Source organism: Diadema antillarum, unplaced genomic scaffold, assembly GCF_040938485.1.
Source record: "Diadema antillarum isolate AM-2024a unplaced genomic scaffold, OU_Dant_1.0 scf00000179, whole genome shotgun sequence".
Lineage (NCBI taxonomy): Eukaryota > Metazoa > Echinodermata > Echinoidea > Diadematoida > Diadematidae > Diadema > Diadema antillarum.
This window is the reverse complement of record NW_027271068.1, coordinates 612,999-739,911: the sequence shown is the minus strand read 5'-3', so window position 1 is coordinate 739,911 and position 126,913 is coordinate 612,999. Positions and strand designations below refer to the sequence as shown.

At 40.2% G+C, this 126,913-nt stretch overlaps 1 protein-coding gene and 1 long non-coding RNA gene across 2 annotated transcripts; both read left to right on the top strand.

Annotated features, from left to right (window-relative positions):
- The first annotated feature begins 27,807 nt into the window (after window positions 1-27,807).
- Window positions 27,808-117,323, top strand: LOC139722990 (3'-5' exoribonuclease HELZ2-like). The gene is made up of 37 exons (XM_071634268.1): window positions 27,808-28,126; window positions 33,414-33,582; window positions 47,676-47,712; window positions 49,223-49,426; window positions 50,710-50,746; window positions 51,752-51,906; window positions 52,615-52,875; window positions 53,400-53,605; window positions 57,425-57,622; window positions 58,147-58,327; window positions 59,919-60,719; window positions 61,921-62,151; window positions 63,312-63,618; window positions 63,793-64,096; window positions 66,362-66,572; window positions 67,612-67,740; window positions 68,102-68,300; window positions 70,739-70,919; window positions 72,185-72,331; window positions 73,428-73,650; window positions 74,554-74,789; window positions 75,695-75,943; window positions 76,778-76,962; window positions 77,276-77,517; window positions 80,144-80,530; window positions 81,096-81,171; window positions 81,730-86,275; window positions 87,070-87,158; window positions 88,098-88,247; window positions 90,558-90,695; window positions 91,406-91,692; window positions 96,403-96,599; window positions 112,917-113,019; window positions 113,613-113,840; window positions 114,503-114,656; window positions 115,541-115,708; window positions 117,214-117,323. Exons 2-37 carry the CDS (start codon window positions 33,527-33,529, stop codon window positions 117,321-117,323), a joined length of 11,613 nt encoding a protein of 3,870 aa, XP_071490369.1. The 5' UTR covers window positions 27,808-28,126; window positions 33,414-33,526.
- Window positions 54,601-57,390, top strand: LOC139722995 (uncharacterized). Its single transcript, XR_011710314.1, has 3 exons — window positions 54,601-54,636; window positions 56,274-56,325; window positions 57,259-57,390. It is a non-coding gene; the product is annotated as an uncharacterized lncRNA (long non-coding RNA).
- Window positions 117,324-126,913: the final 9,590 nt, after the last annotated feature.

Sequence of the window (126,913 nt, the reverse complement as noted above, 5' to 3'; positions counted from 1 at the left end):
CCGTGGTGCTGAATAGGCTAAAGCAGAGAATTTAGAAGACGACGAAGAAAGAAAGACATAATACAGAAACAAAAACCAAATTGCAGGGTTTACTTCATGTACCACATTTTGACAGTGACAGCTCTCTCATTTATATGATCCGTTAAATACCTCTTGAAAAATATAGGCGTTTAAAGCAAAGAGGCGTTTTATGAGGCTGTTCAAATAACACTTACTGCATTAATTAAAATTTTAAAAAGTACAGGTTTAGAACCTTGTCCGGGGGGGGGGGGGTGTTTCATAAAGCTGTTCTTAAAGTTACGAACGACTTAAGAACGACTGGTGATCAGTTCTTGTGCTGAATTACTGAAATTCTGATAAGTAGGCCTATAGCACATCAAAACTGATCACCAGTCGTTCTTAAGTTGTTCGTAACTTTAAGAACAGCTTTATGAAACACCCCCAGGTGATGATGCGTTGGCCCCAGTGACCACCACTTGAACTGTGAAATTTGCTTCACTCGTTTTGTTGTTATATAGTTTTGTAATTTATAAGAAATAATGACTAAGGAAGTAATGCAGTTTATGGTGCATTGCAGGGCCTGAGGAAACGGGGGGGGGGGGGGGGGGGAGAGGTGAAACCCCTTATACCAACCACAAATCCCACTCCCTCCTTCCCCAACCCATATCCGCTCTCTTTTTGACTTTCGCAAAAAAAAAAAAATAATAACAATAATAAAATAAAAATAAGTAAATATTAAAAATAAAAAGACCTTTCTTTATTTAAAAAAAAAAAACATAGTTGGCCCCAGATATAGGGCCTAAAGCACAAGTATAATTACATCAGTATAAATGTATTGTAACGAGCCAACCTCGTTACGGTCCTCTACTAGTATAGAAACGGTTACTGTATTGCACTTTGCATTCAGCAACTTCATACATTCTTTAAGGCATTGAAGAATGTAGGGAATACCCGTTTGTTATGAACTGACGGCCAGGAATATTGGTAATTGAGGGATTTAGTATGAGTAGCGAACATTTGAGTGGTAACTTACCCCATGCGACAGAAATATGAAGGAATATGGAGTTTGAAGACGATGTTAAGTCCTTTACGAAGGATCCAAAACATTGCCGATAGATGCGCGTACCGCGTAGTGTTCATTCAGGGTTGTAGACCTTCCCTCGTACGTATCATCGATATTTTGGCCCATTATCTTAATTCATATCCAAATTTCCTAAATTCACCATATCTGAGAAAAATAAGTTGTAATTACTGATATATGAACTAGCTTTTGGTGATAGAAGTGAATTTTATTATTCTTCAGAAGCTAACTCGCAAATTGATGCACTGAAGTTTGGATGCGAGCTTTGGCTTCGCATCGCTGTGATGACGTAGCCACGTCAGCGTGTGATTTGGATCTTCCGTGTGTGAAAATTACTACTATTTTGTCGATTCTGGTCAATACTGGAGAAATGTGGTTTATCTTATGTATCTGGTCATTTGATAAATAACTCACAATTTATAAAGATGCAGATTCTTTGTTATGGAAAGTGATAGTTGTCGAGATAATAAGAGATTTGCGACGTCAAACTAGCACAAAATCTACGGAGTGTACAAGTTCAGCGCTTAGCGCATACCGTAGCTACCTCCGCGTAGTGTCTCCCGCGACGTCCGCATTAAGAGTATATAAGCAGAAGAAATTTTTAGATCGTGAGGAGACTCCCGGAGTCCTGCTCCAGGTAACGAGCTACTCTCTGCTCACTCCTCAACACACTACTTTCTTTCTCCCTCCCCCTCCCCTTATATGTAGAGGAGACTCTTGGAGTTCTACTCCAAGTATCGAGCATCTGCTCACTCCTCTACATATCAACTACAACCCCCCCCCCCTTATGTCCCTATGTAAAATTTCAACTTATATTTTGGGATCTTTCGGCAAATTCAAAAAGAGTTAGAGACATGCTTTGTATTAGTTTCATGAGATGTCATGTTAGCGATTCTGGCGAGTCAGAAACTAAGGGGAAATAGAAGAATTTATTCACACGTACAATCAAACGAAGTGTATGCATGGTTCGGTATTAGAATTTACGAATTGGCTTAGGCATGCATTAATAAAGAATGAGTATGTAACAGTGGCGATTTTGAAATGTTGTAAATGAAAGATTAAACTTTGATTTTTGTTTTTGTTGAACTTGAAATCTGAGTACCACAACCTTGTGTCTTTCTTTGTTTCTGTGTACGACTCACTTGACTTAGTTTCTATTTTCACACAACCACACAACCCATACACACCTACTACTACTACTACTACTACACATCTACTACATACAAACACTACACACACACACACACACACACACACACACACACTACACATATATTCCTCTCCTTTAATATTCCATCTTCCCTCCTCGGTCATATACTTTGACCTAAGGACTCATCCCCACCGAGACTATTAGTTTCCGAAGGGTCGATTTACTCTGTACATGTTTTTACCGCTCGGACATTTGGGCTTAACATCTCGCCCACGGAGTTGATCAATCTTTCTGGAAAACACACAACATCTACACTAGTAACTCTCGGTCATATTATATTCTGTGGTAGTGGCGACAGTGCGCCCTCGACGAAGATCAAACAACAAACAACTCAGAAGGGCGATACACACAACAACAACGACCTTTTAAAAAGCCATCGAAAAGCCCGCCACACAAATTTTTGGTGTCAGGAGTGGGATAATTTGGAAATAAATCCAACATGGAGGGACAAGGAGATGAAATAACAGAACAATTGACAGAATATCCCAAAATAGAGAATGAGTCTAGTGAGTCTTCTTCCGACACAGAAACCACACAAGCGTCTAGGAAATCGACTAAATCTAAGTCTACGAGACATGGCATGCAAACTCGAATTCTTTCCAGACTGACGAAATTGATGGAACAAATGATGACTCTGACTAAACGTACTAACAAACGAAGTAGGCGTAAACGTGCTGGTTCAAACTCTTCTACTGAAGAACTAACTGACACATCTTCATTAGATAGTGAAGTAGTGCTGAACTTTGATAAGGACCAACACACACAACAACCACTTGAGAACTTGAGTGCTACCACACATCAGCCAATGGCTGAGACTGTAGAACAAGTCACTCACACTGGCACTCACACTGTCCAACCAACCAGCACTACAGACCACCCAACTAACAATGAACCGCGAACAGGACATGGTCTCTCTACTCGCCCACACATTATGCCAGACAAATATGATGGTACCACGGACTGGGCTGACTATGAGTCACACTTTGAATCTTGCCGAACGATTAACAACTGGGCTGACGAAGAAGCTGTCAGATATTTGTCTGCTAGTCTTAGGGGACCTGCCCTTAGGTTATTGAGCGAACGTAGAGCAACCAAGTGGACATACTTTGACTTGAAATCCAAATTGTCAATGAGATTCTCGTCCTCCAAACAAGCTGAAAGTTACCTGCTTGAACTTCGTGCTCGTAAGAGACGAGCAAATGAATCTTTCCAAGAGCTTGGACGAGCTATTAGGGAACTCACTACAAAGGCTTATCCCGACTTTGACTCGGACGGAATTGACCGTCTAGCTAAGATCCACTTCACTGACGCTATCGAGAATCCGGAGATCCGAACGGGGATTTTCCACGCAAAACCTAAGACTTTGGACAATATGATTGAAGCGGCAATAACAACTGAAACATTTCTGCTAACTGAATCTCAGCGTTCGTGGAAAAAGACCACGCACAACAGAGCCGTAGATGGAGAGCAAAAATGTCAGAAAGAGTTGCAGACAACAATTGATCAAGCGGTAGAAAAAGCGGTTAGACATGCAATGTCTCAGCACAACGGTGACAGAAATGATAGACTTAATCAGAATCAACAGGCTAGAACCGTTGTGTGCTACTACTGTAACAAACCAGGTCACATTGAGAGGAATTGTTTCAAGAAACAGTCTGATTTGAGACAGCAAGTGCAGACTAACTACCGACCTGGACACGATCACATGGGAAACTCTGAACAAATTCGTCAGTCAAACCAATTTGGGCCGCCCACGAGGGCCACGGCGCGGCCAATCACAAAGTAGAATCGGCCCGCCAACCAAAACAAAGAGACAATGAAACCCCGAAAACTCACTCTTCCCCTAATACCGCAAATTGTGATGGATTGTTTGTTAGAGTATGTATTCATGATAGGGAATACAAATTTCTTGTCGACACTGGAGCCTTGGACTCCTACATTTCCAGACAGGTGTATGAGAATATCCCATTGAATGACAGGCCTATGCTACAGAAACCAAACAGAAATGCTAAGTTAGCAGATAACTCTCCTCTTCCCCTCGATGGTGTAGTGACACTCGAATTGAAGATTGGCCCTACTTGTGGAATTTCTAGATTGCTAGTCGCTGACATTAGCAATGATGGTATTTTGGGTCTTGACAACTTGTGTAGAATGGGAGCTAAGTTAGACTTTAGCACTTTTGAGCTCTCGACTAAATGGGGAAGCATTGAATGCGAAAGAGAGTGTGATGGATTACTTTTCTGTCGTATTAGTACAGCAGAGACTGTTACCGTCCCAGCGGGACATGAGGTTCTTATCAAGGGAACTGTCAAAGACAAACTCAGGCCGAATAAGTTTGGAATTGTGGAAGTAGGCGATGCTCAGAACCATCTAACAAAGTCAGGATTGATCGTAGCTCGTACTTTGGTCAGAACAGGGAATGAAACTGTCCCAATGAGAATCTTCAATCCCTCACCTTCAAACAAAGTAATCAAGAAAGGAACTTACTTGGGAACGATAACAGTAGTTGATGAGAATGACATTGAGACCACTCCAAACTCTGTAGTAGCAAACTCTGATGAAGTACCAGAACACTTGCGAGATCTATTAGAAAGAAGCACTGAGGAACTTCCTCACCAGTATCACAAGGATGTAGCAAATCTGTTAACTGAATTTCACGATGTTTTCTCGCAAGGAGAGAATGATATTGGCAGGACCAATCTTGTCAGACACAGCATTGACACGGGAAGACAACATCCCATTAGACAAAGACCTAGGAAGCATCCACTCGGTCAAAGGACTGAGATCAAAAGACAAGTATCAGAACTTTTGGACAAAGGGCTAATAAAAACAGCAGATAGTCCCTGGTCATCAAACATAGTTCTTGTACGTAAGAAAGACGGAACGCAGAGATTTTGCGTGGACTATCGGCAACTCAATGCTGCCACTATCAAAGATGCTTATCCGTTACCACGCATTGACGAAACACTTGATGCCTTATCAGGCGCTTCTTGGTTTTCAACCTTAGACTTAGCCAGCGGCTATTGGCAGGTAGGGCTCGATGATGATGCAAAACAGAAATCAGCTTTCTTAGCCGATGGTGGGCTCTATGCTTGGAACGTCATGCCTTTTGGGTTATGTAACGCCCCTGCCACTTTTGAACGACTAATGGACAAAGTCTTGAGAGGACTCCACTGGGAAACCCTCTTAGTGTACTTAGATGATGTAATCGTTTTCGGTAGTTCAGTACCACAGGAACTCGCGAGACTGAAACAAGTGTTTCAAAGATTGAGACAAGCAAACCTGAAACTGAAACCAAAGAAGTGTCACTTGTTCAAAACTAAGGTGTCTTACCTTGGGCACGAAGTATCGAACCTAGGAATATCGACTCAGACAGAGAAAACCGAGGCAATCAAAAACTGGCCAACACCAACAAACGTCAAAGAAGTCAGAAGCTTTCTTGGGCTAGCCTCGTATTACAGACGCTTTGTCAAGGACTTCGCCTCTATTGCGAAACCTCTTCACCAGTTAACCGAAAAGAAACGTGCCGGGCGGTTCGAATGGAGTCCCGCTTGTCAAAACGCATTCGATGAACTGAAGAATAGACTAACAACTACTCCCATCCTTGCGTACCCTACTTTAGAAGGAGAATTGATCCTTGACACTGATGCGAGTAAAGACGGTATCGGTGGGGTACTTTCTGTAGTCTTGGATGGACAAGAACGGGTTATCGCTTACGGAAGCAAAGTCCTGAGTAAAGCCGAACGTAACTACTGCGTCACGCGTAGGGAATTACTAGCAGTAGTCACTTACTTGAAGCATTTCAAACAGTACCTTTACGGTAGACATGTCAAAGTGAGAACTGACCACGGAGCCTTGCGATGGCTCACCAACTTCAAACAACCTGAGGGCCAACTAGCCCGATGGCTTGAGGTTATATCAGAGTATGACATTGAGATAGTTCATAGGGCTGGTCGTAGCCACGCCAATGCAGACGCACTTTCAAGACGACCTTGTACACAATGTGGTAGAGAAACTGAATGTGAACTTGAAACTAACGAACTAAACTTTGGTCGAACTTGTGTTATTCAGTTGTCGGATGATGGTAGTTTTGTTGAGATAAGGAAGGCTCAACTAGATGATCCAAGTCTAAGGCCAGTCATAGAGGCGTTAGAACGCGGAATTAAGCCGACAAAGGAGGAGATGTCTCCTCTCTCGTTTAGGACCAAAGTGTTGTTAGGTCACTGGGGACAGTTGCATATGTGTAATGGAGTTCTTTTCCGGAAATGGGAATCGGAAGATAGTAGGACTACTAGAGATAGACTAGTTTTGCCGAAATCTATGGTACATGAAGTTTTACAGGAACTTCACTCCGGAACTTTTGGTGGACATCTCGGGTCTACCAAAACGCTAAAGAACGCTCAGCTTCGTTATTATTGGGTCGGGATGAAAGCAGATGTTAGATCTTTCATTCGACAATGTACCGCATGTAGTAGGCGGAAAACTTATGGGAAGAAACGAAGAGCACCGTTGCAACAGAGACAGTCTGGCAGTCCGATGGAGCGGATTGCATTAGATATTTTAGGGCCCCTTCCGTTGACCTATGATGGCAATAGGTATATTTTGGTGGTAGCAGATTACTACACTAAGTTTGTTGAGGCCTATGCCATTCCTGATGAACAAGCGCATACCGTTGCGCAGAAGTTAGTAGAGGAATTTGTCTGCCGATATGGTGTACCGAAGGAAATTCATACAGATCAAGGTCGTAATTTCGAGTCGAATTTGTTTCAAGAAGTCTGTAAGCTCATAGGAGCTAAGAAAACACGAACTACTCCGTACAATCCGAAGTCAGACGGAATGATAGAACGTTTCAATAGGACGCTGTTAGGAATGCTAGCCACGATGATCGACCCTCTTGAACACCAGCAAGACTGGGATCGTTATATCCCATTTGCCACCGCTGCCTATAGAGGCACTGTTCATGAGACAATTCAAGAAACCCCGAATATGATGATGTTTGGCCGCGAGGTCACCCAACCCATAGATCTGGTAGCACAACACTCTGCCCCTGAATTACGCACAGATTACGCTGCCGAACTTAGAGACCGTATGGAAGACATCCATACACGGGTGACCAAACATGCCAAAACGAATATGACACGACAGAAGAGAAATTACGATAGGCAAACGTCAGGTGAAACTTTCAAAGTCGGACAGTTTGTATGGCTTCGGAACGACTTTCGTAGGAAGGGTGTAAGTCCCAAACTAACTAACAGATGGGAAGGCCCATTCAGAGTCACCACTCGACTCTCTGACGTGACTTACCGAATTCAACTCACTCCCAGAAGCAAACCAAAGATAGTACATTTCGACCGTCTCAAACCCTACACAGGGGAAGAACTAGCCCCATGGCAAGAGACGCCATCAGATACAGACTTGATTGAAGGGGTTACTTCAGACCATGCAAGTGATGACGACACTGACGAAATTCTGAGTAACTTACCTCCCGAACATACAGACTTGACATCCTTCCAAACGCAACAAGCCAGACGCTATCCTATTAGAAGTAGAAAACCACCTGATTATTTCTACTAGGCAACTCTTATTCTCTTCTTATTTCTCCCCCCTCAGCAAAATGCCGTTCAGTTGCAGATACTGCACCTACAAAAGTTGCAGGAAAGAGAAAATAACAGACCATGAAGAACAGCGTCATGCTGCCTTAAAGTCTCGTCGAGATCGAAGTCGATCCCCATTCCACTCGACCCCCGACTTCACCAGGCGGCACCCAACTCGTCCCGCTCTCCCCTACCGCCAACCACGTGAACTCCCCGCCATTCCCTTCCCACCGCCAAAAATCTCGCCCATCAAGGACCCCCGGAAGACCCCCTCGCCCAGTCCCACCCCTGATCCTGTACCTATGGACCTGGAGGCTGACCTGCCTGCCGAGGTGGCAAAGGAGCCACTTCCGTCATCTCCACCCCTGTCCCCTTCCCCGGAGACTGACTTACCTGCCAAAGTGGCAAAGGAGCCACTTCCGTCATCTCCAGCCCCGTCCCCTTCCCCGGAGGTTGACTTCAGCCCCAAAGACCCAGAGCCAGCCCCTGAGGATGTCCTTAGCTTGGGTGGAGAGGAGTGGGAGGAGCTCCATTACGAAGATCAGGGAACCCAGACTGTCGATCCAGAGGACCATATTGCCCGTTTGATGTCCCAGTGTCGGCTCTCCCTGGAGAGGGGAGAAACTAGGCGACCGGCGGGGAATACGGAGCGGCAGTCGTTTTTCCATACTCTCTCAAGCGGAGAGACAGTAAACAGAGTGATCGAAACTCTGCACCTCCCCGGCGGAGGGTTTTATACTCGGTTTCAATATAAGGTTTTCCGGAATTAATTCTTTAATTTGTCTATTTTGGCTGTTTACTTTTCTTTTCCCTCCGTGTTTCTCGCCGGACCCCTTTTCTCTCCGCATCCTGCCGCGACTGTGGATCTCTGCACGACCAGTGTTCTTACTATGCGATGTATTTATCTCTGATTGATGCATGAATATTTCTACCGTATCTATCTGTCTTCACCTGTTATCTTTCCTATTCACTCTTGTCGCTTCCTTCTTTTCCCTCTCTCACTCTCTCTCTGTTTTTCTTGTATCATTCAGTGCATGTTTATATTCCCATCTGATGTGTATATATTGAATATATCACTGAAGGATAGATGTTTCTACCGTATCTTTCTTCCTCCTTCTTTCCTTTCTCTCTCTTCTCTTCTTTCTATCTCTGTTTTCTTCTATCCTTCAGTGCATGTGAATCATTTGTAACGCCACTGAAATTGGTATTAGGTGTTTTAAAATGTTTAAGATTATTAAACATTTCTTCGAGGAAACCAAAACTTGTTCTCAAAATAATCACCGGAATGTGGTGAATAGAATGGCTAATTTGGTAAGTATTAGCCGTTGCTTCCTGAAGTAAGTATCTTGACGCACATTTTCACTTGAAGTTTATGGATTATGGATATTAGGTATGAATTGACTGTTTTGGAGTGTGCGTAGTTTTTGGTGTTTGATGTGACTCAGAGGAGTTTGTTATTGGATGGGTATATAGGACCCACATTCACATATTCAGGAAGCAAAGGCTAATGTCTATCAAATGCTTATGTTTTGCAGATCAAAGTTGGAACTTTGATGATATTGTTATGATTGTATTTTATATTTTGGAAATAAATGAAGTGTCCTAGATTCTACACTTCCACAAATTGTCTCCTCGAAGAAATACTTTATAAGTATAATATTGGCCTATGTTAAGTTCAGATGAATTTTAAAACTTATAAATGCGAGGACGCATTTCAGAGGGAGGAGGGCTGTGTAACGAGCCAACCTCGTTACGGTCCTCTACTAGTATAGAAACGGTTACTGTATTGCACTTTGCATTCAGCAACTTCATACATTCTTTAAGGCATTGAAGAATGTAGGGAATACCCGTTTGTTATGAACTGACGGCCAGGAATATTGGTAATTGAGGGATTTAGTATGAGTAGCGAACATTTGAGTGGTAACTTACCCCATGCGACAGAAATATGAAGGAATATGGAGTTTGAAGACGATGTTAAGTCCTTTACGAAGGATCCAAAACATTGCCGATAGATGCGCGTACCGCGTAGTGTTCATTCAGGGTTGTAGACCTTCCCTCGTACGTATCATCGATATTTTGGCCCATTATCTTAATTCATATCCAAATTTCCTAAATTCACCATATCTGAGAAAAATAAGTTGTAATTACTGATATATGAACTAGCTTTTGGTGATAGAAGTGAATTTTATTATTCTTCGGAAGCTAACTCGCAAATTGATGCACTGAAGTTTGGATGCGAGCTTTGGCTTCGCATCGCTGTGATGACGTAGCCACGTCAGCGTGTGATTTGGATCTTCCGTGTGTGAAAATTACTACTATTTTGTCGATTCTGGTCAATACTGGAGAAATGTGGTTTATCTTATGTATCTGGTCATTTGATAAATAACTCACAATTTATAAAGATGCAGATTCTTTGTTATGGAAAGTGATAGTTGTCGAGATAATAAGAGATTTGCGACGTCAAACTAGCACAAAATCTACGGAGTGTACAAGTTCAGCGCTTAGCGCATACCGTAGCTACCTCCGCGTAGTGTCTCCCGCGACGTCCGCATTAAGAGTATATAAGCAGAAGAAATTTTTAGATCGTGAGGAGACTCCCGGAGTCCTGCTCCAGGTAACGAGCTACTCTCTGCTCACTCCTCAACACACTACTTTCTTTCTCCCTCCCCCTCCCCTTATATGTAGAGGAGACTCTTGGAGTTCTACTCCAAGTATCGAGCATCTGCTCACTCCTCTACATATCAACTACAACCCCCCCCCCTTATGTCCCTATGTAAAATTTCAACTTATATTTTGGGATCTTTCGGCAAATTCAAAAAGAGTTAGAGACATGCTTTGTATTAGTTTCATGAGATGTCATGTTAGCGATTCTGGCGAGTCAGAAACTAAGGGGAAATAGAAGAATTTATTCACACGTACAATCAAACGAAGTGTATGCATGGTTCGGTATTAGAATTTACGAATTGGCTTAGGCATGCATTAATAAAGAATGAGTATGTAACAGTGGCGATTTTGAAATGTTGTAAATGAAAGATTAAACTTTGATTTTTGTTTTTGTTGAACTTGAAATCTGAGTACCACAACCTTGTGTCTTTCTTTGTTTCTGTGTACGACTCACTTGACTTAGTTTCTATTTTCACACAACCACACAACCCATACACACCTACTACTACTACTACTACTACTACACATCTACTACATACAAACACTACACACACACACACACACACACACACACACACTACACATATATTCCTCTCCTTTAATATTCCATCTTCCCTCCTCGGTCATATACTTTGACCTAAGGACTCATCCCCACCGAGACTATTAGTTTCCGAAGGGTCGATTTACTCTGTACATGTTTTTACCGCTCGGACATTTGGGCTTAACATCTCGCCCACGGAGTTGATCAATCTTTCTGGAAAACACACAACATCTACACTAGTAACTCTCGGTCATATTATATTCTGTGGTAGTGGCGACAGTGCGCCCTCGACGAAGATCAAACAACAAACAACTCAGAAGGGCGATACACACAACAACAACGACCTTTTAAAAAGCCATCGAAAAGCCCGCCACAGTATCTTACCATCGCCCATAATATGCAGCATAGTCTAGATTACATAGGCCAAAAATTTGATTTGTTATTAGTTGGCCAATTGTACATGACATAATAGACACTGTATGTCATTCAGCACATAATTTCGTGCCCTGAATTTGCTGGCACTAGCAATCTAGGCCCCATGTCACAAAATGTCCCTTGCGTTACTAGTATTAGATGATGCACTGGTATGCACTATTTTATAGCTGATATATGCCTTCTTGTATTTTGATTATTTTGCACTCGTCCCACTCTTCGGTAGCCTTTAATCTACAGCTGCACTGCATCTTATAAATTTCTAGAACCTCAGGGCTTGGATAGGGACCCAATCAAAAACCTATGATGTTTATATATAATATACGCCCTAATATGTGCATCTCAATTACTATAATGTATTCACGGCCTCTCTGAAAAACAGCCTTATCGGCTAACAGAGAGTCTTTTAATTCCCTGACTTTATAAATAAACAAATAAACAATCTATACGTGTATCATGACATTGTGTACGAGTATCACAGTTATAATTATTTTTATCTACTCTTGAAGATAGCATCATCATTTATTCAAATGATTATATTTTCATTATCATTATCATCATCAGTATCATTATCAATATCATTATCATCACAATCATTACGATCATTGTATTATCAATTTCATCACCATCACCATTATCTCATATTCAATCTTATTTGAAACATTCTCTTGGTCATTACAGCACTTTCAGAAAATCAACAGATTTTACGTTATTGAATACTCAGTTGTTGTTTTTTAGCACACATCATTATTTTTACAGCAATGGAATATTATAGCTCCTAATGTATTGTGATGTTACCAACTATACAAATCAAATTGGTTTATTGAATAGATCGGCTTTTAGAGTTTTTGAATGTCTAATTTGTCCATTTATAGGGCCTATAGAGACAATGACGTATCTGAGAGTTTCACGCAGTGATGTTAATACTGCGCTACGTGTATACCGAGTATATACAAAAGGTGCGGTCGCAATGCTTTAAATAATTCTCAATGTAAAGTCATTTCATGTATGTATGGGATTCCGGAAACCGTACTTTGGGAGCTCTAAGGAGGTTGTGGGTATGTATAGTTGAAATATAGTTTTAGCAGTTTAGTATCACGCATGCAACACTGAGTTCTTCGTTGAGTAGTAGGCCTACTGAGTAATTGAGTATGATTGCGAATTTTGTTCGTGCGTGTTGATTTTTTTTTCACATCCTTATGATTGATTGTTACCTTATAAGGTTGTATTTTGTATGTTCTTTTAAACAACCGCTGATAAGGATATGAAGAGTTTGTTTGCAAAAACCGATAAGTCCATATCTGCGAAATGGAGATATTTGCGATTAAAGGTCAAGAAAAATAGAGAGAATAATAAGAAAAGTTTTGCTTCTTTTGACCATAATTTCAAAAATGTACCTAAATATGTAGTGACCAATATATCATTTAAAAGGTATTATTTTGTACTTTATGACAGAGACCGTAACTCCAAATCTTCAAAAATGGATTTATCGGTTTTTGCAAACAAACTTTTCATATATTGTATGTCATTAGCACCATTATGATGGTTGACTGCTCCATTTATGCTGAATTGATAATTCAGCATAAATATATATGTTGGTGTATTGGTGTTGTTGTTTGTTTTTTTATTGAAGTGATCCTCTTCCTGCAAGCTGTGATTTTCGATGGATCACTCTTTTCCGTCGCCATACCGCATTTCTGCTTTTGTTACAATCGCAAAGTGTATACATTGCTCTCTTTTTTTTCGCTACATTATCAACGTACATAATTTTGCGATATGTATTCGATGATTTGTCCCTTTAAATTGTTTAAACTATGCAGTGATGACGTATCTTCTTGCATTATGTATTTCCTTTCATTATGAAAATAAATAAAATGACTAATTTAAAAATCGGATTCAAACAAGAAACAATTAAGTCGAGGAAACGTTGACGTTACACAAGAAAGTATTTATAATCAGAATCCTCTTCATATATATATATATTTTTTTCATTTTATGGTTGCACCACGGAGGTGAAGAAAAGAAGCTCATCTTCCACAGGCGTCTCTCTGCACATCGCCTTGCCTTATATGGGGGCGGGCATCGGCATCAGGGGACATTTCATCAATAATGCTTTGTCACGGATTTTCACTGACAAACTTGCTCGCAGCCAATCAGATGCGAGGATTTCAGTAACTTAAAACAATTGCCAGTGACTAACAAGATTCATGAAATGATGCCCCGATATCTCTCACCACAATGGTTGGTACAACATTTGACGTCACGAATTGTTGTAGTCTTCCCATCCTGCGATGACGACAGATGGTCAGAAATTTATTTTCCTTAAACTTCAGTGCTGGTGTGTTCTCTTATAATGATATTTCTGAATTCACTATTTAGGGTAGGCCTATTTCCCATTCAATGCACGACCCGTCCGCGGATCTCGTGTATAGTGGAGGGATCAAACTCCCTCTTGCGGGGAGGGGGGACGATGGGGCTAAATTTGTAGTAGGTTAGACATAATGGAGAAATAATCGTGTTGATGTAACCTTCACTTAAGTCTTATTCATATTATCTAGTTACGAACCGTCAATCAACAAAAAAGACTTATTGCAGAAGGTAAAAATCTCTATCGTATGCGAATGACATCGTTAGCGTTTGTTAAAAGTAAATAATATGAATGGATCAACAGGTCTAGCTCTGTTAAGTATCAGGTATGCTTTACTGAAAGTCTTATTCGTTTTCTTCCTCCTTTTCTTCCGTTTAGGTATTATCGTAACTATCATCACCAGATCACTATTATCATTGTATACATACGAACCCTTATAGAATGATATCTATGTGTTTGAAAGAATAACTTATACGTAATTGCTGATTATGCTTGTGATTGTAACTGTGATCACATGTTTATGTTTATGATTATGATTATGATCATGTTCATAACCATAATCATATTTTAAGTATTATTATGATTTCCATCCTCATAGCTGTACGCCATTATACTTCTCATATTATTATACCTAACCAAGGTTGCCTAGTACCTCCTTGACCTAACACCAATATCATTGATCAAAGCATTGTGGAATTTCCAGCATTTGCACGCAGAGAATGCAGGGGGTAAGTTGGGAATCCCACATACATGCACAGCTGTGGGAATTCCCAGTCTTGCTCGACCCCTCACCGCCGTTAATCCCATGGTTATAATGTAAACATCATCCGGTCATAACTGACAGTGGTTTATCTGTATAAAAACGATCCATAGAAGGAAACTAAGGCACATTCCTATACACTTCCTTCCTCGACCCGTCCCATGGATCGGACGTCATAGTTCATAAACAGTTTCTCTCTCCAATGATTGTGTTGGCTGATTTTCGGCTTGTGTTAATGACCTGTATAATGAAGTCATGCCCTAAAAATGAAAAATGAAGTAAATACTTTCTACCCAAGGTTTAAGACGACTTTATCTAAAGGCATATAGGTTCATGTCGCCCTGCATGCGTGAAAAATTGTGGTTGTTGTTACTGATCCCGATTGACTCTATACTTGTGGCGAAGACGCCTGTAGTACATCAATGCCAGTTATAGAAAAGGTATATTGGATTATAAAAGCTTTTAACGACAGAGTATTTCTTAAAGGGATCTATAGTCTTGGTTGAGATCTAACTTCAGTTTTTTATTTTTTTTTTTCATGGTGAGATAATAAAAAGCCTCTCATGAAATATGGAGAAGCATGTAATTCCAAGAGGGATTCAATATTTACTTGATGAAAATTGGTTTTGAAGTGACTGAGATATCCAAAACAGAGCAATTCTAATAAAAGGTTGGATCCACCTTTAGGATTGCGAGTTTGTTTTACTTTGTTTTTGGATGCCTCAGCCATTCCAAAACCGATTTTCATCAAACTTTGAATTCCTCTTAGAATGGTATGCTCTGTATCATATCATAAGTGGTTTCTTGGTATCTCACAAAAAGTTAAAAGCCCACTTCTCATCTCCACCAATACTATATACCATCCCTTTAAGGCAGTAATTCTCCAGGATTTATGTCATGCTGATAGAAATATTATACATGACGATATATACAAGAAAATATCTTTATGCGGGGCATCGTGTATCATTATTGAATAAAAAAAAGAGTTAAGTACAAAAGTAAAAATCCTCTCTCCGATAATGACGATAACAATAAGCCAGTTTGGGTTATGAAATATGTTTAGAAGGTATAACTTCTTTATGATTTCGCCGTTGTAGCGGCTGTGCTGTCATTAAATAATTGATGGTGAACAAAACTGAAATATCATTTTGCTATACATTTTCTGAATGGTTCACTGAAACACAATAAAGTAATAAAAACCTTGGGAAATTAACAACATGGGATGGTATACCGAGCCATCCGCAGACTTTCACGCAACCTTCTTAAAGAAGTTAGTGTTCCTTTGTACCGAAAGGGTACTATGCTGGTTTCACTGATATAAGCATCTGTGATTTAATAATTATTCATGTAATCCTTAAAAATACATGGTGATTGCCACCAAATCCACCAGACAGCAAAAGTGGTGCGTTTGGCAATATCAATAGAAATAGATTGTTAATACATTCAATGCAAATAGTGAAATAGATGCTTTCCTAAGTGTTTTTCTATTCATTCGTGCATCTATTATGCATTATGTAAAGACTTCATGAGCTGCATTGCTAACAGTAAAATTTGCTAACAGTATGATTATGATTCATTAACATATACTTTGTACCTGCATTTTACCCTGTTACTGGGTGAAAATAAAAGCACAATTGAAGTGAACTGGAACTGGAAAAAAGAAGAAGTGTTAATTGATAAAAATATTGTTCTGGCCACCTGGTCTAAGCAAGTTCATACTTCGTTTGATAGGATAACTGATGATTTCTATAAATTGCTGCGTCGAGCAATGAGAGGAAAAACTAAACAGAAAAGGCGTTTGAACCCATGTGCACATGAGCTAATTCCCAAATGGTTTACACCGCTGAAAACGACTTTAATGATAATTAGTGTAATGACTATGCAAGTAGATAATAATCACAATGATAGAAATGAAGAGCTTGCTTCTAAAAGGTACTAAATCCATTGAAAATTGATGGATTTAGCGCCTTTTGGAAGCAAGCTCTTCAAATACTGGCTGTGGGAACACAAACAATAATGATAATATTTGCAATAACTGTAATTATTCATAGTGCCAATGATGGATAATTAAGCACCAACACTCCAAAGAGACCGTGACACTCATCACTAACTATACTCGCCAGTGGTAGTATGATACAAGATCTGAATTGCCAATTATATGATAAACATAGCAAATGTTACAATAGTGTTATTATTTCTGTAAATGATGCAAACTTTTGATATCATTTTACGTGTAAAATTAAAAAAAGGACAGTTTCATACATTGTCTACAGGATGTCTCTAAAAAAAAACTATACACTTTTGAAATGGCTGCCGAATAAGAAATACATGGTTCTGGGGGGAAAGATTTATATGTATGGATAGCTTATGGACTCAACTTTCATATGACACCAAAAAGTCTACGAATAATTCATGCATGAATGAGCACTCCTCACTTTTGTAAAGGGTATGAAATTAGGCTGCGCAGGAATTAGCCTTTTAAATTTGCGACAGGTGAGTCCATTGGAGCCTACAAAACTGAAGCTGCCCACATTGCAGTTATTTTCAGATTAGTAGAATAGCTCATTGATTTACTTAATAACCAGATGGAGATTATGTAAATTCATTATTCAAATACATTTTGTTGAAAAAGGAATGTCACAGCCACTGGCTACTTATTATTCAGGTTACCCATTGACATGAAGAATAAATGGCTGACATCTTTGACATTCTTTTTTTTTGACAATCCATAATTGAATATTGAATGTTACATAATCCCTACCTGGGTATTAAGTAAATCAATGAGATGTTCAATGTGGGGTGGAGGTTTTCTTTCAAGTCACAGATGTCAAAATAAGAGTGTGCAACATGGAAATTGCAACATGTTTCATCACCTCACCCTGACTCACTTGAACACACCACTGAGTCTACCAGGGAAATTTGCAATGCTACAATAAAATAGATGCAACTGCTGTTTACTAATGCATAAAATTTTGGTTTAATAAACCATAAAATTCACTCAGCAAACCCAAACTGATCGCAATTGATCATAAATTTATCATATCAACTTCAGTTTTGTAAGCTCCAATGGACTCACCTGTCGCAAATTTAAAAGGCTAATTCCTGCGCAGCCTAATTTTCATAACCTTTACAAAAGTGAGCAGTGCTCATTCAAACATGAATTATTTGTAGACTTTTTGGTGTCATATAAAAGTTGAGTCCATAAGCTATCAATACATATAAAACTTTTCCCCCCAGAATCATATGTATCTTATCCGGCAGCAATTTCAAAAGTGTATAGTTGTTTTGTTTTGAGACACCCTGTATAGGAATAATATTGGCATATTATGTAAAATAACAACCTGTAAGTATATAGTTACCAATATTAAACATTTCATCTCTTTACTTTCCTAAGTCCGATTTTTATGAGATGTTTATTCCAGCAATTCTGCTCTTCTTTAATTTACAGCGTCACAGCCAACTGGACCCCAATGGAAGACCAGCTTAGTGTAGGTGAATATGGGTTATCCAGCCATCTTTTCAGAAGGATAATGAACAAACTAACAAACACTGCCCTTCACATGGCATAGAATCCCGCATTCCAGAATGTGTTTCGGAAAACCAACATCAGCAACGATGAATACCAAAAATCAATCAAAGCTTGCAGAGTTCTTGGGAATTCCCGGTCGAGCATTCTCAGAAAAGCTACATAAAAGTGTATACATTGCACGTACTTAGTATTTCATTTCCAGTTTACTCTTTTCCCCATTGGAGAGAAATATAACAATGCTGAACAATAATTTTAATCCTATGTATACGACACCACATATCCGTATTGTACTCCACACACAACATCTGCTAGCCCAATGAAGAATATAAAGACAACAATTGTATCGGGATTTATATTTCATGCTTAAACGTGATCTCTTCCCCTCACTGTTATACATCTGTTCTTTTTTACTCTTCTCTTTTCTTGTTTTCTTTTTCCCCCATTTTACATTTTCCTATAACTATACCACATCCTGATTTCGTATTTCAAGACTGGGTAAATGTATAAGCATGACATGAGTTTTGTATCTTTGGCAAATGTAATTAACGTGGAAACGTAATAATAATTGGAATGAATGAAATGATATGAAATATTCTATTGGAAGGTATGAAATAAGAAATTTACAAAAAACATATCTCTTAAAAACTGTGGGGTTTTTTCAGTTTGAATTAGTTTGAAATACATCGCTACTGTTACTGTTAAATATTATACTTTTTTGGTCTGTTTCATTTTCTTTGTAAGCAGTCATAATTTAGATATGTAATTTAGTTTAGTTAGGTTCAGTTTAGTTCAGCCATATAAAGTTTAGTTTGGGATAATAGATAATTATTTTTTTAAAGATTTGACCAGGGTCTTACCGTGCATGCTTGTCTTTAATGGAAACTTTAATACCCAAGCAATTTTGATATTATATCAATACATAAAGAGATATCTATATAACACGAATTATAACGGTAAAGTGACGTCATATTCATACAGTCCATTTGTCACTGATCCGATCCATCATACCAGCAACAATTACCCAGAATGCTTCTCGTAAATTCATGCCTGGTCGGTTTGTGCAGATTGTATTATACAGCAGTGCCTTCTAGCCAATGTCGTATGTATATGGCTTATTCAAATTACGTCGATGTAGGACAATTTATTTGTCAATTACTTGCAACGATATCGTAGCAGTTTTGGAACTATTCTTTAATCTATTATCCTCTGAAAAAAAAAAAAAACCCACAAATTGTAGAACTCATTTACTCCGCAAAAGCTGGATTCGCGTTCTCAGTAAAGATAAATGTAATTCTGGTATCGCTTCGTGTTCTCTCAGTGTCAAAGCACGCTATACGAGTATAATGGCAATGATGCCTGATAGGCCTATACGGTGTCCGCGAGATCTTTACACAGAAACTGTTTGTATACCAGCAATATGACGATTTGTCTAAGCGTTTTCAAGGCCATTTATTCACTACAAATCTTGACTATACCCTATAGCTTTTACCATTATGATCTCTTTCACGGACATTTTCTTAGAGTAAGTTTAGAAGGTTATTTTTTAATGATTTCAACGTTGTAACGGCGATCATTATGCTGTCATTTTCAATTATTTCATGTGAACAAAACTGAAATATCATTTTGCTAATATGCAGTACCGGAATGGTTCACTCTATAACACTAAAGTAATGTATACCTTGGAAATAACAACACGGTAGCCCATGCATCAAACCACAAGGAGATTTTCAACCTTCTTAAAGCATTTCAAATATTATCCATCCCTTTATTGCTATATAATGTATATCATCAAAAGCATTGATAGCATGAACGACAGTGTAACTGAGGATTTTCAAAATGGAATCGGTGGTTAAAGAGTGCCAGAAAGCAACATTCATAGGCTTATTCTCAGCAAAATCCGATCACTTTAGCAGAACATCTAATGTTATAGACATCAGGAAACGTAAATGAAGATTTTATTTGACTTTACATTTATTTTTATTCTATTCTCGATATATCTGATAAAATGATACAAACAAAGAATAATGTCGAAACAGATTGATAAAAAACAAACCAGGAAGTACAGCTACACTGTGATAGGGAGACTCTCACGGGTGCACGTCACGAGACCGACACCCACAAGTCATACAGCTTACAAGTCATATACAGCCCACGAGTCATACAGCTCACAAGTCATACGGCCCATGAGTTCAACACTATATAAGCCAACAAGGCCCACGAGACCGACACATTACGCGCCGTGTTCTGTCGAACTCGTGGGCTGATTTTACCTATAGCAGGGCTCGACACTAACGGTGGCCCGGTGGCCCGGGGCCACTCAAACACACCAGTCGGGCCACCAAAATTTCAGAAATGAAGAATTTGGTGGCCTGATCGGGCCACCAAAGGTCGGATGTTTGCCTTTGGGCCACCAAAAATAAAAGTTTGTGTGGAGCCCTGCCTATAGTGTCGAACTCATGGGCTTCATGACTCGTGAGCTGTATGAATTATGGACCTGTTTTCAATGTCGAACTCGTGGGCTGTATGACTCGTGGGTGACGTGTCGGTCCAGTGGGATGACCCCACTCTCACATGACATGCAGACGATTATTTCCAGAATTTAATTCAATTTACCTTTTGTCGCGTATAGATATGACACAATTGAAGAGGCTTGGAGTATAACCGCTGATGAATCATACATGGAACAGTGACAAACACGAAAGACCATTATTAAAGATAGTAGGTACCCGTTCTAAAGTAGGCAAATATCAATCCAACCTAGACACAACTTGTCTGAAGATATATAAAGTTAGATATGCATTAATCATGATGGGAAGAAAAAATGGGGGAAAGAAGTGTATCCATCATGCAACTATAGTAACTCGGTCTATACGAGGAAGCTGTACTAGGAACCTACTAAAAAGCGATAACAAGCTTGTAAAGAATAGGTTCACCTGTAATAGAGAGACTGTGGGATACCTATTCAATACAGCGGCCGCAATTCAATTCAATTCAATTCAAATTCTATTTCACTTTTCGAAAAGAACATATATAATGTTCTTAGACATTTGACTTTCCGCCTTGTGGTAACAGAGAATTGCATAAACAAAACAAAGTAAACTGAGAAGAATATAAATGTTGAACCTTGTTTTAGTAATAATACGTTGTCATGAGACCCGAAGTGATAAAGACGAAATAACAATACACAAACTTCGGAAAATGGAGGGACCCACTAAAAATACAAAGCCTATACATCGTTGGTCTTTCTCAGGGATGGTTCCGGCATTGACAAAATACTTCAGTAATCAAGTACAAAAAACTTCACTACAAAGGACAAATAAAAATAACCAGTCGGAACGAATTGCAGAGAGGTAAGACACTTTGTAATATGGTATATAGCTGTGACATTGCTTTAATTCACGAGAAATCGTTTGTCTTTTGACTGAAAACACTAAATTTGAATACTCTATCAATCCTGGTCCATCATTCCATTAATTTTTTTTAAAATTTTATCTTGTAGTTGAGAGTTCTAGTCTTGTATCAAACGAAGAAAGTAATAGAACATTATCGTACAATTGAGACAGGCCCTCCTAAAAGATTGGAGAAAAACAGGAAACTGTGGAACAAAGAGCGTAAGCACGACGCAATAATATCACGACCAGCTGACAACGAAAACAAAGGTTGCAAAATGTGCGCGGTGCAGTAGCAAAGTTCACCCACACATTGCGCAATCTCTGCGTGAACATCGCTGGAGATCACGAACGTTAGCTCCAATTCTATGAAGCTGGAATTCCCCGTCTCAGCGCGCGGGGATTTCCATAGCACTGTTCCTTTAGCGCCGCTGTACGTATATATGGCCGCTATGGCAGCTCTTCCTCTCTCTCTCTCTCCCTCTCTCCCTCTTTTGTGTGTGTGTTTTTAAATTTCAGACCACTTCTTCCATTTGATTCTATCTCAAGCTCCCAAGCTCCTCTGCTGCTCAGTAACATGCCGATGGATCAATGCAGAGTCCGATACATAGAAGGTCTGAGAAACCGAATACATGTGAGCCTTCTGATTATATCATCGGATGCTGTATTTTCTAATAGTTGTGCAAAAGAGGTTGAAAAACCCGGGAAGGGGGGTAAGATCATGCTTCCCCAGTAGGCCCAATACGAAATTATGTTAGTCCCGATGTAAGGCAGAGGAGAGCCATATTTTTGCTTTCCCGATGAGAAATGTCATTTCGTGATTTCTGTCATCAACCTGTCTCGTGAAACAGAAGAGAAATTATTCACTAGTAGGAGGTGAAAAGGACAAGAAAGGAATTTACACTGTGATTGATTATTGAGATTCGAAACCTGAACTTTAATTCAATATGACTTTTTTATATACAAAAGAAGTGGATCAGTAAATATTGTTATCATTTCGCCGATCCATTTCTCGCAGTGTAATTGTTGATGATTTTCTGTCATCGAAAAAGAGTAGCTTTTACAAAATAGTAGCACAAAGTAACACACACACACACAAGAGATAGAACAAACAGCAAATGAAAACAAACAATTTTTCGCGTATATTGACTATGTTGTATGCGCGGACACGGCTGGACCCTTTGCGTCTTAACCAGTTAATACGTCTACACCTAATTTGCACACACTTTGATATTACCAATAGGCTCAGACAACGGTTATTAGTTGATAATATGTACTTGTTTGCAGTAGTCAAATAATGATTGCTAAATGTAAGTTTTGACATTAAAACTAAGGAAATCAATATGCCTAAATTACCCACTTTGTGACTTTCCAATGTGGCACATTTGATAAAGAGAAAATAGGATAAAGAAAATGACGATGAAATGGCGCGTAATCAATATAAACATGGGTACAAACCAGATACAGACAAACATGCTAAAAAAACCCAAAACTAAACCAATCCATGAAAAAAAAATGCTTCGTAGCAGAGACTACCAAGGTCAGACTGCGATTGGGCACGTCATAATGTCTTGCGCGCGCATCGGTAAAACCGGGCTCGTTCGCGCTCTTGTGACACCTGATTTGCGAATAAACACTTTGGTCCGTAGCTATCCTAGCGCCAAGTTTACCGACACCCTCCCTTGCTTGTTTAGCGTTCATACTGTGCACTGGAATATTAGTTTGCTGTCTTTTTTGCCGTTGTATCACCCAGAGTCCCCATCAGCCCTACTGGATTATGAGTACATGGTGTGCTACTAAAATTGTATATCTAAAAGGTGAGATATGTAAATGCCGTTTATCGTTGATTAATTAACTTCCGTGTGAGAATATATATGTAGGACCTATATATGTATGTATATATATATATATATATATATATATATATATATATATATGTACATCTAATCGTTAAATCAATTTCTACCAAACTTTGGGCCCCCTCTAATACTTGAAAACTACCGCAAGCTGAAACTTTCTGCACTATGCTTTGGAACTTCTCCCTTTTGTCAAAAATGTTTGTGAGTCTCATCAGTAAAACTGAGAGGACGGGCATCTTGTACTTACTGTGTAATATAGATAAAATCATGATCAAAAATGCGATGCGAAATTTATTGGCTTTATTTGTCACATTCTAGTCGTATGTGGTAACCATGGTAACCCCTACTGAGAATGCAAAATGTGTTTCGGGAAAGGTAACCTCCCCTAAGCGATCATTACATGATAGATTTTGACTGTTTGTAAGAACAGTGCGCGATTGTGACACTTATTATAATGAAATTCCATGCATTGTTTGGAAAATAAATTCATGTAATTTCGAGTATTAAATTTTTGTCGAGACGTCACCATTCCACAGAAAGTATTACCACCATAAAGCTACAAGGTAGCTTCATAAAATAATTTAACATCGGAGATGAACATTACAGAGTTAATCTAGATGGGCTTAAATAACTTGAATTGAATTGAATTATTGAATAATATGAATTACTAAAACTGCACTGGTCTTACAGTCGAGACACAGTGAACAGTTCAAGCACATTCATTTCCATATTTCACTTGACATTGATGTCAAATGTATATATATATATATCAGTATATACCATAATAGCAATAATGTCACAATAGAGGAATGCATTAAATGCCGATTGCCTTGATTTCAATTCAAAATTCGAATTTTCGGCGGCCTCCCCCTTCGTCAGGGATGACAGTGCTGTTGAATTTTAATGAATTCTAATAAATTTTAATGAATTTTAGTTAATTCATTAGCACCGTCATCCCTGACGAAGGGGGAGGTCCCCGAAAATTCGGATTTTGAATTAAAATCAAGGCAAATGGCATTTAATGCATTCCTCTATTGTGACATTATTATTGCTATTTCTAGTACTGCCAATACGCGGAGCAATTACAATATATATATATATATATATATATATATATATATACCATGCAAAAAATACATACAAGCAAGATACAAAATATGATTAAGTGGATTATGACTAGAAAGTGTGTCACCATGATTTTATGTACATAAAAGCCATTTCTCAATAACATGTGAAATATGAAGGAACCGCAAAAGTAACCGCGGGTTCCATGAAAAAAAAAAGTGAGTACATTTTCCAATGGAGATAGGATACAAAGCACTAATGACAAAACTATATGACAGCTAAAATTGCAAGATAAAAAGGGCAAAAGAAGTACAAGAAAAGAGAAAGAAAAAGTAAAAAAGAAAAAAATAAGGACCGAGTGAAAAAACAGCATATAAATACACAACTATATAACGAGCAGATATCTACACCATCAAGTTCGGAACGAATTCAAGATATGAGAACTACTAGTAGTGTAATGATTATAATCGTGGGAGCATAAACGCTGAAACCAGAGGTAAAGCAAGCGTACACTTCAAATTGATCCACCATACATTAAAAGAGGATGATTTAAAATAACAGGTTAAATGATTCAATCAGGCAAGTTATAATCATTAAGTGGCATCAATTTGAGTTTTTTATTTTTGTGTGTGTTTTTGTTTTTGTTTTTGTTGTTTTTGTTTTTTTTTGCTTAAACATCAACAGAGAAGAACATTGGTCAAATCTGCCTTAAGAGTGTGTAATCATCAATAAGAAATGGACATAGTGACATTTTCAACAATTGCATGACGCATTGAACATATCCCACTGCAAGGAATTCCGGTCTGTACACTATAGGCATCTATAGCATCTTTAGCGCTTTGCATCCAGTGGAAAAGGCGCTCTATAAATGCCTACTATTATTATTATATAACCCTTCCCATTACAGTTCAGCGTTGCTTATCTATTATCCAATGAATCAGGGCCCCTGTATGTTTTATTTCATCGAAGAGGAACTGTGGCAAAGGTTTCTTAAAGGATGTTGCTTTTAGATGGCATAACACCATTCCAAATGTCTTCCCAAAATGATGACCAGCGGTGATGATACGAAAGCTGAATGGGGTCTTTGAATCTCATGATTCTCCCTTCGCGTCCGATTTGAATGAAATTTCTATATTTCTGTTTGTTTGATTTTCATTTCATTTTTTTTAAGAGAGAAGAAAAAAATCTGCATTTTTACCAACACAATACAAAATGACACCATTCACCAGGTGATGATTTTTTTCAACATTACTGACAACAGATATACAATGTAAACAGAACTTGCAAATTTATTATCAAAGATGACTATAATCGATATCAAATAAAATTAATATTCATGAAGGGGGAAATGCATCAAAAAGCACTCGTATAAATCCATGCATGACATGCATGAAATGATGGTGGCCTAAGAATGTCGAAGTGAAAAAGGGAAAACAATCTGTAATGAAATTGAACAAGCTTAGGAATTAATCAGCATTTTGCTTTAATTATTATAGTAAAAGGATATTTTCATGCTGTCTCATGTTTGATCCAAGTGAATGCAATTAATCTCTTCCTAATGATAATAAAAAACAGTGAAATCTTTGAAAAACACGAGTACCTTGTGGTATATAGGAGATATATATTGAGGAGCTTTATTCTGAGGCCTAAATTGAGTCGGTATACAATCAAGTGGGCAGTGTTGAGAAAAAAAAAATGAGTAGGCCTACGCGGCATAACACCACGGAGCTACTATATGTCATGCAGCCCCGTCATGCTTATAGAGTATGTTGACAAGTTGAAACTTAACTCTCATATGGGTGAAACATGAATGGGTGAAATGGAGAAATGCTTGTCAGTGAAAAAAAAGAACACCGTTACCAGACACTTCCAATTGCAGTGACCACAGTCTTTATTACCAGCCGTCTGTTTATAAAATAGTTACGTTCAGACAAAGAATCTGCATGTCTGACGATATAACCCTTGACAAAGAAAATTTGGAAGAACTGCCTTTGTGTCTTCATATAGATCATATAGATCACTTAATGTCACTGATAGGGAATAACGGTGCAAATATTGAAGGTTCTTACGAATGGAGGCTCGCTTTCAATAATTCTAATGATTTGCCGACATGACAAACCGTGCATTGAGGAGAAGGCAATTAAAACAGGCTCATGGGGATAAAGAGAAATGGGGGTGGGGGGAAGAGAGAGAGTAGCTTGAGATGCTAGTGCTACATGACATGGAGGTTTCGGGACATGATTCCTTATACAGACCTCATGGTCCTGTAAAGATCCTGCATACCTTGTTGGTACAGGACATCCCTGGTAACGTTTATACGACGGGAGTTGATATACCCCATGGGCCCATGGAGCTACCATGGTTTTATGTTTGCAGCATGCAGCGCGACTGTATTCGCTCATTCGTTGTTTTGTCAACACGCGAAATGCAATACTAGTACGCAGTTGTGGCGGGGATTTCCCACTCGGTATAAGTTGCAATGCCAATTTACAACAAGAATTATAGTTGTAATATTTTATCAGCAATATTTCATCATGCAAATAGAATGTCACAAAAATATTCTTTAAATGTGAATTTATTTATTTTCATACAAAATCGATGAAAAAATTGGCTTTAGAAAATTTCATTTTGATCGCCTTCAAAAACTACGTGTAATTGGTTTTGGTTTTCCCCGTGTTCGATTGTAGGCTGAAGCTAGCATACTAGCATATGGAAAACAGTACGTGCCGTATTGAAGGTCATGCAGCGCAGCATACAATGTTCTGTATACCGTACCGGTACTGTTCTAGAACAACGTGTGCGGACTGCGGAGCAGGTCGTAAAACAAGGCGAATACTGAGATGATGATGAGCCAGGCAATAATTTAAAATGAAAAAAAAAAATGGCCAAAGAATGCAAATTCTCCCATGTGGTGAGCTGCTGAAATGCTGAAGCTCACACTAACATACAGTTACAGCACACGCTATGTTCCTTGTGGTTCGTGACGGACTACTGGAAATGACAGCGTATGAGTAAAACGTTGTGCTGCTATATCCTAAAAATATCTGTTAATAAACTGTATTATAATCTAAATAACACATTCTGCAAGAATCTCCAGAAGAAGAAGAAACCCTCGCTGAAATTGCATAGGTGCTTCAGTTCCTAGTACGATCGTGTACGTGTGCGCGCGTGCGCTTGTAGAACCTTGTATGCAGATTCTGTGTGCTCAAGATCCCATTCGTATATTCCAGTTGGATCAGTTCACCCGATCGGCACGGCGCGCAACATGTGTCAGTGTGTTTTGAACATATCATAAACTACACCATGCAAATCTTGAACAGCTAACGTGACTGTTAGCGAGCTCTGCGCTACGAGGACTTCACATCTGCCTTGATTTCTTCATATTAGGAACCAAGTTTTTTAGGTTTGAAGTTGAGGAGAGTGTTGACAACAAACGGCCCAACAAACTGTCCCCGGTCTACTCCGATGAGGGTTTCCAGCCAGCACAGTTAGCTGGCTACGTAGTTGCTGATCTGTGACGGGGAAGTCAGTCAAGTTTACAGCAGTGACATCTCCTCAATCTCAATGCTTCATTTCGGATACTTCTCCCTGTTTGTTAGCAGCATTTGGTGTATATGTTTCAGTGAATATTTAGGTAGGTGCTTATGTTACTACTGCTAATTTTATAGTAACCAGATTTTTGACTCTAGATAGAGTAAATACTATCCAAGACAAAATGATTGCCATCAACTTGCATGCGTGTGCAGCAGACTGAGACGCAAGGTTACCACCTTACCATGCACCACGCGACATCCTAACCCCGGGGCGCGCGCTCCTTCACACAGCCCGTGCCTGTGGGACTTTGCGTTCGGACTGGTCGCATGCCGTATGTAAATTTATAAAGTGTACTTTACCGACATCCTTACTTTTTGGGCCTAGCTTGCAATCATCTCAAGATGTTAAAAAATGCAACTTGTATTAAGTTTTTCTACATTTTTTGTTTTAGATGAAATTAGAGTTTCTTCCTCTTGAAGTCTAACGCCAACGAGTTCTGCTTCTACTACTCTAACTGGCGCTAGTTCTAAACTTGTTGGTTCTGGTTCAGTGACAGTGCCTCCTTCAACAACTTGAAGATTTCTGCAAACTTTGTGAGTTGGATGTGTGTGTGTGTAATATTGTATGTGTGTGTGTGTTTGTGAAAAAGAAATGGTGCAGAGTAGGTCAAGATTTCTAGTACCGTACTATATATAGACAAAGATCTACTCTATGCAGTGGGAGTAAACAGAGTCGTGGGACTTTATCCTTGAACCTTGATGAGATAATCCCTGAAGCAGCTCTTTCCGAACTAAAATGGGATGGGATGTGCTGTGACAGTGGGTGATGGTGCAGTCGTAGTATATTTACAATAAAAATAGTGATGTGCACCCTTAAAATTCTGTAAGATTTACAGCAACAAGGAACCCACAGGAGGTTTCAGCCCTCTGATGGCAGGAAGGGCAGCCTCCTGGAAGGCAGCTACTGTTGGGGCAGTAACTGCCATGGTTGGCAACTGGTTCCAGATGCGAGTGGTTCGGGGATAAAATGAGAATTTATAAGAATCAATTGATGCTACGGGGACAGTGAGCTTGAGCACATGATCTCTTCTGCTGACATATGGAGCTGGGGTTATGAAGTGAGGAAGATGGATGTTGACTATTGCAGCTGGTGATGTACCGTTAGTGCACCAGTTTTCGACAGGACCCTGATTTCGACACCCAGCAGATAATTCTTATCAAATTTTATACTCAATACAAACGTCTGACTTCAACAATCAACCAAGTTATCAATCACATTTCTAGTCTTATATAAACACCTTTTGTCACTTGTCATCATAATCCGACGATAGAATATTTAGGAGAAAAGCAACACAGTGTCAGCAGAAATTTTGATGTCGGCCATTTTTAGGGGTTCAAACAATATAACGCATTTTGTTAACATCGCCGTAAAATGAAATTCACCCATGCCGGTTATCTTACTTTGGTATCAGTTTGTTTGCCATATCCTGATGTTTGATTTCATAATCGTCTTTAGTAATTTCATAACTAAATTCGTGATAAATGAGCAAACTTGTAGAAAGAGTTGGCTTTGAGAATGTGGCACCAGATTTCGACATTCCCATAGTAAGACACGTTATAGAGGAAACAACGAGTTCTTGCGCCGGTACTTTGCTGGTTTGCGTCCACAATGCAGTGTACGCGTACTGTACGCGCCAAGTGATTTATGCGTGATGCGCACTAGTGATTGTGTCGAAAAATGATGCTGGGTGTCGAAATCTGATGCCAGCGACGGCGTGACGGAAATCGCTAAAATTGAACACGAGTGCATTCAAATTGGAATTCGTTCAAGGCATATTATTATTGGCCTTTGTAGCTCAACTTCATATCGAAATTCCGAGGTAAAACGGTGCAGTATTGATAGTAAACAAGGAAATGTGCTAAAGTGTCGAAAACCGGTACCCTAACTGTACTGTATTCTGTAGAACATGGTGCTCTGTGCATGGAGATGACGTATGCGCAGTTGATCCCATCCCAGATTGGAGACAAGCCCTGAAGCTGAGGTATATCTTTTGTAGTCGCAGGTGACAAAGCGAGCAGCTAGCAGCTGCTTTCTTTACTCTTTCTAAGCCTTCAGCAGTTCTGGAAGTGTAGGGATTCCAGGCTTCAGAAGCGTACTCCAGTTGTGGTCGGACGTAAGGCTCTTAGCTCTTACCAAGTATGCTTTGGAGTTTACAGCTTTGGAACACGATGACGGGGTTCTCCTTATCAGCCCAAGGGTTTTGCTAGCCTTGCCTTGTACGAGTTAAGAGTGTGTGTTCCATCGCAGGTCCTTAGATATAGTGACTCCGAGGTACTTGTATTTGTCAACCCTGGGTACAAACTCATTGCAAAGGTTGTAGTTGTGCTCAATGGGGCTTCTCTTCCTTGTGATGGTGAAGGAAGCACACTTTTCAACATTAAATGCTATAAGCCATTTTGTTGACCAGTCTGACAGGGTTTGAAGGTCTTGCTGAAGGATGGTGACGTCATTCATGGTTTGCATTTCTCTGTAGATCACACTGTCATTTGCAAAGAGGCACGTCTTGGACTTTATATTTTTGGTGGTGTCATTTATATAAAACAGAAAGAGGGCTGGGCCAATAACCGATCCTTGAGGTACATACCCCAAATGTCACAGGCATCCAAGACGAGTGGGAGCCCTTGACAACAACTGCTTGCTGCCTGTTGGAAAGCAGGGACATGGTCCAATGCAGTGTGTCTCCTTTTATGCCATAATATTCCAGTTTGGTCTGTAGATGATGATGAGGTACCCGGTCAAAGGCTTTCTGAAGATCGAGGAAGATGACATCTGTTTGGCCTCTGCATTGCAAGGTGTGTGCTTAGTCATGGGTGGCAGAGATGAGTTGGGTGGTGTTGGACAATTTCTGCCTAGACCCATGTTGTTCATCTACCAGGATGTTGTTGGCAGCTTCATGTTTTGAGATATGGCTGAGCACTATGTGCTCCATCACCTTACTGCAGATACAAGTCAATGAAATTGGCCTGTAATTTGCCTGGATTGCACTTATCACCGGACTTGTGTATGGGTGCCACTAAGGCATACTTCCATTCCACTGGAACAGTGCCAGAGTTGTAGCTTTGTTGAAACAAGAAAGCAAGGCCAGGAAAAATTTCATCAGCTACAATCTTGAGAAACTTAGGTGGTAGTTCATCTGGTCCAGAGGCTTTGGATGGGTTGAGGCTTGACAGTTGCTTGGCCACACTAGGGCGATGAATGTGCAGGTGACCTATGTCGGGATAGTGCATGGAGCCTTCCATATGCATGTGACAAGCTTGGTTGTTTGTAAATGTTGAGTGGAAGAAAGAGTTGAGGCACTCTGCCTTCTCTGTGTTGGTCATGTGGATGCCCTTGTTGGATCTCAATGAAGGGATTTCCATGTTTTCGGACCTGCAGTGCTTGACATAAGACCACTGCCTTTAGACTGTCAATCGACAAAGGCCTCCAGGCAGGGATGATGCAGTTGCAGTGTGCTATTATGTGGGAGGATGTTCCATGTTCCTAGTGCTCTGGGGAAGAACGACTCTTTGACTGTAGTGTCCTGTTCAGGAGCGTGGTGGTATGACCATGTACTATGGAGCTACTATAGCTCCATGGTATGATATTTCCTTGTGCTTGAAGATGCAGCAACTGGTGTGGTGAAGGATTATTCTAGGAAGTTTATACAGTGATGGTGGAGTTTTGGTGTTAAATCATTGTGAGTCTGAACTCTTCTCTTCTACATTGTTGGAGGGAGGAACATTGAAGCTCTTCCCAGCATGGATTGCACACTGGACATGTTTTTGTGCCTGTTCAGTGTGAATCTGGCTGCTCGTCTTTGGACCAGTTGTAGTTGGTGGATGCTCTTGCTTGTGTACAAGGATCCCACACTAGCTCTATATTCCACAAGATGATGGACAAAAGTTTTGTATGTTATTTCAGTTCTGGGGAGGTGATGCGCAGGTTATGTCGGAGGAAGGTAAGAGTATTGTTGGCATTTTGGCAACTTACAGTATGTTGTTAATGTGCTGGTACCATTTCAAGTCAGGTGTAATTGTGATCCCAAAATTTTGAATTTGCTGCACCGAGGAAACCACAGTTCAGGATGTGCTGATACTGTATCTTGTTCCTTTTCCTGGAGATTGTTATCACATGACATTTTGTGGAGTTCAGTTCCATCATCCATGTGGGAGCCCATTCTCTAAACTTGGGGAAGTCATCCTGGAGCTGTTGAGCTTCTTTTTTTTTGTCCATTTTACTTAGTTTTTTTAAAAGCATTCTCTTATTGAGAAAGTAACCATTTTAGATTTTATCAAGACTTGACAAGGATTGTAATATTGGACAGGAAACTATGTATTGTCATAATTGAGAATGTACTTCAAAACTACCAAGGAGTACAGTGATCACCAAAAGAAGGGGAAGCAAGTTTGTATGATCTTTGTTCTTTGTTCTTTGATTAAAACTTGACCAAATCTGTCAAGTGTGACGGTGTTTTGATGGTGGAGGGGGGAAAAGAGTGACAATTTATTCTCTGGTGGCCACAGAATGGCCCCAATGGGTCTAGCATCTATACCACAGGGAACATAAAAGGGCCAAACCTGTACATCATGACTGGTTTGTGCTGTTAATTGTGACAACTAGTTCATTGTACAATTGTATGGCATACACTTTGAAAACTTCATTCAACTCTGTGTGAGGCATTATTACGTGCGTAGTCACTGCTGCCTGAACTGTTTATCAAACAAATATTTTACTCAAGCAGGTCATAATTTCTTACAAGCCTTGGTCAATATAGAGGTATGCATACACAGCATAGGTGTAGCCTTTTTCACCTGTACGTTGTATTCTTCGTGCACCTTATGGGACACTCGCAGTAGTCCCATCAACACTACGGGCCAGAATGATGGATTCTGTCAAGTACCAATGTAGAAGTTTCTAGACTTAGAAAGGAAGTACGTGTATGATATGCATCATGCTTCTATTGACATTCATGTTTCATGGGCCGGCTGTTTGTGTGGGGTTTTTTTTTTATGACTTTCTACACTTTTTTAAAAATAATTATTTGTTTCAAACTGAGCAGGCTGTGCCACCACAGCCTGAATGAATTTTAGTGTAAGAGAATGGTAGTGTTTGTTTTCTGTCAAGGAATTCATGTTTGAGCAATTTATATCATGATGAAACATTAACAAACAAAAGAGGAGAGTAATTGGGACGAATTTCCTTGGGAAGATTAATTCGACTTCTGTCATAGTTCAAAGGGCAAAATTATATTTCCACATCTTAGAATTATGTCAGCACTGAAATGGAAGTAAAGTATTCATTTGTAATCTTGATCTTTCTTTCTTGTTGTCGCTGATGTTCTGTTTCAGATTTTAAAGAAGACAGCTGATGTGAAGACAAGAGATAGAGAATCTTCTCAATCTAGTTTGCTACTAGTCGTGAGGGGGGAAGGTTGCCTCCCCCTCCCCATCCTGCATTCAAGATGACGGACAGATTTCAACGTCAGGTCAGGGTGGCGCAGAAGATGGAATTTATTGCGTAAGTATTTTCACAACGTGAAATTCATGTGTCACTCTGGTATTTTACAGCATTTTACAAGAATAATCAAACAAACAAACAAGCAAACTGGAATTGCCTAAAATGGAGAAAATTGTATGCCGGTGCACATGATATACACGTTGTACCACACATTTGCCGGAAGAGGGATTCAACCTTGTGAAATGATACCGGTAGTTTAAAATGCGGTAAGATAATTGACAAAGGTCGGAAAGTTTTCACCATTTTAATGCTGGTAAGAAATCAAACATGATACATGGCAAGCATATTGTTCAAAAATTTTTGGTCACATGACCATTATGTGCTCACATTTTGTTTGTTGGTTTTTGTCTTTTATTTTGTGAGTGTAATTGACTTAAATGTCACCATATTCTTAAGCTCTGGGCTACAAAGCCAGAAATTGTATGCCACTTTCCATCCTGTTAGAGGAAGGATGCAGACTACATTGTGTCAACAAAAGTAGAGAAAAAGCCAAACAAAGCCTATTTTGGGTTCTAATTTTGGATTCAACAAATGATATGTATCCTGTCGTGGTGATGTCATAGCTCATAGTGATTGTTTTTCGGCACTACAGTCTAGGACTGTTTCCATATTTAATGATTTATCTGACCTTCATACATCAAACTTTTAAGTACGTATGTCATATTTTTACTCAAACTGAGGGAAGCAGTTAATTTCATGTCAGTAATGAAAATCAAATTCCAGGAAAAGATGATGCTGGGAATACCAAGCCCTTTATGTGCTCAGAGGCTTAACCTTATTTGCCAACCTTTTTCATCAGCATTCATTAATCCCTCCAGACTTGACCTTGTGGTATTTGTAAAGTTAGCAAACCCACTCAGGTGTAGCAATGTGCCTCTGTCCAAAAGGATGGCCATTGGGACACAGTGGGGATTAATGGGATTAGGTAATCTCTGTTTATTGACAGTTAGTTTTCAGACACCAGTGCCAATAGGCAAAGAAACTGCTTCAAAGAGTAGATAATCAATTAAACAAAGCCCAGTACGGGTTATGGAGAGCCAAAGTAAAGGCTGTCAATGAACATTCAAGAGAGTTTGCATTGGTTGGCTCAGTGTTACCTGGTTTAGAAGAGGATTTGTTGTGCTGACTTTAATATGCACAGTTTAGATAAAGGATTAATTGTGATGCCTGAGACTGATTTTCAAGAAACTCAAAATGTAGAAAATTCCCATTCCTGCAGATTTGTGTACACTTATTTGCTTTGTTTTGGGTGGGTGAGTTTGCTGAAAGCCTGAAGTGAGACTTGTCCATTTTAGTTGTCAAGAGTGATAAAATAATACATGGGATCTCAATGTGATACAGTGTATACAAATGACATCCTACAAATATTCTGTGTACACACATGTACAGACATTTTTATGTCTTGATGTATCTCCACCAGTGGTATCAATTTTCCACCATGGGGGGGGGGGGGGGGGGGGGGCAGAGGTAGGACTTTGCTCGAATGGTACTCAAACGCAGATGACTTTAAAACAAAAAAATTAATACTTTTGTCAGTATGTTTGTGATGGCTATGTTCAGAGCAGCCCAGAACATTCCTGATAGTGAAATACAGAGAGATGACCCTGAGCGCTTGTAATTGTTATTCGTTAGATCAAGGGCAGAGCGACAGCAGGCTAGAATTGTCATTTTGTGTGGGTTGAATGTCAGAAATTGGATCCAGCCAGTGTCAGGCTGGCAACGGCTAAACATTTCCCGGAAGGAAGGAAGCAAGGACAGAGAGACACTTAAGTGGGGAATTCAAATTCATGAAATTCTTCCGTCGAGTTGTTTTTATTGTAATAGATTAACAAATTTCTCTGTACATCAACATAAATAAGAACTGAATTGATCAGTGATTTAGTAGAAGCCATGCTAATAGAAATTATGGCTGTACATACTCAAACACGATTTGAACGTATGACCTCCTGATCTCCGGACAGACATCTTCTCCACTAGAGCAGCGAGCTTCCACCCAACAGCCAGTGCGGCTTGTTCGTTTGCAGCAGGTGCTGATATTGTTATGTTCATTATAACTATGATTTGGTGGTACACTAACTATTCATCATTATGATAAAAATTGGTGAAAATGATAGTAACTGTAAAAGAGGAAATTTTCAAGCATTTTGTGCCACCAGAAACTAGTGTGAAATTAAAAGCATGCAAATATTTTTGCTTGTTGTATGATCCACTGGTTAAGCCTTGTTTTGTGGAATCAAAATGCATGTAAAGATTTATCTTAATATAAAAAAGAATCCTGCCAAGCACAGAAAAATTACTTGTGAGAAAATATTTTACAGGATGCTTTTATATTTTCACCATGGAAATGTGAACTTACAGTGTAATTGTGTCATGAGTATAGTTTGTATAATTGTGTGCGTGCCTGATAGCGTCAGTTCTTACTTTCACCACATTTTTGTAGAATTCATACCAGCATGCATGTTTCAAATTGCTGTGGTGAAGAAAGTACAGTCAATCTTGCCTAAGTTAACCCTAACTAGGCCGGGGGGGGGGGGGGGGGGGGCCTCCGAGGCCCCCCCCCCTCGACGTTCCGCGCGATGTATCGCAATCGCAAAAAGCTATCGCCGCAACGTTTCATGACTTTTTTCTTTCGAGTCTCCCGCATCTTTTGACACCAAATTTGTGACGCCCGGGCGCGCGGTTCCGAAGTAACGCATAAATATGCACATACATGTCAGACCAAAAATTGCTCAAAAACGTTAATTCGTGTACAATTTCAATGCAAACTGTGCTTACTGGCAAATTTCATAAAAGCATGATTATTTTGGTGTTTTATTGATTAAAATCAATGAATAACATATTTTCTTGTTCGGAGCAATGTCGCGGACAAATTTCATCGAAAAAACAAAAAAAAACATAAAGTCGAAAAAACAAAGAAATACATAAGAAATTCAAAAAAACAATAAAATACTTAAGAATTTTTTCTGATATCACAATTTTTTTTTATTACATTTGCTAAGGACACTAAAAAGAATATTTACACAAAAAATGTGCTTGTTTTGAGCTTTATTTTGTGATTTATACCAAATAGTCTGATTTTATGCATTATCATGCATAAATTAGCATAATTTAGCATAAATGATGATTTTTTTAAAATTAACTTCATGGCATATTAGATTACATCATAGGCAATGTGTGCCAATAGGCAATAGGCAATGTGTGCCAATTTTCGTCGCGATCGCTCGGTCGACGGCCGAGATCTGGAGGGGGGGCCTGGGAGCCCCCCCCCCCCCCCCCCCCCCCCCCCCCCCCCACCCCCCCCCCCGGCTCTATCAACTACCTAAATAGCCCGGCCTAGTTAGGGTTAAATCTATTGTGGATTGAAGAAATGACTTAGAGAAAATTTGATTTATGAGGGATTAAAATCAATAGAATAAAAGAGTTCAAGAGGACTGAAAAGACCTTCGACTTAGCCGATTATTTGACTTAACTAGCAGCACCCGTGGAAATCCACGGGTCTGAGGGAGTTTAATTTTTTTCGCATAATATGATTTTGCAAATTTTTATTTAAGAAAAGTCTTCTCATTCTTTCGTTAATTGTGCTGTCTTCTAAATGACCACCCTTCCCAGAAATTTAATAATCTTTTGTAGTATGTGCCCGGCGATCCAGTCCATTGGTAGGGATCATTCCCGCCACTACTTTCTTTTAATTATTATAGAACTTGAGTTTCGAGGGGTTATTTGCACCCGTTGAAGTCCAGTTGTCTTGTTGCCCCTCACCCCCCCCCCCCCCTCCTCACGCACACAACACATTTCCACCTCCGCAGGGGGGAAAAAAAAAAAACATTCAGGGAAAATTACCAAAAACGCAAATGAGATTCCCCGATAGTTCTGCCCACAGATTGTTCCCGTCGAAACGGGAAGATATCAACACTATGACTTTGATTACCCCCTGCTCTTGCATCCACGCAGGCACCCGTGGGAATCCACGGCTGGTCTCAAGGCCTCGGTTTGTTGTTGTTGTTTTTTTCATATTTCTTTTCCCCACGTTATGAGAGAAAAATAAAATATTTTCGTCTTCATTTGCTCCCTCCTTTTTGTTTTTAATCACCAAAACTTTGCTTGATTTATCATAAAACCATCATCTGCTTCAGACTGTACATTATCATAATTAATATTAGGCCTGCAATTATTGCTATTATTGTTATTATTATTATTGTTATTATTATTATTATTATTATTATCATTGTTATTATTTGGGGAGGGGGACAGGTTTAATAGGCACCCGTGGAAGTAGGGTCTCACGACCTCATTTTTTTTTTCTTTAGTATTTTTTCCCATGTTATAGAAGAAAGAAGAATGATATATTCGTCTTTATTTGCTCCCTCTTTTTTTTTTCTTTTGGTCACCAAAACTTGGTTTGATAGACCATAGAACCACACATTCTATTTCCACTTGTAATTTTAAAAATAGGCGGTCGGCAAAGCGAGGTTTTCCCCTACGTCCGCTCATCTTATGAATATGTATGATTACAGCAGCTCTGCGACTGCAGTAAACGAATGGACACAGCTGCGCGTGTGATCTGATATGGAAAGGTACGATCGGCAAATATATTTAGCCGTCCTAAACAGTCTGCGCACAATGACATCGGACTTGAGAGCAAACGGCGAGCAAACTACATGACGTACCTGAGCTGCATAGCATTCTGCAGTTGTGCAAAATACAGGGCAAGTCCAAGATAAGGTCCCCTCAGAAGGCAAAATTTCATCTTTGCTCAATATTGACATATTTGGTATCATTTTGAAGCTTATGAGTTGAAGTTTTGATTTCCATGGAGGAAAAAATTATATTACGTAAATTTATGCAAATTTCAAGGGCTTCATTTGCATAAATGTAAAACACAGTGTTACGTATGGGACATTTATAAAAATTCATATTTATCCAAAGGAAAGCAAATGATATTTGATTAATATGTGGACATAAGAAGTTCATCAAATAGTTTAACTTGGTATGAAAATTTAGGGATTATGCAAATGATTATGCAAATTAGCTCGTGTCCTATCATGAGATGTCCCATACGTAACAAAATGAGGTCATTTTTTTAGGTTTTTTCTGAAATTGCTAAGGTTATTTGAATGCCCTTTTGGAAAGTTCTAATTTATTGTTTAGAGAAATTAAATACCATAGAAAAAAGAAAAAACAGTAAAAGAAATTTTTTTTATAAGGCATTGAAATAATGTTACGTATGGGACAAATGGGTTACGTATGGGACATCCTCATATATATTGCATGTGAATGCATGTAGCTAGCTGGGAAGGTCTCTCTGTACACAAATGGTCAATCATCCTGAAGAAAGCATCCCAACTTTGTAGCTACTTTTTGAGTTATAGACACTTGAAACAATACATGAACTTGACTGAACAATTTTCAGAAAGGGGGAGGGGAAGATGGCAAAATACACAATGAAAATCAGCATTAAAGGGATGGTATAGTTTTTGTAGAAATGGGGATTCAGTTTTCAACATTTTATGAGATGACTGGAAACCAATAATATGAATTACTAAAGAGCATACAATTGTAAGACTATAGGAATTCAAAGTTAATTTGATGGAGATCCAAATTGAAACGGTTGTGATATCAAAAAAAAAATAAAGTAAAATGATTTTTTTTTAAATTGCAAGTGATACACAAATTGTCCTTATTCAGTTTTCAATAGCAGCCACAACAAAATTAATGGGTACATACATACTGAGGTGTGAATCAAATCAATGACCTGACTGCTAGACAGACATCATACATCTACTCGATTACTGGAATTCCACGCAGCAGGTATTGCTTATCTATTGAAATTAATATTTCTTGTGTCAAGTTGTTTTTTATTGAAACTAAATGGCAAACTGCCCTTCTTCAATGGAAGTAAACACTTTAAACTATTCAATTTTTTAGTAGTAACTATCCTGATAAAAAAATAGGGCATACATACTCAGGTTAGTCATGAAAAATATAGAATATGATTGAATATGATTATGATGGTAGATATTTGGGGGATATTGTTCCCTTGACAATCTGGATCAGTATTTGAGTAATTTCAACTGATTCCACCTCAATAATTATGCAAAAATTTGTTTATGGGTATTTTGCAGAATTATTTTGCAAAATACCCATAAACATGGTTCTCCACACACTAAACGAATGGGGGACAAAGGGCATGCATACTCAGATTGGTCATAAAAATATGAAAATATGATTGAATATGACTATGATGGTGAATATTTGGGGAATATTGTTTCCTTGACAATCTGGATCAGTATTTGAGTAGTTTCAACTGATTTTCCTATACTATAATACTCGAAGTTGTTGTTGTTGTCGCGGCCTTATGTATTTCCTGTTTTATTCCGGCGTTGCTGGTTTATCTATCTCCTCCCGAGCCGTCGGCTCCGGGCAGCTGCGACCGGTGCCGTCGGCCGCAGGAGAGTATCCTGCATCGAATGGCGCGGGTTTCGTCCCCTCTCCGCCTCCGTGTCGACGTCGAGGACGAAAAAGAAAAGTTAATTAGCTTAATGCATAATGCATTTTTGTGCGTGACGAAAGAGCCGAGCGTTTCAATATTCACCGATCCTGCGCTGGCCTCCTGCTTTCTCGATCGTTGCAGAGACACTGCTGGGGGAAACTAAAGATGAGGGTGCAGCGAAATCCCTGACATCTTCCGGCGGACGCGCACGCACATACACAATGTACAGAACTCTACTCACTCTACACTGTGTGTATAGTTCTGTGATGTACCTTTGCCTCCGCCAGTGCCCTGTTACGTGTATCATGTATTGACGATGGTTACACGAAGCACTATATCTGCGTTCGCGTGATATGGACTACAAGGGCATTTACGTACAGTTCGCCATTGGCGTCCCCAAATGAAAACAACGAACGTTGTTATTTAATTGTATTTTGCACAACTGCAGAATACTATGCAGCTCAGGTACGTCATTTAGTTTTACCGCTCGCCGTTTGCTCTCAAGTCCGATGTCATTGTACGTAGACTGTTTAGGACGGTTAAATATATTTGCCGATCGTACCTTTCCATATCAGATTACACGCGCAGCTGTGCCCATTCATTTACTGCAGAGCTGCTGTAATCATACATATTCATAAGATGAGCGGACGTAGAGGAAAACCTCGCTTTGCCGACCGCCTATTTTTTAAAATTACAAGTGGAAATAGAATGTGTGGTTCTATGATCTATCAAACCAAGTTTTGGTGACAAAAAAAAAAGAGGGAGCAAATGAAGACGAATATATATTCTTCTTTCTTCCATAACATGGGAAAAAAATATTAAAGAAAAAAATACGAGGTCGTGAGACCCTATTCCCACGGGTGCCTATTAAACCTGATGACTATGAGTATGATCTCCCCCTCCCCAAATGATAACAATGATAATACCAATGATAATGATAATGATAATAGTAATGATGATGATAATAATAATAATAATAGCAATAATAGGAGTAATAATAATAATAATAATGATAACAATAATGATAATAATAAGAGCAATAATTGTAGGCCTAATATTAATTATGATAATGTACAGTCTGAAGCAGATGATGGTTCTATGATATATCAAGCCAAGTTTTGGTGATTAAAAACAAAAAGGAGGGAGCAAGTGAAGACGAAAATATTTTATTTTTCTCTCATAACGTGGGGAAAATAAATATGAAAAAAAAAACCGAGGCCTTGAGACCAGCCGTGGATTCCCGCGGGTGCCTGCGTGGATGCAAGAGCAGGCCGTAATCAAAGTCATAGTGTTAATATCTTCCCGTTTCGACGGGAACAATCTGTGGGCAGAACTTTCGGGGAATCTCATTTGCGTTTTTGGTAATTTTCACTGAATGTTATTATTTTTTGCCCTGTGGAGGCGGAAATGTGTGTGTGCGTGAGAGCGGGGGGAGGGGTGAGGGGCAACAAGACAACTGTTGGACTTCAACGGGTGCAAATAACCCCTCGAAACTCAAGTTCTATAATAAAAGCAAGTAGTGGCGGGAATGATCCCTACCAATGGACCGGATCGCCGGGCACATACTACAAAAATGTATTATTAAATTTCTGGGAAGGGTGGTCATTTAGAAGACAGCACAATTAACGAAAGAATGAGAAGAATTTTCTTTTTATTTCTTCAATAAAAAATGTGCAAAATCGTATTATGAGAAAAAAATTAAAACCTCTCAGACCCGTGGATTTCCACGGGTGCTGCTAGTACTTCAATAATTATGCAAAATACCCATAAACATGGTTCTCCACACACTAAATGAATGGGGGACAAAGTGTCCCATACGTAACTGTCCCATACGTAACACGTCATGTCTGTCTTTAATTAGAACCTGTAATTAGAGCTTTTTGCCTAATGACATGAAACTTACCTGTGATAATCTTGAGTGTTGTGACTGTCATCACAGTGAGTTACAAGTTGTAGAATGAAATACTTTCAGAGAGTTTTGAGGTTGAAAAAAATGTTCAAAAAAACAAAATTTTTCTGGTCCCATACGTAACGGCACATATTTTCTCTTCTAGAATACAATTGTCAAGGTCATTTTTCTCAATTTTTTACATGATTATACTTCTCCTAGATATCCATCACCATGATAAAGTTCAATATGATCAAAGGCCATTAACACTATTTTTCAGGTCATAAAAGTCTCTGAATGTCCCATACGTAACGCGCGTGTTATCTTGGACTTGCCCTACAATTAAATAACAACGTTCGTTGTTTTCATTTGGGGACGCCAATGGCGAACTGTACGTAAATGCCCTTGTAGCCGATATCACTCGACTCGCACGCGTACGCAGATCTAGATATAGTGCTTCGTGTAACCATCGTCAATACATTACATACACGTACAACAGGCGGAGGCAAAGGTACATCACAGAACTAATACACACAGTGTAGAGTGTGTAGAGTTCTGTGAGGTACATCGTGTGTGTGCGTGCGCGTCCGCCGGAAGATGTCAGAGATTTCGCTGCATCCATCATCTTTAGTATCCCCACTGTCTCTGCAAGCTAATAGATGAACGGTCGAGAAAGCTGGAGTCCAGCGCAGGTTCGATGAATATTAAAACGCTCGGCTCTTTCATCACGCACAAAAATGCATTATGCATCTATCTAATTAATTTTTCTTTTTCGTCCTCGACGTCGACACAGAGGCGGAGCGCGGACAGAACCCGCGCCATTCGATGCAGGATACTCTCCTGCGGCCGACGGCACCGGTCGCAGCTGCCCGGAGCCGACGGTTCGGGAGGAGATAGAAAAACCAGCAACGCCGGAATAAAACAGGAAATACATAAGGCCGCGACAACAACAACAACTTCGAGTATTATTATAGTAGATGCGAGGTCGACTTAAACAAAGTTGACTGTACTATACTTCTGAAGAATTTATATGTGTAATTTGAGTAGAAGATTAAAAGAAAGAGCTCTGTATTACTATCTTGTGCTCCAGGGGTACATGGGATTCAGCAAATGATATTCAATCACAGGTACAATCCGTGAATGTTGAGATGTTGGTAGGACACATCCTTGGGGAACATTACCATCAGTCGTGGCTGTACTCATGCAGCTCATTGTATTCATCCTTCCCATCGCACCAGATTTTGGAGCATGCATGTATTGTATATAAGGTCAAAGGTCACAATGTGGGAATCCCAGCCCTACAGCAACTAATGCATCAAGCCCACGAGACGTGATAATGTATCATGCCAGAATAATCATCAGGTAGCTCCTCCCCCTACCCCCTTTATATTTGTAGCATGTGGTTGGTAGAAGGAAGGTTAACTTGTGCTGTAATTATCAGATGCATATCATTTTGGGGTTTTTTTCATGCTGATATGGTATATACAGTAAGTTATTGAGTAGGGACTGGCAAATGAATATGGGCTCTGTTACACTTTATCTTCCCTCCAATTAAGAATGAAAACTTGCAAGCATAATTTGCATTCTTTAATGGCTCAGCTGTTATTTTGTTGATTTGCTTATTTTGGGTTGGTGGGGGGAGGGGGAGGGGAAAACATGGCAGTTCCTTCCAGTGTCCATTCTTTAGTTTCTGATTGCAGACTTGCATTGTACACTGTACAGATGATTTCAGGCCTTTGTTTCACTGCTCGATAAATGTTGAGAGTGCTCGCTGAAGCACTTTGCAATCATAACATGAGTCTTGTTATGTTTGAAACACATTACAATCACGTGACTTTCTTTTAATGGTACAGTAGAACAGTTCTCTCAGAACATTGGTTTCAACCAGATTTCAAGTTAGGATCCATGGATGTATTCAATGCCCTTATAAACATGATGTGGTTTGTGCTTGAATTAACCCAAGAGCATGGTTGATGCTGTAATGAACTGAAATAGTGTATTAACCTGTTGAGGACGGACTGATTTTGCTACAACACGCATTTCCCTTAGACACCTGCCCGAGTATACTCAGGACTCGTCTTCAACAGGTTAATACAGAATGATATTTTCGTTCCAAATGTACGAGTACTCTTGTGGCTGCCATGTTTGCCCATACTGTGTGTTGAACACGCACCAACTAGACATCAGTACAGTATATTGAACGGAAGTTTTGTATAATTTGGCAAGCGCTACCAACAAGCTACAATAGCGTCTGTACAGCTAGATGCAGTGTACCTCAATTATGCAGAGTGTCGGGTCACTCTTACTTTAAAGTGGAATTTTCTTGTGAGTGATTCTTTGGTCCCACGGCACCTGAAAAAGATGAATTTTGCATTTCATTATTATTTTTTTGTGTGGACTATCATAAAATCTTTGTGGGCACTTCAAACATCTTGCTGCTGTCGTGGAGGTTAAGGAGTGTCATACTTGCCAACATTTTCATTTGAGAAAGCGGTAGAATCCAGGATGCCTATGTGAGCAGCGCTAGCTTGAATGCTAATGAAATCTTTCAAAAGAGGTAGTCTACCACCAAATGCGGTAGAGTTGGCAAGTATGGAGTGAGGTAGCACATACTGTAAAAAGGTTACTAGTCATTATTACAATGTTCAGCAAATTTCTGACTACAGGACTAGAAAATGTGAAGAATATAACATTATAAACAGTGTAACATACAGTGCATAATGGGCCATACATTTATGTACTACATTAGGTAATTGTACATAACAGAAAACTTAGTGTCTGGATAGGATACTGCCATATCCAAAAAAAAAGTAGCATTCTTTCTTCTTGGTTCTTTATTTTCACCGCTGTGTCTAGACAATAACATTTGCCTCACAGACACATTATTTTATCCATTGTCCCACACAATAACGAGTGGAGCATGATTTAGTTGCACAAAATCAAGCTGCCTTTGTATGCATAATAATGAAGGCAACATGCAGTGTTCAAATCACGCTACAAGTGTTGCTACGCATCACATGTATGTGGGTCAGGTTCATAGACATGTGTTTTGCCTGATACAATGTTTGGGAATACATTCTGTGTTCTTCCGTGTACGTGTACGTGCATTGGCGCCAAAGTACAGAGTACACTGTCCTCGCGCCTGTTATGCTTGGTGCATGTACTGTACATATGTATTGCCATCTATGTTGTACCTGGTAAGCTGTAACATAACCCATACTTGAATAATGAAAGCGGAACTGCTGTCTCTCTACAGTATGTTCCTTTCATTTCCCCTCCTTCTCTACCTTTCTCCTTTCCTCTCTCTCCTTCTCTCTCTCTCCTTCTCTCTCTCCTCTGTCTATTTCTACTGATCTGTTTGGCTGTGTCTGTGTAGTTCTGTCTGTCTGTTTCCCCATTTGTATTTCTCCATTCATCTGACCCTTTCTCTACCTTCTTCCTTTTCTTTTCATCTGTGTGTCTTTCTGATTTGTCTGTCTGTCTGTCTGTCTGTCTATCCCTTTTCTTTTTTTTCTGATTCATTCTGTCTTTCTACCCTTCTCCCTGTGTTGTATGTCTATAAATCTCTGATTCTGTCTGTCTGTCTATCCCCCCCCCCCTCTTCTTATAAAAATCTTTCTCTGTAATTCCTTCTGCATTGAAGCTGTTCTTCCTTTGTATATCTCTCTAATTTTGTATGATTTTCTCTTATTCTGTCTGTCTGAAGTCTGAAGTACTCTATTATGATGATTCTGGGACCTAGACATAGTACAGTATATGTACTTCATTTCCTTAAAGGACAAGTCCACCTTCGTAACCATTATGTAGATTGAGTGAATGCAGCAATATTAGTAGAACACATCAGTGAGAGTTTGAGGAAAATTGGACAATCCGTTAAAAAGTTATTAAATTTTGAAGTTTCTGCTCAGTCACTGCTGGATGAGAAGACTACTACAGCCTGTGATGTTGTATGCGTACAACGATAAAGAAAACATAAAGAAAATTCAACATATTTTCACTTTTCTTGCATAATAAAAGAACGCTTGACTTGCCTCTTTCAGAAGGCAAGGGGAATAATAATACCCTTAACATACGTCAGCGACAAGTCGAGAAAATGTGTACTTTAAAAAAAAATAAAAATTTGTGAAATGCTCTTTATATTTTCCTTATATTGTTGTACAATTGTACGCATGTGACATCAAACACTGTAGTAGTCTTCTCATCCAGCAGTGACTGCGTAGACACTTTAAAAATTAATGACTTGTGAATGGATTGTCAGATTTTCCCCAAACTTTCACTGATGCGTTCTAATAATATTGCTGCATTCACTCATTTCACATGTGTATGAAGGTGAACTTGTCCTTTAAAATTTCTTATGTGCTGTTTTGGTTTAGACAAGAACTTCATGTGTTTGTTAAAGGGGTAGTCCTATTGTTTGTCTCTCTTTTTCTTTTACTTAGCCTGAAGTTTGGACATAGGGAAGTCAAAGTAGCATTTCGCAGCTTTTGTAGACCCATTGATCTTTGGTCAAATTTGTCTTTCCTTTCATTTTATGACCAATTCAGATGAGCCTTATGGTAGGATGCACAAAAATCCTGTAAGAACTTTCCAAAATTGTACTTTCAATGTATAACAAGAACATGCTTTTAATGTGTTTGCCAAGTTTCTGTGTGATTGGATGATTCATTCATGTAGTTGCTTTACAGTGTTTGATCTCTTCTTTGTGTCTAGAGGTATAAAAACAGAAATTTACTATGTGATGTAAACATGTTTTGACTTGCTTGCAGGATATTGCAAACCAATGATGTATGCACCATAATTTTCTTCCATTAATGCAGTCGACACTGCTTTATTGGAACGTCAAGAGAGTAAGAACTTTGACATGACTGAAAAGAGGTCAGAAATTAAGTTGAATCTGTACTATTAATAAATACCATATAATGCAAAGCCAATAACTACAATTGTATGTCTTTGCACCACACAGTAAAATTGCCCACACTGAACATGATGAACTTTTATATTACTTTCATGAACAGGTTTTCAGAGTTCCAGAGCCTATATTCAAAAGAGACATTTTAGAGGGGGTATTTAAGTTACCCCTCTCCCTCAAAAAAAATATGTAATATTTCTTTTTTTTTATGCACAAGTAAGAGAATGACAGCATGATGATGACGTCCTGTTTCATGAAATTTATTTGAATTATTGGTTTTGATTTATGTTAAACATGTGAGTGTCCACTGAGGGAGCAATAAATGCTTGTAAGCGAGCAACCACCCACAGGACCAATGGCTTCTAGTCCCCTTCTAAGGTACCAAGCAATGAGGATAAAGTGCCTTGCCTAGGGGGTATAACTGCAGCTGTCAGGGGGACATGAATCAGGGACCTCTTCATTGAAGGTCCATGGTCCTAACCAGTGAGCCTTGACAGCTTCTGCGATACGTCGAGTTCCATAACTTTGCTTTTATTCTTTGCCAGTTTAAATGTAACCCTGTTTCTTTGTTTGAATAGCATGTATACAACCTGTATGATGATTGTGTACTCCAGTAGGATGATCAAAAGGACAGACAGACAACAGGTCTTACCCCAGTGAGCTGTGCAGTTTTATTTCCTGTGAGTTACTGCACACGAGGTATCACAATTTGTTGTATGCAGTATTGTATGATTTTAATGATTGATACGATAACGATGCTATCCCACGGAATGTAATATTTACTTCTGCCTTGTTCTCTCTTGCAGGTCATCGCCACCCTTCGTTCTGGTCACCATGCCTGAGGTAAAGATAAAATAATGTACTGTAGTAAAATAGCTGCGCTCAATACCAACTTGGCCTGTTGGGGTCCCTATACTCTTTGAATCTGATACATTGGTGCCCCCCCCCCCCCAAAAAAAAAAAAAATGCATTAGCCAAAAGAATAGGACACATAATAAATTCTTAATCTGAAGTGCATGATCAGACCACCAGAAGATAGCCCTTTTAGGAATTTGGTGGCCCGACATCAATTTTTAGTGGCCTTGGGCCACTGCTGATGTAGCCTTTTGTCAAGGCCCTCTCGCTGTAATGGGCGAGCGAAGCGAGCCCAGCCGAGTGCGACAGCACGAGGGCCCTTTGAGATCTGCTTCACACATTAGTATTCATGACACATGAACCCTACTGAATATTCATATTTACGGGTTCTGGTCGACCAATGGAAGGGAGCGCTCCCCACATCCTCCTCAGCCTTGGTGTTGTCACGCCTGTTGTTCGCATGCATCACTGACCACCTGCGGAGGTTTGTGCACAGAATTCTGTACACACTCTCTCTCCCCCTCTCTCTGTGTAGAGTTCTGTGGGTCTGTGGCGTGCATTCGCATCGGGTTCGAGCAGACACACACACTGATTGGTCGACTTTTGCTCCCGAAATCGGGGAGCAAAAGTCAGTAATTCAAAGGGCTAACAAAGGAATGCGAAGCAGATCTCAAAAGGCCCTCGCGCAACCCCACGCAGTTGGGCTCTCTTCACCATACAGCGAGAGGGCCTTGACAAAAGGCTACTGCTGATGTCAATCCCTGTACATGCACATTTTGTTTGGCTTTCTTAACTCTTCATGTGCCACAGTGTAACCACCCTGTGTGCCACCTTATTTTTCGACCGCAATGCATGAGCACTTTCTGAAAATCTTATCTTTTTCAAAGCCATGCAATTTTTTACAGAAGCTTGTATGCGAGAAATGAAGTACAGCAAAGTTGAAGAAAATTCCAAGCTTTGCTGTGATTGTATGTATGTGTGGATATAGATGTGATTTACTGTTTGAGAGTGTGCTTTTGCATGGTGAAGCAGATGAATTTGTATCGACTTTTTCACAACATCTATAGGAATTTATCAATATTGTAGTGAGGCAATTAACAGCTAATTGTGAATATAACACACATTTCCCATAGACACCTGCCCGAGTATACTCAGGACTAGTTTTTAACGATATCATTAGCGACATTTTGGAAATAATTCAAGACGGTTATCATGATATATCAAAAGGCCTACAACTGGCTTTGTTGTGACGGGCCAATTAAGTTTCTTGTCTCTACAGGCAAGATCGTAGCTCAAATGTTGGGATGTATTTCTCAGAGGTCTTGGTTATGCAATACTCGTGTGTGTCTGTTACCACTATTTCTTCATGTTTGGTCAAAATAATGAATTGTGAGGGGACATTGCTTCCAATTGACATTTGCACAAAGACGTGTTGAGACCTGTTGCTTACATATTTGTTGATTGAAATTTTATCTTCTTCTCGTTGCCCGGGGAACAGCAATTCTTCCGCAGCATCATCGACGACCTCCAGAAGCTTAGCTATGCATTCCTGGACGACAAGCTGTGGATGGAAGCTGGTGGTTTCCTCACTCAGGCTCTGGTTATGTACGACATCCTCTCGCAGTTTGGCTTTCGGAAGAGGGATGACAGCAAGAAAGAGGAAAACGTTCTCCTCCTACGAGCGGCTTGTGGAATGAAACTGGTGGGTGATCCCAATTAAGCTTTTACAAATTCATGGAAATTAAAGCCATTGTTTACTGTTGAGAGCAGTGATTAACCCTAAAAAGGCCGGGGGGGGGGGGGGGTTGAATCAACCGCCCCCTCGACATTTTTCACGACTACTCCGCCGCGCGAAATTTTTTGACCGCGCCGTTCGCTGACTTTTTAATTTCAAGTCTCGCGCATCTTTTGACACCATTTTCGCGAAATTTGCACGTACCGTTACGACGCTGCATGACTTTTTTATACATGCCTGTCAGGCTAAAAATGGCTCAAAAACGTGATTTTGTGTATAAAGTCTATGCAAATGGGGTTTTCTGTTCTTATTCATAAAAATATGATTATTTTCACTTTCAAAGGCTGAAACTAATTGATTTTAGCATAATTATGCTTGAAATAGGTTCTGTCATAAATTTTGTGGAAAAAATTATAAAACAAAAGGTCGAAAAAACAATGAAATACATAAGAAATTCATAAAACAATAAAATACATAAGAAATCGATTTGGTAACAATTTTTTTTTTCAAGTTCATTGTTAGGAATGCTACAAAGAATGTTTACACCAAAAATTAGGATTCTAGGAGCTTTAATTTCTGATTTAGAGCAAAATGTATGATTTTATGCATATATTAGCATAATTAATCATTATGATGAAAATTTTCATTTCTTTTTGTATAGCCTGGTAGAATACGCCACAGGCAACGCACGTGCCAAATTTCATGACGATTGCACGATCTATGGCCGAGATCTCAGGGGGGGGTTGAATCAACCCCTCCCGGCCACAGAACACCCAAAAAAGCCCGGCCTGGTTAGGGTTAAAGAACTGTTCGAGTTATGACATTTGAAGCATAGTTATGTTGTATCATAAAACATCCACTTAGCTTTGATTATACTGATTGACATTGTTTCATTGATTGTTTCCATCCCTAACTCACATTTTAGAACTATTAAAAAAAAACTTTTAAAAATTCACAACTTTTGCATTGATTGTTTGATTTTCCTCAAACTTTCACTGAAGTGTTCTACTAATGTTGCTGCTTTCACTCAATCCACATTGCTCTTTGAGTTTTGGTTTCCTTCAATATTTGCCTCACAAGATGACCATAAATAGTTATAAATAATTAGTATTCCTTGTCACAAACTTGCCAGCAATGCCTCAGTTTGATACATATATTGCACTTCATAATCGAAAATCCTGATATCATGTCATTGTTTGAAACCAGAAAAGTTTCCAAGATTGAACGACTGCTCTCTTTCTCATTGACAGAGACATTTCGACATCGCCCTCAAAGATTCAAAACACGGTGAGTGACTCTTTATCAGTGTCACATTCTATCCTGTGCTGTGCTTGACATGTTGTTTGAACCATATCGTCTCCAGTGCCAACTATGGCGGATGTTATTGACCTTAGAGACTCTCCTGACGAAACTTATTAGATCATGGGTGCATGCACTGAGAACAATAGCTAAGCCTTGGTACCCTACAACTGTAGAAAATCAGCCCACAGCTCAGAAATTAGGACAGTCAGTAAATCTGTTGTGCATGAAACAGTAATGTTGTGAAACTCATGCCTGTTTTCTCCATGAATCATTATCGAGGATATGTTGATCTTGTATACACCAAAGCTGGTGGGCCACTTAACATGTGTTTCAGTGAGGGATGATTTTGTAATTGCACAAAATTGTAAGTGTCGTGTTTGCTGGCACAAAGGATAATTTTGCCAGTAAATTTCATGGAAAATGCACTGAGATTCCATGATGGGCTGTTATGAATTCCATTACCCCTTCAGGTAGTAGCACTGTGATTGCCATCACGGAATCAGAGTTATTATCAGATGGCGTGAAATTTCAAGAACTTCCATGCTGTTCAGTGGTAACAAGAGCATAGCCTCAAATTGTGTGTGTGGGGGGTGGGGTGTGGGTGTATTTCTGTGCATATGTGTAAGCTTCTGGTTTTTGTTCATGTTGCATTTATTACATATAATTCAAGATAGAATGGTTAGGTTCATCCCACCTTCCTGGCTTCATCAAATAAATGCTGCTGTCATAGTGTGGATTGGTTTGCTGTGAATGTTTGCAGCTGTACCAGAGGAGTTGTCAACTTGTTACCAAGTGGGACTTTGTGCACTTAGTAGATACATGTAGTTAGGTAATATATAGTACAATGTAGATAGTTAATTCACCTCTGAGTAGTAGCCAGTAATGTATTACTAATCAAATATTGTGCTGTGTTGATATTGTTAAAGATAAAGTATATATTTAGCAAATGATTAAATGAAATGTTTTAATCCCTCATTCCCTGGTAAAAAGTGCTCAATGGAGACCCTGACAACCGGTATGCGGAAGAGATCCAAGTCCTGGCAGAGTGCGAAGGAGTTCTAACTCAACACAGGAATGGAGAGCCCCACCTCCGCACCAAGCTTGAAGGCTGCCGCAAGAAAATCAGTCGTCTCTCAAACAAGCCAGTGAGTTTTGATTGCACCCGATCTTACGCCTTTGAAGTACTTTTTGTCATGCTTGGGGTAGATTTGTGATAAATCTATGAGGACACTGTTTCCAGCTGATGCATGTATGTTGTGTTCATGTAAGTTGTTGACTCTGAATGTTTCACATTTGGTGATTCAACTTAAGATGAACTATCAACCAAATCAACTGAAGGAAAAACTTGTTTTGATCAAAAACATCTTGCAAGCGAAGCAGTTCTGTGAGGTTTCAATTTAGTACGAAAGGGCAAACAAGAAGTGCAGTTCAATAGCTATTGTTTCGTCTAAATTCACATTTGGAACTGTTGAGATGTTTCTTCCCCTACTTTTAACCAGCCTTCCGGTTTAATTTTCAGAATTTTTAGTTTTTGCAGTACTAGACATCATCACATGGAATTTCATTGATATAAAATAATTACTGTCATGCCTGCTTAAAAGTACCTGACCTTGCTCATCAGAAGAAGAAAAAAGAAGAAGCTGTAAACCCTGCCATCATTGTCAGTAAGTACATTTACATAATACAGTGTACAGAAATGAGTCTGCTGGAAAGTATCAGGGTGCTTTCTGTTTCTGCAGTGTTATATTCTGCTGTTATCAGCTTAATTTGCAATTGAAACCATGTTTTTACTCCTCCCCTCCCCCCTCCCAACTGTCCCACCCACCCTCCACTCTACTCTTCCCCCTACACAGTTCCAGTGGGACAAGGCACACTTTGAAAGAGTCACTGCGCAAATCGATGAGATTCTACAGCAGAACCACCAGCAGCGGCAGAGCACCGGGTCGGCCAAACCACCCTCCTGGGCCAACATATGCAAGGAGCCTCAAGCACCAAAGACGACGGCTTGGGGCCCCGCCTCGACGGCTTCCAAGACCCAGACGGGGGCCGATGAGAAGTGGCTCCCAAAGCAGGGCCTGCCGAAGCAGCCCAAACAGCAGCCAGTTAAACAGGCGGTACGATAATGCTCATGATCATTTTCTCATTGTGGATCATTATGTTGATGGCAGTGGCTTTGCTGGCTGATCAGTTAGGATGATGGTGGTAGTGATGATGATGATGATGATGATGATGATGACAATATGTCTGATGATGCTGATGTCAATGGCCTTGGGCAATGATGGAAGAAATTCAGGAAGGGGGGGGGGGCGTTATTAATGCTGCCCCATTTCAGTATTTCCCTGCAATTTTGTCACTACCGTACATGTTGAACCTAATGCACAGTTACATTCTTATTGCACCTTGCCAATAGTGGTGAGCAGATGATATTATAAAATGTATATGTATTTGAACAAGTTGTAATATTCCTAAGATGCATAAGAAAAGGCTTGCTTGTTTTCACTTCCCTAAGAGTTCATTTGACAACAAAGTTTTTGAAAGTCAATAATGCAGTAACTTTTAAATAGTTAAGTTTGCAAAAGTAGGAATTGACAATATATCCATCTCATTGTCAGCACCGTTTCTGCATATCTTATTGCAGAAGACCAAGAAGAAGAAGTCCAGATCAAGGCGTCAGAATCGCCCCCGCCGGGAAGTGGAGGTCCAGATTGAGGAGGATTCAGACGACGACGATGATGACGATGACGATGATGATTATGATGACTCCGAGTTGGAGTCTGTTTCTTCAGACAGACCAAACCAAAGTAAGAAGTCTGATGTGGTATCACTTGATGTGTCCAAAGCACTGTACCACCCCTCCCCCTGCACCTAGCCTTAACCAAAGGCTCTGTAGCTTATTACAGTGTTAGAGGAACAAGCACAGTGTCTTTATGTGAGACTAGTCAAACCCCCAGCCAGAGCCAAAATCCAGCAAGAGGAGATAATTCAGTTCAATTCCAAATTCAATTCAATTCAAATAAAATTTTATTTCCAATATCACAAAGTCTTTCAGATGCAACAATGACAACTAATCAATCAAATCAATGTACTACAAAAATGTAGACATAAACTATACATTTGATGCAAAAGAGAAAATGAGCAAGTGCATGACCTTAATCAAACTATTCGTTCAAAATCATTGCATTATTGGAAAGAGAGACCTACAGAAAAGACAGGGGAGATATGGACCGCTCGATATACTGGATTTACAAAGAAAAAAGGGTAGAATAACAGAAGGACACACAGGCACACAAACCAATTCCATCCAAATTTCTCAACTTCGGCCATTGAATTTCCAAACTTTGCACCCAGATATTAGTAGAAAAAATATCAACCAATTACCTCAGGCAACCTTGTATTGTTCTGACGGCTGATGGGAAACTTAGTGATGTCATAGGTCGAAGTGACTAATTTTATTCCATAAGAATGATGCTCAAGTTAAGGTTTCTCCTGGCATTGAAGATAACTGTGAAGTCACAAATATGGAAGACCCTTACAGTGTTACACTGGCATGCTTAAATCTAGCTCTCTAGTTCTAGCTCATAAAACCTTGTCCCAAGCTCCCTTCATTACCTGCTTTGCATTAAATCACCTTTGCTCAAATCAGTCTTGTGTATTTTTGCTGTTGCTATGTGAGGCAACCCCCTTGTCGACACTGAGGCAAAGTTATGAACTGCAGTACCATGGATAACATCTTATATAAAGTATGCTTACGTTTTGAGTACACAGAACTTAATCTGCACTAGAAATACATGCTATTTTTCTGTTAATTTTTTCCATCTTCAGACATCGCCGGACTGGATGACTTTGGTGTGACGTTGCCCAAGGGTGAGGCACAGGTAAAGAACAACATCTGGTTCAGTATTTATTTAAGTTGAAGACGCCAACTAAGATATGAATGTGAATTGACACTTTAGCTTAAAGGACAAGTTCACCTTCATAAACATAAGGATTGAGAGAATGTAGCAATATTAGTAGAACACATCATTGAAAGTTTGAGGAAAATCAGACAATCCGTTCAAAAGTTATGAATTTTTGAAGTTTTTGTGCAGTACCCGCTGGATGAGAAGACTACTGCAGTGTATGAATAACTTAGATGTCACATGCGTACAACAATATAAGGAAAATATAAAGAGAATTTCACAAAATTTCATCTTTTGAAAAAAGCACACATTCCCCTGACTCGTTACCGACAAATGTTATGGGTAATATTATTCCCCCTGCCTATAGAAAGAGGCAAGTCAAGTGCTCTTTTATTATGCGAAAAAAGTGAAAATATGTTGAATTTTCTTTTACATTTTCTTTATACTGTTGTACGCATATGACTCACAAGCTGTAGTAGTCTCCTCATCCAGCGGTTCCAACACAAAAATTAAAAAAATTCATAACTTTTGCATCGATTGTCCAATTTTCCTCAAACTTTCACTGATGTGTTCTACTAATATTGTTGCATTTTCTCAATCCTTATGTTTATGAAGGTGAACTTGTCCTTTAATGATGAAAATGTGAATGAGTTCCATGTATATGCACATGTAAAAAGACAGAAACTTGCATCTTCCAAAAATACTTAAATGCCTGTCTCTTTCCTGGTGAGTTGAGTAGGGTTCAAGTCGAGTTGAGTAGTATGGATTGAGTAGTGTGGGTTGAGTTTAGTAGAGTTGAGTTGAGTCAAGTTTAGTTGAGTAGAGTTGAGTTTATTTCCAATTTTCTTTTTTTTCCCCCAAATGAATTGCACTATCAATGAAACTAATGTCAGGGATACAAATGAAATGCAAAGCTTTGAATGTCAATGTGATGAAATAACAAAGTGTGTAAGTTTCAGGAGCAAATTCTTCTCTGTATTTTGTACAATTATAACCATATTCAAGTAATGAAAAGAAATTATAATGGAACCCAATTCAGTATCAAAGCTTATTATAGATTAGATCCCAGCTTGTATTACATGTAGTTGGTGGTGGGCAGAAAGCTTGAGTATTTGCTTGAATATCATGTTCAATATGTGGGCTTCAATACAGAAGCATGGTTGGATTTGCTCCCCAGTGAGTGGAATTATTGAAGTGTTGTGGGCATGCTTTGTCCGGTGAGATAGGATGTGGCTGCGCATTTCAAATATCACCCTGTTGGAGAAAGTTTATGTCTGCATAGCATGATTTCTACACTCTGGTATAGATTATATAGTTATTTTTTATAAGAGATCTGAACTGTGAAAAAACCCAACAAAAATCATGTATATGACCAGGAAATCCAAGGGAATTGATTATTGCACGCCACCCCACATCTTATTATTCTGTAATTATATATTTGTCAAAAGTCAAGTCTATGACTTGAGCAATACTGTTCTAGCCTGAGCAGTACTCTCTGTTGTAAATCACATGACCAGCCTTTGTACTAGTACAAGTATTTCCTGTCTTTAGCACTTGCATCTAGTAAGTCTCTTTTTCTTTTGTTTTGCTCTATTCATACTCATATTGATCAGCCTCCCCATCTGAGCTTATACGATGACCTGGACCTCGGATACCAAACTCCTGGTAAGACACATTCGAGATTAGCCCTCTTTGTTGAACCCAGAGCTGCCAAGTCTCCCTGATTCTGGAGGAGTCTCCCTGAAAATGTCAAAATCTGTTCATGTTTGAATAAGAGAATATTAAAATCTCCCTGATTTGGGAATCATTTTCGCCCATTGAAATGCATGTAACACACAGACATCTCTGAGATTGCTGTGTGGAATCTCACTGATTTGGATGTGAGAATGTTGGCAGACCTGTGAACCGCATTTTGTTAAATTGGCAAGTTTCAACCTGTATGCCAAATCCTTTGGGAACTTTCAAGTTGTGTGGAAGTGAAAACCACTAGACGTTTTAGATAGAACAGAACAGTAGATGTTGAACAGAAATCATCATCATCATAACCATCATCACCATCATCATCCGCATCTTCATCATCACTGTTTGTTGCCAAACCCAATAATGAACATTGTATGGGTTGATTTTGCGGTAGCCCCTAAGATATGTGTTTTGTGTTTAAAGAGCCAAATTTCAGTTCTGGATATCTGGTGATAGTTACCAAAGTAGCTTGAATTCTGTTCAAGATTCCTTCCTGCTTGGTTCATTGGTTTATCAGAATCCTTTGTTGCATCATATTTTCATGTACACATTTCCCATAGACACCTGCCCAAGTATACTTAGGACTCGTCCTCAACTGGTTAAATGACATTAAAGAAATTGCTTACTAAATGATATATTGACAACTGTTACTTTTGTCACAAAGTGTTTGTTGAAGAATACTTGCACATTCAATTTGATGAAATATATGCCAGGTAAGTGAGGGAGTCAGGAATAGTAAAAAAGAATTAAAAAAAAAACAGCATAAAAATCCATAATAGATGATGTTTCAGTTCACCAGGGTCACTGATACTTTTCAAGAACTGGACTCTGATTGTGATTGTGCTGCTTCTCTTACAGGCAGGAAGAAGTCCAAACAGCAAGAATCGGTACAGCCTGCCAAGGTCAAAGGTCACAGCCCAAGGTCAGCACCCATGAGACCTGCATCCCCAGCACCTACCAGGCAACCAGCACCCGCTGCCACCAGAAGCCCAAAGCTGCCGCCGGGGCCTTTCAACGGCCCCAGGCCAGCAGTGGTCAATGGCACCATCCCAAAGACATCGCCACCAAGAGGCCAGACTGCCCCACCGCCCGTCGTCAGAAGTATGAACCCTCCCGTCATTTCGGATGAGACGAGAGCGTGGCTTGCTGGCTACGACTTCAGACTGGCCTGCCAAAAGTGCTTCTATCAAGTGCCAAACGAGTATGGCCTCTACTCCTTCAGGTAATCTTTTCTCTCTCTCTCTCTCTCTCTCTATTCACAAAAGTACTGTATGAGCTAACTACCCCCCCAGCTAAATAGTATTTAGTGATACAACTATGTAAAGTAAGGTTATAAAGATTAGGGTTAGGGTCAGGCTTTGGGTTAGAGTTTAGGTTGGAGTTAGGATTATGTTGAGGATCAGGATTAGGATTAGGGGAAGGAGTAGGGGAAGGGGAAGGGTAATTATCCAGGGGATTTTTGCCCGAGAACATTTGAAGCTCTTTGCAAAGTTCTTTTTGAATTTTTTTCTGAAAAATCATCGCTAGTATGACGTAATGTACAAAACGTAGAATTACAGCCTCAAAATCCCATTTCATATTTTATCTTATTTAATGAGACTTAAACTTTCCTGGATGCTCCAGATAACTCTAAATTCAAGTCAAATACTTGTAGAAGTAATGGGCTTTCCCCTTTTTGAGGAGCTAAGCATCCATTCCTGTACACTGTAACTCGATTGGGCCATCTTTCGTGTTGTCAAAACTCAGATTTCTGCAGAACCCAACCCACAAGCCCCACTGCCAGGGAGGGATGCTGGTGTGCCGCCTCCACGTGCCGCCGCGGAACGGACTGCGGGAAGTCTTCGGACGCATCCGCCCCCGCACCAAGCCTGATTTTAAGGGCACCTACACGCTGTGCCAGCAGAACCAAGCTGGGGTACCCTGCAAGGTGGGTTTGTGATCCAAATCTCCAGCAGGCATTTGTGGTTTGAACTAGTAGGCATGGTTTCTTTTGAAATTTGAGCGATGTACAGAATGAAGCAAGAATATCAATGACCAGCATAGTACAAAGCATATTGTTTGTCGAGGTACAAATTCTCCACCTTTGGTGGGCATGGAGAATGCAGAAAAAAGATAATGTTTTGATCACTACTAATTGTATCCTCCGAACAGAGTTCGGAGGATACTATGGATATGGCCGCCGCGTCCGCCGCAGAGATTTCCTTGTGAGTACTCTACTGGCTGCAGTTCTTCTTAGATCATCTTGAAATTTGGCATGAAGGTGTACTATGGTAAGATGAAGACGTATTTTGTTTTTGGTGATGGCGCCCTCGCTTGTTCTGTCTTTATACATGAAAAAGTAAATTTAATAGGGTCTGCTTGTATGTGCGACGCTGGCCTTGTTTCTTGACAATTTTTTTTAAAATTTGGTATGTAAATGTATCATAGTCATATCTATCACCTAAACCTATTGATAATGCTGCCCTCACTGTTCCACCTTTTACAGGGTCAAAGGTCACCCTGTTCATGTCAAAATTTGCAAATGTGCTTATTTATGCAATAACTTGATTGTTACTCAACGGATTTTATTCAGACTTGCTAAGGAGGTGTATGGGTGGTCATTCTATGTGAAGGACACAACAGTTTGAGGTGACAGCACCCTTAGTGTTCCGACTTGGATGCCATGTCGCATTTCTTGTGTGCACTCTATCAGCCACGTTTCTTATCAGATTTTCTTCAAATTTGGCAAAAAGGTGCATTATAGTGAAATGAAGATGCCTATCGTTTTCGGTGGTGGCGCCCTCGCTTGTTCCGTCTTTATACAGAAATGGTGAATATTTCAGGGTCTGCTTGTGTGTACGATCCTGGCTGTGTTTCTTGACTGATTTTTTGTTTTTTTTTAATTTGGTTTGTAGGTAAACATATTATAGTCAAATCTAGACACCTTTACATATTGGTACCGCTGCCCCCACTGTTCCGCCTTTAACAGGGTGTAAAGGTCACCCTGATCAGGACAAAATTATGCTTATTGATTCCCAGTTGCCATATTATTCAACAGTTTAGCCTGAAAAGAAATCATCCAAATGGGGTATGGAGGGGGGGGGGGGGGGTGGGTTCGGGGATACATGTACTTGATGGGATCCCCCTGGCCGAGTGCTCTAGTATATAGTTTGCTCTAGCATATATCAATTTTGATATCTTAGTCATTGCTTTGCTGTAAACTTTGACTAAAAGATATTCAGAAAATGATTTCAGTAGTAAAAATTTCAAACAAATATCAAGTCAACAGAATGATACTAAAAGAAGAAAATTTAACGCTTTAATGTAAATTACTTTCCAAAGAGGCCAACAATGTTGTTGTTCTTTCACCTGTACATTTAGCATAGCACCCCATACTGTTAACAGGCAAGCACCGATTCATTTTACCTGCTTTTCATCATGTTTTAGGTTCCTCGAGCATGTGGGCTAGTGCGATTGGCAGCATCGGTCTTCTCAGATGCCTTCCTTGATCTTCCTTGTTGTTGTTTTTTGCCTCACAGATTAGCACTGAAAGTTGCTGGTTTCCTCACAGCGTTGAGGAGATGGATGTGTGGGAGGCAGACAGAAAAGGTCTCTTCAAGGGCCGAGAAGTTGTCGCCTCCCTCCGGTATAAGCTCAACCAGGAGATCGTGGCCATGCAGAATAAGCAGGCTGCGTCCCAGGCTAATCGAGTAGCTCCCGCCCAAAACAACAAGGCAGGTGCAGTCCACGCCTCCCAACCACTGGTGCAGCCCCCTGGAGCCTACCCTCACCATCCACCCAAGAAGCCGATCGGTACCCAGCAGCCTCCTGGCGCGTACCCGCACCAACGACCTCAAGCTCCCAGCAGCATACTCCCGGAGCCACCTGCAGTGGTCCGCACTCTACCCCCCACCAGGGTTCCACAAACTGTGGGGCCTGGTCCGGGTGGAGATATGGGGAGAGCCATGCCTCCTGGAGTGGGCCCAGGGCCACTGCCCGTGGAAAGGATAGCACATACAAAGATAGTCAACCTGATCAAGAAGCTAGGCGGCCAGTTTATCTTCTTGTGTCGACACTGCTTTGACGGTGCACCGCAGATCCTGAGTGTTCAGAACCCCCAAAACCCGGCCAGGTGCACCGGTGGCGGTGAGAAGAGCCACCCGTGGGATGCCCCGTCGCGCTGCGTGGTGCACCGCCTGTTGTGCAAGAATGGACAAGAGCGGTTCTGGAAGGTCCGAAAGCGCCCAAGTGGGATCCCGCCCAAGGCTTTTCTCTGTTGGCATCGCAACAAGACATATGGATGCCCCACAGGATCCAAGTGCCACTTTGCTCACAATGAGGTAGATGTGTGGAATTTTTTTTTACACTTATTTCAAGTGATTTTATTTTTCAGGAGTTAAAGGCATTTATTATAGGCTTTATTGCAAAATGTTTGTATAGTAGGATGTTTTGTGATACAATTGACCTACACACATGCATCAGATGTGATTATTTAAACATTTTTAAAATCACTGCTCCCAATGATAAACTTTACCTTTAACAAACTTCATCAAGTATGAGCACAATTGTTAGCAACTCCACACGGTTGTCCATTTGCAGTTCTGAAACATCTCAAATTTGGCAGGAGTGGGAACATAGTTTTGCAGTGGTGATATATTGCATCGATTTCTGGAGTCTCTGTTAGGGGACTACCTAGCAAAGTTGGAATGAAGGTGTTGGAAAAAAAAAAAGTTATTCATGCTGTGAGAATAATTGCTGCAACTTGCAAAAGCTAATCACATTTAAGAATGTCACACACATGTGAACGGATTTACACTAGAGTAAAATAGAATGTCACTCCATACTGTGGGTTCTTAAATGACTGAATAATTGCAAGTACTGGAAAAATAGGTCCTTAGGTGTTCTTATATTCCTTATGCAGGGCTCGGCACTAACTTTTTTGTTTGGTGGCCCAATGGGGCCACCAAAATCCTCAATTTCAAATTTTTGGTGGCCCGAGAGAAAAATTTGGTGGCCCCGAAAAAAAACAATAAAAAACATTTAAACGTCCTGTTTTTTTTTTTAATGTGTCAAATATCTAAGTTTAATCCAGTCATAGTAAGAATTGGAAGTTGGACATACATCTACTCATGAATAAACCTCAACAAACTCGCAACACTCACTCTCAGGCACTCATTCAGTCCTTTTCATCCATCCTTTAAACAAATATAACTGCTAATTTCCGGCGCAAAAAGTTACGAATTAATTGACGTACTTTTCAAAAAATTTTGGTGGCCCGAGGCGGGCCACCAAATTTTTCCCTTTTTAAAAATTTGGTGGCCCGACTTTCAATTTTGGTGGCCCCGGGCCACCGGGCCACCGTTAGTGTCGAGCCCTGCCTTATGTGTAATCTTGTGTAAAATGTGTAAATGTGTTGTGTGTAAAATGTGGTGACACAGTATGTAACAAACAAAGAGTTAGAAAAGGGCAGCTCAATCGATGATGATGATATCATATGCCTCATGAGTGACTTTCCTTTTGCTTGCCAATTTGCAACCACAGATCGAGGTTGTGGTGTGGGAGTTCGAGGCGTACCATCCGCTGGACCGCAAACTGTTGGTTGCCATTAGCGACGAGCTGACATATGGTCCTGTGGTGCAGAAACCAATGGCTGCCCAACCTAGACCAGGAACAGGACCAGGACCAGCTGCTACTCCAATGATGCAAGCTCCATCCCAACCGATAGCTCAACCTACTCCACCACCCAGGCCTGTATTCCCGCACAAAATTAAGGTATGCATGAGAGTAGTGTGTATTGACTAAATTCATTTTCTTACAATTTGGGGCTCCCTTTCATGTGTTTGGGTTACTATCCATCAACAGTGCTTGGGGTAAATTGTTCTATGTGTTGTCATGAAAATAATGTCAATCCAAACTGTTTGTAAGCGATAATAATAATGGCAGTGGTAATGAATAACTTTTCATATAGCACTTATTATTGGCGTTTCTTAGTGCATTGATACCAAAGTGAAAAGTTTACATCAAGCGTGACTTGTATGCATGAATGACTCTTATCATTGTGATGATTATTTGTTGTCGATCTCTTTCACTTTATTGGGTTGTGGATTTTCAAAAAAATTATTTGTGGCCTTTTATTTGGCTGCTAGTCTGTGACATCCATCTAGATGAGACCAGATATTTTATTTATTTGCGACCTGCTACAACAAAAGGATCCGAAAGTCAATGAATATTTCGTCAGCGAAATAACTGATTTCATAACGAAATAGGCCATGCGACATTTGGGGCTCCATACAAATTGCCCATGGTTTAAACCATGGTTTGAATTGTTCCACCCTCGTGAATTTGAGCCAAAGAGTTAATGTCCCCTGCAGTTAACTTTTCATGTGCCACGTTTGCACGCCCGACTCTGTCGACGGCGTGCCAAGTTTGCATATTCTGCTCAAACGCACAAACCTGCCCAAAGCGATTGATAAATTGCCAAATGCCACAGTACAATGAGAGCATTTCATGCAATTTGTCTCGCACATAGCTTTGTATCTGTTACTGGGTTGTGTGCAAAAGTCATGCCTTTACAATAATGTATCTATTAGTCATATGGAAGAACAGCAATCATAGATTTGTCATACACTTTACATCAAAGCAAAGCTTGACATTTTCTCTACAACTTTGCTAACTACATGTCCTGCTGAACACAAATCCAGATAAATTACATAGATTTGAAAAGCATCATGTTTTCCCAAGGCATGACTACTTTTGTGTCTCAGAATAATGTGGTACACAGGGGGTTTCTACCATGGTGCATAAAGAGTTAAATCATCTTTGCTAGGTTTTGTAGAGTCTGCCCAGTTGTCTTGAAGCAGACTGTGAGAGCTTGATAGGCTTCTGTAATCATCAGACTTCAACAACGATGGTATGTAACTTTGTCTCCACAGATTGTCTGTGGTCTCTGCTTCACCAAGAGCAAGCAGCTTGTGGAGAGAAACCCACGCAGGCCTACCCACTGCGCCGCACCAATGGGTCATGAGTGGGGCAAGAACCTGGTCTACGCAATACAGTCTCCCAGTGAAAAGCGCTGGGTTCGCATCCTTGGTCGACACCCGCGGCTCCGCCCAGAAATTGAGCCGGTCCTCTGCTGGAGGGGAAGTCGCTGCCAGTTCCGGGAAATGTTCAGCAACCAGTGCATGTTTCCCCATTCAGAAGAGGAGCGGTTACTCTGGATCTACCAAGCTAAGGCTAAAGGTACATAAACATCTAAACTTGAATATCATCCTCTCGGGATTTTCAAGTATTTGCAAGATCTCTAAAAGTCAAGCGATTGTTTTAGTGGAGATTTTGGCAAAACGTGCAACAGTGAAGAAGGTGTCTTGCTTACAAGAATGTGTTTTTTCTTTCTCATTTTCTGCATCTTATCAGTCAAGTCCATTGAAGAAGTTGTGGAGATCCAGAGGCAGGCATCAGCCCCGCCCGCACCGAGAGGTGTTGCAGGTGATGCGGTAGGAGGGGCGAGGGCAGCTCCCCGTGGGGCCCCCAACAAGATGCTCACCAGTCAGTTTCTGTGCTCCTACTGCAACCGGCCGTTCCGCACCAAACATGAGTATGACAGCCACACCAACTCGATGGAACACAAGATGCGCATCAAGTCGGACGCAGAGCGTTCATGGAAATACCGCAGTCCACCACTGAATGTCACCGATGGCAAATATCAAATTTGCACAAGGTCAGGAAATATCCTGCAATTGTGCTACCATGTTGCTCAATCACGTTTTTCACATATTTATTTTTCTGCCCTGGCTGTTGAACATTTTGATATCCTTGCCCTAAAGACACGATTTGTATTTGCCATAATGAAGTCAGTTACTGTGTTTGCAAACATCCAGTTTAGTTGGCTTGCCATAATGCTCTGACTCTTTGTGTAAATGTGTCACTTTTTTTTATGCCTCCGCCACGAAGTTGTGCCGGAGGCATTATGTTTTCGGGTTGTCCGTCCGTCCGTCCGTCCTTCCATCCGTCTGTAATGAATTTTGTGGACAGGGTAACTATCAAAACCTTTTGAGATATTCTAATGAAACTTGACATGTATGTGTATTAGGGGGGTGAAGTTGTGCCTATCAATTTTTGGGTGCACATGCTTAAGGTCAAAGGTCAAAAGGTCAAGGTCAAATACATAAAATTTCACTATTTCCACCATATCTATGCAATGCCTGAAAATATTTTCATGAAACTTAGTGTATACATGTATTACTCAATTAAGATTCTTTGGTGAAAGTTTGGGTCATGAGGAGGTCAAAGGTCAAAAGGTCAAGTAAAAATATTAAAACCACCTTTTTTCTCTGTACCTTGGAAATTGTTCAAGGTATCTTCATTGAACATAGTATATATACATGTACTGACTGGCAGTGATTATCTAGAGAATTTAGGGTTCATGGGGTCGAAGGTCAGGAGTCAAAGGTCAAGGGCAACACTTCAAAATTTTACTATTTCCGTCATGTTTATGCAATGCCAGCAGGATTATTTTTTTTTTACACTTGGTGTATGCATGTATAACCTAATAGAGATTCTCTGGAAAGTTTTTTTTATGCCTCCGCCAACGAAGTGGCTGTAGGCATTATGTTTTCGGGTCGTCCGTCCGTCCGTACGTCCGTCCCGTTTTGTTTTTGTCGATATCTCAAGAACCGTGAGGTGGTTTTGCATCAAAGTTGGTATGAGGGTATATCCTGGGGGGATGATACTTTCTTTGTATTTTAGGGTCACGGGATCAAAGGTCAAAGGTCACAGGTTATTTTGTGGAAAAAAGGTTGAAATTTCATGTTTTTCTCCATATCTCGCAAATGGTTCAAGGTATCTTCATGGAACTTAGTATATATGCATGTACCGATGGGCAGTGATTATTTAGGGAAGCTGGGGGTCAAAGGTCAAGGTCAACTCCTCAAAATATCACTGCTTTCCTTATACATGTATTTATGCAATGACTGAAGGATTTTTTTTTAAACTTGATGTATGCATGTATAACCCAATATATATTCTGTGGGAAGTTTCTTGCCAAAAGGTCAAAGGTCAAGTGAAAGTGCTAAATTGCATTTCTTCCTCCATATCTCAAAAGTAACTCAAGTTTTCTTGAAACTTACTACATATTTATGCATGTTCTGCCTGACAGTGATTATGTTATGAATTTCAGGGTCAAAGGCCAGATGAAAATGGTAACAATTTACTATTCAATACAGAAATTGCTCTTTTTCTCTATGCCTTGAAAATTACTCAATGCATAGATGTATGAATGGGTCAAAGTCAAGTTAAAGTCCTTAAATCCCAAATACATGCTCTCCTATTCATCCAATTAAACGTAGGTCAAGGAAGGTGAACATTCAACACATTTGTGACAAACTTGTCATTTTTATATTTTACCAATTTTGTGAAAATGCAATCACACATTGTCCACATGTACTATCTAGACCTATTAGGAGAATCATGCATTATGGCGGAGGCATACCAGTTGCCATAGCGACACTTCTAGTTTTCATTTGACTCTGAAACATTTGCATTGTGTGCCCTAACAAAATCTAGCATTAGATTTATGGGGTCAATTGCTCTTTTCACAAACATCCACTTTGGATGAAATGCTGTGGTGCTGTCACTCCCAGTGTGAATGGATCATTATTTCCTTTTCAAATTTTGGATACTCTAAATGCGTATCCAGAGCACTCTAAAACCATGTGTCTTCCAACCAGAAGATTTTCATTGTTTTATGGGATAACCTTTTGTGTGTGTTATATTTTTTATGATTAATCATGGTTTCAGTGTGACGACTGAAGAAGTAGCCTTAAGTTAGTGCTCAATCACCGAAAAAAGAGGGAGAGAGATATGTGAGTGGAACATTCTGGGCATGGCCTGTGTTGTCACATTGCCTTTCCTCATGTGAATTGCATCCTATCAATTCAGTGTCTATTCAGCATCCATGTCTGTCCTGCCCCCTTCTCCATCTCAGGAATCTCAAGAACAGCTGTAACTATTCGGGTGTGGTCCAGGAGCGCAATGACTGCCCCCTGGCACACAGCGTGGAGGAGCTGGAGGAGTGGAAGGAGCGGCACGAGTACCGCATGATGAAGATTGCCAAGGCCAAGGAGCAGAAGCTCTACTCCTTCGTGGACGAACTCCTGACAGAGTATAACCTGTCCTCCACCGCTGAACATGATGTGGTAATGACCGGAGATGGAAGATTGGCAATGGTGTTGGTGGTGGTGGTGGTGGTGATGGTGATGGTGATGGTGATGGTGATGGTGATGGTGATGGTGATGGTGATGGTGATGGTGATGGTGATGGTGATGGTGATGGTGATGGTGATGGTGATGGTGATGGTGATGGTGATGGTGATGGTGATGGTGGTGGTGGTGGTGATGATGGTGATGGTGGTGGTGGTGGTGGTGGTGGTGATGGCATTGGTGGTGGTGGTGGTGATGATGGTGATGGTGGTGATGGTGGTGATGGTGGTGGTGATGGTGGTGGTGGTGGTGAGGATGGTGGTTAGGGTGAGGGTTAGGAAAGTCAAGAGTCTTAGCCAGGTGGTGGTGGTGGTGATGATGGTGAAAGTCAAGAGCCTTAGCCACTCTACCACAGAGCCCCGTAAGATGTGATAGTCATAATAACAAAATCATGCTCTGATCGACTTTGTCATTACCAATGTTACCTACTATTTCCTTGATATATTCTGATGGGGATGTGGTAGTGAGAAAGATGTAGCATGTTATTCCAAATTGATTACTGTCACATTGTACTCCGAGGGTATGTTCGAGTGCTCGCCTAAAGCGAACTGTGCTGTACCATTGCCCCGCCAGAGGAGCGCTCGAACGCTCCTAATTTGTACTTAACCGTACTGAATCGAGCCAAAAGTGGACCACTTCCCGATGTGCTCCAAAAGGGTACAAAAAGCGTACCAGAAGTTCACATGAGAGAATACCCGTATCATGCACATACTTCGACCAGAGTAATAAGAGCAATTGATACTCGGTTCGAAATGTATGCAGATACAGCTAGTGCCAGATGTGTGTGAGATTTTGATGCAGTCACATTTCTAAGTTAATCAGGCAATCTATAGCCATTCAGAAATTAGTAGGTGAATTAAACTAATAAAGCAACAGAGAGAAGAAGAAAAAAAAGCAAATTAGAAAAGGCAACACAGATCGTAAAAATTGATTTTTCAGATGTTTATTGCCTTCTCACCATTTATTCTTGATTTAGATGACAGAACAAATACCAGGATTATCAGCAGAGTGCAAAGAAGGTTTGAAACCCGTTCTCCCTATCAAAGAGAAGAAACATGGAGAGGAAATCACACACAAGTGGGACTTTGAAGTTCACTCAGCAAGGGTGAGTATCTTCTTATTCAACCTTTATGTCTTGTGAAAATTATAATGTAGAAGTGATTATCTCATCATTGACTTGGCACATGGGTGTTTCCAAAGTAAAAGGAACTTTTCAGTGATGTGAGGTGATTTTGTTTCCACTGTGCATAATCCTCGAGTGCAGTACAATCGTGTAGAACACTTCAGTGAGAGATATCTTTTCCCAAAATTTATTTCAAACGAGCAATCTATTCTTAGGAATTCTTACCATTTTATTTTTTATTTTGGGTAGGTGGTGTTGGCTTCCTTAAAGAAGATTTTGACAAAAATGAATTGTTTGCAGTGCTTTCTGCATATTTCATGTCATGAATTTGCTATCCAAACAGAAAAATCTTCGGCGAGTCGGTCTCCTGTATGATGAGCACAGGCTTCACTTCCACCTGTCGAACCCAAAAGATGAACACCGCCCCCAGGTGTGTCCAGGTGGTATCCTCTCGCAGGAGGACGGGATGTCGTTCAAGATCACGGTTCACTTCCACACCCACATCCTGGGCCTCTTCCATCAGTGGGTCGTCTTTGACTTTGGTGAGTTTCTCCCACTGTCGTGCCCTCCTGTGAGGGCGCTCACACTAGTCCGCGATTGCCAGAGAATACTGTAAAACGAGGAATGTTCACGTGCACTTTAATTTTCCGAATTTCGTGAGAGCCAAGATTTGTGCAATCAAAATGCACATGAAAGTTTTGTCTTCACTATATGCATTGAATGCCAGTGGCAACTTGTGAAAATTTCATGCCTCAAAAACAGCCGTTGGGTCCAATTTGTGAAAATTTCATGCCGTGAAAATATCATATTTTACAGTCTACAGCTTGTATAGGGTCGCTGCGTTCAGCGTTTTTGTGGGAACGCTGAAGTCATCCTCCTGGCTCTATTAGACTAGAGAACAAGAACTTCTTCCCCGGCCAGTTTGCTAAGTCAACAATTTGTATTATTGATATCAAATTAATGCAAAATTGTAACAACTTTGCATGATGAGTTTTAAAAACATGATAGTGTGGGGAAACATGGGAGGCCTGATAGAAGTAGTCTTCATTTGCTGCACACTGAGGTACATTTTAACCCGCTGAGGACAGACTGATTTTGCTACAACACGCATTTCCTGCCCGAGTATACTACTCGGGACTCATCCCCAGTGGGTTAAAAGAAACCATGAATAGCATCAATCAGCCATGTGTCAGCAAATATGTGCATTGATGACGTGCACGCTCAGTAACAGTTAACTCCAGTCAAATTACTTTCGCAGTATGTGTACTTTCACGTACATGGAAATTGGTGATAATGCTGTATACGATTCATTACAGGGATTATTGGGTATATTAGAACCAGGCCTACCTTCCCATTCCATGAACCTCCATGCTACAGGTCTGTAAGGGGAGGGGCTTGTAGCTGCCATGTTAAAAGACCGTCCCAACATGATTGCTGTAAACACTTGTGGATAAACCAATAGCATTGTAGTTCGCCTGTGAATTTATTACCCAGTCTAATTTGTTTATCCATTGTGATCAATATCAATGAATATCTAACAATTCATAATTTTATGTTGTACATTATGTTTTTAAGTTCAAAGGAATATCCATCATTTAGTTTGTTGTTTTTCATCTCTCAAAGTCACATATACTTGCAAGGGCTTTGAGTTTGTATCAAATAATCAACAGTCACCATTCTATGAATTATTTTTATGCCTCCGCCACGAAATGGTGCCAGAGGCATTATGTTTTCGGTTGTCCGTCCGTCCGTACGTCCGTCCGCATTCGTTAACGTGATAACTTGAGAAATATTGACTGGATTTTACCAAACTTGGTCCAAGTATAAAGTATGATGGGGCAATTACTTGATTAGGTTTTGGGTGAAATCGGCCAAAGGTCAAAGGTCAAGGTCACATCATGAAATTGTATCCTTTTACGCGATAACTCAAGACTGGATCAAGCAAATTTCACCAAACTTTGTCTGAGGATGATATGTGATGGGACAATTACATGAGTAGTTTTTTAGTGAAATCGGATCAAGGTCAAATCCAAATATTTATCTGTTTACATGATAACTCAAAACTGGACAAAGCAGCTTTCACCAAACTTGGTCCAAGGATGATGTATGATAGGGCAATTAGTCGAGGAGATTTTAGTGACATTGGCAAGAGGTCAAAGGTCAAAAGTTCAAGGTCAAATGCTAAAAATGTTGCTATTTCCCCCATATCTATGCAATGCCCGAAGGTATTTGATTGAAACTTAGTGTAGACATGTACTACTGCGTAAAGATTCTCCAGTGAGTTTTATGTCCAAAGGTCAAAAGGTCAAAGGTTAGATGGAAATGTGGCAATTTCACTTTTCTCGCAAATGGTTCAATGTATCTTCATGGAACTTGGTACATATGCATGTACTGACACATTATCTAGAGATTATTTAGGGGTCATGGGTCTATAGTCATGGGTCAAAGGTCAAGGTCAACTCCTCAAAATTTTACTGTTTCCCTCATATACTAGTATATGCAATGCTTGCATTATTAGTTGAAAACTTGATATTATTACCTAATGGAAATTCTCTGGGAAATTTCCAGCCAGAAGGTCAAAGGTCAAAGGTGAAGGGTCAAAGGTCAGGTTTAAATGAAAAAAAAGAAATCTATTTTGTACTGTAATTACACTCTTTCTTTATACCTTGAAAATTACTCAATGCATAAACTTATAAGAGGGTCGGTCGGAAGTCAAGTAAAAATCCTCAATTCCCCAAATATAAATATGTGTACCTGCACTCTTAGACAGTTATAGCAAACCCAGTTTGAGGAAAGTGAACATTCAAGACATTTCTGACAAACCTGTCATATCAACATTTACCAGTTATGTGAAACTGCCATCACACATTGTGAAGACATTGGACTATACAACTATTGGGAGAATCATGCATTATGGCGGAGGCATCAGTCGCCATAGCGACATTTCTAGTTTCCTTTTCTTTTTGATCTGGCAATTCAGGAGAGAAACCAGTACTGGTAAGAAAGCTTTCGATCCACATCGGTTCCTCCTTGGAGCTGGAGCGATACGCCAAGCAGCGGGAGACTCAAAAGAAGATCAAACTCTGGGACAGCGGAAACAGTCAGATCATCAAGTTTGTCTCTCCGAGCTGCGAGACGGAGATGCACTCTTGGGAGAAGACGTAAGTCTTCGTTCATCTTTTTGGCATTTTTTTTTTTTCTCTCCTTTTTGGGGGAGTAGGGGAAGGGAAGTGCTATATACTCCCTCTACTTGTGAGCTGGAGATGCATGCATAGAAGTAAAAGTGAGTGTTTTTTGGGTCAACTCAGCAATTTTTTCTCCTTTTTGGCTGGAGGGAGGGTCTTTTCATTTCCCTTTATATTCCTTTTTCCTTCCTCTTGTATATTTTCCTTTCTTTTGTTCATCCTCTCCTCATTCTCCTCTTCCAAGGAATTCATCTTTCCCATCCTGATTCTCTCTCTTAGGCCCGAATTCATGAAGGTGGTACATATGAAACCATCGTTTAAACCATGGACAAAAACCATGGAGCGCCAAGTGTCACACGGAATATTCCGTTACGAAATTAGTCATTTCGTCGACAAAATGACCGTTTCGTTAACAAAATGTTCATTTAGTTACAAAATGTTTTGATGTTGTTTCAAAGTAATCATTTCATCGACGAAATGACTGATTCCATAACGAAATATTCCATGCGACACTTGGTGCTCCTTGGTTTTTGTGCATGGTTTAAACCATGGTTTCGGGCCTTTGGGTCTATTGATTCGTCTTGGTTCTGTTTTTTTCGTTCAAATAAAAAAAGAAAAAAAATCATGCAACATGACCAATAGGAGACACGACAAGAATGAAATGATATTAACAAAAAGCTATTTCTGAGACTTGGACCTGGGGGGAACCACACAACATACACATATGTTGACTCTGTAAGTGGTTGCATGTTATACAATGTGTGAATAACTGTCATATTATGTTTGTACACATCTACAAATCAATTTGAATTAAAGCATAGTGCTGTACATCAATCTGCTGGTAGAAGTGGCTATTATTACCTTCATCAAAGTAACTGTGTTTTTGCTGGCTTTTTGTTTGTTTGTCTTCCCACATTATTTCTTTAAAAAAACTTATGGACCTATAGATATTGATGTATCCAGATAGTCTATTGTGGAAAAAAAAAAGACTGAGGTAATTACTCTGTGGTGTCAATGTGGATCATAATTGGGATCAAAGATTATATTTTGAAAGGAATTGAGCACAGTTCTATGTCTTGTGACTCAGTCAATGCGGCCTTGGCGGAGGTTTGTGCTCTGCATTTGCTTCTAGTTGCTTACAAATTTACAAATTTTCGGGTTTGAGTCCCAGTGGAATCCCATTTTTCTTTGCTCATTTTCCCCCTGTTTCTTACATTCTCACATCTGCTTCCATTTGGCAGGCTGGTGGCCGAGTACAAGCAACCCAGCACACTGTCCGGTCTGGAGGACGTTGAGGAGGATCGGAGGATGAACTCGGAGAACTACCGAATCCACATGCACAGGATGCTGAACCTTGAGGAGCTGGAGTGCATGGATCGGCTCACAAAGTAAGACTGATTCTGTTGGCCATCCTGCTATTGGGGGTGCTGTAGACTTCAACTTTGAAGGTCTCGCACCTGTGAATAAGTCTCCAATGACGTAAACATGTTACCAATAAAATATGGAGGAAAAGACATCTACAGTGTATAAAATCTGAAAAAGATTCAGTGTCTTTGGTTTTTCGTATCTAGGTAAGCTGATTTGTTTTACTTCATTACTGAAATTTGAAAAGGGGATGGGCCTTCTCAAACTCTGCTCAGAGGTCCTTAACCCTAATCAGGCCGGGCTTTTGTGGCTATGCTAAAACTGGAGGGGGCGGACATGTGGACGTTGCAAATTTGATCTCAAACGTTGCGTGAGACTTGAATAAAGAAAGTCAAGAAGCCTGGCAACGAGGCCTTCTCGCATTTCAGAATTATAGCGCGAAACGTCTGGGGGGGATTCTGCCCCCTCCCCCCCCCCCCCCCCCCCCCCCCCCGCCCCTTTCAGGGTTAAAGAGGAGACACAGCTTTAGCCTCTGTAAACATTGTTTGTGTTGTGTTGTTGTTTTTGTGTTGTTGTGTTTGTGCCACAGCATATGAAGTCCCTCTGAATTAAAATGGAAATGTTTCCAATCTCCAAATATGATGCATTTTGTGTAGAAATCCATTCTTAAGCCATACCTGATTAGTTCTTACCAAGCTTGTACAGCTTATTGATTTATTACATATTCCCCTGATTTATTTTCACTTATTTGGTACAACAACTTGATAAGGCTCGCAATGGTTCATTCTATAACAAGGTGTGATACCTGTTAATCAGTGCTTTAAAGAATTTCACAGAGAGATGTCATGCATCGTAGAATGAAGAAAACAAAAACAAATTGTATTAAAACATTCAGAAGTGAATAAAACTCCATGTTACCAAAACCACTTAGGTGTAGCAATGTGCCTCAGTCTAACAGGACATCCTTAGGGACACAATAAGGATTAAGGGGATTCCATAACTCTATTCATCGGCAATTAGATTTCAGACATCTGTCCAGTCAGTGCAAAAAATTAATTTCAAACAATCTACACCATGCATATATTTTTCTTTTTCTTATGTGTATTATCTCTTGACTAGATACTGCACAGCCACAGAAATGACGGTGTCTCCTCAAGCGGAGTTTTCTTACCCGTACGGGACAAACTACGCTCAGCACGGTGAGCTGTACGGCACCATCAAGCTGGAGCACTCCCTCTTTGACGACTCGGAAGCGTCGCAGATCGTCCAGCAGAAGGTCTCCAGAGTCTTGATCAAGTTCAACCAGGAAACTGACGTAGTGTACGAGGCTCTCATTATGAAGGTAGGGAGCTTCCATGTTTGAAGGACGAGGGTGATTCCTAGAAGTCTTGCGGTCGAGTAGATTGTGCGCTTGGTTTGAAAGAGAAGATGCTGGGGTCAAACCCAACTGTGGCACCTGAATCCCAAAAGTCCACCAAGGACTGTTTGTGCTATATGATGAAATGCATTACTATTAAACATATGTCACATTTATTTTCATCTCAAAAATTCCTGCTGACTCCACGAAAGGACATCATTTGTACAGGTCGAAGCTCTGCAGCATCACATTGATTGCATTGATGGATGTGTACTTCTTTTCTCTTTCAGAACAATTTTTATGTCAAATCTTCCTACCAACTTCAGCAGTATTGGTAGACAAACTAGAGCAATGTTATCCTTGGTTTACACTCTGTAACAATATATCTCTTGATGCAGAGTTGAGCTATATATTGCTGACCCCTGCATGCACACATTTGCAACTACTGCACATGCAGTTGTGATGATAAAGTCAGTCTATACCTTTCATATGTGTGTATTTTACTCTATACACCATATATTACGCGAGTCTAAATTTGTGCGAATCTGGAATTCCTGATGATTTCGAAAGTGTTTAAATTCGCGATCATGGAGTCTTGTACTGAATGGAGAAATGTACAAACATACATTGTACATCACATTTACACCAGGATCTGTGTCAATGTTTTCGCATATCTTTAATTTCGCAAAATTCATGAAAACAAAAACCTCACCAAATGTTTGGTGTATACAGTACTTTTTGGCTAGCCGAGCTATCACTTAGACCACAGAGGGCATTTTTATGAGATCTCCCACAATGCAGTCCATATGATGGCTGCTAGTCAGTGACCATTTGCCGTAGAATAGGTAATAGGAAAATGTTTGTTTCTCTCTTTCTCTGGATGCACAGAACACTATAGCGCAGAGCAACTCTGACGACATCGTCTGTGTGCAGCTGAGCAAGCAGTGCGTGGACGAGCAGAATCTTGTGTCCCACATCAGCTTTGGAAACGACGTGGGGAACAAATCTGTACCGGTCATCGTCCAGTTTCAGCTTGACCGTCTCCCCTTTGTCTATATGCACCATGCCGTTGACCACCTGTCCTGCATGACGGTGCTCTTCCCGCCCTATCCCCAGAAAGACAAGTGAGTCAAAGCAGGGATCAGTCCTGTCGCATTAAAAAACTAGAAAAGCACTCTGAGAGCGCAGACCTCCGCCAAGCATGCAGCTCATTTTCACCACTGATCTTGTTCTTCCATAGAGATATCAGTGATTTCCACCCATACGTATTTTATAGCATTGTGTGCTGAAAGTCGCCTGATTTCCCAATATAGAAGCCTTTGTTACGTCATAAACCCTCTGCTGCACGGCGCGCCTGGCCCTAGCAGAAACTAGAGCACACACTTTAGTGCGCGCATGCAAACCTCAAATACGCGCAGCCTGAACTCGCCAAGTTCATTGACCCTACCTGCCAAAATATCAAAAATCCTTCATAAATTCCCCCAAAATTTTCGGATCACTACCAAAAGTCTCAACCTTTCCTGCAAGTTTCATCCCAATCCGTTTACTACTTTTTGAGTCATTTTGCACACAGACAAACTAACTAACTAACTAACTAACGAACAAACACACAAACCAACGGTAACAAAAACATAACCTCCTCCCTTGGCGGAGGTAAAAAGAAAAAAAAAGAGAAGTTGCTGTCTATCATGGGTGACAGAAATCATCACATAGGCTGGGAGCTATTTGCCTGTCAGAACTTGCTAGTATGAAAGTGTATAATATTGCGACTTAAAGCTTGCGATAGCACTTCCATCAAACATTTTACCCGTTGAGATGCATGTAATGCACCATGTAATCCCCTTGAAAGCTTTCTACAATCTTCCTAATATGGCATGATAGCTGGCAGCTCTGCTACTGAAAGCATTCAAGCCAAGACCACAAGGGATCAGACAAGATCTAAAATTACAAAATAAACAACAAACAAATATTATAGCAACCACGTAAGTAGTGTTCATTGTAGTTTAAATTTTCCTGTATACACTGGCAGATTTGAGATCGTGAAGTGGCATGAGGTGGAGCATCGGGCGGAAAAGATGAATCCCCGTCAAGAGAAGGCGGCCCGCTACATCTGCAGTGCCGGCGGTCTCCGTGGTAACCCTTCCTTCCGTGGCAAGGGACCAGTCATCATCTTTGGTCCATTTGGCACTGGGAAGACGTACACGATGGCCAAATCCATCATGCGCACCTTGCTCATCCGCAATGACTCCCGCATCCTCATCTGCACGCAGTCCAACAGGTTGGTTGCACTGTAACGTCGGGTGGAGCCTTGGGGTTTTGATAGTTAGGGAAATTCATAGTTTTCGGAGGAAGAATTTCATGGATTTGAATAATTACGCAGTACCTGCTGCATGCTATAAGGATTAGAACCAACACTTGCTGTCGGGCGAAAGCTCGGTGGTCTAGTGGAGATGACGCCTGTCCAGTGATCACGAGGTAGTAGGTTTGAATCCTGCTCGAGTATGTACGCCCATGATTTTTATCATGGCTACTACTAAAACACTGATCGATACTGAGATCAGAGTTTAAGGGAACCCAAACCCAAACCCAAAGAGAAATGTGAGTTGAGTGAAAACAGCAACATTAGTAGAACACATCAGTGAAAGTTTGAGGAAAATCGGACAATTGATGGACAACAATAATAAAATATAAAGGGAATTCCACAAAAATTCACTTTTCTAGCATAGTAAAAGAGCATATGACTAACCGCTTTCAAAAAGCAGGGGGAATAATCGCTACCCTTAACATATGTCAGTATCACGTTGATGGAATGTGTAATTTTCATGAAAAAGTAATTTTTGTGGAATTCCCTTTATATTTTCTTAATTCTGTTGTCCACTCACATGTCGCAACCTCTAGTAGTCTCCTCATCCAGCAGTTCCAACACCAAAACTTAATCGATTGTTCTATTTTCCTCAAACTTTCACTGATGTGTTCTACTGATGTTGCTGTTGTGTACATTAAAACCCTATCGCCTTTCACGTCAATCTTGTAATCCTTCCTTTTACTATTAAATACCTCATTACCATCCTCCTTGATAAATTGGTCTTGTTCTTGGACTCATTATTGGCAGTGCTGCTGACCTGTACATCACTGAGCACCTGCATCAATTCTGCCAGGAGACCCGCGATCTGGTGAGGATGGTCCGCATGTATGCCGTCGAGCGGCAGAAGTCGACGATCAGCGAGACGGTCATGAAGTACGTTTTGTTGGATGAGGCAGGCAACCTGAGGCATCCGTACGATGACGAACTTCACGGTGAGTTGGTTTTCATTGATGGTCATACAGATCACAGGCAGGGAATGCTTGTGGATGCATATGTGTACATAAAGAAGAATGCTCTGGTTCCTTGCTGCGCAACTTGTTGAAATTTGACTCATGCTCATCTTCAACCAATTTGCTTCTAATAAACGGACCACAATAGTCAAAACTGTCATATCTGTATGATTGCAACAAACTTGCTTTAGTAAAAAGTGTAATCTAGCATACCTTTAGACTGGCAAACTAAGTTCAACAAAGCTATTTACATGAATATTTTATTGCACGACATGTTGTGACATCACCTCTGCAGATTGGGCCGCGTACGCCAAGACACAACATGAGGAGCGGCGGAGGACGCCAAATATCGTCATAGCAACACTACGAACAGCTGTGCACCTTACCCGTGATGACAGCCTCCGCGAGTACTTCACCCACATCATCATAGACGAGGCGGGACAAGCCCTAGAGACAGAGGCTATCATTCCCCTTCAGCTGGCCACCAATGACACCTGTGTGGTGCTGGCAGGAGATCACAAACAGATCAGCCCAAAGGTCAGAGGTCACAGAATTCTATTTCTTCCCACAACCCCCCACCCCACCCTTTGGTTCATTGCAGATGCAAGCTACACTTACAGAATGATTGCAGTTGTGCAGATTGCTTCCTTTCCATGAAAGTCCAGGAGTAATAAAAGGAGAAGGCCTGTGACCCAACGCATCTAAGACCTGAAATGTTGCTGAATATTGATTATCTGGTTTTGGAATACTTCATTCTCTTAGCTCTCTAGCTTTCTACTAATGTATGATTTATCTTTTATTCAATATCACAAAGTGTCGCTGAAGGCATTATGTTGTCCGGTAATCCGTCTGTCCATCCATCCTTCCGCCTTTCCATCTGTAATCAATATTGTGTGTATGTATGGATGAAGTTGTGCCCATCAATTTTTGTCTTGCCCACCGGAGGTGAAGGCGAGACTAAGGGATCCAAATGGCGCCCGTCCGTCGTCCGTCTGTCGTCCGTCACAAATGTTAAAGTTCACCTGCAAGACTCTCTTATGATACATAACATGGCAACTGTTACAGCAATGGCAGCCACACTTGGGTGATAGAAGCACTAGGGGTATCTTCATGTTATGGTGTTGTCGGAGGTCATGTGATGATGTCAAAGGTCATTTGAGGTCATATTAAAGAGTATGTGCAAGACTCTCTTTTCTATGTTAAAGTTTACCTGCAAGACTCTCTATTGACCAATAACTTCACATAAGTTGCTTGGATTACAACCTAACTTGGGTCATAGATGCACTGGGGGTACCTTCATGTTATGGTGCCGTTGGAGGTCACAGGATAAGGTCAAAGGTCATTTGAGGTCATACGTTAAAGTTTACTTGCAAGACTCTCTTATCACACGTAACTCGACACATGTTGCTACAATGGCAATCAAACTTGGGTGATGGATGCACTGGGGGTGCCATCATGTTATCGTGCAGTAAGAGGTCACATGATAAGGTCAAAGGTCATTTGAGGTCATACATTAAAGTTTACTTGCAAGACTCTCTTATCACACGTAACTCAGCACATGTTGCTACAATGGCAATCAAACTTGGGTGATGGTAGATGTCTCTTGGGAAGTTGAAGGTTACTTTAAGGTCAAATGTCACAGACAGGGGTCAACAAACTTTTAGGGCGCATTTCGTTTATGGCTCATAACTTTTGATCCCTATGTCCGTTTGTGACCAAACTTGGATGGAAGATGTCCCTTGGGGAGGTGAAGGTCGTCACAAGGTCAAAGGTCACAGTCAGGGGTCAACAAACTTTTAGGGCCCAATGTTATGTTTTTAGGGTGCGTTTTGATTGTGGCTCATAACTTTTGATCCCTACCCTATGTCCGTTTGTGACCAAATTTGGACGGTAGATGTCCCTTAGGGAGTTAAAGGTCATCACAAGGTCAAAGGTCACAGAAAGGGGTCAACAAATTTTTAGGGCCAATGTTAAGTTTTTATGGTGCGTTTCGATTATGGCTCATTACTTTTGATCCCTTTGTCCGTTTGTGACCAAACTTGGATGGTAAATGTCCCTTGGGGTGTTGAAGATCACCACAAGGTCAAAGGTCATAAGCAGGTCAATTAACTTCAGGGAGTTATAAAAATATATAAATTCCTTGTACGCGAATAGGCGAGACACAATTTGGCACTTGCCTTGTTGGATGTACAAGGTCAAAGGTCAAGGACAAATTCTTAAAATGTCACTTTTTTCTTCATCTCTCTGCAATGCTTGAAGGTATATTCATGAAACCTGGCATACAAATGTATGACAACGTAAATATTCTCTTGGGAAAGTTTTGGGCCATGAGGTCAAAATTCAAAGGTGAAAGGTCAAGTAAAAATGCTAGAATATCTCCTTTTCTTCCCCATAACCATGTGGCTCATGCTCTCTTCATGAAACTTGGTACATGTTCATACATATGTACTGCCTAATGATGATTTTCTTGAGAATTTTTGAGTTAAGGATTAGGGGTCAGGTGAAAATCCAAGCCAATCAATAATTCGCCAAATGCCACAGTATGAGGAAAGCTTCACTCGTGATGCATTCCTCTAACATGGATCTTGCATTGTTTGGTGATTGTAGCAAGTGATCTGCCCTGTTCAAGTAAATGCTGAATCATAGTTTTGTGTACAAAACTCATGCCTGAACAATATTCAAGCTACTCGTCAATTGAAAGAAAAATAATCATAGATTTGTCATGAGATTCACGATAGATCTATGCTTGGAATTTTCCGTACAACTATGCTCATTACATGTCAAGCATTAAAAAAAAAAGAATCTATGAGAAGTTATATTGAGATTAACAACATGTTTTTTCAAAGCATGTCTGCGTTGGAGTAGCAAATAATTTTGCACACTGGGGTAACACCTTGGCACATAAAGAGGGAATGCTATGTTTGTTATAAGTCATAATTTTATAGGGAAAACATGAACACATCATTTTTAATGAGCAGATACAGCGCTTCTCCAATCCAGATACCCATGTTTTGTTTACATGTCAACATTCGTGCCTTCATGGTTCTAACTGTTGACCAAGAAATGCCCAGGGCACCTATCTGGGTTTACAGCATGAAAAGAAAATTTACCATATACAACATTTATATCGCCTGTTTGTCTGCATATTTTTGTGTATTTGCAGGTCTATTCAGCCCGAGCCAGGCAGGCTAGGTTTGACATCTCTCTCCTCCAGCGCCTCTTCACCTTCAGTCGTCAGAAGCACTGCTACTATGACCTCCTGCTGACCTACAACTACCGCACCTGTGCAGAGATCCTGGACTTCCTTGCAGTGTCCTACTACCGCACCCGTTTGGAGGCGCGAGGCTCGCACCCCAAGCACCCGCTCTACTACCCCCTCAACTTCTACCTGGTGAAGGGGGAGGACAGGTTGGTGGGAACGTCGTACGTCAACAACCAGGAGATGCTGCAAGTGGCCTTCATAGTGCAGGACCTCATCCAGAATTGGCCCCCATCGTGGGGTGAGCTAGAGGGAGAGAAAGTGGCTGTCCTCACTGCCTACACCCTTCAGGTAGGATCCAGGGTCTTGTTCAGAAGTAGCAGAGTCTCTAATATGTTGTGATATATTTTGTTAGATTTCAAATGATTTTTTGATAGCACATCCATACAATGTGTGTCATCACGATTCCATTTTCTTAGAAGGAATATTAAAGGAAATGTGTCTGGAACTCGATTTGATCATGCCTCTTTGGCAATTTCAGTAAAGACTAACTTTCCAGTGTGAGAAACTTAGCAATGAAAAGATCATCTATTTGCTTATTTAGAAAGCAGAGTGTTTGAATTGATTAACCCTTTATTTGCTTTAAGTGTGGCATCTAGCACAGAAAACCAATTAGCATTTTATGCACTGTTCAAAGTTTCTGGCATAAAAAGGCTTGATTATATATCTCCATTTGAAGAAATTTCTTGTGGTACAGCTGAAAAATTTTAAGATGATTAAGGACAAAGAGAACACCAAAATAAGCTAATGTGGAGTGTAAGTGTTACCCTGTTTGTGGAACCAAGGTGGCATAAACTCTGAAGCCTGCAAACTTTGGGAATGTTAATTATTATCTTGATGTGTCACCCTGTCCTAGGTCCACCTCATCCGAAAAGAGCTTCGTCGACGAGGCCTCGGATCTGTCACAGTGGACACTGTGCAGAATGTACAAGGTACACGAGAGAGAAGATCATCATCATTGTCAAAATATGAGAGAGTTTGCATGTTCATACTTGAGTGACCTCCCCATATTGTTAACTCCACCTTCAGAGAACCCATTTTCTGAAACTGCAAGTCATGATATTTGGTCATGTCAGATGTAAGGGACAGACTGATGGACTACTTTTGAGCTACTGAGAGAGAGAGAGTGAGAGATATGGCAAAGTCTGTGACCGCAGTCAGTTCACTCCTCAAAATGCTCTGTACTTATTACTTATGACAGAGGGCTATGCCACTTTTTGATTGCAATTGATCCCTCACAAGTATACTGCAGGGTCCCACTTAAAGTTGAATGCCAAACTGTGAGCAGTTCCTAATGTGGTTTCCAAGTCAAATTAATTCAATGTGTCATTCCCCTGAGAATGCATTTTTTTTTTTTTGTCAACTAAAATAAAGTTATATATATATATATATATATATATATATATATATATGTATGTGTATAAAATATATATAATGTCTTGCACAGACAAACCTTGGTAACTCTTCCTTGACTATGTATTTGTGTGCAGGCAAGCAGTTCCGCGCCATTGTGATTAGCACTGTTCGGACTCGTGAAACGCTCAATAAAGCCCACATCACAGCCATTCCCCAAGGCACAGGAACTCAGCACGAGAGCGAATTCTACTACGCATTCCTGTCAGATGAGCATCTGCTGAACACAGCCTTCACCCGGGCCAAATCACTCATCATTGTCGTTGGTGATCCAGTAGCACTGTGCTCTGTGGGAAGCTGTCACATGACCTGGGTGCGGTATCTCCAGGAGTGCCAAAGGAACAACAGCATTGTCCCCCAAGAAACCACAATGGAGATGATCCAGGAAGAGATCGCAGCTGCCAAGCAACGGCTCAATCCCAGTGCCGCTACTTTCCACCCACGCAAAGCAGCATCCACTCCAACCCGTCAGAAAGGAGCGAGCGCTCCTTCCGTCAATGGCAAGACGCAGGACATCGTGTCCTCGTGGAATCAAGGACAAAACATTTGGACTAAATCTACAACGTTCATTCAGCCAGGAGCCAGTGGACATCACGCCGCGTACATGCGCCTCAACAGTGATGAATTTCCGACACTTCCAGAAGCAAATGCAAGAGGCAGCCTTGCCCCAGAGAACATTGACGACTCTGGTGATGATGATGAGTTTGAGGATTTTGAACAGGACATCCAAGATGACGACCTCCTGGAAGAGCTACGTCGGCAGGTCCAAGTGGATACCAAAGAAGAGCTCCGCGAAAGAAGTGAAACTGGTGAGTCCACTGAGGAAGATGCTGCAGATTCAGAAATTGACTCTTCCCCAGAACCCTCACCTCCTCGGATTGTGAGAAGAGGTGAAGATATCCCAGAGCCTCAATTTCAAGATACCTTTGAAGTGAATGAATACCAGAGAGATTTTCTGAAGAGACCAACACCGCTGCCAGATCAGCAACAAGACTTCTGGCAGCATCACCAACAGACTCAGCCACCGCCACCATTGCAGCAGCAGCAGCAGCCCCTTACACAGCCTCATGCACAGCCACAGACACATTCACACCACCAAGTACAACCACAGGCACATGGACAGCCCCAAGCACAACCACAGGCACAGCCAGAGACAAATGCGCAGCCTAAAGTACAACCACAGGCACATGCACAGCGTACCACCAAGCCATCTCCTGCAGCCCAGCCTGCAGCTCCTCCTGTAGCGAATGTAGATCTTCAGAACAATGCTGGTACCAATTTCCGCATGGTTGAGAGAGCAGGCCGCATTGCTCTTCTCCCCAGACATCTGCCGAGGAGGGCTCTTAGCCAGGTAGAAGATTACGACTCAGATGAAGATGAGCCATGCGGAGAACCAGGCGGAGAGACAGAGGATACCTATCTGGAAAAGACAGTGACTGAACCTGAGAAATTCAAGATCTGCACTTTCAGGTATGATTTTAAGGGAATGACGTATGCCATTCCAGTGGAGCGCAAGGCATTGGAGGTCATTTCCATCACAAGCAAGAAGCGCAGAGGTCAAGCCCTGGACAATGATGAGGTCATCATTGAAATCATCGAAGACACAGAAGTACCAGAGATTCTAGAGGGAGTGGAGGAGTCTGTGCAGGAAGAAGAAGATAATAAGATCTATGGCAAAGTTGTGCACATACTGAAGAGAGACACTGACCCTTATCTCCGCAAGATAGTGTGTACTCTAGATCCCTTCAGTAACAACTTGATGGTGCCAGTTGACAGAACATTCCCCAAGCTCTTCATTGTCAAGAATGAAGAGGGTACAAATGAAACAAAGGGGAAGAATGTTGTCACAGTGACTATTCACACCATCTCGCGAGAAGCTGCCAAGACTAGAGGCAAGTATCAGCCAGAGAGAAATGTCTATGTCACCAACAAGGAGCGTCCACACAAGCTCTTTGTTGTTCGCTTTTGGAAGTGGTATCCAAAAACTCCTTATCCCATGGGAGTTGTTGTAGAAGAGCTGGAACCAGGAACAACTGCTAAGCAAGGCCTCCACATTCTGAAGTTGGTGCATGGTGTGAAAGACAAATTCAAGGTAGCTGTGGATAATTACCTTCAAGCTAACTTTCCACCTGAATGGACTATCCCAAAGGCAGAGTACGAACAGAGACCTAATCTGACGGACAAAAAGATATTCACCATTGATCCCCAAGATTCAGAGGACCTTGATGATGCTGTAAGTGTGGTAGTTCTCGGACAAGGCAGGTTTGAGGTTGGGGTTCACATTGCTGATGTTTCTTACTTCATTCCGAAGGGTTCAGAACTGGATGAAGAGGCTCGATTACACGCAACGTCCTTTTACCCTTCATTCCATGAGAAACCGATACACATGTTGCCGAGGAGACTGAGCACTGAGCTTTGTAGCTTGCAGCCAGGAAAGGACAAGCTGGCTCTATCACTGATAGTTGTGCTTGACTCATTAGGTAGACCTGTTGCCCCACCAAACGTCTATCGTTCAATCATTCGGTCATGTCAGAAGCTATCCTACAGTCAGGCAGAAGACATTATTCATGGAGATTGCCCTGAGGGCCTTGAGGACCTAGTTCAACCCATTCGGATCTTGCATGATTTGGCTAGCAAGAAACGAGCAGCACGTCTTGGGGAGAAGAGGCACATCTTCAATGCAGAAGATGATGATGGAGATGTGAAGAATCCCTTATCTCACAGCCTGATTGAGGAATTCATGATCATGGCCAACCAAATCATTGGAGAACATCTCCTCACAAGATATGGAGATTGCACGCCACTGCGAAGGCAACTGGCACCAGATCCAGAAAGACTTGAGGAGTGGAAGGTGACTCACAAAGATGGTGTTCGTAACAGCATCTGGCTTACTGCTGCTACAAGGGTAGAACAAGATGTTGCTGAAGATGATGATGAAAGTGAGGATGATGAGCCCACAGTTCCCATTACAAAAGAGGTTTGGAAGGAATTGGTGAAGGCATCGGATGACGACATTGCCCAGAAAGGACTGGATAAAGTACGCAACCTCGTGTGCATTGACGCCAACCATCCACTCCAGGCAGTTGCTCTGTCTGAATTCCATCACATCATGGAAAGATCTGAGTACATCAACTCGGCCGACCATCTGGATCCTGCACAGAGATCCCACTATTCCCTTCAGCTGCAGACATATGTACACTTCACCAGTCCTATCCGAAGGTTCATCGACCTGGTTGTCCATCGGCTGCTCATCAATAGCCTTGCTCAAGGATTTGAGTGCCCCTACGAAGCGAGAGAACTGGCAAACATCACACACCACTGTACAAGTCGGGCTTTCCATGCTCAAAGGTTCTCCAAGGAGTCCCAGTCGCTTCAGTTGGCACTCAAGCTGCAAGAGGCTCCTCTGCAACTCTTGTCCTTTGTTGAAGCCTTCTCTGACAGGGGTCTGAAGCTCCAGTTTCCACACCGTCCATACATCCTCCCCATGCAGAGCAAGATGAATTTCAACACCTTGAAGCCATCAAAGAGGCCGGAGACAGGCCCAGAATCAGACTGTGCCGACCTTCTGTGGAAGAACAGAATTTATGACTACCATGGACAGCAGAGACAGGGTCTCAGGAGAGATGCAATGGAACTGGATGCCAGAAGATGGATTGTTCATGTGCCAGAAGACAACTGGGAAGATATCCAAAACAGTGTGAAGTCTGGAGACTTTGCACAAGTCAAGAGGGCTGTGAGATCAGCTGTGGACAGTGGAAACCCTGAATTGAACCAGTTTGCTGACATGATGAGCCAGTTCTCTGACAGATCGTCATCTGTGGAAGTCACTTGCGAGTATGTGAACGAATCGGGAACGCAGCAGATGTTCATTGACTTCCACCGGCCATTCCGCAGGGGAGACATCAATCAGGTTCAGATGTACGCCCGGCTGTTCAAGGGAGTGATCACTCCTCACATACAGCTGTTCAACCTCACCCCAATGCTGGACATCTGTGCTGAGCACCGCGATAACCCAGTGTCGTGCTTTTCGGATGTTGCCACCACCATTCCCGGAAGGGAGAAGTCAATAGTAGCCTATAAGAAGGCCTGGCTCCCCATCATCTCCATGGTCAATGCCCACGATGCAGTAGCTAATGATGACACAATCGTTATCCACAATGTCACCATTACTTGGCAAGAACTGGAAGGCCACAATTACCAAGGATACTTCAATCTGCCCTTTGACTTCCTTGAGCAGCGTGACATCCACTTCTTTCAGCCTGCAAAAGATGACAAGAAGCAGCAGGAGGAAGAGGAAGATGTCCAGTTTGACTTCCTCTGCATCCGATACCCTCATCTGCAGGTCAGCAGCCGCAAGCACCTGAGGATGCGGGAGTTGGACAGCCGCTCCAAGAAGCAGGAGGCCATCGGACCGTACAATCGGCACGCCTGGTCCGAGCAGACCTTCGTGGCCCATGGGCACACCACTAATGTCCAGTCAGACTCAAAGGCACAGCTTATGACAGTCACCTTTCAGCTGCACACAACCTCAATACCATTCCCAAAGGATGTGCTGCTGTATCAGGCGGAGGGCAAGCAGAGAACATGCACTGTGGAACTCATTCCCGTACCAGAGCCAGGAAGGTGAGTTAGGGTCTCTCAAGAGTATTACAGTATGTCCAAAAAAAAATCAACCAGATTTTTGCATTGAAAATATCCAATATGATAATTAACTGTCTAAAAGCCACCTCAGGGTCTTAAAAATATAACATCTTACGTACATTTTACAGAAAACCTCATTCAATTTGGTTTAGTGGTCACAGAGAAATGAGAATCTTGTAAAGCATGTCATTGGTCTGATTCTTCCAAATTGAATAATTGATGCTCTTGGAATGGCATGATGTGTGAACACAATGGACAGAACTTGGAAGGATGGGATTCCCGACATGCTCTACAAAACTCCTCATTTCTCTTTGATCACAGGAGCAAATCGGATGGGGTTTACTGTAAGATGTGGGTGATAAGTTATAGTTTCATACCCTGAATTTGTATTTGGATTGGTTCGCTATTTTTAAAGTGACCGTGGTGGAGGGTCTCCTCGTAATTTTTTTTTTTTGGACATATGGTATTGTGCTTTCATGAAGGTTAATGCAATTCATATTATACAAAGTTGGTCATTCATGTACCTCTGATCCTAAGAAGACAGAAAGTTTTACTTGTTAATGTATGTTTTTGTTTTTTGTTTTTTGTTTTGTTTTTGTTTTGTTTTGCCACCTATCTTTTTATACCAGGAGCCAAATTGATGTAAAACCCAAACACAGGGACATCAAAATAGATGTAGGAAACATTCTCTTCCTCCTCCTTTGCATTTTTGTGAGTTCACATATCTTCATTTTGAGTTACAACTGTGTATATGTGCTTGTGTTTTTTTTCTACAGACGCTTGGACAGTGCCATTCGCTCATTGCCAGACTCTACTGCCCTGATTCGTAGCATCTGTCTACACAAGACTTGCAAGCCAAGTGATGGTTGGTTTATAGTTGACTTTATGCTGTCCTTTATATACATGTAGCTTAGTTCACGTATTTGATATCACAGCCAGATATTGGGTTTTCATTACTTTTTTTTTATTTTTATGACAGCATAATACAGTCTTTGTCTTCCCTTGCCTAAATTTAGCATGGGAGACAAAAAATAATCAAATGAATAAAATAAATAAAAATGTGGTGATAGAAATTCAGTGACGGAAGTGCTACATGGTAAGACCCTTTGTTTTACTCATTCAGTAGCGTTCAGGAAATTTTACCAGTTATCGTATGAAGTTATTTATCACCACTGACAACCAATAAGTTTGGTATACCACTGCTTCTTCTAGTTCAGGGTATCTAAAATAGTCAACAGATACAAAAATTAAACATGAAAATCATGTTCTGGGAAAGAAATACAATGAATACATCATTAATTCCCACAGGGCTCCTGAACAATGATTATACCGATACCAGCCAAGACTCACTGTGTCTCATTCCCCATCCTCTCCTTTCCTCTCTCCATCTGTATATCTATCTATCCATCCATCCATCTATCTATCCATATATATATCCATCTATGTATCTATCCATCCATCTATCCATTCATCTATCTTTCTATCTATCTTTATATCCATCCATCTATCTATCTATTCATCTATCTTTCTATATATCTTTATATCCATCCATCTATATATATATATATATATATATATATATATACATATATATATCTGTCTAATTGTCTGTCTATTTACATCGTAATTATCTATTTATTGTTTATCTAATTATGTATGTACATTTTGTATGTATGTATGCACGGTAGGTAGGTAGGTAGGTATGTATGTATGTGCGTATCTATCTATCTCTCTATCTACTCCATATCTGTCTATCTATTCGTCTGTCTAATAGTTTCTATCCATCTCTTGCATTCCTCCGTAGACCAAATCTCCAAAATTGCCCTGGACAAGGGAGCAAAGTTCAAGAACTTCCGAGTGGAGGGGACAACACTCCATCCCCTCAATCGATCTCAGCAGGAAGCCGTCCAGGTGGCTCTCAAGAGCAGCTTCTCGGTCATCCAGGGACCACCAGGTAAACAAAAAATGCAGACCCTGAGGTACAATGTATTTTCACCCAAGCTTCAATTAGGAAAAATCACTCTGCTGCAAGCCATCAATACACTAGTTATTCAAAACATATGTGCAGTTCTCAACTTCCACAATTTGGAAAGGGTCTTCAGAAAAAAAGGAAAAAAAAAAGATAGCTGGCAAATATAATTTGCAGGATGGTGAGTTGTTTGGAGTATTTTGAGATTAAAACATTATGGGTAGGTAGAACAATACTCAAAATTCGTAATATGTGCAGTTCTCAACTTCCACAATTCGGAAAGGGTCTTCAAAACAAAAACAAAAACAAGATAGACCTGGCAAATATGATTTGCAGGGTAATAAGTTGTTAAGAGTATTTTGAGATTAAAACATTATGGTTAGGTAGAACAATATGTGGCAGTTGATCATGCTGTAGTAATCGTACCTTCCAACAAGCTGCATCAGATTCACTTTTATGCGGAAGATCAGTGAGTACTGCTGTTGCCCTATTTGTCGATACACACTGTAAGAGATTATCGACTATTAAAGATTATGTATCAACCACGATCAAGTATGCTTTCAGACTATTGTATTTTCTGCACACCTTTTTCGCTAAGCATTGACATGTTTGTATCTACTCAACTGAAATGTTGTTATTACAGCATTATTTCACACATTTCTAGTGCATATGAGTACATTTTAGAAGAAAATCAAAAGTTTTGCAGGCGCATGAGAACTGCATTTCACTTTGATCAGGGTTTTAGGGATTTCACATTCACAAAATAACTTATTTCCTAGTACATTTCTGAACATGCTTCTCGACATATGTAGAGCTATGAAATGTCCAATCACTTAACGTTTTGAAAGTCCATGCAGTCAAGATATAGAGGTGCACCCCGAATTAAGAAGTCTCAGATGAAAAGTGCCTCCACACCCCAGTTGTCCAAATGTGGCATGAGAAACTTACTTGGGACAGACGTGATTCAATTTGAAATTTCAGTTTTCAGAGGAGCATAATCGGTAGTAATTGCCTTGATATTTGTTTTTATCAGCAACATATTGTAGCTACGTATTGTTGGTGTTTGAATATGTGTAATTATCTCATTTGTTCACATTTGTGTTCATGAAGTGATTTGATATGCCTGAAAGCATGGAAATTGATTAAAGTTTTATACCCCCGTCACACTAGAGGCAGAATGAGCCGGAATGCCGTTGGAATGAAAATTCTTCCTGCCTTCCCGCATATTCGAAGTGCATTCTAAAATTTCTGATGACATTCTGAGTGTGTTCCAAACATTCGGGCCCATTCATGTGGCCAGCCCAAATGTTGTAAGCATGCTTAAAACATTCGAGGAGCATTCAAAGTGGAGAAATATCGATTTTTATTCGAAAGATATTCTAACTGGACTCTGATGGCATTCTAAATATTTCTACGGCATTCTAAATATTCTGACGGCATTCTAACAGCATTTGAAACAATCTGATCCCAGTTAAATACTGCTTTAGAGTTAGAGTTTGGGTTAGGGTTAGGATTAGGTTCAGGATTAGGAGTAGGGTTAGGGTTAGGGTCATAGGAAGGGTCTTTGGTAATTGCCCAGGGGGTAACTAGCCTAGACACTCTCTTTCAAGAAGGTCTTGCTGGAGGACAGCAATCTGTAGCAATATGGTCCAAGGATGATCGGGTTAAGACTGGTGAAAATCACCATTTTATACGCTATTGGAGACCATTCCGGTGGAATTCTTGACATACACGGGACACTCGTGTTGCATTTTAAGTACATTCTAAGTGTATTCAAAATTCTTGGGCTGCATTCTGTTTGAATTTGTGAACATTCAAAGTATATTTGGTAGCCATTCCTGGAACGTTTTGACCGCATTCGAAATGAGTTTGTACTGCATGCGAGACATTTACCGACCATCAGACTTCGGGCAGCAATCGCACCGCACTCATGCGGCATTCAAAGTGCTTTCTAAAGATTCTGACCCCATTCTAACAGTATTCTGAATATTCCTCCAGCGTTCCAAGTACATTTGAGCAGCATTAGAGAGCTAATTCATTTGGAATGTGCAAGAATGATTCGAGAAGGATTGGAAGTCCATTCCAAGTATTCGAACAGTATTCCCAACCAAACTGCTAGAATTTGAATTTTTCCCCCGAATGTGGCACGAATTTGGAAAATCTTTAATTCCGGCTGGTTCTGATTGATTCGTGCTGATTCCGAATAAGCGTGACGAGGGTATTAATTTTGAAAACTTGGCAGGAAAGTATATTTTCGATTAAAAACAAATGATTCTCTTGTTTCTATGTGTGCAGGAACCGGAAAAACAGTGACCGGTGCGTATCTAGCATACTTCTTCACCCTGGTGAACCAGCATGTCCCACCGACAGGGAAAGGGAGACCCCAGGTCTTGTACTGCGGACCCTCCAACAAGGCAGTGGATGTCATTGCTAGTAAGAGGACACATGAGATATACTTTATAGTACCCAGGTGTATCATTCTGTCTTCTCTGTAGTCCAGCTCCCCAAAGTTTATTGGCATCCCCACCCTCATCCTCCGAGTTCAATTTCTGATTCTAGCATTCTCATGTCATAGACATTATAACTATTTGTGATTCAAGAGAAGATGCCTTGAGTTATATGCAAAGAGAAACATAATAATTACAAGATGGTAGAAAGAACATTGTGGGCCACTTGACCCATGTAGGTCTGTACCCCAAGTGTGTTATCGGGTACACTGTCTCAAGTTAGGATGAGCCTTTTATTTTTCGAGAAACATAGATACAATTTGGTATTACAGAAATTCTGTCAGTTTTTGTGGCCAAAATTATCTTCTTTTTAAAAAGCAGAAGTGATCACTGTTTGAAACAGCTTGAGTATGAGTGTATGTGGTGGGGGTTGTTTAGTTTTAACTTCTTAGACCCCATTATTAATTTGACTGAGCTAATATTTGGCCCCTGCTCCCACAGCCTGTTATCAAGAGCGCATCCCTGTTTCACTCCCCACTTAGTTTTCCATTCTAATTCATTGCCTAGGAAATCAAGAGTTGCGTGTGGTAGGCTTTACAAGATCAATTATTAGTTGAATCAAGAAACTGGAATAAAACTCACTTGTTGCGACATTTCGCCAATGATCAATATGTTGTTGTCTCTCTTGCATCGCAGGTTACCTGCTAAAGTTTGACATTTCGGTGGTGCGCGTGTACAGCGAGATGATCGAGAACAAGGAGTTTCCTCTGCCGGGCATGCCGAGTGTTTCGTCCAAGTGGCGCCGTGCCAACGAAGCTGGAGCAGACGAGGACCTGAAAGACATCACTCTCCACCGACTCATCCGCAGACCGGGGGCGCCCTACGCAGCGGACATCCGCGCAATGGAGCTCAAATTCTCACGGATGACCAGCGTGTCGTATGCTGAAAAGAAAAAATACAAGAAGCTTCTCCTTTTGGCAATGGTTAGTGTTGATGCCCTCATTTTGTGTGACCGACATTCCGGACATACAGATCAAAATTTTTCTTTCTTTTTTTTAACATTAAGACGGCATGATCATCCCCAATTACATTACTCCTATTTGTATGGGTATCTTAATGCCTCCGTGATACAAGGTAAAGGGACTTCAACTCCCTGTCAAAGGATACATGCAGCCTGTCACCAGATTTGGCTTGCAACAGTTGCCTACTTCGAAATAGAGGAAAATGCCGAAAAGGATGCCTTGTACTGGCAAAAGGAAATATAACACATCTGATAGTTGTTCCATAATCTCAAGTTTGTTATCTTAACTCTTGTCTCTCAGTGAGTTAACCCTAATCCCACCGGGTTTTTTGAGCGACGTGAAACCACCGGGGGGGCCTTTTTGGCCCCCCCCCCCTTCAGATCTCGGTCGTGGATCGCACAATCCTCGCAAAAATTTGCACTGAGGTAGAGGCCAATGTAATCTACAAGACTGTATAGTTAGATTTTTCAAATTTTAATTTATGCATTTTATATTAATTAATGTATGCTAATTTATGCAAAATGAATTTTTTTGCCTATAAATAAAAAAAATAAAGCTCGAAGACTTCTATTTTTGGTGAACATCTTCTTTTCAATATCCTCAATAATAGTATTAAAGCAAAAATTCGGCTTCAAAATCATTTCTTATGTATTTTATTGTTTATTGAATTTCTTATGTATTTCCTTTTTTTCCTTTTTGTTTTTGTTTTTTCGCCAATATTTGTCGCATAACTTTTTAAAAGCATAATCAGGCTAAAATAAATCATTATCAGCCATTGAAAATAAAAATATTTGGTCAATTCCACGGAAAGGTTGCATTTTATGAAAATCAAACTATTGAGTATAGATGATTAATGAAGCTTAATTAGATGATCTGGTATTGTTCACTCAAGGCAGCCTTTCACAACGGATATTTTGATACCTCATTTGTGAACATCGGTGAACATGGAGTGGAGTTATGTCCGAAAAACCTTCATTTTTCATGAAAATTGCCAATTTTTGCAGAATTTACGTATCATTTCTGATACACTATTATGACCATAATACAGCATGTGTAATTCTCAGATGGCTTATTTTCTGAATGTTCTTTGGTCATAGATTGGTTTTATGATGTTTTAGAACTTGTTCCGGTATCAGTAAATATTATTCTCTCAATCTCAAAATGTGGTAGTTGATAGCGTCCCATAAGTCACGTTTTTGTGTCCCATCAGTCACACTGGTTTTCCCTATCCTGCTACTGTACCAATGAGTAGATATTCATACCACTTGGCTCAGGGTAAGCACCAACCCTTTGCTACATTCAGGAAAGAAAATATCTTTCCAGAGACTCTGTGTGTAAGAATATTTCAGAACTTACTTTCCCATGTGAAAAACGGTGGTCCTCAAATGTCCCATAAGTCACGACAGCAATTTTTCGTTGCTGTACGTAATGCAATGATACTTCTCAAACTAAGTATGGTGTTTTCATAAACTGTGATATGATAGATCTAACCATGAACTGAGAAAAATGCATTTGATGCAACTATTTTCTCAAAATACTGGTTTGAAATTGCCAAAAATTGTCACTTTGTCCCATAAGTCACAATGGAATTGACCATTTGTGTTTATATAATTGATTGCAAAAACACAATTTACATTGGATTTGTACACAAAATCACGTTTTTGAGCAATTTTGGGTCGACAAATTTTTTTCAAGGGGCGTGGCTTCAAAACGGTATGCCCAGGAGTGACAAATTTGGTCTCAAAAGTTGTGCGATACTTGAAAGAAAAAAGTCATGAAATGTCGCAGCGAGAGCATCACGCGTTGCGGAATAATCACACGAAACGTCGAGGGGGGGGGCTAAAATACTTTGACATTTTAAATGTGCAGGAGCCCATGGTATATCCCTCTATGTTACATCAATTGCATCAAGTGATGTATCGGCACAGAACATCAATCCAACAAAATGTTTAATTCATAATTTCTTTTTTTTAACAAAGTCCGTAGACATTTTTGATGATAGCAACTGTAATACGTTTGCATGACTGGTTTATCTGTCATAAAGCAAAAACAAAATCATTTCCTTGCAGTTACCCTTTAACTTCAGCATGATATGTGTTAAAACAGGGAGGTGAGACAAAAAGGAGTGGGCACTCTGCCCTGAGGGTTTTCCCTATCACTCAACACAGGATTACAAGGGATCAGTGCCCCAACGAACAAGTAAACGACCTCTTACGTAACGAGGTCAGTCTGATCGTTATCACTGCTGTTTGATGTTCGATCCTCGGGGCCGCGGTGATTTGGCCCTCTATCATTAGGAGTATGGACAGGCCAGTTGACTTGTGTGTGTTCACAAGGACGTGTATGAGGGTTTTACATTCTTTATGCAGGCTCACACGGCATATACTCTTGGGACCTGCTAGTCTAAGAATTCAGCTCTCGATAGATACAAACATTTTGAAAATCGGCCAAGAAGAAGTTGAGTTTTGACAATGTAACTGTTTAACAATAGCCATTGTTTTGTTCTTGTCTTAATCAAATTACGATGCAATGTCAAGTGTAAATCCTGACTAGTGCTGACGAAATTCACCTGTAGATCAGCAGATGTTGGGGGTTTTCTTTAGTCTGATGTATCACTTCATTGTTCGCTCTTGTTGGTTCTCTTGTCATATTTTTTGGGAAACTTGTGTACATCCGCCAAGACATGTTTTTTCTGGTCCCACTAACATATTTTAGTGAGCAATTTTAGATCTCCAGGGGATGTAAACACTATTTGAATGTTTTTTTTTTTTTGTTGTTGTATGCTGGGGATATATTGAGGCAGGAGGGCTCGAATCTACAACAGAATGGTCATGATGGAGACTACTATAGGACCTAATCTTGGTGAAATAACTTGCCTCCTTGCCTGGTGTATGGTGAAAACATGTGAGAGTTCAGTGAGAGCTGAACTATCTCACATGTCCTGTATCACTGTATGCCTGATAAGATATTCACCATGGCGCTTTTTTTTTGTCTGTCTCTCTGTTTTTGTTTTATTCTTATTTGAAAGTTGAATGGGTATTTTTATGATGGTTGTTGCTGTTGTGGTTGGTATTTATCATCAGACATTATTAGGGCCTGTGTTCCACTACTCGGCTGTTCATGTTCTTATTTGAAAGCTGAATGGGTATTTGTATGATGGTTGTTGCTGTTGTGGTTGGTATTTTCTGTGCTAGCTTGGTATATTAAAATTATTATTATCATCAGACATTATTAGGGCCTGTGTTCCACTACTCAGCTGTTCATGTTTCCTTCATATTCTTACAATCAGTATATTATCATTGGTGCTGCTAATCATTATTATTAAATGTTTTTAAGTCTGTGTTAATTTGTTTCCATTTCATGTAAAAGTTATTTCACCATAATAGCATGCAAAGTACATTTGTTCCCAAGAAATCTCATAGTACATGGACATGTAAATGCACATAAATTATAATACCTTGAATACTAGCTGCAAAATTCAAAATGTGACCATGCAACCAGTTCACTGCACATCACAATGCACCAGTGTTGTTTGCAGGCACAGCACTGGGTAATGCACCAGTAATGCACCAGTATACACCACCCACAAGTACCACGTGGAGTAATCCCGGTTCTGGCCAGGGAGGGGTGAGACCCACCAGCCTGTTGACAAGGATTGCGCATGTGCACTGTGCGGCCAAGCGGCAGTAATCTAGTTAGTGGAGTGGTCTCTTGGGGAGTGCGGCTCCGAGGATGGTTCAAAAGACACTAATCCAGTGCCCACTCCTTTTCCTCTCACCTCCCTGGTTAAAACATATTGTCTCCAAGTTGCACATCATATCTGAAGGTCATTCAAGACTGAACCCTAACTAGTCCGGGCTATTTACGTAGATGATAGAGCCGGGGGGGGCTCCCAGGCCCCCCTCCAGATCTCAGCCATCGACTGTGCGATCACGATGAAAATTGGCACACACATTGCCTATGACGTAATCTAAAGTACCATGAAGTTAATTTTTTGAAAAATTGTCATTTATGCTAAATTATGCTAATTTATGCGTAATGATGCATAAAATGAGACAATTTGGTATAAATCACTAAATGAAGCTCAAAACAGGCACATTTTTTGTGTAAATGTTCTTTTTAGTGTCCTTAGCAAATGTAAGAGAAAAAAGTGTTTTATTGTTCTTTTTTAATATCTTATGTATTTCATTGTTTTTTTCGACTTTATGTTTTTCATCGTTTTTTCGATGAAATTTGTCCGCGACATTGTTCTGAACAAGAAAATATTTTATTAATTGATTTCAATCAATAAAACCCCCAAATAATCATGCTTTTATGAAATTTGCCTGGAAACACAGTTTGCATTGAAATTGTACACGAATTCACTTTCTGAGCATTTTTTGGTCTGACATGTACATACATATTTATGCGCAACTTCGGAACCACTCCCAGGCATCGCAAATTTGGTGTCAAAAGATGCGGGAGACTCAAAAGAAAAAAGCATGAAACGTCATGGCGATAGCTTTTCGCGATAGTGATACATCGCCTAGTTCGGGTTGAATATCTTGTATACCAGATTTCTTTGTTCCTAGCAATGAAATTTCATAGAAAATAGCCATGATTATTTAACTAGTCTAACGTCACTTTAGAGTCACTCAATAGTTTTTCTATGTTTATTTTTCTTGTTCACAGGAAGAAGAGCTGAAGAAGCATTCCGTCGTTCTCTGCACATGCAATGCAGCAGGTGCAGGGCGCATCAGGAAATACACGAATATCATCCAGTGCATCGTAGATGAGGCTGGCATGTGCAATGAGCCTGAGACGCTCATTCCTCTCACCAACACTCTCCCGCACCAGATTGTACTGATTGGAGATCACAAGCAGCTGAGGTACGTCGCCTTGTTTGAGTTGATCGGTGCTTTGCATCACCATAGCTTCCATGTGAAGAGTTTGTTCGCAAAAACTGATAAGTCCATTTTTGAAGATTTTAAAGTATGGTCTGTGTCATAAAGTACAAAATAATACCTTTTAAATGATATATTGGTCACTACATAAAAAGGACTACATTTTTGAAGTTATGGTCAAAAGAAGCAAAATTTTTCTTATTACTCTCTGTATTTTTCTTGACCTTTAACTCTTAACGTGCCATGGTCGCCGATCGGCGACCATAGTCCTGACGTGCCATGGTCGCCGATCGGCGACTAAGAAGAGCAAGAAAACTCCTGCTCATTAAAGTGTTTGTGGTATCATAATTACTTGCACTATGAAACTGCCATTGATATATAATGATAGCAGATAATTGTATCTATCGTTTGAACTAAATATTTGTGTATGCTTACATAGGATTTTTTAGAGTAAATTCATGATTTTTCGACAAGGTATGTTTTCTTCGCGCCGGGAAAATTCGGCGTGAGCGCACCCTCTGTGAGCTGTGTATAAATCAAAAGTCTCATTGGTAAACCACGCGTGTGTACGCTATTGAGTCTGCGTGTCTTTTCTATGAGGTTCCAGTCGTCTTGTTCCGCTTGGATGCTGTCCTGCGGGACGGCTGAAAGCATGCTTTCATTTTGTCCCTCAGAGAAGGTCAGCTTTTATTTTGACGGTCAAGCCTTTCATCCTTTTGTCTGTTTGATGTACTGTAATCGTCCCGACGCTTACATACAATCAGATACAAAAGAAGAAAACGCCTTTGTCCTTGTGTATGCACGCGTACCAGCAAGCGAAAACTTGACTCGTGAACTAAGCCGCACGGCACATCCATATAATTTGCGTTGACGTGATCGTCATTGTTTTTAGCCTGTCATTGCCGGTCTCCTTGTCCAAATGAAAGTGAATACCAGGAGAAATTTAGGTTGGCGTACTTTAGGACTAAAGACAGAATGGTAGAAAAAGAGGGGGAGGTGAAAAGGGTATAAAAATACCCAGGTATAGTCCCCTTTTGTGTATGAATGTGTCATTACATAATATCATTAGCGCTAGAAAGAGTTCGATATACACACCTTGAGAAAGGGAAGTACTGAATACATAATGCAGCTGGTATGGTATTGCCCGACATCATAGTAATTTCGTACGCATATTTCTGCGTACTTACGATCTTCAATACTCGCGGGACCTCGTAGACTGGCCTCACAAATCGTTTATAAGGACCGAAACCGCAAAAATAGAATGCAATACAAAAATGCAAAAACGTTAAGAAATTCACATTTTACCTCAGATTTAGAAGAAGATGTCGATTTATCGCAAGATTTTATCTTGGGAACTATTCAAAATGTTCGTATTAGACATTTTGCGGTGAGAAAAAAAATGAGCCTCATTAGCCGATTCTTTTTCTCTTTGTCCTCCCCTCGGTAAGAATACTAGTAGGTACATGTAGTGAACCTTGGGTAAGAATTGTGGTTCTGGTGCAAGAACAAGATGTGAAAGCATTGACTATGCCATTACGAAAATCATGTACCTAATTATAATGCGATTTTTTTTTTTGCGGTTGTAAAAGACAACTTTTGATTTTTTTTAAAAATTTTTGGAGAGAAAGATATACTTGAAGCCTATTCTCCAAAAACCTGAGTGAATAATTTGCGTACTTTTGCTGAATTCGTATTTTCAGGACTTTGTGAATAACCGGTGTTATTTTTTGCCGACATTTCATCCACTATGTGCTGAATTCAAAGCCACAAAAAAAAAAGGCGTTCGGTGATACGATCCGCTCTCCTACTGTATACATAGTAAACGATTCATAGACATTCACAAAGCACACATCGCGATAGCTAATGTCCTATCTTTTTGGCCCTTTGTATGCGTTTATTGTGTACTTTCTTCTGACGATAAGTGTCCCATGTTTTGCAAAATGGTAAAGTGCTCAACAAAACTAGTCAACAAAAGGAATTCCAATGTTGACATTGATCAAATCCAAAAACGTACGTGAAGGACTTTCCAAGATAGCGGAAGTCATTCAAACTGACTAAACTCTCACTAAAACCCTGTGGACTTACGAACCTTATTGCTATCTGCACCGCGTAGTGCGCCGTGTTTTCATTTCTGTTGTTGTTATCGTACGTATCGAGGGCTGCAAATTATTATGACGTTACACTTCTGAAGATCGTTTTATAACGGATTTTTGACTCGGTGAAAAATCCATCGGAAATACAAAATAAAGATATTACTTTTGACATTTCTGGGCAATGAATCGAACCGCGATATGTCTTTATTTCTTCTTATTGTTGTTGTGTATCAATGAGCTCCTCATATACTTGGCGAGCAACTCTCTTGCACTTCCTCTTCTACAAAATTTCGTGAATAAATTTGGCAAATACAACAGATCACAGTACTGTAGGCTGTCTTACTTGACACCTGACGCTGTTTTACGTAATTTGTGCAAAGTGCAACGTGATTTTGACCTTTTTTTAGCTTAGCTTTTTTGTTCTAATCTAAGATAGAACTAAGTGTACCTGTATAATCAAACCTTTTGTTGTGGAACTTGCCTTGATTCTTGTTTGTGTGTTGTTTGATATGTGTGTGTGTGTGTGTGTTCTTTTTTTTTTGGGGGGGGTACTATCCATACAAACGATCAAGACGCAGCCTTTTTCAATATTCAATAATTGGTGCAATTTGGTCATACAAGAATGTCGTTAACTCAAATCTTTACTTCACAAAATAAGTGAAGAAGTCGAGGTAAAATTATTATATCTCTCTATGATATATGAATAACTTCAAAGTATTGTTGTAACGTTAACCTCAATATCCATCTGTCCCTTCTCTCTCTCTCTCTCTCTCTTTCTGACAGAATCGCTTTGTCTCTCAAACTCTTGTTGTTACTAATACCCTATTGGCGAATTTCATTTCTTCTTTTTTTTTTCTCTCTCTCTCTTTTTTTTTGGGGGGGGGGGGAGAACTATATACTCTAAAGAGGAATTGCTGTACAAGGCTTCGTGCATTGTTTCTTCGTACCTTGCGTCTCGTATGATTTGATGCGGATATAAAAACTGTTAGCTTACATGTTGACGTTGTTGTACAGTACGTTTGCATGGAGTGTATGATTTGATGAATTCCTTTGTTGTGCATGTTTTTAGCTTCGCTTATTATACTTTTCCAACCTTACATGCAACTAAGTGTGCTAATAATCATACTCTTGCTTTGTTTGTATGTGTGCTTTTGAGTCTTGTTTGTCGGTTGTTTATTTGATTTTGTGTTTTTAGGCGAAGAAGAAACTGACGACCTCGATCTATGTATGTATACAATATATATATATATATATATAGAGAGAGAGAGAGAGAGAGAGAGAGAGTAAGAAATATACGCATATTATATACTTATATATTTATATATATATATATGTATATATACATATATATATATATATATATATGTATATATACATATATATATATGTATATATATATTATATGCACACATGTTTATTATTATTATTATTATTATCGTTATACTGTATGTCATAGATAACTATTTTTGGAACGTCGAGTTCCATTTCCATTCGTCACTTTCTCTCTCTCTCTCTCTCTCTCTCTCTCTCTGTCTTTCTGGCAATAGTATTCTCTCTTCAAACTGATCTCACTCCACATATACAACCTGTTACTGAATATACATTGCACCTTCTCTCGTCAATATCTCTAGATACTACTAGTATCCTTCAGTGGTTACATACACTTCAGTTTTGCAATCTCACTATAATTGATCAGCTTTGATCTGACATTACACACTCAGCAACGCTGATTAAATTACAAATAAGAAACAGATGAGTATAGTTTATCTCTTTCACTCGTCACTGTGAATAATGCTTTATTTTCAATTCCTCATTCACACGATGACTAGTGATATCCGGAAAAGAATTCACTGCTCTTACATTGACAACTTACATGCATGTGGTGATATGACAATTACTTATTCAAATGCGATCGTGGAACTCGCTGTAAAATCATGACAGCGGCTACTTATTGTTGAAGAGCCAAGGAATAATTACACAATGACATAAATAACCCCACATAATCTAAAGTTTGATAAGATACACCATTGAATTCATAAACACGACAATATACCATCGAGATTCAGAATTGCCACTGACAAGTATACATTGTAAGTGTAATGAGCACTACACAAATCCATAATTCCATAATTTGTCGGACATATGTATGTATACAAAATAAATTACTAGTACAAGTTGATAATAAACTTGCTAGTGGCACAATCACTGGCATATCACTGGTTACTCATGGGGATCGATTTGACCCATAATATCAACCTTTTCTGATAATACAAGAACTTGTGAGCTACATCTCAATAAATTATCACATTGTCATTGATATTTTGTGTATAACCATATCATCAATATGAACGTTTATCTCTTTGTACAGTATTTGATTTTTTTTAATGCTATTAATTACTATTTCGAAGACTTACGGATAATAAATAACCAATCCTTACAATTACGGGAATATCACCATTATTGTAATGTACATACATTGTGTGTACACTGTAAATAGGCAATGTAATATGAGAGATAACTTGGCAGAGAAATTCATGTCTAAAGATTTCACGTTACCCTGGCTAATGACATAATCATTGGTAATTGGGATCGATTTGACAGACAATAACCACCTGGTTTTGTGTACATGCAAATGAGTACAAGTGAGAGTACACGGAACGTTTCTTTTGGGGTGAAGTTCAGACAGATATCGCGATTATACTTCAATACATCTCAGTCTTGGATCGTAAAACCAATAATGTCCATGTAATTACAATGAATCATGCACCTGGAAATGCTTGCCATCTGTGAGCTGTAATTTGAACATGCATATTCTATAAGCAACGGTAGACAGGCCTATACACGACAAGTTCATGACATTGTTTAGAGTTCATGTCATCAGAAGACTCAGTGTTTGTGACCTATGATCGGAAATCTTTTCTGGTGTGGTAGATCTCGAAACACGGGATGCAACACATAGCAAGTCCACATTGTCGGCAGTATGTCCTCGTCTGTCTTCGCCTTCCCCTCCTGCGGTCCGAACACACGTAGCAGTCAGGACGATGTTGTCGATCTTCGAACTCTGCTGGGAAGTGGCGCTCAGTCAGTCTTGCCTCGTTGTCGGCGATGGGAGGTGACGGTGTCCGACGATAGCGAGATGCTCTGTAGCCGTTCAGCAGACCCTCAATCACCCGACATCTGAAGTCGCGCGTGGACATCTTGTGGCCAGCCATGCGAAATGCGATGTAAGCGTTCACGAGAGCTACTTCCATGGTGAAGTGGTAGGTTACGCGGTATCCCTTGATTTTCTTATGAGGGTAGCGGTAGTAGGACATGCGTTGATCCATTTTGTCCACGCCGTTCATGAACCTGTTGTACACGTCAACAGTTGCTGGCTTCTGAATCGTACGGCGACCTCCTTCGGCGTTCTTACTCCGTATCTGCTTCTGTTTGAGATCGTTGCTGCTGACGGTCGACAGCACGTTCACGAGTTTCACGTCATGCCAAGTCACTGCTGACATCTCCCTCCCTTTGGCGAAAAACACGGGATCGTCACCTTTCGCAAGGTGCAGACCACCACGTCGGATCTCTTCTGGAAGTCCTCGTCGGTTGCTCCTCACCGTTCCACAGGCTCCAAGTCCGTTCCGTGACAGATCCTCGTAGAGCTTTACGGAACTATAATAGTTGTCCATCACGATCACGCGATCCGTGTTGTAGAATGGCTCCGTCAGCTGTTTCACCAGGGCTTCAGTGGCGCTGTCCCCATTGTCTTGTCCCTCGGCTCCGACATACTGCCGCCACCGCAGACAAAATCCCGTTTGGGCGTCACAGAGCATCCAGAATTTTATCCCCCATTTCCGTGGTTTGTTTGGGATGTACTGTCTGTAGGAGATTCTTCCTTTGAACGGCGCCAAGCTCTCGTCGATTGACAGGTATCCCCCGGGAAGGAAATGCTCAAGGTACGTCGGCTGGGACATATCGATGAGGGGGCGCGTCTTGTGAAGGGGGTCGAAACCGGGCTGTCCACGGGGCACGAGCTTCTCGTTGTCATTGAAATGTAGGAAGGTGTTCAATAGCTGAAATCGATTCCTGGAAATGACGTCGGCAAACCCAGGAGTCACTAAGATGTCGGAGTTCGTTTCCCAGTACTGAGGCACAGATGGCTTTGACACCAGTCCCATCGCTATTTGAAGTGCGGTGAAAGCGCGTATCTCCTCCTCATCGGTGTCCAGCCATACGCCGAATCGAGACGCCTCTGGGAGGGGCGCTGGGCAATCGAAGAATTGTTGCGCATACTTGTTCGTTTCATCTGCTATGTGGGCAAAGATGGAAGTCGGATAGAACTTCGTAAAAAAGTCCACTGGCTCCAATCCTTCAGCGTCCTTCAGCTATTTGAAGTGCGGTGAAAGCGCGTATCTCCTCCTCATCGGTGTCCAGCCATACGCCGAATCGAGACGCCTCTGGGAGGGGCGCTGGGCAATCGAAGAATTGTTGCGCATACTTGTTCGTTTCATCTGCTATGTGGGCAAAGATGGAAGTCGGATAGAACTTCGTAAAAAAGTCCACTGGCTCCAATCCTTCAGCGTCGAAAAGTAGTCTGGGTTGGTCGTCATACACTCGTCGACTTGACTTGAATCGCTCGTCAGGCTCAAGTCTCCGCCAATCGTGATCGGAGAGTGGTTCAGCATGAGTTGTTGGATGAGGCGCAGGTAGATCATTGAGGTGGTCATCGTCACCTCCATCAGCTTCGTCGCCTGACGAGTCTTCAAACAGTGATTCACCGTGCTCTTCAAACTCCGGGAGAAGACGTGAGGAATCACGTTCTTCTGTGCTTTCACTGCTACGAGATGATTGCGTGTCTTCTTCCCAGTTGTTATCTACAATATCCTTGATTTCGAAGTCAGAGTCCAACATGAAATCACGGACCTCATCGGCAGTGAACTCACGCCTTCGCCGTTTTCTCGGTGGAGCCATAGAAGCGAGCACACTTTAGCTCATTCAGGAGAGACTGATAGAGTATTTAGAGATTATGAAGCAGTAACGTTGTTGAATCGCAGGAGAGATCGAGATAAATGATGATCACTGGCAATTTCCCCCTTCTTATGTAAGTCAATGTGATCAGTTCGGGTGATAGAATAGCAGGATTAAAACTATCAACGTTCGATACCTTCGCCAATCACGTATAAGCAAAGGTTATTATAGCTCTAGAATAAAACTTTCGTTTGAAAGACCTGAAAAGAAAGAGTACCGCCTATTTCCAAAACCTAGCCCATAATAAAGACGCGGCACGCGTGAATAGATGTTTCATGGCCACCGCCACCTCACCGCGGATACAATAAGAGTGCCTTATTTGCATAGATGAAAGCGCCTACCGAAAGACCGCCTCAAACAAAAGAAGGTCTTGACACCCAACCTTGGTCATGGTCTATTACATTCGAAAAACATGTGTCAGTATTTTGTTGGTCAAACTATGGAAATACATGAAAATATCCTGTCGAAACAAGAATATCGGTCTGTAAACACTCGTAAAATAATTGGGAATGAGTGTTTTGAACTGGCAGTACTTCAATTGCGAATGTCAACCTTACCTTTTCCCTGTTATATTGTACCTTTTCTGCCAGCAGATTCAAACGCGTTAATAATTGTGACAGACTATAATTATCATGCAGTTGATTTTAGTCAGTAAATCTAAGTTTCATCAAATATGTCAACAAACTAAACATTGTAATAAAATGAATTTCAATAAACCATTACCATGTCGATTTAAAAGACACATGTACATATATATATATATATATATATATATATATATATATATACACTCATATATACAGAGTGGGAAAAGATAAAGGCATTCATGGACGTATAGATAACTCAACGTACATGTTTCACGTATATACAGTATATACACATTCGTTGAACTACGTTCGTGAATGCCCTTATCTTCTCACCCTGGATGAATAATGAAGTAGCTACTTGTTCTGTACAAGGCGCCTTCTCTTTCTCGCTCTGTCTCTCTCATTTCATATATATATATATATATATATATATATATATATATATGTACATATATAAAGATAAGTAACAAAATACAATGAATAATACAATAAAATAAAATGAATTTTGTTATTGTTCTCTCAGTATCAACACTTGAGAAAGGGCGGCGAGACGCTCGAAAATTTGTGTGAAGAAATAAACCGTTGGTGAATACAGCATGAATTTTGTTACAGCTTTGTTACTCATCTTTTTATCTTGCCAACACGTGGGCTACCTTATCAACATATATATATATATATATATATATATATATATATATATATTCATATTTTTAATACACATATGTGTATCTTTATAATATATATAATTTTGCCTTATTCTGTTCAAATGTATGCAAATTGGTTGCTTTTTTGCGCGCTTTTGTGTTTACGTCCCAAGCCCTTGAAAAAGACTGGTAACTCCGTCGAAAGCTTGGGAGAGTAAAAGGCTATTAGTGAACATTACTGCAACGTCTGCGAGCAGTCTTTCCCGTCACACCTACACATAAATATAATTCAGCACCCACAACGTAGGAGGCCAAGCCCGCTTCACCTTATATGTTGTATATATATGATTATATATAATGAAACGTTTAGTCCGCGTGTTGGTACCAGTAGGTATAGAAAAGATGAAAAAGTAGAGTGGTAATGCATTTTGACAGTCTTCATCTTCATCATCATTTTTTCTGTCTACATGTATATAGAAATATATATATATATATATATATATATATATATATACCAAAATATATGTATCTTACATACAATCATAAATTCAGCAATGTTATAACAACTGCACTTGATAACCTAGGACGGCGCTTCTTCTCTGTCATAATAGTATAGGACAAAATATGTACCATGTAAAGCAGAACATAAAAATGCTTCTCCTTCATGCTTCAGTCAGATTTTTTTTTTTATCCCGTTTTGCAAAGCTTCTTCAGCATATACCGTGTTGTTGTAGCCTATAAGAAAAGCAATCAGCTTTTGTGAGAAAAAGGAAAGAAAGAACACAGACAAGTTTCAAACGTAAAACTTGCCATTCATCTCTCTCATCTTGACCACACAGTGGTATAAACACGAACTAAAGATTTGCCACGCAAACGCTAAGAGGACGCTAATCAGGCAGATCATTATGTTCTGAACATGCGCGACACAGCCAACAGCCATGATCATTGTCCAACACGGGAGGCTGCGCCGTCTTGATGTTAGCGTCGCCGATCTGAAGAACTCGCTGTTACCACAGATCAGAATTGAAGATCGCGGGTAGTAGAATACCCATTTCCATGAATTTTGGATACTAGAGGCATTCACATGTGCATAAAAAAATCACACTATCGATCGAGATAAATGATGATCACTGGCAATTTCCCCCTTCTTATGTAAGTCAATGTGATCAGTTCGGGTGATAGAATAGCAGGATTAAAACTATCAACGTTCGATACCTTCGCCAATCACGTATAAGCAAAGGTTATTATAGCTCTAGAATAAAACTTTCGTTTGAAAGACCTGAAAAGAAAGAGTGTCGCCTATTTCCAAAACCTAGCCCATAATAAAGGCGCGGCACGCGTGAATAGATGTTTCATGGCCACCGCCACCTCACCGCGGATACAATAAGAGTGCCTTATTTGCATAGATGAAAGCGCCTACCGAAAGACCGCCTCAAACAAAAGAAGGCCTTGATATCCAACCTTGGTCATGGTTTGTTACATTCGAAAAACATGTGTCAGTATTTTGTTGGTCAAACTATGGAAATATATGAACATATCCCGTCAAAACAAGAATATCGGTCTGTAAACACTCGTAAAATAATGGGGAATGAGTGTTTTGAACTGGCAACACCTCAATTGCGAATGTCAACCTTACCTTTTCCCTGTCATATTGTACCTTTTCTGCCAGCAGAATCAAACACGTGAATGATTGTGACAGACTATATTATCGCGCAATTGATTGTGGGCTGTAAATCTAGGTTTCATCAAGTATGTCAACGAACTAAATATTGAAAAGAAATTAAATATTCATTTCAATAAAGCATTGTCATGTCGATTTAAAAGATATACATACATACATAATATGCAGAGTGGGAATAGATAAAGGCATTCATGGACGTATAGATAATTCAACGTACATGTTCCACGTATACACACATTCGTTGAACTACGTTCGTGAATGCCCTTATCTTCTCACCCTGGATGAATAATGAAGTAGCTACATTTACACTTGTTCTGTACACGGTCGAGGCGCCTTCTCTTCCTCGCTCTCTCTCTCTCTCTTATATGTATAATATATATATATATATATATATATATATATATATATATATATAACAGCAACAAATAGTTTCTTCTCGGAGTCCTAAGAAAGTATAGATTCACTACAGTAGGTCAATATAAACTCCGTTGGAGACGTAAAGTGTCAAATCTATTGACTTGACAAAGCCCTATGGGCGAAAATGCGTCAAATTTACGTCTCCAACGGAGTTTATATTGACCTACTGTTGTGAATATATATATATATATATATATATATATATATATATATATATATATATGTATATATATATATATATATATATATATATATATATATATATATACCTTTATATACGATTTTGCCTTATTCTGTTCAAATGTATGCAAATTGGTTGCTTTTCTGCTTTTGTGTTTACGTTCCAAGCCCTTGAAAAAGACTGGTAACTCGGTCGAAAGCTTGGGAGAGTAAAAGGCTATTAGTGAACATTACTGCAACATCTGCGAGCAGTCTTTCCCGTCACACCTACGCATGAATATAATGCAGCACCCACAACGTAGGAGGCCAAGCCGCTTCACCTTGTATGCTATATATATATAGATTATGATTATGTATTATGAAACTCATAGTCCGCGTGTTGGTACCAGTAAAGAAAAGATAAACAAGTAGAGTGGTAATGCATTTTGACAGTCCAACAGTGCTATTTATTAGCACATTTGGACTTTCAAAAATTCATTACCATTCTACTTCTTCATCTTTTCTACCGACATGTATATAGAAGTATATATATATATATATATATATACATATATATATATATATATATATATATATATATATATATATATATATATATATATATATTGACAGTAATGTTACAACGACTGCGCTTGATAACCTAAGACGGCGCTTCTTCTCTGTCATAATAGTATAGGACAAAATATGTACCATGTAAAGCAGAACATAAAATGCTTCTCCTTCATGCTGCAGTCAGATTTTTTTTTTTATTCCGCTTTGCAAAGCTTCTTCAGGATACATAATACCGTGTTGTTGTAGCCTATAAGAAAAGCAATCAGCTTTTGCGAGAAAAAGGAAAGAAAGAACACAAACAAGTTTCAATCATAAAACTTGCCATTCATCTCTCTCATCTTGACCACACAGTGGTATAAACACGAACTAAAGATTTGCCTCGCAAACGCTAAGAGGACGCTAATCAGGCAGATCATTATGTTCTGAACATGCGCGACACAGCCAACAGCCATGATCATTGTCCAACACGGGAATCTGCGCCGTCTTGATGTTAGCGTCGCCGATCTGAAGAACTCGCTGTTACCACAGATCAGAATTGAAGATCGCGGGTAGTACAATACCCATTTCCGTGAATTTTGGATACTAGAGGTATTCACATGTTCTTTAAAAAAAATCAAACTATCATTTTTTAGCTCTGTATTATTCAATTTTTTAAAACAGATTCAAATTCTGTCCATTCCAGTTGCATTACTCCTGTCTCGATACCGGTGGGACGTGGCTGTCGTGATGGGTCCGTACATGTATTTCCATAACCATCCTCCATCATGTCTATAGCAACGTGGATTGACTGTATGCATTGTGCCAACTATTTTCGTGTACATTTTTCAAGAAGTGATTATATCAGTAATGCATCTAATTGTTATCAAAAAAAAAGAAAATCAACAAGCTGTATACAGGTACTTGAAATACGTGGGGTACCTTGTATGAAGAATGTGGTAATGACAGGGTGTTGAAGGAAGGCCTCTGATTTCGACGGACTGTGAGAAAAAATTGAAAATGATTATCATTAGCGCAGATAGGGTCTTTACCAAGAAAGAAGAGTCAATCAGAGCAACGTACAGAACAGAAACCAAGAATTCAAGAGACCTCCCCTGATGGTAGCATAAGTTGTGAAGATTTTGCATGTTCAAAGGAAGCTTTTGTTCATGAATAAACGCAGTATAAGCATATACAAACTTCGCCTTTTGTGAGAGTTCTTTCGGTCGACTTTCAAATGCAGTGAGCATCGCGGAGCTGCAAGAAAACGATACATGTTTTATGAAGACTAGAAGAGCCCTATGATAGTTATAGTCGAAGCCTGTGAATGAAACTTGTATACTAGCGTGACACCTACGCTTTATTGAACATGGTTTGAGTTTTTAGGTCAGTAAAACACGTTTCCAAATTAATCTTTGACAGGAATTACTTCGACTCCCTTTGCCTATAGCATATTTTGCTTCATTTCTGTGCACAACAAAATATGAGTTTCAGTACCACCTGTGTTCTGCATTCATTCCTTGAAACCCTTCAGTTTGTAGCGAAATGAAGCATCATCCTATATGCATCCTACAGCATACGAGTGATTGCATGGGTGTATACGAAACTACAAACGTGAAAAACAGCTCATTCTGTATTTGGCGTGTACATGCATTCATTTATTATGTATAATTATTATCTTCATTGAGCGTATCTAATTGAACTCATGAACCAGACGGCGAAAACTTCCCCCTTCCTTTGCAGCGATAGTGATTACTATTGACATTGAGATTATCGTAACTTCACAGTCAATTATGCCTAATGTGAATAACAAGTCAACGATCAGAAATGAAGAAGTTGAGGGGCAAGATATAAAGAGAGAGTGAGGGAGAGAGAAAGAGAGGGGGAGACAGAGCACATACTTTGATTTATGCAAAGGCACGATCAGTGATCGAAATCATAAAAATTGATAAAGAAAAGTATGAATAATGAAGCTAGCATTCTACGTTACACCGGGACGACTGAACTTCGACAGTATAGAGTGTAAATACTGTTTCTGCTAGAGAAAAAGATGACACTCTGAGTTACAAGACGTGTAGTGAACAGAATTAGCAGCAATAACAAAAGCGCCTCAGATCTTCCGACAGAAGATAGCTGTATTGACTATACTGCTGAATAACGTAAACTAATCAGGAGCGATTAGCGAGTAAGGAGACGTAATTTCAAAAGAGAGATAATGACATCAAAAAAGCCCACATTAGCAGAGTTTCTAAAGGTTGTCTTTATGTTTGTAGTTTCTTTTCGTTGTTTGTTTGTTTGATTGATTGACATCTTGTTTCTTTGCTTGATATTTTGTTGCCCCGGCGGCTCAATCCCACTTACCAGCATTGCCTTCTTCTTTATAGCTGCTACACGGGTACGATGATTTTTGAAGTCCTTTGATTCTCTCTTTCTATCATTTTGCATCATGGTAATTTTGTTGGAAAGATTTTAGTTTTTACTGCACCTCAAATGTTTTCCCTCATGTTTTTTTTTTTACCTCAAATAACGTGATCATACTAATCATATAATGTTTAACAATTTTATATATATTTTCTTTTTTTTTTCAAAACATAAGGATGCGTGCTTGACTTGATCATATTCTTTGATGTGTGGATGCATGACTTTCGCGACGGATGAGTGCTAGACTTTACATTCTGATTTTGCAGTTTTCTCCGATATTACTAAGGTTGTGAGACGTTAGCGGTTAAAATGTCGGGAAATGAATCTGCCGTCATGCGAAGGTCCAGCATCAAAACACTTTTCCGAAGTGAAGTACAATTTCTGGGATACCTCTAATATCGCTGATATTCTGTTTGTAAGTGTTACCCAACACCCAATGTACCGATCACGTCAAAAAGCAAAGTAATAGATTTTTTCACATGGTCATAATATTGGTGCGATACGAAAATGAAACTCACTAAGCTCCAAAATAATTTCAGTAAACAATGATATTGTTACCGATCAAAATCTTTTGAAATATTCAGAAATACGCAAACCAAAAATCACTCTCTCCCTTTCTTTGCGCCTCCCCCCCCCCCCCCCCCCCCGAATCACCGCACTGCAGTGCACGCAAATGAACTATCAGTAACCTTTGTTTATTTCATATGGATGTGTAGTTCTTGGTCTGTGTGCCATTATGTCCTTCATTTTGAAATAGACTAATTAGTTTGAGAATTTCATATTCCTACAAAAAGATGTTCGCATACAGTTCGCGGGAATATTAGACCTAGATGAGGGTCTGATTGCTCTTCAAAATCTGGTGAACGTTTCAGAATGAGGATTATGTAGATATGTGTAGTGCTATATTTTCAAATTCCACTTTGTTTCACGTATCTGGTTTCAACCAGCGCTAGGCGCAACAAGCACGTGGCTTCAACTGCAGGTTTCAGCGGCTGTCCTCGTGGTGCTGTGAGTAAATCGCTTGTTGTGAGCCAAACACGCGTCGTTGTTATGAAGTTACTAAGGTTACACTTTAGTCATGCCGCGATCGCTTTGGTGGTGGGTAGCTACGCAAAACAAGGAGCTGACCATTGATCGATTACTCGTAGACTTTTGATGAAATAATAAGGAAGGCATGCGCCGCATTGTCAATAAGATATTTTTTGGTCCGACAGTGTAGCACATTGTTCAAGGCATCCTCGGATTATCTCCGCCTGTGACCATGGGCTCGCACGCGAACGAGCCCCTCACCGACAAAGGACTGCCGATTTCAATAGGGCACGCTCGCCCCTCACACTAACAAAAGAGGGATTACTGTTGGCACTTCCTGCTCAAATGGATAAAAGAGTGGAAAGAGTCTCCTCCAAGACCCGGGACAATTACCTTTACTCTCAAAGAGGAACCGGGACTAAATAACCAAAGTTTGGGAATGAACTACTCGGTCAAAAAAGTAAATTGCATGGGCAAAACAAACTGCGAATATCTTTGAAAGTATACGACTCTAGTTGACAAATGTGGTATCATTCGAAAGAAAAAATGTATATCTAAAACTTTGTCACAGAGTCAAACACACGTTCTATTGAAGAAAATTCACAATTAATTCTTCCTTTTCATGCTACCCAAAATTTCTTGATAATTTTTTTATGATATGATTTCTTTCAGCAATATTTCAAATTAGGATAAATATTACTGCAAACTGACGACATGGCACGAAAGAATTACCATTTCTCCACATTTTTTGTGCAGACAACATTTCAAAACAAGCAGTAATTACAGAGATATGACAGTTTGAAATTACCCTGTCTATCCAGATTCGGAGCTTCCGAGCACTGGCTAAAAATCTCTGGCACGTTAGGGGTTTTGGGCCTGGCACATTAAGAGTTAATTGCAAATATCTCCATTTGACAAATATGGACTTATCAGTTTTTGCGAACAAACTCTTCATTTATTCTTCATCACAGTATGTTCATTGAATCGTGACACTGGCTGGTTGGTTGGTTGGTTGACGTGGGCGTGGTTGTGGTGATGTTGGCTGGATGTGGTGGTGGTTTGTCTTGGTGGGGTGGGTGGTTGGATCTGGGTGTGGTCATAGTTGGCACTGGCTGGATGGGTGTAAATGACATGGGTGTGGTCATGTTTGACACCGGTTGGGTGAGTGGTTGAGCTGAGCATGGTTGTGATTGGGAGGATTAGGTCATGTTGGAATGCCACTGGAGTAGAAGGTGCAAGATGCTGCTCATCTGTAGTCTGCTACCTTGTGGTACCGTCATGTGTTTGGAAATTTTGATGGCTTCCTAGACTGGTCTTGTGTGCAATTTTCCGATCGATGTGATGAAACTGCTGTCTATTTGATTGTTTGGTGTTCTTCTTTTTGTGCATGCTTGATTATGGCTTATGATGAAGATCATGTCAGAAATTCAAATGATGATGACAACAGTGATGATGTTGATGATGATAGTAAAGAGGATGATGATTATGGTGGTGATGATGAAAGTGATAATGAAAGTGATGATTATGGTGGTGATGAGGAAAGTGATGGTGATGATGATGATAGGGATGATGATGATGATGATTAGCAAAGATGATCATTTATTAAATGTGCCTTTCTACAGCATCATAGTGCTAAGGTTAGGTCGATGTTGATGTAACGATGACTGCTGTCTGCTGAACATCCTCTCAACCTTTTCCTTGTCTGTGTGCAGACCGATCATCACGGAGAACAACGCCAGAGACCTTGGCATGGAGGAGTCACTCCTGGAGAAATACCAGAAGAAGGCAAAGATGCTGACAATTCAGTACCGGATGGTAGGTGGAGGATGGTAGATCTTGGCTTTTAGAAGTTACTGTATGTGCTGTTATTTTTGCGTACAGATATGTTCGCAAATGAGGAGGTCATGGACATTTTCGTGAGATGTTGTTTTCGCAAATTGACTCAGAGGCCTTCATAAGCACACTATTACCTTAGCATATGGAGACATTTTCGTGTGTTGTTAAAATTGCAGTCCAACTGTGATTCGCGAAAATTTCCAAAAATTAAACCCTCGTGAAAATAACAGTTTATACAGTAACTGTAATACATACGTGTAGAGGGCAACCATGCACACCAAAACACTGACACCTTCACATTACAAGATTTTTGTTAACAAAATTTTTGTTGGCAAATTTTTTTGTGTGCATGACTGATATTGCAATTCATTTCAGCCCCCAGAGGTTTATGTGTTTGTGCATTTCTACATTATTCTCTTGTCAGATACCTACTAGTACAACTTCTACTTACCTGGGTCCCAAAGTAAATCTGATATTGGGGGCATTACCACCTTGCCAATAGCTAAACAACTGAGTGAGCACACTGATGGTTTAACATGTTGAATTTTTTCCTTATTGCTATCCATCCACAGCACGAGGCAATCTGCGCCTTCCCCTCGCAGAATTTCTATGAAGACAAGCTGGAGACAGACCAGACGGTGAAGAGCCGCAGCCCGGACCCACTGCGGGCCATCTGGCCCAACAAGGGCCGCACCCCGACGGTCTTCTGCCACGTCTACGGCAAGGAGGAGACCCTGACAGTCAAGTCGGAGGAAGGGAACGAGATGTCGAAGAGCAACATGGCGGAGGTCATGCACGCGGTGAGTAGTGAATCTTCCTTCTTAGAGATGACTACATCTTGTGAAAGACAGGTTTGATGTGTGTGTGTGTGTGTTTTCCTTTTGTTTTTCTTTCAACCAGCAATAATTTTCCAGCTCTTGCAAGATGAATGTTTCTTTGTTATCCTAAAATGTGCCTCTGCACTGAGCTGCAATTTTGCTGAGACACCTTATACTAGTGTTTGATTAATCACTGCCATCCATCCCCCCCCCCCCACTTTACATTTATCCCATATTGGCAACCCAGAAAGAGTGATTCTTTGACAGCTCTACAGAAAAGCCTGTGTGATTCAGTGATGAAGATTAAAATGATAATGTCATGTCTTCTTACTGTCAGTTAGCTCCAGGATGCTTGTGCTAGGTGCTGGATGAATGCCAACAAGTAAATGTGTTTGCTGTTGTGCCATCAGATGTTAGATTAAGAGTCCAGCCGAAAGATTTTCTTTAACATTGACATAAGGGAACAGTAACATAATGGAACTGTCGGAGGTGTCTGCAGGATGCTCCTCATGCAGGTGTGATGAACATCTTCCCCATTCCCTTCCGAGACATCAGAATGAAAGCTTAAGGTTTCAGAATTTTGATGGCCACATGCTTCAGAACCATACGTCATCGCAACCTTACTCTCTGTCTCGCCTCCACAGACCAGGATAGTCGCTCAGTTGCTGAAGAAGGGGGCGATGCCTCGGGACATTGTGGTCCTGTCACAGTACAAGCTGCAGTGCACCCAGATAGAGCAACGTCTCAAGGAAAAGGGGATCCCCAGTGTCAAAGTCAGCACGGTGGTCACCAGTCAAGGTGAGTGACCGTGACTGACCATGTGGGTGGTCAGCCCTGGGCAACTTTCATGTTAAGGCCAAATCATCGTTACAAATCACTGGTTAACTGTCTGTGCCCTACACCCATATATATCACATCTCCAAGCAAGCCCCCCTAGTTGTCCTACCAGTCACCTTTTCTTCTTTGTTTGTCCATTATATCTTGTAGGCATTTCTGCCATCCCATGACAAAAGGAAGCAACTCTGAATTATATCAAATCATTTTTTGTTTCTTGATTTGGGGTATTTTTTTTTTTGGGGGGGGGGGGGGGAGGGGGGGGGGGGGTATGCTCTTCATGATAGTGAAAAAATTGAGGTCAAAAGACCCCTAATTTCCAAAATATAAACATGTCAAAAGGAAAGAACTCTATAGATTTCCTTATATAACAATGACATTTTTCTTCCTTTACTAAAAAGCTCATTCCACAGAGTTGCTTCCTTCTGTCATGGAATGACAGTTTTGCTTCCCAAAACCTCATGTGTTTCATTTTCTCCTCTCAACCTTGTCACCAAATTAAGTACTGTTCTATTTTTTTGTTGATGTTGTTGACCAGGACTTTTCTTAAATCATTATCAACCTTTTAGTTGTCAAAGAGCAAAATCACATCTTTTCACACAGCATACAGCTCTGCGACCTGAAAAATGATTTCCTTCATAAGCATGTTGGAAACAAAAGGAAAAAAGTTAAAGCAGGCAAAAACAGCTCTATGTGTTTTTGTTTGCTAATGTAATACTGGTATATTTCTTGAAATATGTTGCGATCTTTGATCCCAGCCTCTAATATATCCCTCTGTCTATATGCTGTCCTCTATTTTTTTTTCTTCTCCTGTATTAACTGTCTTCTTCTCCTCCACAACACACCAGGGAGTGAGTGGGACTACGTCGTCCTGTCCACTGTCCGCTCCAAGCCCCGCATTGAGATCGACGACAAGCCAGGCAAGGGGTGGCAACGCAAACACCTTGGCTTCATCATCGACGAGAACCAGATGAATGTCGCGCTGACCCGCGCCAAGCGAGGGCTCATCATCATCGGTGAGTGACCAGTGTGTGCTGGGGCCGTATTTGTGTCTGTCTTTGTTAGGGAGGGGAGAGAGGGAGGAAGGCATGCTGTGAAAGTGGAAATTTTCATGGTGTGGAAATTTTCACGCATTTTGCGTGACAAGAATCTAGCACAAAAACAAAAGCACTCATATATCTTTGCCAGCCGTTTGTTCAAGTAGTGGCTATTTTGATTCGTGGCAGAATTAAAAGCATGGGAAACTCTTCTTGCCTGGCCGAGCATGAAAGATTAGTCCCCAAAAAATATCCACTTTTACAGTATTGGATGTGCATATCCATTGCAGTGCTGTATGAATGACTTGCCTTTATTAACCCATGCTGTTCTCCATTTCCCAGTTGGCAGCCTGCCTTTCCTACCACTCACCATGCTTTTCCCCACAACCATTACCTCCCCTTTGCCTCTCTCCCCCCCCCCCCCCCCCATGCTCTAGCTCATCAGTTTGTCCTCTTTGGATGCATGGAGATACACATGTAGGGCATACTGTCGGCTCTCTGCCTGACCTTAAATCACAATCCCCCCCCCCAACCACATGCCCCACCTCAGCTCCTACCATTCCAAGGGTGCGTTCGAATGCTCTCCTAAAGCGAACCGTACCGTACCGTACCATACCCTAACGCTTCTAGAGTGTACCGTACTATATTGTACCAAGCCAAAAGTGGACCACTTCCCGATGTGCTCCAAAAGTGTGCCAAAAGTGTGCCAAAAGCGTACCAAAAGTTCGCTGTAAAGCATGCGTGTATCAATCGCATACGTCACAATGCAAAGGCATCGTTTTCTATGTGCGGGACAGCTGTAAGTAGTTCAAGCATGCCAGGTGAATGACATTCTTGCTACAAAAAAGTGTGACGTTTTCTAAATATAACTCATGAGGTGCGCTTCCTCAACAGAGCTCTCGAACGCTCCAAATCTGACACAGTACAGTACGATACACTTGAGTTCAGTTTGGTACAGTTCGCTTTAGAGCGCTCGAACGCACCCCAAGATTATTCCACCAGTCCCCTATTCCTACCACTTCCACTCCAATGCACCCAAATAGGCTCCACCCCATCCCCTGCCCCACTCTGCATAACCTTCTATCAACACCGTGCTTTACCTCCTCACACCTTTATACCACCACCATCACTATCACCCCACAAGCCCCATCCTACGCCTTTACCCCAGCCTCTATACTGGTCTGTCAATACCTTTCCCAACAACATTATTCCCACCTCGGCTTTTACCCACTTTCAACCCCCTTTCCTGCATACACAGAGGCATACTCCCCCCCCCCCCCCCCATATTTATTCACTTCCTTTCAAATTTTACCAAAAACAGCAATTCAATTTAGGTATTACTGTACAAAACACACGCACACAAACACACAAGTCTGCCTCATTTTTATACTCCTTGTTACATAGCAACCTACCATGTCTACCACTCTTGGTCCCACCTACTTGTAACAGCCTCTCCCTCCACCATCTTTGACTCCACCCTGCAGGTAACCAGCACCTCCTGGAGACCCACCACAAGTGGAAGGAACTCCTCAAGAAGTACCGAGACCAGGACTGCGTGATGGAGGCCCGAAATTTCCCCCCATTCCGGAGCTGAGGAGGGGGGTTTGACGGAAGGAGACCGTGGCACCATGTTTGGAGCAGACCCCCATTTCCGCGCAAGCAGTGTGCTGAGATACAGAGCTGATATGAGCACAAAACTCATTTCACATCTTTTGCCCTGTGCTGTATTGGCAATATCAACTCTTGAGTGGAGAAGACTACTTCATTCGCTATTTTTGTTTGTTTTTTTAGATTGTATGTGTTGTTTAGTTGAAGATGTGACTTGGGTTACTGCAGTAATTATGTCTATGTCAGATTTTAACATAGTGGTATTACTGTTGCCATGATGAGGAAGTAAGTTGTAGGTAAAACCGTATGTAAGTGTATGTTTATTCAAAGATTCAAAGTGTTGGTATATTGTTATTATATGTGTATCACTTGGCGTAGTTCCCTTGGGTGTGTTGTCGTTTGTAGCATTGAATTCACTATTCTATGGAGATTCTGTTGGGTGTTTGCCACAAGCATACACGTATCTTGTCATGAAATTGTGTAATACTTTGGTTATTTATGTTCTTATTCTTAATTTTGACCAAAATGTAGTATACTTTGCATTAATATATCATGTGTGGAAGATTTACATATATATTTGTGTTATTTGTGTGTGTGTGTGTGTGTGTGTGTGTTTGTAGTTGTCCATAGGACCCTTGTAACATTTCACCTGTTAGTGACTTTATGTGTTTACTGTGGTATCATATGATACATGTAATTACCATACATCTAGCCATGTCTAAAACAACAAGCAGATACACCAAATTAATACCAAATGTGGACAGCTGTTTCATGTATAGGCTCATGCTACATGCTACATGCTACATAAAGTTTTTGTTTATGTTGATAGTTTCTCATGCATTTCTATTTTTGTACATGAATTATAGTTTTGATATCTGCTGGCTTCTGCGTCTTGTATGATTTTCTTTTTCTTTTCTTTTTTAGACAATCACATTGAATCAACATCTTCATTGCATAGTCCTCCTCTCTCCGCTTCAAAGTATATATTCCAGATGAAAAACCTCATTGTAGCTGTACTTTTTTCTGATGAATAACGAAACTATTCCAGAAGTGATTAATTCTCAGAAGGGTCACTTAACTTGGTACCAGATTCAGGTCTGTATGTTGTAAATTCAATTGTTTTAGTTACAATATAGAAATCTCATTTGTTGTGGTAACCTCTCTTGTCAAAACAAGACATCATATGGAGCTATCATTTTTATTTTTGTCAGAATTCGAGACAAAGTAATCTTCAGAGTGATGGGGGTAGAATATGACATTTTGCATATTCGAGCAAGGAGTTACAATTTGTAAATGAAAAACAAACAGTTTTGTCTTTCAAATGCATTCCACTACACAAGAGGCAGGTAACAATCGGTTTTCTGTATATTCATATTTATGTGGTTGTTTGTGTGCTGGCTATCAGATCATCTTTCTTTGTTTTATTTGTATAGTTGAATGAATTGGGTGTGTGTGTGTTTGCTGGGCAGGGGCAAATGTGGATTCTTGCAAGGATTTAATACTAAGGATTTGATACTAAGATCTTTTATGGTATAGGTACTGATCATGATTTTGTAAGATAATGCTGGCAGTGCATGCTAGCAATTTTCTGCTTTTTGTACGTCTACAGATGTAAGAAGAAAAAAAAAGAAGAAAAAAAAGAATTGTTTGCCATATAAATTCTTGCTCAACTTTGTGTAAATTGTTAAGTTTTTGTGCATTCCAGCTGTGAATATCGCAGTGATTATTTATATACCAAGGAAAACAGCATGCTATAGCATGTACATGTAGTTAGATTGAGATACACTCTATTGCTCTTCATTATATGTTGTGTCAGTGTGTGTTTGAAAGTGTGTATGTGTTTGTCTTCTCAACAAAGGAGATAAACATTATTTCTGTAGTTATCGGCATTTCTCACCATCTTCGTTCAGTTTGATCTTTGCATGTGTTCCCTTACGTACATATACACACATTTATGAACTGTAGATAGACATAGAGAGTCCGAGATGTGTGAATAAGGAGTAATTTTTGTGGATCCGTCACCGTTTTACAATTGGTAACCTGCTGAAGTGTAAATCATCAGACTGTTCAATCCATGTTAGACATCGTTGGTACACGGTCAAACCTTTGAATTTAAAGAGACTTTGTAGAATCCCAAGTCAGGGCATAAATGAAAGAGAAACGAAAAGAACAAAATTGGTAGTTCGAAGCTGTTACACTGCATGTATGAACCTCATCAATTGATATTCCCTGCTCATTTTCACCGTTATTCAATGACATGTATATGTAGGTAGAACCACTGAGTTCAGTGAACATTGTGGACCTTGTGTTGAATGAAAAGTTACAATAGTTTCACAAATTCTTTTGGGTTTTTTTTTTTTTTTTCATTCTTGCCCTTGTAGATCTCCATTACATTTTTCTTCAGTCACCCCCTCATTTTTTGTTGTTGTTTTTGTTTTTTTCAAACAATTCATAGACAGTGACTGATGTCAAAACATGAAATCTAAGTTTTTGATCCAAGTGGCTCTGCAAATTCTGTCTTGCAAATGAATGTGTGATTGATGAAATCAGTCTTTGTTTGTTTGTTTGTTTTATGCAAGGTTTATAACATCTCTCTTAAGCTCTGAAGAATGAATGGGCTTAATATCATCAGGGAATAATTGTAGTCTGTAAAACAAAGTGCCATGGTCTGTCAAACACATGGATGTCACACCAAACTAGCATTAACCCACTTTTGGTGACCAGAACACCCCCTTCACATTTTTTCACAGATGAAGGATACCTGTGATTAAATATTGCAGAGTCAAAAGTCTTGTGCTCATGTTACGCAATGCCATGGTACCTTTCTAAAATAGGAACTTGCTGTCGATAGACCTCATTGTATGTAATCATGGTTTCCCTACTACCCTGTTGTGTTCCCAATGACATCTTGAGACATTCATTTTTTGTTCTAGTGCTCTTGACTCGTGTTGTTCAAACAATATCACAAATATGATACTTCACACTCTGCCTGTAACTTTAGATGATGGTGGCAGCATTTCGGTGCCGAGAAAGTGCCTAAACTTGTTCTTGATAAAGTGGGATATTTTGGATTCTACTCCACACGACTTCTTAATGAGATCTTGATGTGATATTTTTTTTCTAGAGACAGACAATTTTGAATAGATAAGTACTCCTGATGAATATGCAGCTGGATTCATTGTTAATCTGTATCGTTTATTCATTCATTCATTCATTCAACATTGTATGCTAAGCTTGTATCAGCAATTAGGCTCATGTTACGATAGTGATTGTTTGAAGACACTTTTTTTCCTTTAGTCCCAGAGCAGCTGCCGCGTTTAACTTACCATGTAAAGATTTGTGGGTTAGTTTTAAAAATGTCATTTTCTTGCAGAGCTACATTGTATTTATCCTTCTCCCTACTTTGCTGAAGTTCTGCTCTTCTTCCTCCTGTAGAATGTGTGACAAAAGCTTCATTTTCTGCACAAAATGTGTCGCATTGTGATGCCCTGAGACCATCGCCATACATCAGGGCCCCATTTCATAAAAAGTTGATGGGATAACAACTCTTGATGGAATGGCAATTGACGTGGTAACAACAAGAATGCAGCTTCCTGATTGGCTGTTGCTATGGAAAGTTGTCATTCCAGCAAGAGTTTCCATCCTAACATCATTTATGAAACGGGGCCCGGGTCTCTCATGTCTTTGTAGCAGTAGAAGAGTTTTACGTTCTTGTATTCATTCCATTGTGTCTGATAGTGCATACTTTCATTTGTCGGTCTGTCCTAATTGTGTAAGCTTCTGGTTAAGGAGAGCAATATGACCATCAAAATAGTGCCAAAGTTTTCCTTTAATTGCCTTGTAATGTCATCAGTAGACTGTTATGAATAGTATCATTGTAGAGTCTATGCATGTAGGCCTATTAAAAGTATGATCTGTGTAGTAGCCTGATGGAAGTTATATATGTTGTATGCAAAGCATGTCATTGTTCTGATAGATTAAAAGCTAAAGGCGCTTTTTGTTGTTGTTTTTGCGATTGCCAATAGAGGTTTGCGTGTGCAGGGGAAATTTGTTAAAACAAGTGACCTATGATCCGTGATATTAGACCATTTTGGTAATGTATTCAAGTTCTATGCATGTTCAAGTTCACAAAAGTTGCCCTTAATCAACCACAAAGCTTGCTGGAGGCTTGCCCACCAAAGGCAAGAAAGAAATGAATTCCTGCCTAAAGGAACTTCATTGGAGGGAGCAGGAGAATGAAATGGTTTGTTACTAGGCTGAAGGAAAAGAAATATCCATAAATTGCAGTACATTAAAGAAATGGTGTACTACCTTGTTAATATCAGGTTTATCACTATATCAGGATATGGAAGCATAAAAACCTACTAAAGAGTTTGGACCTACAAATCACTTTGTGAAAGAGAGTTTTGTAGTGTCTGACCTCTTCACAGGTTCCTTTGTTTTTAAGTCGAGTGCAGACTACGGCAAAAGACATAAGCCTGACAGTTGACCTCATGAGATATTGACTGAGTATTAAAGCTAAAACATAGTTCTCACAACGGCTCAAAAGTCATCTTCCACTATTTGGAATTTATGCTTCCAATATGTCAAAAAAAAAGTCTACCAAGAAACTTGTCTGACTGATGCAATTTGCAAGGATAATGAGTTGTTTTGGAGTATTGTGAGATCAAAAGAGTGAAAATGATTTTAAGCGTATGCACACAACTTCAATTCTTAAAACAAACGGCCCAGCCCGTTCAGTAGTGGGTCGGTAGAACGTTACTTGATGATCACCCATGCCCTTGTAGTGATATCTCCCGACAAGCTGCACTCTTGCTCGGAAGATTGATGAATGCCACCATGACCTGATTTGCCGATTATCGATAATCGGTCATGAAATATGATGTAGCAACCACAATTGGATATGTACTCAGATTAAAATGCTGTCAGCGAACTTTTTTGGCTAATTTTTCACATTTTTGTCATTACCCAACTGAAATTGTGTTATTGCAATAGTTTTTCGCACATATTGCATTCATATGTGTCCAGTTTGGAGCAAAACTTGACAGTTTATGCAGCCTTATGTAAACTATGTTTTATCTTTAAACTATTCATGATACACACTGTAAGCCTTCCATGTATCATGTGAATATCCACGTAACCTCTCTCTTCATTTTGCATTATTAGTACATGTAGTTCCTTCACACACAAATTTGTCTTTCTTGTGCTAGTTGGGATGGTTCGCTGTGTAGAACGTGTATATGTTACTTTATTAAATTATGGTGTATGTTTTCATTGTGTAATGTGTCCTAGTTAAAAAAATTTTTAAAAAGTTCATGTATTTTCATCTCATTATACTCCTGTTGTTACATGATTGTGCAAATGGAGTCAGTGGTATGTAAGATTAACCAAAATTTAAGGTCAATTTTATCTTACAGTGCAAACATGGCCATTATTGTTCATGTGCCAAGCCTGTATATATTGATGCTTGTAGAAGAATTTGACTTCACCGTTTTGTGTAGAAAACATACAAGAAGCTGATGTTGGTGTGGTTTTTTGTTTTTTGTTTTTTGTTTTTGTTTTTTTGGTGTGTGTGGGTTTTTTTTTACCGGATTTGATATGTCCAGTCCATGATTAATTTGATGACTGCAAGGTTGACTAGCAAGTAGAAAAGTTACATGCAGACTTCAGGCACAATGTAAATACAGATAATGCTGCATTAGTGTAAGCATTGACCTTTTCATTTCTAGCTCATACATATCCAAGTAAGATATGAGGCAAGATCTTCAAATTTCCCTTTACATTTTTTTTTTCAAGAAGTTTTGTACGTTGAATCATCCAAGCTAGATGAGATTTGTGGTCCAGCTTGTTCATCTTAGATGGACTTAGAAATGTCAAATTTCCCTTGATCTGCGGAAGGTTCTGTAAAAAAAAAAAAAATGGATATACATGTACACTGTATCTTCATGTCTTGATAGGCAGTATAAGTCTCTCTTTTGTCTCATTAGAACTCTCTGATTTTGATGCACAATTGTTGGCAGCTGCGTGTAACGTATGTTATGAAAATGTTCCATTAGATTTCTTTGTTACATACCTGTAATAATTTGTAAGATGAGTAAGTGATGGTGAATGCTTGCCAATCCGTTTACAGTATACCACATGTCTTGCGATCTTGATCCTCTTCCTCCTCTTCTCTCTCTGAATTAGTTGGTGCTCACTTTCTTCTGCTGTAGAAAACTAAAGCAGTGCTCTTAAAAGTGCAGTTAAGATTCAAGAGATGTAATAGCTTGTTTTTTGTTTTGTTTTGGTATCTAGTTAGATGTTTGCTCGCTCAGAGTGAAGAACTTACGAAGTTTTGTTATACAGGTTTTGTATGGCATAGTGATGATGAACAAGATGTACGTATGCATGTAGGTTCTTTATCTTTTGAAAGGTTATTATAATAAAGTAGAGAGAACAGATTCAAAATCTGTGGAAATCTAGTGTGCTTTCGTAACAAATTCACTCCCGAGTCACTACATCTGATTGCCTCATGTTTATCATAGCTGATGTGAGTACCCCTAATATGCAAGGGGTAAGGTTGTGTGAGTTTCGCAAGATTTTTTGATTTTAAGTTTAGACCAAATTTGTTTTCAGTGCTTGGCATACTGTACAGAGTAAATGTACTCTAGGAATTTTACACTCTTCTTTTGTTCACATAGGCCTTCTTTGCATAATTCGGATTCTCTCTGTTTGTTGACATATTTTTTCTGCATGTTGAAATCCCCCCACCCCCAATCAGCAAGTGAACCATACACATATGTATGTTCCAGATTCCCGGAGATACCGGTACATCCTTTAAGGGTGGAAATGGGTTAGGAATTGGACCCCCTATAGTCCAGGCTAGAAGGCACCCAACCTTGTTTTTTTTATATATACAATGTTTTTTGATGGTTTCTTGTCAATTCGAGGGTGCTGATTCCAAATCCGATTGATGCCACTCGCGCAACCTTGAGCATTTTCGGCAAAATGCAAAAATCCAAAATGGCCGCCAGATATGCTAATTCGGCCGTGATAAACACAATAATGTGCCTTATATGACCAATTATTCCACCAAACTTTATACATTTCTGTTCCTAGAGTTACTCCATCTGCATTTGCAAGAGAATTTTCATTTCATATAGGTTCATATAGTATTTAAAGCTCATTTCTTATTCAAAATGGCCGCCATTCCTATGCTTATGTGCTATATGAATGGCAAAACATATGCATGGAAATATGGAACAAATTTACTGTATTTCCAGTCCCGTATACCTATGCTGACATGAAGTGTTGCTTGTGTAATGCAAATATGTTGGGTGTCACTTACAATATAGAGGCCCTTCATGTATATTTGAGCATTTAATATTCATAAACCTTACGATGTTTAACACAATTTTTTATATACTTCATTTTGTCTCAACAACGAATTCAAGTTCACTAAACTTCTCGCAAGAAATCAATATACCATCACATTCTACATGCAGGTTGAATATAGAAATGTAATACTAACACAATATAATAAGAAGTCTACATGAATGGTATTTATCAAATAATGTTGAAAATGGAGGGGAAGCTAGAAAGCAAAGCTTCTAATATGCATTCCCCTAAAACCATATCAACAAAGTATAGAAAAATCCTATACAGTAAGTGCAGAGATACATGGTTGCAGACAAAAACACATCGGACATTAATGACCCAACTAAAAACCTTTTACATTGTACAATTGTTTTTACCAGCAAGGAGTGGGGGGGGGGGGGGGGCAGGGAGGGAGGAGTCCTGAGGCGAGTTTGAAATGGATCATAACCTCCATCACTTTGATATGATATAATTTAGAAATACCGCCTTGATATTATCGAGCAAACTTGATTTTCTTCTTGAATTAAAACAACAAAAACTGGTGAAGGCATAAACGAAACTGTCCAAACGCAATACCGTACAAATTATTTATTAAACATCATCCAAGGAGCAATGTAAATACTCTTTCAGTTCTCTCACAGTTCCCAGGAGTTGATAATACACTTTGACATCATGATCTCCTTCAGTCTTGTCTTAAAAATAAAACTGTCATTTTTATTGTCTTTAGAGAACCCTTTAATTGGACGTTTGGTAGCAGGGACATCAGCCCCAAATTTGAAGAATTCTCAGGCTAAAGATGCATATTAGTCCTGCAATTGCTTTAATTGCAACCACATCTGGTGATGTTCAGCACTTCCTCAGGAGTCAGAGGGCAATTATTTGCCATAGAAACTGAATGAAGACATGAAGACTTGCTTGATCACCACCCTTTGAAGCCCTATGGCTTTGTTGCCAGGCCAGAGACAGTTGTAGGTAACTTGGGTGGTATCAGAGATGACATCAGACCAGCATCTGCACCAACCTGTTTTGGGGTCAAAGCTTTCAAGTTACGGGAGGGAAATCTAGGTTTGTGGGATTTCAGACGCATTGATGGCAGGTTGTTCAAGGGGGCATTTCACACTCTTAAAAAAAAAAAAAAAAAAAAAAAAATCCGGGTCAGAACTGACCCGGAACTGGGTCCGTTGGGGTCACACACCGTTCCGGGTCAGAAATGACAAGGAATGGGGTCAGATATGACCCCATCCAGAGTCATGATTGGATCAGGGTGACCCCATTCCGGGTCTTCATGACCAAATTCCAAGTCATCAGGTGTGTGACCCCAACGGACCCAGTTCCGGGTCAGTTTTGACCCAGATTTTTTTTAGAGTGCATGAAGCGCTTTGTCAGATCTTTTCTTTTTGACAGCTGTTATAAGCTACTAAAATCCTTGCATCTTATTGGCCGAGAGCAAATTTGTCAGACAAATTTGTCAGACAAAACGCTTCATGAAATGCCCCCATGTTATCGTGTTTAGAAGGTCAGGGTATGCGTTGACGGCACTGGTGAGGTGGTGACACTTGTCATCCTTTCCTTCCAGCGTGAGGGAGAGTGATCGAGAGCCAGTGAAGAGGGGTGGACTTCCGTAGCCTATGCTTGGAAGGCTTGCCACAGAGGGCTACCTTGAACATAGTGTTGGCAAGATGGTTATTAAGATGGAAGGCATGGGTCTGATGATAATCTTATAAAGGTTGGGGCAAAGTCGCCAGAAGGTGAAGTACTCCTCTATTGTCTTGAGATGGGTCAGCACTCGGCTGATGTCATCCAAGGACTTTCTATGAGGCGTAAAGGCGAGATCATCTGCAAACTTCCTACGTGAAGCGAATGTTATTTCACCATGTATATATTAAAAAGAGCTCTAGTGGTGTTAGTTTACAGCCACCATTAAGGAGGCCATCATTCAAAGTCCTAACACAGCTGGTCTGGTTACCTAGAGCAATCCTGAATCTGCAAGTGCTGAAGATTAAAGACAAGCAGTGTGAAGTTGTTATAACACTGCTTTCAGAATGAGGTAGCACTGCACAGATCTCAGAGTCTCCCTTGACATCATATACGCAAACACATTCACTTCGAAAAAATGGTGAAAAAATTCATCTACCATATATAATTCATCTGGGTTAACATGAAAAACTTTGGGGCATTGTTTTCATTTCAGAGATTTGACGACAGGAAGTGAGGTGGTCC

Bases quoted from the DNA above. Each gene is read 5' to 3' on its own strand.
- LOC139722990 (XM_071634268.1), top strand. From the start codon at position 33,527: ATGACGGACAGATTTCAACGTCAGGTCAGGGTGGCGCAGAAGATGGAA. The intron at 53,606-57,424 runs GTACCACCCCTC...CAACGGCCCCAG, and splicing joins CTTGATGTGTCCAAAGCACT to GCCAGCAGTGGTCAATGGCA. The intron at 63,619-63,792 runs GTACATAAACAT...GCATCTTATCAG, and splicing joins CTACCAAGCTAAGGCTAAAG to TCAAGTCCATTGAAGAAGTT.